General features: G+C 41.1%; 3 protein-coding genes across 7 annotated transcripts; all 3 read left to right on the forward strand.

Annotated features, from left to right (window-relative positions):
* Positions 1 to 6,795: 6,795 nt before the first annotated feature.
* Pi4k2b (phosphatidylinositol 4-kinase type 2 beta) lies at positions 6,796 to 33,793 on the forward strand. 2 transcript variants are annotated; one of them, XM_028765325.1, is made up of 10 exons: positions 6,796 to 7,190; positions 15,119 to 15,255; positions 17,424 to 17,624; positions 18,180 to 18,311; positions 20,082 to 20,235; positions 21,631 to 21,698; positions 23,814 to 23,913; positions 27,322 to 27,455; positions 28,849 to 28,908; positions 31,980 to 33,793. In XM_028765325.1, the coding sequence occupies exons 1-10, from the start codon at positions 6,941 to 6,943 to the stop codon at positions 32,151 to 32,153; spliced, it is 1,410 nt and encodes a 469-aa protein (XP_028621158.1). In that variant the 5' UTR covers positions 6,796 to 6,940; the 3' UTR covers positions 32,154 to 33,793. The 2 variants fall into 2 exon arrangements, with proteins under 2 accessions (XP_028621158.1, XP_028621159.1); XM_028765326.1 differs by having other exon boundaries at positions 6,833 to 7,190; positions 20,097 to 20,235.
* An 11,288-nt stretch (positions 33,794 to 45,081) lies between these two features.
* Zcchc4 (zinc finger CCHC-type containing 4) lies at positions 45,082 to 86,638 on the forward strand. 4 transcript variants are annotated; one of them, XM_028765278.1, is made up of 13 exons: positions 45,082 to 45,208; positions 46,007 to 46,125; positions 47,133 to 47,215; positions 58,711 to 58,986; positions 59,313 to 59,390; positions 67,086 to 67,158; positions 69,741 to 69,891; positions 71,013 to 71,113; positions 78,015 to 78,136; positions 78,375 to 78,450; positions 80,779 to 80,830; positions 81,294 to 81,438; positions 85,763 to 86,638. In XM_028765278.1, the coding sequence occupies exons 1-13, from the start codon at positions 45,085 to 45,087 to the stop codon at positions 85,887 to 85,889; spliced, it is 1,527 nt and encodes a 508-aa protein (XP_028621111.1). In that variant the 5' UTR covers positions 45,082 to 45,084; the 3' UTR covers positions 85,890 to 86,638. The 4 variants fall into 4 exon arrangements, 3 of the variants coding, with proteins under 3 accessions (XP_028621111.1, XP_028621112.1, XP_028621113.1); XM_028765279.1 differs by lacking the exons at positions 69,741 to 69,891; positions 71,013 to 71,113; XR_003711154.1 differs by lacking the exons at positions 78,375 to 78,450; positions 80,779 to 80,830; positions 81,294 to 81,438; positions 85,763 to 86,638 and adding an exon at positions 74,842 to 75,043 and having other exon boundaries at positions 78,015 to 78,102.
* A 5,881-nt stretch (positions 86,639 to 92,519) lies between these two features.
* Positions 92,520 to 124,145, forward strand: Anapc4 (anaphase promoting complex subunit 4). Its single transcript, XM_028765270.1, has 28 exons — positions 92,520 to 92,830; positions 94,111 to 94,216; positions 97,880 to 98,012; positions 99,922 to 99,996; positions 100,112 to 100,138; positions 100,231 to 100,275; positions 100,860 to 100,944; positions 101,565 to 101,669; positions 103,158 to 103,241; positions 104,511 to 104,597; positions 105,687 to 105,751; positions 106,278 to 106,320; positions 106,428 to 106,504; positions 108,110 to 108,210; positions 108,294 to 108,345; positions 113,042 to 113,097; positions 113,304 to 113,350; positions 114,169 to 114,225; positions 114,530 to 114,586; positions 116,495 to 116,588; positions 118,658 to 118,755; positions 119,298 to 119,359; positions 119,440 to 119,478; positions 119,568 to 119,669; positions 120,914 to 120,988; positions 121,835 to 122,008; positions 123,302 to 123,425; positions 123,800 to 124,145. The coding sequence occupies exons 1-28, from the start codon at positions 92,702 to 92,704 to the stop codon at positions 124,022 to 124,024; spliced, it is 2,424 nt and encodes an 807-aa protein (XP_028621103.1). The 5' UTR covers positions 92,520 to 92,701; the 3' UTR covers positions 124,025 to 124,145.
* The last annotated feature ends 19,616 nt before the right edge of the window (positions 124,146 to 143,761 follow it).

Genomic DNA, 143,761 nt, shown 5'->3' on the forward strand with positions numbered 1-143,761 from the left:
CCTTGCAATCTGAATGAATTCCAACCTTGCCCTTTCTCCTTATGGACACTACCACGTTAAAGGCAACAGTCTCCTGTGCTGTGGTGTTTTAATTTCAAACAAGCTTATGTTTTAGACACTCTGCCCCCCCGCCCCAAGATGGTAGCATTATTTTGGAAAGTTCTGAAGACTTTCAGAGGCGTGGCCTAATTGGAAGAAGTGAGTAAGTGGAGGCAGGTCCTTGAGGAGTATAAAACCCCGGCTGTTCCAGTTACTCACCATTCCCTATCTCCTGCTTACATGAACAGCTCTCCTCTGTCATATGGTCTGGCCACCCTCATGCTCTACTTAAGCTCATGGGACCAAGCAATCATGAACTGAAATTTTTGTTGTTATAATTCCTCTGAACCCAAGAGCCCCCAATTTTTGCTGTTGCTGCTTCTTAGGTTGTTTCTGTCTGGTATTTTGGTTATAGCAATGCAAAAAGTAACTAAATACGCATTATAATGCATTGCAAAATGAGGTTTTAGGAGTGGAAGAGCTCATTTAAAGGCTGTGATAAAGAGTGCATTCCTTTCCAGGTGGTGTTCCCTGGGACCAAAGCCGTGAAAGTATCAGTGTGAATTACAAGGGTTAGAAGCTATAGAGTTCAAGCATGAGATGTTGACACAGTGGAATAGACAGACGTATACAAATATATGTGTGTGTGTATGTTATATGTGTGCACACGAGGGCTCATGTGTGTGTGTACAAGTTGGTGTTGTGTGTATGTATGTTGTTAGAGATTGAGCTTGGATTCTCATAAAACCTAAGCAACTGCCCTGTTAGCCTGACACTGGGATATACTTAACATATTCCTTGAGCAGAAAGCAAGTCTGTCCTGGCTGACTGGTTTGACATCAGAGACTGGCACTGCTAATTTACTCACAAGTTAGATGTTTTACTTACAGGGAATGAGACAAATCTTCAATTCCAAAGGCTTTAACAGAGTGTGTGTAAAGTTCACTATAATATAAAAGCACTTCTGTGTAAACTATATTATTGAATGAGGGCCTGGAGGAAGGCTCAGCAGCAAGAGAACTGGCTGCTCTGCCAGAGGACCTGGGCTCGGTGTTCAGCATCCACCCACATGGAAGCTCACAACTGACTGGAATTCTAGTCCCCATTTTTGGGCTCCCTAGGCATCAGGTACACATGTGGTACACAAACATACAGGAAGGCAGGCAGGCAAATCACCACATACAAAAAATACACATTTAAACACCATTGAATGAGCACGATTCTCACAGAAATATTAAAATTTCTATTTCCTCAACTGAGTTAAAAAAATAAGGTACCTTTTAAAAAGTTATAATCACTAATAATTTGATGAGTTTTGTTGTTTGATAAGTAGTTTATAAGCCCCTTGCTATACATCCCACAAATTAACCAAGTAAATAAATGAAATAAATGAATGAAATAAATAAATGAAACAGGATATAAATTAAGTCCCAGATGATAAATCATGAAACTTTTGATAACAAATCACTACAATTTTTAGTAGATAACTTAGAATTTTTACAAAAATTGCCATGATTATTTTTTATTTGTTTGTTTATTTATTTATTCGGGTTTTGTTTTCTGTTTTCTTTGAGACAATTTCTCTGTATAGCCCTGGCTGTCCTGGAGTTCATTCTGTAGACCAGGCTAGCCTCACACTCAAGCAATCCTCCTGCCTCTGCCTCCCAAGTGCTGGGATCAAAGGCATGTGCCACCACCACTCAGCTGATTGCCATGATTTTTGCTAGTAAAAATATTTTTCATAATTCATCTATTTACTTGGAGAGACTTTTTCCTCAGCATATAACTCTCTAAAAAAAATAAGGTGATGAGCAAAATTGATACTGAGTCTTGTCTCATATAAGAGGCAATATTTCTTTACTAACCCATGAATTGAGAAAACTATAACACTATTCATTTCACTAAAAGATGCATTTGTCATAAAACATGTCATAGGAGATTATATCAGACTAACCCTCTTATGGATCAAAATTATAAACTTTGGATAAAAATCTAAAAGCAATTATTTGAAGATGCTGGCGGCCAGCCAGAAACAGGCAGGCAGAAACTGAAGGGATGGCTACTTTTCAAAGGATGTTAACATAATGAGTGAGAATTATGTTCAAACATTTTGCTTGAGGGCACTTCCTACTATGTACTGTGCAAGGCAGCTGGCACTCAGTCAAAAAGCTACTGTCTTACTGGGTTAAGGAGCGGTCTCAAAGTAACTGGAAATACAGGAGGGGAGTTCTGAAAAGGACAGAACTCCCAAATCTGCATGTGGGCTCTACGCAAATCCTTGCTGCCTAGGGGAGGCTACTTGCATGGAGTTCAAGAAAACAACAGCTGCATTGTTCAGAGACATGGTCGGAAGTCTGACTCCAGACAAGTCAATTACTTGAAAGGAAAACACTCATGAAGGGAGATGACAGAATTTAGAGGCTCAGTAGCATATCACCCACTGACCACATATATACATACACACACACACACACACACACACACACACGCATATATATCTTAGACATATAGAAGAACATGAAATATAAAATTTTGGCTTGTAGTCAATAAGTAGGAGTAGAAACTGACTTCGTTCTGGCCCAGTTTCATTTAGAAAGCCATTGTATGTTTTCAAGAAACTGAAGAAAATACATGGTTGTGATAAATTAATGATGTTTGGGACTCTCAGCAGAGAAATTTGTGGAAACTCTAGAACTAAGGTTGTGGAAATATTTAATCCCTATTGGGGGCTTCAACCCCACTTTTTATATACATGCAACTTTTATATTTACAATAATGAGCACTAGAGCTGGGGAGATCTACCCTCTATGTTATGAGAATCTATTTCCCTGTTGATAGTTCTCTTTTATAATTTCCCATGTTCCATCTGGGCAGCTCTTAACCTTAAATGCCTCACCCTCATGGCCATACGTTTATGACTCACCTACTCCATGGCAGTTTCCTCCTCTCTCCTCAGACCCCCAGCCCAGGAACCCCAAGCCCCACCTGGCTCAGTTCTGCTCAGCTATAAGCTTTAGGCATCTTTATTTAACCAATAGTTTTAAATCAAGGAGCAAGGTCACATTATACATGCAGATTTTCCTGTTCCTGGGAACAACCAAGTTGGGGGGGGCAGTATTTAGCATTAAAATACATAGCAAAAGACCAAACCTCAACAAACTAAAAATAAGGTGTGGAATTTTTATAAAACTTACGGAGTTGAAGAGTTATTTTATTAGATAGCTAAAAGGTCAGGGAATGGGAACTAGGTTAAGAGAAGTTTCCTACATAAAGAAAAGTGATTTAAAAAAAAACTATTTTAAAGAGAAGCAGGTAGACAGAGCCTTGGGACAATCTTAAGAAGTCTGACATATATGCAGTAGGTATTTTAGAAAGAAAAGAGAAAATGAGACAGCAAAGAAACAATTGAAGAAACAAATGAGATCACACACCCCATCCCCCAATTTTTTAAAAACATGAATCTATAGTTTAAAAAAAAATCTCATCCAGGGCTGGAGAGATGGCTCAGTGGTTAAGCTGCTCTACAAAGGACCTGGGTTTGAGTCCCACACTGTGCTCACAAAAGACCTTAGCAAAATCCAAGCAGGATATCTCTAAAGAGAAATCACACCACGATGTAGTTATTTAAAACCAAAGACGAAGATAAAATCTTAATGTCAGTCAGAAAACAGTGTCTCAGTATCAATGGGACAGGTAGATGGATCCAGAGATAAGAAGACCACAGAAGATAGTTTTAGAACTGAACTTGGATAACGGCAGCGAAATTAGCTGTGATGGTTAGCATCTGGAACGCCCTCCACAGGCTCACCGTTTGTTCCCAGGCTGCTGACTTGAGAGCCTTTAGGAGGCTGGGCCTGGTGAACAGAAGTGGGTGCCCCTGGAGGTGATGGTGCCTTTGATATGGGACAAGGCTTTTGCTCTCTGTGTCTCCCCTAATGGGGCGGGGTGTCTCTGCCTCATGCACCTCCGGTAATTACAACCTTTTCCCACTTTGATGACGTCTGGAATCATAATTTAAAATGATCCTTTCCTTTTTTAGGTTGTTTCCATCAGGTGTTTTGGTCACGATGGTAAGAAAGGTGAACAAGTTGCAACCCTCTATCTATAGGAAATACCATTTGAAAACGCCGATGAAATAAATTACCCCAAATAAATAGAACCGTAGACATTATCTCCAGATCTGCTTTATAACTAATTGGGTTAAGTTCTTCACTAGGAAGGGAAATGGTACTAGATAGAAAATCAGACTCATAAGAAGGAATAAAATAGTAGATTAGTAATTAGAGCATCATGTAATGTTGATTTTAGGAAGAAGCTTCACAGGTAAAAACAGGAGCATATGACATAAATTCATGTATGCAATTCAAATTTACAAATTATAAAAAAGTGTCTACCTTTATAGCTCATTTTTTTTAAGATTTGCTTAGATTTTTGTACTGATGCCATTTTATGAAAATAGTGCCATATTGTTATGGCACTCTTATTTTAAAAGGGTGACTTAGTCTTTTTCACATTAAAAAATTCAATATTTTCAATATTAAAAAAGAAGGAATTAAGAACACTAAAAATAGTAAATATAAAATACCAGAAATTATTAATTTGATTAAAAATATATGCCTGTTTAAAGCCAAAAATTTACGTTGTATGCAGGTCTATTTTACATGGCAATAAAACCATTACAGGTGGCAGATCAATGAGCTACAGCTTTTCAGGGTTCTTATATTTTATGACAATTAGTATAATATAACCTTTTAATACATCAGAATAATTTAAGGTTGTATATGTACCATAAGCCCCAGAGCAACCATTAAAAATTTATATAAATGAAGTATTAGCAGAAAACCAATGGTGAGACCAGCATGAAGTAATCAAAAATACAAGATTTGCACCAAAGAAACCAAAAATAACAATATAAAAGGATGAAACAAACAAGATAAAAATTTCAAAATGGTAGATTGGAATCTATCCATTTTATCATTACATTATATGTAAATGGACTAAAACCTCCAAGTGAAATATAGAGACTACCAAACTAAATTTAAAACTCCACACTGTAAACTATATGGGAGACATAGAAAACTTAAAAATAAAAACACTAACAGAATGAAGAGTGGAAAATATTTACCTAGGACAAACAGTAAGTCTAAGAAAGATAGAGCAGTTATACTAATATCAAACAAGACAGACTTCAAAGCCAGAGAATAACTAGAGATTAGAAAAATAGTTCATAGTAATTGTTAAGAAGGCCAAACCAGGAATGGTGTAGGGCTTGCTACTGATCTTGTGTTTGTTTTATTCTGCAGGACTTACAGGGTGGCAAGAGAGCACTAACTTTTGCAAGTTGTTCTCTGACCTTCACGCACACATGTAATTTTTTAATTAAAAAAGTAAAATTATTACGAAGTCATAAAAGTCAACCAAGCAAAAAGTACAAATCCACACTAATAAAGATTGTAATAACCTCCTGTCAGTACTAGATGAAAAAGTCTGTGGTCAAATGGGGAACCTGTACAACTCTGTCACCATGGGTGGGGCTCTTCCATATCAATCATTAATCAAGAAATTCCCAGAAGACATGCTGACAATCTACTCTGATGGAGCCGATGCCTCAACTGAGCGTCCTTCTGCCCAAGAGAGTCTATGTTATATCAAGTTGACAAAAACTAACCAGCACAATACTTAAACTGGAAATAACAATTTCTCGAAAGACCTTAAATGTTTGAAAAGTAATACATTTCAAAGTAGTAGCTCAAAGAAGAAAATCCTAAGAGTAATTAGAAACTATTATCAGCTGAGTCAAAAGGGAAGCACACTACATTGAAAAACCAGTGGAACCGTAGCTAAAACAAAGCTCTAAGGGTAACTAATAGCTCTAAAGGCATTATATTTAAAAAGTAGGAGACTCCTCGACAATGTCTTAATCTTTACTAAACAACTAGAAAAAGAAAAGTGAAACAAATTGAGTAGTAAGCAAAAAAATTAAATAGATAAAAATAAAAAATAAAGTCAGCGAAGTAGGAAAAAAAATAGCACAGCCAAAATACAGCCTGTGAAAGATTTCTAAATGTTGATACACTTAGTTTATAAAGTCAAAGCAAAAGAAAACTATAAATTACCACTATCAAGAATGTCTAAACATACACTCCCTTCTCGATGTTAGTAGTAAATAAATGTATAAAATGTACAGATTAGGGTTCAAACTTAGATTATGTCTAAAGAGATGCTTCCTGCTCTTGTGGACTTCTTCTATTCCAAGATGTTAGCCAAATAAACATACATACATTCTCTCTCTCTCTCTCTCTCTCTATATATATATATATATATATATATATACATATATATATATATATAGATAGATAGATAGATAGATAGATAGATAGATAGATAGATAGAAAATAAATAAATATGTACAAATATGTATATATATATGCATATATAAATATGTCTGTCTGTCTATCTATCTATATCATATGGACGATAGTAATAGGAGAAGCTCCAAGCCTTCATGAACTTTTAGAGAAAAGTTAGTGAAATAAATGTATATAGTAATAAGAGAACACTATTTAGGTTGGAAGGGCTGCACCTCCGCAGAAACGATGCTGGTCCCGGCTGATTCACAGCAGTGGCAAACAACACCTCCAGGGGCGGAGACACAGGTGGCCTGCCCTGCCCTGCCCCGCCCCGCCCTCGCTTGCTCCACCCCCGGTCCTTTTGCGCAGGCGTGAGGAGGGCGTCCCGCGGCTCGAGGGGCGTGGCGTGGCCGGCGGCTGGGCGGGGCGGGCGCGGGCTGGTGGACTGGTGAGGTGGCGTCGGTGGGAGCGCTCCGCCGCGGTTTGGCGTGATGCTGGGGCCCCAGTCCGGAGCCCGGCGGCTCTGAGCGCCCGAGCCGCCCCGGAACATCATGGCGGAGACCTGCGAGCCCACCCGCCCCTCGGAGGACGAGGACGAGGAGCGGGAGCCGCTACTGCCTCGGGTCGCCTGGGCCCAGCCGCGGAGGGGCGCGCCCGGGAGCGCCGTGAGGCTGCAGGCGGACGAGGGCGCGGCTGTCGTCTGCGAGCCCGCCACCGAGGAGCCGCCGGTGGTGTCCGGAGACGGGTTGATCTCCGCGAGCTTGTCCACCGAGCTGGACCGGACCCGCAGCGCAGGCTCAGGTGCGACTCATGCGCGCGTGCAACCCGCCCCTCCCTGCCTCAGTTTCCTCTCACCTTTCCCCCTGTGGCAGGCGATCAGGGACCACTAAAATCTCACTCTGTAGGCTTCCCAAAAGAATCAGTTCAAGTGGGAACCAAACACTGAGGGAAACTTCACCCAGGACTGTGACGTAAGTTGTTTGTTCAAGTTTGGACTTAAGTTCTGAATTAAGAACTCACAACGATCCAGAAAGTTCTCGTCGGAGTCATGAGTTTACATGAGTTTATCATCGGGCGGATGATAGCCGAGAGATGAAAGGAAAGAATGACCATTTGCTGCTAGGGGACAAGTTTCAAAACTTTCTATTAAATGTTGCTATTGTGACGTTAGCCAGAGAGGGCAGAGGCGGGTGAAATACTGCCGCCGCCTGCTCTCTGCCAAGTATATTTGTGCGCTTAAAAAGAAAAACACCTTTTCATTATCCTGTGGGCTGATTTTAAGTGGACCTCTGAAAAAGAGGCTAACCAAAAAAAAAAAAAAAAAGTTTAAAATTAAGGTATGCTATTGCAGGCCTGGATGTCTGTGTGGTGAGTGTGGCTGGTGGAGTGGAGTTTGGCTGAAATGGAGTAGATTTGTATGAGATCCATCTGGAGTCTAGACTGGCTTTAAAGAAAAAAAAAAAACCAAAAAACTCCTACTTGTTGATGTTGTTGATGATAGGATGGATCCAAGGAAGTGGTGTCTGCACTATTCGAGAGCCTCATTCCATATAATCTTTTATGGAAAAGCCATAGGGAAGGTAGTAGTTATTAATACTGACGTTGTTTTTACTTGACCTACCAGTGTGCTAATGAGACCTGAAATGATTTGGGCAGAGCAAATCAAGAGTTCTAACTGAACTTTTATTCAAACACAAGTCCTCTAAGCAAGAGACCTAAAGGAAGTAGTCTCTGAAACGCATTAAGTACGAGTCTGCCCTTACCACGACCTTAGCTGATGGGTGAGTTTGCAATACAACACTGAATAGAGCAAAGGAATGTGAAGTTTTCCACTTTGACAAACGAACCTCTCTGTTCAACCAGCTGCAGTGGACACTTTGGCCCTATCTGAGGTAGACTCTAGTCTGTGAGGTATCGGAGATCCATATGGTGGCCACCTGCCCCAGAGTTACCTTGTGTGTTAGACTTAAATAGAGCCTAAGGTCTTGAAAAACCTTTACTGTTTGACTGGGTTGGATAGGTTTGTTTCGTTTTCTCCCTTTGTTTGTTGTCAACACTTATATTAAGGCTAAAAAAAAAAAAGTCAAACGGATAAGCATGTGGTAGTTACAATGCAACAGGATTATCAGAACTCTTAGCTTCTCGGTGGTGATATGTAGATCAGAGTTTACAGTTTGTTAAGATGATTTTTTACATTAGTTCTCACACCACCACAATGGGTTAGTTGTCACTGACCTTCTGAGAACTGAAAATTAGTAAAACTGTAACTTACTTGAGGAGTAAGTAGTTTGCACAAAGTCACGTATCCAGGAAGTGGTCAAGTTAAGACTGAGCCACTTCTTTTCTCTTCCAGGTCCTGAACTTTGTCCGTTTTACTATGGGAGTCTGTGTTACAAAACTGCTTTGGGGTATTATGTAGGTTCTTCTTTTTACTGGGATTTTTTTTTTCTGATTCTTTATTTTTAATTTTTTTAATAGAATTTTAAAAATAGTTTCAAACTATTAAAAACTACTTAAAGTACTTAAAACTAGTAAAAGATTTATGATTGAATAATTTAACTATTTTTACATTTAGTTTATCAAAAGTGTACATTAGCTCTTTTGTTCTTTGCTGTACCTACTATGCAGTTGTCATGAGAACACCTTTAATTTTAAGATATGCTTTTAGATTAATATTGACATTTCTGGGTTTTTTGTTTGTTTGTTTGTTTTGCTTTGTTTTTTCGAGACAGGGTTTTTCTGTGTAGCCCTGGCTGTCCTGGAACTCACTCTGTAGACCAGGCTGGACTCAAACTCAGAAATCCACCTGTCTCTGCCTCCCAAGTGCTGGGATTAAAGGCATGGGCCACCACTGCCCAGCCAATGTTGACATTTCTTGTGTTTAACTCTTTTATTTAAACAAACAAGAACTTTACGTTCTTGAGCCAATGGAGAATGTCGTGCACCAATGATCTTTATATTAACAATGTAACTAGATGGCAGATTCTAGAAAGTCTCATAAACTATAGTGTTATTAAGTCAGTATTCAGACATCGTAATCAGTGAATGAGGTTGTAATAAAGATGATAGCTAATACTGGTATACTAGTTGCACATGCTGGGCAGAGTTCTCTGCACTAAACATGTAATAGATCGTAACTAGCCCTATGAAATAAACACTACTTTGGATTCCCACATAAAAAAGCAAGCTTGGTTTGGTGGTACATACCTGTAATCCCAGCACTTAGCTAGATGAAACAGAGGGACAGCCTTGAATTTCAGGCTAGCCTGGGCTGTGTATAGTGAGTGCCAGACTAGCTAGGATGCATAGCAAAACTCTCAAAAAAACTCCAAAAACAAACAAACAAAAAACCCTGAAACTAAATAAAGGGTTTTTCCCGAGAGAAGCAGGGGGTAGAGAGGTGACTCAGCAGTTAGCAGAGGACCCAGCCCTCACTTGGTGATTCACAGCTTTCTATAACTCCAGTTCCTTGGCAGCTGATGCAGTCTTTTCACCTGTGTGGACACCAGGTATGCACGTGATGCACATACATACACAGGCAAAACATTCACACCATAAAAGAAAATAAATCTAAACTATAGATATAACTTCCCAAAGTCTGTTTCAGTGGAAGGAATCTCATAACTGGTGGTAGCTTTTGCCTTATCGGGGGACTCAAGAGGCCAATAATCTTAATTATTTTAGGGCAGGTGTTTAAGAATATATGTTTCTTTGCCTTGACAGTCCACCATACCTGAGCTTTGAAAGTAAACAATTATGGAACTAAAAATTATTACTCAGCCTGCCAGTGCTCAAAATACAGCTGTTGCAAGCTGAGTGTGCTGACGCGCTCTGTAATTCTAGCAGGAGTAGAAGGCTGAGGCAAGCAGGATCAAGCTTGGGTTTAAGGTATATAGTGAGTTTAATGCCAGCCCAGCCTGATTCAATGTACAAAACAAACAAAATTCGCATCTATTCTTATCAATTTCCTACAGAAATGGACATCATTCATCAAATATTTGATTATTTACTGGGCACCAGTAGAAAGTAAGTCTTGAGGAACCCATAGTAGTAAGTAACCTATATCAAATGGTGGCCTGTGGTTATCTGCTCTATCTCCATATAGCTTTGTAGTCCAGTGGACCATTAGATCACTTAACACAGTTCTGATGGGCTATGTATGTGACCTGACAGGGAAAGCTGAGGGTTCCTGGGAAGCCTGGGAGCCAGGTCTTAGATGAAAAGACCAGGGGAGTGGCATCAGTTGAAACCCTTGAGGCATATTTAATCACCAAGCTCATTAGCACTTTTTCTAGAAAGGATTCCAGTAAGATGTAGTAAGGTTAGTAAAATGTAGTTCTGATCTTCAAGGGAGGATAAGTTCTTGTTGATTTCTTTAAGTGAAAGTATGTTAAGTTACCTTGCCTGCTTACACTCATCTAACCAAACAACACAATAGCTTTTTAGATTCTCTTATTTTCCAGAGCACCCGTGACAGCCTTTGATGTGATCAAATGGACACTTTGTTATCTTTTTAGACGGATTTCTTGTGGTCCACCCACATGCTAGGTACATGTGATACATCAGAAATCAGAACAAAGTTCTCAGCTTTCCCAGATTTTAGGCCATTTTGTTACCGTTTTAAATGTGAACAGGGAATGGGAGTTGTGGGCAGGAAGTTTAGTTTTTTTATGAGAATAGTACAGACAGTTCAGAGAGGAAGCTGGATGGGCATCTTTGAAAATCAGAGACCTGAATAAGGCTGGAACTTGACTGCAAGGCCACCACCTCTTAGAGGAGACCCAAATAATGTTGCAAAGATAAATTTGAGATTCTCCTTGGAATGTATATTTTGAGGACTGAAGTAATAAGTAAAGCAGCCACTGCTCTTGTAGTGGATCCAAGTTCAGTTCCTGGCACTCAGCTAGGGCAGTTCACATCACGAGGGGCCTGATGCCCTCTTGTCAACTCGAGGGGCACCTCCACTCACACATACACATAACCTTCCACCACGCACATATACACTTAGTTGAAAATCCTTTTTTAAGAGAGAAAAATTTGAGAATTTTCTGACATGTACACAAATCAAAATAATAGTTATTCTTAAAAAGTGTGAACATAACTAAAAACAAACCAGTCAACAAGGGCCAGGAGTATAGTGTAGTGTAGGGCTACAGTGGTCCTCAAGGGGCTTTAAGCTCAGTCCCTCTCATACAACTATGTCTTCTACTGAAACTCGAACCAGATGCCAACAGTTCTTCAAACCAAATTATCCATAGCACATTAGGCACAAACCAGTGTGGTATCTGTGAGTGTTCTTCAAGTTAATCCTGTTTCCAGTGTGCATTTAAATCACCTGAATGTGAGGAATTGTAGAATATAATTGCCAAGGACACAGTTAATGAAAAATTAGCTACTGAAAGCCAATTGCTTTGATTTAAAAATAGTTGAAGCTGCCTTTTCTCTCATGATAATTAGGACCATTTATTTGTTTGTTTGTTTATTTTACATATAAGTACCTTTGTAGATTGTGTTGCTAAACTCAGGCCATCTTCAAATAAGAGAATGGACATTTCCAGTGGGGAAGATGCTGTTTCATTAAGGGCTGAGAACATCCTAGCTTATTGTACAGAAATGCCTCTTGGTTGATCTGATTTTGGCGGAAGCTGAATTACTAAATATTTAGAGAGTGGTTATGGAGTCCATGACAGCAAGGAAGAGAGTGTGTGTGATAAACTTTAAAGTGTGACCTATGTGTCAGTTCAGTAACATTTAGTAGTCACCATGTGCATGGAGTATCCTAAGGAACTGTTGCAGATGGGAGAGGCCACAGTGGTCTGAGTTGAGTCATCTTAATATAAACTAGTAGTGTATGGCAGGATCCTAAGTAACTAATGTAGCATTGTAAAGCCTCTTCTTTTGAGTTGATATCAAGGCTAGAGAGTCTATGTTCTGCAATGGGTTTCTTGGTTCTGGAAGCCTTGTTTTAGGGAGAAACTGTGGAAAACTGAAGCATGGGGCTGGAGAGCTGGATCCCTGGTTCAGAGCATTTACTGCTCTTTTGAAGGACCTGGGCTTGGTTCTCAGTATATGCATGTCAGACTCACTGCCATCTGTGATTCCTGTTCCTGGGCCTCCAGGGCCCTCTTTGAGCTTCTGTAGGCACCAGGTACTTGGTGCACATATATACATGCAAGCAATGCATATAAAATAAAAATAAATACAGCTTTTTGTTTTTAATCTCAAAAATAAAAGTGGGGGCATGACATAGGCTGGGAACGAGGATATGGAAATCCTGAACACTTTGATGTAAGAGGAAGTGGACAGTGAGAGACTGGAGAACATGCAGTGACTCTCGTCTGTGTGAAGAACTGTCACAGAAAGAAAGGGGGTAAGTAGACTTTGGATTTGCTCCAGATGGCAGATCTAGGATAGAGAGCCAAACTGCAAGAGACTTCTTTTCTGAAAAAAGGAGTTTATGTTTGTTTTCCTGCATACAAAAAATATTAGTAAGGAAAAGAGATGCTATCTCTTTGCGATCATTTTGTTACATTCTCTCTCAAGATCACTTCCTGGTGATAGTTTTGGAAGGTACCTCAGCACTAGGAACAAAGTTGAAAAAAGTAACGTTTCAAGATCACTTTAACCCATCCACTGGGGCTGCAGAGATGGCTCTGCTCTTACAAGAGGACCTGGGTTCAGTTCCCAGCACCACGTAGCTGTTCACAACCATCTATACCTTCAATTCCAAGTCAAGAGGCTCCAGCACTGGCTTCTACCTGCTTAGATGCCAGGCATGCACAGTGTTGCACATACCTACATCCTGTGCAAACATTCACGCACAGGAAATATCAATATTTTTAAAGGAACCTATAAATCTCTGATGTGTAAGAAATACCATTTGATGATAATGGTTACTGGAGCCTGTATTATTCCAATAAATATAAATGCCCACTATATACTGATACCTGTTCAAACTCTCCAAAGTTAAGAGTCCCTCATTTAATTCTTAATTATTTTCAAGGGACAAACGGATTGTTTGGAATGAGCATCTCAGTTGTATAGACATGGTTAAAATACTTTGCTTATTTTTAGGTAGGTGAAGTTATGTCCAAATAATTCTTTTTGTAATATTTTTGTCAGCAAAGACTTTCTTAAAAAGTAAATAACATTTTTATTTCTGTCTGAATTAAAGTTGATTTGTTTTGAAGTTTCATAATAATGTACATAGAGAGTTGAAGTACCTTCCAAATTAAAATGGAAGTGGCTTTTGGTTTGTCTTTGCATTCTAAATGATTCACTCATCAGCAGGTGATTATTAAGTGCTTATTATGTTCTGGAAACTGCAAGTCCTGAGGACACACCAGTAAAAGAAATCCTTGTCTGTTCAGAGCTGACAAAACAAATCAGGAGATATGTTCAGATAAAGCAGAGATTAGCAGCAGTTGGGTAAAGGGAAGTAGAGGCAGGCCATAAGGACATAGCCTTTGCTTAGAGTGACATGGGAAGCTCTTAGGCTGTTTGGTACAGTTAGGGATATGACTGTGAATTGGCTTAATGTACTTTAGGAAGGAGTTGATAGAGCGGATTTTATTGTAGGGGAAGAGGTTAGAAGAGTCTGTGGTTTTGGATACTTATGGCTGGTTTATACATTGGGTGAGGAGACTGAGAGGGGGAAGTCGTTGCCGATTACAAGATTTTTGATCCAAACAACTGAAAGATACAGCATCAGCAACACCTGGATTAGGGCAGAGTGGCTGTGTTTGGGAGAGGTGGTAGAGATAAGTTACCAAGTTCTGAGGGTAGTAGGTCTTGAGCTGTCTTTTAGCAGCCAAGAAAAGAGGTTGGGTTCAGTGTGGGAGTTGAGGGTGGGAGCTGGAAGTGGTGTGAGTGCTGATACTAGACCTGGGTGATAGGTGATTAAGTCAGTATACCGGAAGGAAGGAGTAAAACCTGCTGAAGGAGTGTGGGAGAGGTGCTGTAGTGACTAGGGGGCAGCTTGATGTAAATGTCCCTGCAATCCCAGTGCTGTCGAGGCAGAGACAGCAGATCCCCAGGGCTCACTGGCTAGTCAGCCTGGGCTAATTGGCAGGCCCCAGTTCTCAACAAGAGACCCCTGTCCATTCTCCTAAAAAAAGGTTGGGGTTGGGGAGGTGGTTCAGGTCAGGGAGGTAAAGGGGCTTGCTGCCATGCCTGATCATCAGAGTCTGATCCCAGAACCCATGTGGTGGAAACTGAAAAGATTCCTAAAGTTGTCCTCTAGCTTCCATGCATGAGAAAGGCACACATGCAAACACACAATAAATAAGTAAATGAATGACTAAATAAATGTTTGAGGGGAGGGAGTTAGAGAGATAGCTCGTCAGTAGGAGCACTGACTGACCTTCGAGAAAACCTGAGTCCGTGTAGCTCTAGTCCCATGGGATCTAATGCTCTATTGTAGTGTCCCAGGGTACCAGGCACAGACATATTTCTAAGTAAAATGCCTATACACATTGTGGGGGTGAGGGGATAGAATTTTTTTTAAAGGATCACTCCTGAAGAACCCATCCAGAGAAACACCCCAGTGTTGACCTTTGACCTCTGTCTGTGTGCAAAGGAACACACAGGCACTTAAGGTCAGCTAAGAGGATCATAGCTGACTCTCTGATTTCCTTTTTCTGTCCCTTACTGTCCTGAAGCCAGTCACACAGGTCCATAGTGAGAGCATCCACACAACTGGTCTAATGCAGTAATTGCTGTTATTTCAGAAACAAACACATTCTTGGAAGATCCAGAATTTGCTGATATTGTGTTGAAAGCAGAGCAAGCAATAGAAATTGGAGTTTTCCCAGAAAGAATCTCTCAAGGGTCAAGTGGAAGTTACTTTGTAAAGGATTCTAAAAGGGTGAGAACTTCACATATATTACACAAATTTTTGGAAGACACTACTTTAAATGTGAAATGTCTGTGTTTTTGAAATTATTTTCCTAATATATTTGTTCCCTCTTTTCCAAAATAAAGGTCAGTGGTTACTGTTGTTAATATAAAAGTGGAGCCAGTAGTATCCACTTGTAGCTTTTTGTCCTCATATTTTTAGTTTGAAGCATTTATCTTTTATACCCATGCTTACTTGAGGATCTGTTAAATGCGTATTCATAGTCCCTCCTTTATAGCCCTGCTATCATATTAGCCAAGAACAGTGCAAGTTGGAACTTTCAAAGCCTGTGTAATGTCATTTCCCAATGCTTGAGTTAGTTTTTAAGGTATAGTTCAGTGCCCCAGGACTATTTTCCTGGTAGTATGCCAAGGAAGAGAGGCATGGTGAAGCTTGCAGGCATTGGAGTGCAGTTCACTTGAAGTGAACTCTGACTTTGGAGTGGAAAGGAGAAGTCGATATGGACTTTTCCACTGAGTTCAGAGGTTTTCAGAAATGGAGCTATCCTTTCTAAAAGCTTTCTGTGTGGTACATAATCCACAGTCCTTTCTTCAGGAAGGAGAAAGTTTAACATTTCAACCCTCTTCCCAACAATTGAAGTTATATTTTAAAAATGATTTTTAAAACATAATCCTATTTGTTAAAAAAAAAAAACTAGGTATAGCATATGTGCCATGATCAGATCCACATTTTTTTGGTTTTGTTTTGTAGGGGAGTAGGAATTTTGGAGACAGGATCTTGTGTTTTCTGGGCTGGTGAACATCTTATCTGCCTGCCTTATGAGTGCTGGGCTTACAGGTGTACGTATATTGCCTGGTTTTAAGTGAATCTAGGGATAGAACCCAACGCTTCATGCATGCTAGGCGAGTCCTCTGCCAGCTGGGTTATTCCCAGCCCAGTCCCCCACCCGATTTCTTATCATGGGAACTGTCATTATTTCAAGTTTTGTTATTGTTATTGTTATTGATGATGATGATGATGATTTTTGGTTTTGAGATAGCCTTCCTCTGTAGTTCATGCTGACTTAGAACTCATTCTGTGGCAGCAGAATGTCTCAGCCTCTCAAGTGCTAGGGGTCATAGATGCGTAGCCACAAGTCTTACTTCCAGGCTTGACTTCTTAAATTGTTCTTCTTCTTTTTTTTAAGTTAATTTTTTTTAGAATTTATTATATTATAAAGAAATTATGTTTAAATTGTATTTTTATTTCTTGTCTAAGATATCTGAGCCATGAATTTAATGAATATATTTTATTAGATTAGTACTAACAATTGTAGAAACTTTTGGACGCCCATAAACATTTTTTTCTTCTTTATTTTTTTCTTTTACAACAAAAGTTTTGTTACATGTCTCAGGCTAGCCCAGAACTCACTATCTTCTTGCTTTAGTTAACCCACTAAGTTCTTGGATTACAGGTATGTGCCACCATCCATGGCTAAAGTTTTTCTTGCTGGGAGAGAGTTAAGAAGGGTTCATGAAAACCATATCTGGAAAAACCTTAGGTGAGCGCTGCTGACAGCGTCGATGTTCAGTTTATGTTCTTTGTTAGCATTTTTAAAGAATTACTTGAGTACATACTATGTATCAGGAACTGTTCTGAGTACTGGAGATAAACTCTAATGGATTCCTTCTCCTTTTTAGAATATTCAGCATGCAGGGAAAGGAGGTAGTGAGTATCTAATTGGATCTTTATTAGATCATAAGTACTACACAGTACTGCTTGCTTTCATAAAGTGCAGTCTGAGATAGGAGAAATTCTTAAGCTTGTGAGCTTGAAATTAGCCCAGGCAACCTAGCCATAAAGAGAAGGGGGCAGGTGGAGTTGGGGACGGGGGCATAATCTAATGTTATTTTGTAAGAGCAGTAACATAGAACATATGAAATTAATATGGTTAAATGGCATGAAGCTATCTAAGGTCTAATGTCTTGCTATCTAAGGTTTGTCCAAGCAAATTTTGAAAAACACTGATACATAGAATTGTTGATTTTAAATGCAATTAATTCTTAGAATGTGATTGGCATCAGTCATCTTAGTACTTGGGAGTTATACATAAATCTTATTTATTGCCATGCATTTTGTAGATTGTAATCCATCTGTCCTTTAAAAACTAATAGGATTTCTACTTTTCCCTCCCATAGAATATTATTGGTGTGTTTAAACCCAAATCAGAAGAACCTTATGGCCAGCTGAACCCCAAGTGGACCAAATACGTCCATAAGGTTTGCTGTCCCTGCTGTTTTGGCCGAGGCTGCCTGCTTCCTAACCAGGGGTACCTTTCTGAAGCTGGTGCCTACCTGGTGGATACCAAGCTTCAGCTGGGCATTGTACCTAAGACAAAGGTAAAGGAAAGCTTGCTTTACAGTCTGAGTACCTGTACTTAGCTTGCTTGTGGACCCTTGAGTGAGGACCCCAGTGATAGAGCCTGGAGTAGAACCCCTTCGTTATACCTCAGGGGGCCGGAGCAGCTGGCTCCACGCACTTGGCTATAGCTCCATACAGTAGTGAAGGGCGTGTCTTTTGTTCCTGGGAGGTCACAAGATGCTAACAGAAAGGAGAGAGGACTAGTATTTAGAAAGCAGAAAAGGATGAGGGCTACTAACGTGCCTACTATATTGCCACTGTCTTCTTCGGGGGCTTTATGTAATTTTATTTGATGCCTTCTCAAAAATGTTTGTTCTTAATTCTGTAGCTCAAGGCTCTTATTTTTTTCCCACTGGAAACTTTAGACTGCTTTTTATAGCTTTTTTGAAAGAAATACATGCCATTTAAAGTTCTCTCCCCTTTGTGGTTTAGTTCTCTGGGAGCTTTGTTACAGGGTTAGACTCAGCTCATTATACAGTTGATGGTAGGTGTGAATAGAAATACCATGACCCAAACTCTAACCATTTTTCTAGGTGGTTTGGCTTGTCAGTGAGACATTTAACTACAGTGCAATTGACCGCGCAAAATCAAGAGGCAAAAAGTATGCCTTAGAGAAAGTGCCAAAAGTAGGTAGAAAGTTCCATCGGATAGGACTTCCTCCTAAGGTAAGATCCTCTGTAATAAGCTTTGCTTTCAGAGGAGTTGGACATGTATTTCTAAAGCTCATGTATTTCCTAAGGTCCTGGGATGAGGCATGTGACTAGACATCGGGCATCCTGCTGTAGGCTAGAAATAATAAAAAAGAAAAGCCTTTCTCCTCCTGAGCTCAAAGTAACAAGGAGTTCCAGTGCAGGTGAATAAAGATGCTTAGAAGGAGCTCTGAGAGGCTAGAAAAAAGATGCCTCGAGTGGAGTTCCAGTTCCCAGTGGAGCACTTGCCTCGCATGCATATGCAAGGTTCTGTATCCAGTCTTTTCTGGGAGGGGGAGTTACTGAATTAGGAAGAGTGAAGAAGACATGGGTTAAAAGTCTCTGGAAAGTTACTGTGGACAGTACAGGGTTAGACTTAGCACTAGGTTCCAATCTCAGCCTTTCTGACGACAGTTGCAGTTTTGTAAAATGAGATGGAGACTGTGCCGTCTTCACAGTTGCTAGGATAAGCTGAAGTCATGCATTCGCATCAAGCACTTGGCACATAGCAAAGACGCAGTAAATGGTGTGTTCGTGCGTTCACTGCTAGCCAGATTTATTATTGATTTACCATTTTCAACTAAACCTAAGGGTCTTTTGGCACCTAGCTAAGCAAGGATGCAGAGAGCTATTGAAAAGAGCGTTCTAGAAAAACCTTTAGCATTTATTTTTAATATATTTGGTTTATAATTTTATTGTTTCTATGCAAGTGTCTAAAGATTTTAAGTGAAAATTGATAGTTAACATATTTTTCTGTTTAATTACATTCCAGGCAGTTAGTTTTGAACATTTTTATCATTTTCTTGGATGAGCTAAAATAAGTGTGACTAAAGGAAAACCTTTAGGAAGTTTTTTGTTGTTGTTGTTGTTTTTTGTTTTGTTTTGTTTTGGTTTTGGTTTTTCAAGACAGGATTTCTCTGTATAGCCTTGGCTTGGCTGTCCTGGAACTCACTCTGTAGACCAGGCTGGCCTTGGACACAGAAATCCACCTGCCTCTGCCTCCCAAGTGCGAAGTTTAAATTTCTAACAAGCATGTAGGGTTAAGCCGGTGGGTGAGCAGGCTTCTTCATGGCGATTTATTTCCTTGCATTTGTGAGGCAGGATAGGTTGTTCATTATTGTATATCATCTACTGATGAAATTTATATTCTGACATCAACTTATTTAGCATTAAACTCCTAATTTTAATAATAAAAATGCACCTTTAAATGGTCACACCTTCAAGGAAAAGACTAAAGTCTTTAAGCCATTTGAAAGGCCACAATCAGTTGATTAAATCTTTAAAATGTATGGCACGATCTTTTATCTGCCTAAAGAATCCATTGTATTTTACATTTTTTTTTAACTTCATGTTATGAAAAGAATACAGAAACACCACTTCATTGAGAAAATTGTATTATCATGAAATAACCAAGACAGTGTACAGTTTGGTCTCTCAGTTAAAATCATGCTGATGCCTATTTTAGGAAGTAGCCTTCTTAAGGGTGTCACCTTCAGGGCACATTTATTCCCTTTTTTAATTTCTTAAGATAGCACCCTAAAAATCTTGGGGTGAGCCTTTTTTTTTATTTGTTGTGTGTTTAAGCTAATATGATAAATCATAAACAATGCTTATCTAGATAGTGTTAAATGTTATTTTTCTTGCTGTGCTTACATAACATTTTGTAATGCTATTGCTAAGAAACTTAAAAAGCAATGCCTTTGTGTTTGTACTTTTTCTTTCTAACTATAGTTCTTGAAATTATAGATTGGTTCCTTTCAGCTGTTTGTGAAAGATTACAAGGAGGCTGAGTATTGGCTTAGGAGGTTTGAAGCCGAGCCTCTGCCGGAGAACATTAGAAAACAGTTTCAGTCCCAGTTTGAAAGATTAGTGATTCTGGATTACATCATCAGAAACACAGGTACGGGCTTCTCTCACTTCCTCCATCTCTTCAGCTGTCAACCAGCTTCAGGTTACTAAATCAAAACCATAAATGTTGGTTGAAGAGAGTCCCAAGGCCCAATCATCTTTGCACTGACCTTCCTGGGCAGGTAGTCCTGTGCTGAGGGCCTGATTCATACTGAGACACAAGGAACACTTCCTGTCCCCTCAGGTGGAGTAGCCTAAAAGCAGGACAAAGCCAGAGACTAGAGATGTCATCTACGTCTATGAAAAGATTCTTAGTTTGATATCACATAACTATTAGATCATTTGTGAAACATTGGGCTTTTGTGTGTGTGTGTGCTGTGAGGGAACCATGATGTAGATATGTCAGAGCTCTAGTTCCCAAGACACTTGGGTCAGTAGTTCATGAGAACCTATTCACCATGTGTCTTCTCAGCTATCCCCCACGTGGGCTCAGGCCTGTGCTTCAGAGGCCTCTGGTGGTTCTTATGCAGCTTGAGAGCTACTGCTTCAAATTTGTTTTCCATCACTTACATCAGCTTCTCAAAAGCATCATATAATTTTCTCAATTTGACTTTAATTAAATGGTCTTAAGTTAATATTAAAACTGGTCCAGTGTACTCAAATGTTGACATTGGGTGAAGCTGCTTTGACTGTGCCTACCAGCCAGGGTGAATTGCTTTCTTACTCAAGTGAAAACACTTTATCTTTGAATTAACCTTGATCTAGCCTTTGCCTTTACCTTACAGGGTGGTTCTGAGGGTCAGATCAGTTAATACAGATAAAACAAGTAGAACAATAATCTGCCTGGAACAGAGGAAAGTTTAGTAAATGTCAGCTTACATTGACAGTGTTTTTAAAGTTGTGTTAAATCATAACTTTTCTATTCTTAGTTAGGGTTTCTATTGCTGCAGTGAAACACTGTGACCAAAAAGCAACTTGAGGAGTAAAGGGTTTATTTGACGTATACTTCCACATCGATTTTTATCATCAAATGAAGTCATCAAATGAAGTGGGAACCTGGAGGCAGGAGCTGACACAGAAGCAGTGGAAGGGCGCTGCTCACTGGCTTGCTCTCCATGGCTTGCTCAGCCTGCTTCCTTATAGAAAACCCAGGACCATCAGCACAGGGATAAACCACACACAGTGGGCTGGGCCCTCCCCCAACAATCACTAAGAAAATGCCTTACAGCTGGATCTTATGTAGGCATTTTCTCAGCTGGGGTTCCCTCCTTTGAGGTAACGCAAGTCTGTGTGTCACATTGATGTAAGACTAGTCAGCATATCTATGGGGAATCTGCTACAGTAAACCAAGGAAGATCTCAAAAACTGGGCAATTAGATTTCTCCCCTCAGTGTGAAGCCACACTATCTGTAAGTATCAACTAACAGACTTTAATTTCTTTTGAAAGACAGGGGAAATGATAATTGGCTAGTCAAATATGATGAGACGAAATATGCAAAGAAAATCGAAAGTGAGGTAAGGAAAATTTAGTGCATAAAAGTATGTGTTTAGTTTATGTAACAAACAGATTTCTTGAAGTTGTTCTTTACCTGTTGCTGCTGGCGATGGGGGTTTATTTGTGTTGTTTGGTTTTATTTATTTTTGACTCAGGGTCTCTCTCACATAGCCCAAGCTGGCCTCAGACTTGCTCTTTAGCCTTAGTTGACCTTGAACTCTCCTTCTGTCTCCCATGTGATGGATTCTTGGTTCCTCATCCCTTTCCTCTGTTCTCTGGTTTCTTCTGTTATTTTGTTCACATTGCATTTTGTATGTGTGTCGTGAAGTGGGGGCTTGTGTGCAAATATATGTGAAGGCCAGGGTCAACGTGGGATGTCATTCCTCAGAAGCCATCCGCCTTGCTTTTGAGATGGGCTATCTCATCGGAGCTTGCCCCGTAAGCTGGGCTGCTGGCTGTTTATTGAGTTCCTGGGGCCTGTCTGTCTCTGACCTGAGCCATACCTGGCTTTTCAATGGGTTCTGAGTATAAAACTCAGGGTCTCGGGCTGGTGCTGCAAGCATTTTACCAACAGAGCCATATCCCCAGCTCTGTACTATATTCTCAGAACAAAGACCACCCTCTCCCCCCTTTCCTTTCCTGCCTTCCTATCTCTTTCATGTGCATATTGGAGAACAAAGTATAATATCCACTCAGTACTTTTGTATAGCTTTGGACATTTTTAGAAATACCACCTTTACCCTCTTTTTATTCAATAAAGGCTTCTGGTAATCTAGGGACGTGTGAGTATTTACTAATTATGTTCCTTCTGAGTATTTCCATTCAATGTTAGGTAATAATGACATTACATACTAAAATGGAATCTGTGTTTTACTTGTGAATTATATCTTCGGAACTTTTAAAAAAGTATTTCTACTTATAACAAACTGGTTTAAACTTACATAATAGGTTGTATAAATGTTCCACACTATCAGAATTACAGATTCATTGCTAACAATTTTGCATACCTGTCTTAGTTACTTCTACTGCTGTAAGAGACACCATGTGCCAGAAAGGGTTTATTGGGACTTCCAGAGGATTAGAATCCATGACCGTCATGACAGGGGCCATGACATGAGGTTGGCAGATGTGACACTGGAACAGTAGCTAAGAGTGCATATCTTGGTCCACAAGTACAGGGCAGAGAGAGCTGACTGGGAATGGTATGGAATTTTAAAACCAAGCCCCAGTGACACATGTGCTCCAACAAATCCTCACCTAATTTTTTCCAAACAGTTCCACCAGCTGGGAACTAGGTATTCAAACTCATAAGCTATTGGGGCCGTTTTCATTCATACGTTCAAATTTCAGATATTTACATAAGATACACTTTTAAGATAATTTTTAAGTGTAAAAGAATGTATACACTGTAGACCGTTCAGTAATTTCCTTACTGTTTGATCTCTGCTCTCGTTACCACTCAAGCTGTTGCATCACTTTGCAGTGTTTGTGCTGTTGAGTAGTTATACAGGAAGTTTGAAAATTGGTATGCACAGTGCTTAGCAATATCAAAAGACAAACTTTAGCCATAAAGTAACTTAAAAGTGTGCTTAGCAAAAGAAGCTGTGATGGAGGCTGGAGAGATGCTCAGTGGGTAAGGGCACCAGCTGATTTCCAAATAGCCTGGGTTCGATATCCAGCACCCACAGGATGCCTTACGGTCCTTTCTGTAACTCCAGTTCTAGGAAATACGTCGTCCTCTTCTGGTCCTTGTGTGTGCTATGCATACATGGAGGCAAAACACCCAGATACATAAAATCAAACACTTTTTTTAAAGAAAAGTAAGAGTAGGCAAATAGCCAACATTTAAGCAATGGGTTGTATTGTAAGAAATTAGTATTTTCAGACTCCAGAGAGAAAAAAGTTTATAATATAATCTCATTCTTTAAAAGTAACAATTATGAAATATTTATTATTTATAAAGACTGTCTCTTCTTGTATGATTTTGTATTCTTTATGGAAACCTAATTTTAATTTTATAGATTTTCCAAGAGAGCATGCACTTGAACCTCAATAAGTATTGTGAGTAAATTGATCATTTTGAAATATTTTTTATAGAATCTGTTATCAATAGATCATTTTTTTCTCTTCTTTAGGAATCAAATTGGATTGACAATAAACAATTGCTCATTAAAATAGCTGCAATTGATAATGGGCTAGCATTTCCCTTTAAACATCCTGATGAATGGAGAGCATGTAAGTATTTAGAGTTCTCCTAGATAGGAAGAGAACTGACCAAAATGGAAATAGCAAAGGAAACTAGATAACGTGCCATTCATTTAAAGCCCTGGGGCTTTGAAGATACCTGTAACTTGGGTCTTGCTATTGTTTGTATACTTTTTTGGATGATCTTATTTGGTTTGGGTCTTGGAAATAAGTTTGATAACTCTAATTTCTAAGGTATTAACATAGGAATGATGTATCACAATGTCTTGGTAGAGGTGTATGCTGCTAGAGCTTCTTTCCTTTAACGAGATTCAGACCTCTGTGCCACTTCCGTGATGGTTTAGTTACCCTTCCTGTCTCTCCTGCTGCAGAATGATTGTTTTTGATACATTTGGAGCCAGTTTTTTTTTTGTTTGTTTGTTTCATTTTGTTTTTCAAGACATGGTTTCTTTGTGTACAGCCTTGACTGTCCTGGAACTCTCTCTGTAGACCAGACTGGCCACAAACTCAGAGATTCTCCTGCCTCTGCACTGCCTCTAACCAAGTTCTGGGATTAAAGGCATGGGTGATCACTGCTTGACTATGGGATATTTTTGTCATATTTTAAATTGTCTGTGTTGTGAGTTTCCCCTCTTCCGCCTTGACAAGGTTTCTGTGTGTAGCGCTGGCTGGCCTGGAACTCACTCTGTAGGCAAAGCTGGCCTTGAACTCAGAGATCCATTTGCCTCTGCCTTCAGAGAGCTGGGATTAAGACTGGTGCCATCACACCCAGCCATGCTTGGCATTTTCACAGCATCCTTTAGTACTGTTTTCCCAGTTTTTCTGCAGTATGATGTATGACCTATGTGAATATTTTTCATAGTTAGTAGTTTCTTTGTCATTATAAATATCATCAATATAAAGGACTGTATTTGAAATAATATGGGCATAAAGTTTCCTATGTTTATTTATTAAAACTTGTTAGTTATTAGTCCCAGAATGCCCTCAACTTGTTTTTAACTTAATTTGTTAGCTTTTGAGAGGCCATATCTGATTTTTAAAAATGAATTTCTTCTGTCATTTGACTTTGTGTTTCATATGCAAAAGACCCAGGTTTAATATTCCTGGGTTCATTTGTGTAAAATGTAGTACACTTTATTGTTCTCAGTGGTTTTTTGCATTTTTTTTCTGTTGTAATATTGCTACATCACCTTTTATTTTGTTAGCATTTGCTAGTTGTTATTCTATACTTTTGTTTTTAACTTCCACAATTCTGGTTTAGGTATATGACATAAAGCATCAGCTGATTTCTTTTAACCCAGTCTGAGCCTTTTAGTAAGTAGCTTAAAGTGTCAGTAAATTTGGAGTTACCTGTTTTTTTTTTTTTTTAAAGATTTATTTATTTTATTTATGAGTACACTTTAGCTGTCTTCAGACACACCAGAAGAGGGCATCCAATCTCATTAAGGATGGTTGTGAGCCACCATGTAGTTGCTGGGATTTGAACTCAGGACCTCTGGAAGAGCAGTCAGTGCTCTTAACCGCTGAGCCATCTCTCCAGCCCGTTACCTGTTTTTTTAATTTAGCATAAATTCTGATTTGTTTGCTTTTCTTTTCCTGTGTTTTGTAGAACTTATGTGAAATGTCTGTGGTTGCATTTTATTTTTCCCACTAATCATTGGAAACTTATATGCAATGGTAGATTTCCCATTAAACATCTGGGAAGTTTTGCCCAACATGCGGTTGGGGAGCAAGAGTCTGGAGCTTACAGAAGAATTAATTGGCATTAAGGGTGTAGGGATGTTTTACCTGTCATCTTTATAGTGAACGCGATGGCTTTATTTACTGTCATCCAGGGAAATCATGGAGAACATACACCATTGCCTAATACAATGCCAGGAGCATAAATACGAAGTAAAAGTTTGATGAGTGCCCAATGAATGAAGGGAAAGGGGGACTAGTAGGGTCTTGGAGACAGTAACAGTAAAAGAAGGCAGAGAAAACCAGCAGAGATGGGGAGTACCTTCCTTACAAGACAGAAAGAGAACTAAGAGAGTAGTATCCGCAAAGCCACAGTGGAAGAACTTAATAACCTGTGTGATGCGGCACATCACTGAGGCTCAGTAGCCTGACAGCACTTGTGCTGTGAGAGGTCCTTAGGCAGGCCTGGAGGTGCTGGGTGGTGATAGTGGAAGTTGAAGGACAGGGATTGGAAGCAGAAAGAGACAAAGAATAAGGGCCTTTTAAATGAAATTGTTAGAGATTGGAGAGGAAAAGTAGCTTAGAGGAACGTGGGCCATACACGTAGAACATAGAGTTTAAGTCTCACACTAGGTGAAGAGGTGGATAGAAGTAAGGGAGGACCCTAAGGGCAGTTGACTCTTCTCATTGCCGTGACCAGGTGCCTTACTGAAGCAATGTAAGGGAGAAGGAATTTGTTCTGTCTCGTGGTTGAGAGACACAGTCCATCTGTAATAGGGAATGGATTAAAAGCATGAGGCAGGCCTGTGCCTACATGGTGGTGCTTCTATAATCCAGGATCTGAGAGGCAGAAGCAAGTGGATCTCTGAGTTCAAGGCCAGCCTGATCTGTATAACTTGTTCCAGGATAAGTGGGGCTATAATAAGAAGCTATTGTCGGGGAGGGGGTCAGACACATGCGGCCAGTACTTTACATTTTAACCATTTAATTTAACTACAATTCCCTAGCTCCACTCTGTAGCCCTACATCAGCTGCTTAAGCCCCATGTCCAGAAGGTTCCACAGCTTCCCAAACATCATCACATACCAGGTATTCAAAACGCATGGTGCTGTGAGGGGCATTTCACATTCAAACTATAATAAATAGAGTTATCCAGTTAGTGATTCTGGAATCTACCTGTGTCTCCTCTCATTCTAAAAGATTCCACTCATCTTCTAGTCTTCCTAGTGTATTGCTAAACTACTTCCTAGTAGTAGGCTCATAAATGATTTTTTTTTTTATCCTTTAAAGCCATTTATGTACTTCCTACTTACTTAAAGTCTTGGAACTTTCTCTCTGTACAAGTTCCTCAACTGATCATTTGTAGCTGTGGAAGGCAGGGGATCTCACCCATGGGACTTGATCTGGGTGTGTGAACGACCAGGTTCCCACCACTTTCTTAACCCCAAATGTGATGTGTTCTGTTACGGTTTTTTGAGATAGGGCTATTTGAATTAGGCTCACTATCAAATCCCACCTCTTTATTTGTGTGAAGCTCAGAAACAGAACAAGCCCAGACAAGACCTTCCCATGCCTTCGCGTCCTGACTGGCCATCTGAGCTTGGAGTCTGAATAGCTTGTATTGTAAAGGACGATTGTGTTCTAAGAGTTTCTTTTTCCTTTATTTGGGAGAGGCTGAGGATTATAGGAACGCACTAGGTAACCGGGAGTCTCAACAAGCTGTTACTCAGTACTCAATAACATGTTCTTTCCCACTAGATCCATTTCACTGGGCTTGGCTTCCTCAAGCAAAAGTTCCTTTTTCTGAAGAAACTCGTAACTTGATTCTACCCTATATTTCTGACATGAACTTTGTACAAGACTTGTGTGAAGATCTTTATGAACTTTTTAAGGTAAACATGTTTTATTTGGACAGTGTTTCAGCTTCGCGGGTATACATTTATTGTTTTCCATGTTAGATTTTATTTTTTATTTTTATTTCTTTGATGCTAAGGGTTGAACTGAGGATCTTTGGCATGCTGTACAAGGATTTGACCACTGAGTTCATTCTCAGCTCCTGTATTGTTTTGAATGGCCATTAGGACTGTAGAACAGGCTGCGCCACTCATGCAGTGCCCAAGTCTTCCTGAGTTTGGGGGCTAGAAGTCTGAGGTTAGGTTGGGGGCATGGCCGGCTTCTGGAAGGCGTGCTTCCAGCTTGTGTTCCATTGACTTCTCATTCATTACACCTGCACATGCTATTCAAGAGCAGGCTAGCTCTGGGGCTGCTGCTTCTACGGGAATTAGCCCCATTCCTGGGAGGTACACCTTCATGACTTGATCACCACTCAAGAGACCTCATGTCCAAATGTGTAACATCAGAGACAAGAGTTCATCCCACAGGAGACACATAAGCCTTTTCCCCATAATAAACATCATGCTTTCTTATTTATATGTAACTTTAAACATACAACACCCCTGCGACACTATTTTTATCATATACTATTAGTATATGGATGTTTAGTCTGCATGGGAATCTGCATGGGGGGCCTGTGGATGAGGGGGGAGCACAAAGTCTAGAAGAGGCCAGAAGGAGGTTGTGAACAGCCATGTTGGTGCTAGGAATCAAAGTGCCAGCACAGCCAGTGTTCTTTACCACTGAGTCATCTCTCCAGCCCTAACGTGATTTTCATTTAGTACCAATAGCTTACTCTTGGCTGCAGATGGACACATGTATGCATAGTTTTTAAGGAGGAAAAACTAGGCAAAGGTTTTTCCATATGTTAATTTTTATATTTAATTTTAATCGTCAAAAATGCAGTGTTTAAAAATAAGCTACATTAAACTTCATTATAGCATAGTCTGGCACAATAGAGATGAATTAACAATTTTGTTTTTGTAATACATACATTTGTAAAGTTACATATATATATACACTGAGTGTTAAATCAAGACTTTTTTCAAGTTGGATTTTTTTTTTTTTTTGCAAAATTACTCTTTAGATTGTAATGTGTGTTTTGTGATCTGATAGGATTTAATTCTTATAAAAAGCTTAAACCCATTGAGTCATATTAAATTCTTTCTGGAAAAGTAGGGGGTATAAGCAAATAAAACTTGTCTTGATTTCTGGGCTTTTCCAAAATGACATCAGAACAGGACAGTCTTCTCTCCTGTTTTCAGTAGGGAGGCTTTTTTAGGGCCTTCCTTACTACACAGAAGTGTTGGTTTGTTTTAAAGTTCGGTATTTGTTTTAAAAATGTTGGTGTTGGGAACTATGTTAACCTCCTCCCCCCCCTTTCTGTAACAGACTGACAAAGGATTTGACAGAGCTGCTTTTGAAAATCAGATGTCTGTGATGAGAGGCCAGGTAGGTCACTGTTCGACATTGTTGAGAAGAAGGTCTCCTAGAAACAGTTACCAACTTTCCCCACTGTGACATAGTGTGGCCCCTAGTACTACCTGTCTTGCTGCACCGAGATAGTTCAGGTGATGCTGCTGAGGTTGATTTAAGTAGGGTTGCATCTCTGTTGCCCAATAAATTAGCTATTTTCCCCTCGTGTGTTGTTTGTTTAGCCAGTTGTTTGCTCAGTGTGATTACCTTCTGTCCCTTTAAGTACTCCACATGGAATCCAGCTTGCACAGTGCATGTAGGCAAACATTCTCCCACTGAACTACATCCTCAGCCCCATTTGTCCCCATTTTGCTATTTTCTATGTGTTCTTATCTTTTTCTTCCTAAGATACAGTTGCATGAACATTTCCATACCAAATGCTTTTGCCAGTAGGTAATTTTCTACTATGTAGAAAAAAGGAAGATATGAATTATTACAATTATATCTATGGTGCAGTCCCAGCACTTGAGAGCTAGTGGCAGATGAGTGTCTGAGCTGGAGGCCAGACTGGTCTACATAGCTAAGTTCCACGACAGCAAGGACTACATAGAAAAGACAAGAAAAATTATACCTGGCACAGTGATGAACACCTTGAATTCTAGCATTCAGAGGCAAAGAAAGGAAGACGATCTTTCCAAGTTTGAAGCCAGCAAACTTGGCCTCACCTACATAGCAAGTTCTGGGTCAGCCAGACCTACAGAATGAGACACTGACATACTGTCTGCCTCCCCAGATATATGAACAAAGGGGTAAATTAGCTATCAGCTATGAATTGAGGTTCATAGACATACCTACATGACCCAAAGTAGAAATTATAAGATATTTTGAATGAGCACAGATTATATGTATATATTATATACAGTAAGTTATTATATATACACACACACATATATATGTATATATACACACACACATATATAGTAACAAACCAGTAAAAGCATGTGTGTATGTATGTATGTATATATATATATACATATATATACACACACATATTGCTTTTTTTGGTTTTGTTTTTCCTATCTGAAAGTAGGGTTTTAAAAACTTTTTTTTTAATGGATGACTTTCTGACTTGTTTCATCTACTTGGGCCTGCTACACACTTTCCCCTTCTGCTGCACAGTTTACCTGTCAGTGTTTACTGATCCTTGGCCTCTGCTAAAATGAAAGCAGAAATCCTGTGTGTCTATTTCAGCAGTCATCTCACAGTAGCACACAGAAGAAACAATCTTGGAAACGATAGGAAGGCAATAAGACCAGTCAAGGAAAACACAACTCAGAAATTATGGATATAAACTGCACGCCTAGATTGGGCAGATTTACCATTACACTACTCTATTCCCCAGCTATGAGATCCCTTATAACTTGCGGTTTTTCCAGGCCATGTGCTTCTCCTCTTCCTGCTCCTCTGTCGACTTCCTCCTCCTTCGGCTTCCTCATCTGTCGACTTCTCTCAGCTCCTCCTCTTCCTTTTCCTCTTCTAACTCCTCCTACCTTAGCTCCACCTACATATCACTCTTTCTGTTAAAATAAACTTAAAAAAAAACTTTCTCTCAAAATACAGTAGAGCATAACTACACTAATTTGTATCCGTAAGGTAGAAGATAGACCTAATACCTAGTCCATCATTTTGTTGACTAAACAGAACCTCTGTCATCTCTCCTAACTAAAAGACTTAGTTCTAAACCTGGCTTATGTCCTGGCTTTAGAATGCATGTCAGCTGAAAGCCATCCTCTCAAGTCTGTTCTCTCAAAGCAAATAGCCTGGGTTGGCTATGAGACTGTAAGTCTTCAACCCAGTCAGAAATCCAGAATGACTGAATTAACTGAAATTATGGGAAGCACAAAGCATAGCTTCTAAAACTTAGCCAATTTATAGAGACTGCTGAAACCTGGACAGTCCCTAAACCTCAAAAACATTGGAGCATCCAATCTTCAGCCTTCTGGCCTAGGATCATCTGACAGACCTATTAATGCAGAATTTTTAAGGGCTGATTACTCTGTCTTGGCAGACATAATCAGTCAACTATTCTGCAAGTGTGTCCTTTTCTGGACAGTAATTGTCTGTAGATGAAAAGAGGCAAGTTTTGCTTAGTGGCTATCTCACCACAACTGGAGTAACTCCAAAGATGCTCAGTTTCTTCTTAGAATCCAAGACAGGAAGCTGTCAGAAGCAGACAGGTCTCTAGTCAAAATGAACCTTAATGTAGAAATGTTTGTAACGTCAATTCTGTAGACTTCTGTTTTGAAAACCAACTATCCATGTAAGGCAATCTGGACTGTTGTCTGTTAACTCCTCTCAGCTATTTCTAAATAAAATATAGAAAACACCCTAACAATAAACTCAGAGCCATGAATTTGCTATTGGCCCTTAACTCACAGGCTATCTCTAATCAATTAAAAAATGTTAAAGAAAGACTGGGTCTAAGCCTTGTATTCCTAAATGTGTTACATAGGCACAATGCCTATGAGAGTAACAATATCTCACTTTTATATCAGTAAGAAATTCGTACCAATGAAAACCCTAAATATTCAATCAAAATAAATTTTGTACCATTTAAGAAATATAACTTCAGCTTAATAACAATTATACAGATTTCTACCAATACGTTATGGCTATACAATAAATCCTAGCTATTCCTCCCTGTTCCAACAAAACCACTACTTTTCCCTAGAAAGACAGCCCAATATTAACCACCTCAGTCCCCAAGCCCAGGGAATAGGGGCGCTGACTCTTCATTAACTTCTTCTAACTTCTCCCACCTTAGCTCCTCCTACAACTTTATTTGTTGAATAAGTGAGTTGTAAGGCAAGCACTTAAGACAGTATCTAAGTTTTCTATCAGTGGATTGTATACAGACTTGTGATTTCTTTAGTCTTCGATTTCACTGCTGCTGGACATCAGCACATTCTACAGTAGTTTAAAATTCCAGTTGGTAAAAGCTGTTTAATTCTAATCGTGTATATCCATGTGTATTTAAGTGTATATACATATGGTACATATTTATAGCACTTACTCCAAATGGATGAGAGTCCCTTGTCTTTCCACAGATCTTAAACCTCACTCAGGCACTGAGAGATGGGAAGAGTCCAGTGCAGCTGGCACAGATGCCATGTGTGATCGTGGAGTGCAGCAGAACTGGCTGCCAGGGCCGTGTGGTTCACCCGGGCGGCTCCTTCACCCAGACGGTTCACTGCAGGAAGCCGTTCTTTTCCTCCTGGTAGCAGATGTAAGGGGAACAGCTGTGTGTTGTTACTGTGCTGATAAAATATTACAGTGATGTAAATCTGCTGCTGAGAGCACCAGTCGCCAAAACCTCAAATAATTCAAGTCTTTAAATATATAGAAAATAATACTATATTTTGAATGTAATCAAAAGTTTACGATTTTTTGTCCAAATATTACATTTCTATTTCAGGGAAGATGTGCTATATCTCCTATATTGTATTTTTATAGAAAAATTGTATTTTATGTTGTTACTACTTTAAAAAGTAACTTCATGGTTTACACATGCTAGCGTGACTGTATTTCTGTAGAATTCCAGCTAGAAGAAAAAGGTTGACTTTGAATACAGGAACATTTTATATACTTTTTAAACATGAGAAGAATCTTCTTGCATTCATTCCAAAAGACTTTTGAGCATGGCCAAGCCAGAAACTGCTCTTGTAGACTCCAAACAGAGTAGCCAGTGGGTAGAGCAGTCAGTGATGGTAAAGCGACCTTCATTTTAAAAGCTGCTGTTTTAAAACTGGAATCAAGTGCCCAAAGGTGGTCGTTACCAGGAACCTGAAAGTTAAGATTCAGTGACAGACTTAGTTAAGCTAAGTGATGGACGACCATATTAATTTTTGAACTTTGGTATATTTGTTGATGAATTATTCTGTTTTAGTGAAGGGGAAAAATCTAAAGACATCTCCCCCTCCTTTTTTAAAAAGCAGGAAATAACTGAGAATTGAATGAAATAGTGTGAAATTAAGGGAGATCTCCAGTATTTTAAAATTACAACATTGCCCTAAAAATTCTTGGTTTCTTTTTCTCATATGGGATCAAATAATTGTAAATTAGTACTTCAAAACACTAATCTTAATCAGTTCAGTACTGCAGTTAGTGTGAAACATCACTTGAAAGTAAACCATCCCCTGAAGTGTATACTGAAGTCAGGAACAGTGCTCAGGCACTCCTGGGGCAACTGGAGGTTGATCTCACCACTCACTTTTAAGTTGCTGTCTTAGATTTTTTTTTTTTAATGAGCTATTTTTGTATGAAAAGGCGGTTATGTCCAGGTGGTTAAATTAAGGTGTGTGCAGACACAGTCTCTGTCACATCTTTACCTCCATCTTGGAAGATGTAAGGAGTGAACATACCACTGCCCTGAGGAGTCGGTTGGAAACCTGCGTCCTCCTACCTCGTCTGACCTCCCATTAGCTGGCGGTTGAGATAGTGGGAACCTGACTGGAATGTCAGACTATACCACCACCTGTTGGTAAATACTAGTCATTGATGTGTGCCTTTGTGTGTTCTGCAAGAGAGGGCATAGTTGCCTCTGCTGTGGTACGGCTTTCACAGACGATTTTCTTTTCAATGTTTTGAAAATTGCTATTTTAATTTTTATAACAGAGAACCTAGTAAATTGCTACTGTTTTTTAGTCGAATATTGAAATAATTCAAGACTATTTTTTAAATGTCTGACCATGTTAGAATAGTTGGGGTATTTAAAAATTACAAGTGAAAGTACTTACATTGTACTTTGTAAACATTCATGAACTTAATTCTTATTTAAATATTGTGGGGTTTTTTAATGAGCATATTTATATTGTCAAATATGATAAGCAAAAGGAATAAAAATTCTTGTCTTGAGGCTGCATTGCTCCGTGTATTAAATGTTTAGAATGCTTCTAGTTATGTTGTAAACAAGAGGTAACTCAGGGTGAAAGGGCTTGTTCTGTCTTACCTGTTGGAGAGCATACAGTCATCATTGTGGGGAATGCAAGAAAACCAGAAATGGAGGCACTTGGTCACACCACACCCACAGTAAGGATGCATAGACTGGGCAGGACCGGGGCTGAATTAAAAAAAAAAACAACAAAAACAAAAAGCAAAAACCTCAAGGCCTGTCCTTGTGACCCTCCTCAAGACCCAACCCTAGTTGGGGACAAAGTATTGAAACACACAATCCTAAAAGGGAACATTGCACATTAAAGCATTGGGCCAGTGAACTACATCCTGAGGAGCCTGCCTTTGCAGTGCTTAAGGAAACACTGTAGGAAATTGGAGACATGTTAATGAAAATGATACCATTCTTCTTAAGTTAGAGTACTGTGCTAGTAAGCAAAACCTTACTGAAAACACAGCATGCTTTAATGAGGCTGCTTCTTCAGGGTCTAAATGTGACAGACAAGCAGCGCACAGATTTTATATAGCCAGCTGCTTTCCCTACGTTGCTTGGGCAGCTGTCCAGACATGGGCAAGAGATAGTTAGTACTATTCAACCTTTACATCTGTGGTAGCTTGAATGTAATTAGCCCCATAGGCCCTTAGGGAGTTGCACTCTTGGAGGTGTGGCTTGTTGGAGGAGGTATGGCCTTGTTAGAGTAGGTGTGACCTTGTTGGTGGAAGTGTCACTGTGGGGATGAGCTTTGAGGTGACTATGCTCAAGCTATGACCTGTCACACACAACTGTAAGCTAGCCCCAGTTAAACATTTTCCTTTATAAGAATTGCCTTGATCCTGGTATCTCTTCACAGCAGTGGAACTCAAAAAACGACAACATCCTCTTTTCAATCAGAAGGTGACAGAAACTTGATGGTCCTAAGAACCTCTGATAGTGTCATTGTCTCAGATGGGAATGGGTCAGTAACCAGTCAGGAAAAGCTTGCCTGGCCTTAAGTTGGTAGTTTGGCAGCTAGCAGAGGGATCTGGAGAAAAGGAACAGGGTGCCCAAATGTCTGGCTGGCTGGGAGGAATTGCACTAAACAGAAACTGTCTCAGTAATAAGCAAGGCCTGGCAGGTAAAGAGAAGGTTTCAGTGCTGATGAGACAGGTTGCCAGTGCTGATGAGCCAGCCCGACTCACCCTGACAAAGGAAGCATTGTAGTAAATAGAGGAGCGAGCCCCAAACTGTGAAGCTGAAAACAGTCCTGGCCCACACTCATTCCCAGCACAGGAAGCTTGAGAAAAAAGATCGATAGGAAAACTTACCTCAGTTAAACATGACTACGACTTTCAACATGGCCTCAAAAAACACAAGGTAATAATCTGATAACATACTCACAGAGGATGCGAACATCACAGACTGACCAGTGAAGCAGAACAAACAGTAATCTGTTTTTTTAGGAGTGTATTCCCATGGTTCCCAGGTTGGTCTCTCCTTCTCACTCAGTGATCCCTTCAGCCTCCTCCCCAGTAGCTAGACCCATAGTTATACCTGGCACCACATCTAGCTCAATCTAATTTTTTTTTTTTTTTGATTTTTCAAGACAGGGTTTCTCTGTGTAGCCCTGGCTGTCCTGGAACTCACTCTGTAGACCAGGCTAGCCGCGAACTCAGAAATCAGCCTGTCTCTGCCTCCCAAGTGCTGGGATTAAAGGTGTGCGCCACCACTGCCCGGCCTAAAATCAGATCTTAAGGAAGCAGGTAAGCCACAGAGGCAGGTAAGCTTTCAATACATGAGAGCTGACAAGGCTCAGGAAATACCAGAGATAAAGATCTGTTTCAGAAATACAATAGAACACACAATAGACCACACAGAAGTAAACAGACCACACAAAAGATGGGAGCAAAAACATCACGGTGAGTGTTAAAATGTCTGGATTATTAGCTGTACGTCTCTGGCTTGCAAGTCTCGTCAGGTTCCAGTGAAATAAACATCAGCCCTACATGTTCCTTGTGGAGACTCAGAGAATCCATTTCCTTTTAGCTTAGGCCACTCATTCCTTAGCTGTAATCTGTCACTGTCCTTTACTGTTTTTGTGACATTCAGACTTGAACCTAGGGCCTTACACACACACTAGGCAATTCCATGAACTATATCTCCAGCACCTATTTATTTTATATTTTATTTTATTTTAGATGGGATCTCACTAAATTGTGTTGCAGGATATTTCATCACACTGTGAACCCCGAGATTGTGGTCTTTACTGGAAAAACCTGTTTCTAGTTATGGTGTGGCTCAGCCTTAGTACACACCTTTAATCCCTCCGGCTGGAATACAGACACATCCTTGGTACCCACCTTTAATCCCAAACAATGAAGGTGAAGTCAGTTTGTAGACGGAAACACCCATATTTGAAAGTGATGTTTAATTGAGTGGCAGACAAAATGACGAATCAGAGAAAGATTTTTACAGAATAGGACATCCCAACTCTCAGGAGAACAGAGAGGAAGGAGAGGCTACTTAAGGGAGAACAGCACAGAGGGAAAGAAAAAGAGGGTAGGCAGTAAATATCAGAGGCTGAAAACATTCTAGGCCTAGGTAAGATTGTGCAGAGGCTAGAAGCTTCCAGGACTAGGCCTAGGTTAGCAGACAGAGGCAGTTAGCCTCTGAGAGGACAGTTGATTCAAGTGAGTTCATATTACTTTTACAAAGTTGCCCATGTTGTCATAGCCCAGGCAGGTCTTACACTTACATCCTTTCGTTTCAGTTTCTGAGTAGCTGGGAGTGCAAGACTGTGGCTCTACAGCAGGCACAATCTACACAAGCCCATCTAGATAGAGTCTTTGTGTGTGTGTGTGTGTGTGTGTGTGTGTGTGTGTTCATGGGTGTGTGCAGGTACATGTGCACAGATATGCATCTAGAGGCCAGAGTTTGATACCAGATGCCTTCCTCAGTTGCTCTCTGCCTTTGTTTTTTAAAACAGAATCTCTCCCTGAAACTGAAGCTCACCAATTGGGCAAAACTAGTTGGCCAGCTAACTCCAGGTATTCTCCTGTGTTTGCTTTCCTATGTTAGGATTATAAGCATATACCACCGTGTCCAGCTTTTTACATGCAGGGACTTAACCCACTTAGCCACTGACTCACCATCAAGGCCTTTTGTAGTGCGGACTGAACCCAGGTCCTCATACAGACTAATGCATTCTACTACTGAGCTACACCCTTAGTCCCTCTTGTATTCAAATGTGTTATTTATCTTTTATTTGTATGTGTGCCGTGTGAGTTTATGTTCCCCACTTGCGTTCAAGATCCTGTGGCACAGAGGATGCCATTGGATCCCTTGGAACTGGAGTTACAGACAGTTGTGAACTACCATGTTGGTATTGGCTATCAGACCCGGGTCCTCTAGAAGAAACAGTGCTATTAGCCACAGCGGAGCCTCCTCTCCTAATGTTAAAATTAGTTGTTATACAACTCCCATTCCATCTGTAACTTTAATCCCTAGACGTAGGGCACAATTATCTCTTTACGCTTTCTTCTTGGGGTCAGTAATGAGGGAGGCATGCCTGCTTGCTGGATTTTTGTTTTGTTTGTTTGTTATGTTTTATTTATTTATTTTCTGTGTTCTGGAGAGCTTGACAAGCAGAGATGAGCGTCAGGTACCAAGGTAAAGGCATGAAGATCAGAGAAGAAAGATGATGTGAAAATGATGTAAATTATACATTTAGAAAATTCAAAAATCTACACAGATAACTATTAGGATTAAAACTAATGTTTTAAATTAAGTAAGTTCAAAAGGCTATATCTATATCTATCTATATCTATATATCTATATATATATATATATATATATATATATACGCAGGATTAGAAAAATAAAAATTAAAAAACTGTCTATAGTATCAAACTACATTAGATCTTAGGAATAAATCCAACTGAAGATAGACTGGATTTCCACACCTGGCTGTGAAGGAACACTGAGAATAAGGCTTCAGGAGTTGATTATAGCTCAATGCCTTGCGTTCTCAAGTCTGTACATTCAATTCTCAGTCTCACACAAAATAAGATATCCTCACATGAACAGAGAGCTTAAGGTTACGTCTCAAATTTATCGGTTGAACACAAAGTACTGTGACTTTTTGGTTAACATTGGAGAGGTAGTTTTTGAAGTGCAAATGAAAATGTTTTGGCCAAAGTAACTGGAAAAGAATGGTTGTTGGAGGTATTTTACTGGGTCTCAAACTTTGAAAGCTGTTGCTAGGCAGTGTGGTACTGATAGAACTGTATTCTCAGTAGAGAGTTCAGAAGGAAGTCCATCTGGCAAACTGATTTTTAATAAAGATACCAAGGTAATTCAGCAGGGAAGGAGCCTTTTCAACAAAGGATACAAACAGTAGTAACCAGGTAACAGCCCATATGTCATCACCCAGGTGCCCTTGACCTCATGTACAGACCTACAAGAGTTTGTGAATGCCAGGCACGATAGAACATTCCAGTAATCCCAACAGGGATTACACTTGTGAGCCAGAGGCAAGGGGATCACAAGTTCAGTGGTCTGCCTACACTGTGTACTGGGACACTTTCACTACCAATAAAAGAGAACTGAAAGTTCTAGAAACAAATAGAGGATCTTGTTGACCATCTTAGTTAGGATTTCTATTGCAGTGATAAATCATGACCAAACACAGCTCAGGAAAGAAAGGGCTCATTTCATCTTACACATCCATGTCTCAGTCCATCACTGAAGGATGTCAGGGCAGGAATGCATCTGTGTTTTAAATTTGGGTTATTGCATAAAAGGATGTGGACAAAAATAGATTCCTTGGAGTAAATAGATTTCTTAGTGTATCATGACAAATAATAACAAAGCTGTTGTAAACATATTCTTTACCTGACAACAAAGAGTTAACGTGGAATCCTGTCAGAGAAGATATGACATTTCAAAAGGTGTTGGTTCAGGTTCTTTGTGCCTTGGTCTGGTCTTTGAAAAATTAGGCTGGCAGTTGCGGTGGCTGCGGCTCCTGGGAGTCTTCTTGCTGGTCTTTTAGATCTGAACATGGAGGGCACGTGATTTCAATGAGCAGCAGCTAATCTCTAAAGAGAAAGAGAATTTCTTTTTTCTTTGACATCTGCAGAAGTCTCACCTGAAGACTTTAGAAGTTCCAGGCAGTAGCAGCAAAGAGCAGACAGTTTCCCCAGCCTCAGGGGTGAGAGAGTTATGCAGACATCCAGGAAAAGGCCTAGGAAACTGGTCTAGCAAGACGTACGTGCCTGATGCCACTAGGGTGAATAACACTGCCCTATATCTTCTGATGGTTTAGGGAACATCCTCTACTACTTAGAGCAATACGGGAGCACACAGAAACCACATGCTGACTCAGGTCAGAGTGGCAACTGCCTAGCTTGGTTACTAAACAGTTTAGCATCTGGCCACCCTTGCTCTCTGCCTTAGAGGAGATGAGAGTACACACTGGCCCAGATATCTAGCTCAAATGCTGTCATCTTCCTGGGACAGTTTCTGCTTCGCTTGTCTGCACAGCAGGTGTGATGACCTCCCTGTCAAATCTCAAAAGCCTACGGTGCAGGCTGAGTTGTCAGCCTTGATGCAGGAATTTGGTGTAAGTCCTGGAGGTCTGCCAAGGAGAAGGCCTCTGACTGAGCAAAGAAGCTGAAGAGACGACAGTGGAGACTGCACAGTGGAGCCAGGGAGCTTGGGCTTGCCGAGTATGTATCGGTATGTGAACAAACTCACGTTTACTTACCTATTCCCAGTGCTGCCTGACGCAGATCTTTTATTTCTCCAGATGCTATGCTAGAATCTTCCAGGCTTGACAGGACACCGTCTGTTCTTGTAGATCCCTTCTTCCTTGCCCTGTGCCTCACTGGCTGTACATTATGGCAGTGTTGAAAACCCTGTTACACCTCAGTTTTCATTGCTTTGTGCTGACAGCAGACACAGCAGAAGAAAGACGTGAAGGCCTCCAGGTTCAGTAGACCACTTTGGAGAGCACACACGTTTTAACAATACTCACCCAGGTGCCTGTGTGTCCCCATTTAAAAAAATTTTTTTTAAGTTTTTACACAAAGCTTCTGACCTGAGGGCTTGGCATGATTTCTTGACCCCTGCTGTCATGACCTCATGTCTCGTAGGATTGCCCTTATCTTAAAATTTTCCTTTTGGTTTTGTTATAGGGAACCCACCAGAGAAGACCACTCAAACACAATTGATAGCCAACTGAAAAGTCTTTATTCCATCGAGATGGGATCCAAGTGTAGTGCTCAGTGTTCAGTTAACAGGCTTTTAAAGGCAAGAATCTCATCCTGTTATCTCATTTGGAGTTGCAAGGGGAGGTTTTACACAAGCAAGCAATTTAACAGAAGCAAAGATAAGTTAGCTGGTGTATCTTGACCTCGGGTTCCTAGAATAGAGCTGGGTCATTTTCCAAGGTACTTTCCAACAGGGAGAGCAAATGCTAGTCGAGCCTAAAATGGTCTCAGCAAGAATACAAGATGGAGGAGTGTCTGCGTTGTCTTTCCCTGTCACCGTTTCCTGAAACTATTATCTCTCCTTGGTCTGTGTGATGGCTAATCTGTGTTTTAAGTTTAAATCACTATGTTTAAGAGATCTTGTTAAATGCCTCTTAACTTGTAAACCCCACTTGCCCAAAGACTTCCTGGAATGCTGGGGGCTGTTCATATAAGATAACAAGCCACAAGTTTTCACTTCTACAAACAAGCGTGGTTGCACTAATTGCACAGGATATGTGCTTGATCACACAAAGGCAGGAAGCACATCAGGGGGTTTGCTTGCCCCTGATTGGATGAAGGTAGGAAGTACATAGCCTTGTGGGTTTTCTCTTTGTAAGTCTCTGTGTTCTCATGTAATTCGGTGCCATACTCTGGGAATCCTGAGTATGGACCTGGCCAGTATTTAATAAAGCTTGCTTCAAATTTGGCTGAAAATTGTGATAGGTCTTATTCTCATCTGGGGGAATTAACATCTGTAGAACCGGAAGGAAATAGCACTCACTGTCATCAGTCCCAAGGTCAATCAGGCTCCTTGGTGATTTTGCTAACCACACAGTTTAGAAAACGGCCTTTCTATGACACCTCCCTCAATATCCCACTTGACTGAGATGTCTGATTCCAGGGAGGATCCTGCATGCCATACAGGTGATGTTTGATTCTCTTCTCAGAAGAGCTATGTGCTATTATTCCACATACACTCAGAAAAGCTTTATTTATATATGGGAGAGCAGGTTATGGGTTGAGGTCCCTCCGACTCAGTCCTACTGTTTTCTCCTGCCTGAATTACACTGAATTGGCTCTGGGGTTCCTATTCCTGGGGGTACCTCTTCATAAACAAAGTTTTGCAAACCTTCTTGACAACTTTGGAATGAAATCCATAGTTACTGTGGAACAGTAAATTTGAAACAATTTTTTTCTCCTTCCTCTTCCTCCTAAGCAAGGAGGTTGCTTTGAATTCAATGTATAGCAGAGGATGACCTAGGACTCTTGATTTTCCTACCTCTTCCTCCCAAAGGCTGGGATCATAGGCTTGTATTGCCATGCCCAGTTTATTGGGAAATGGATTTAGAACTTTGTGCATGCCAGGCAAGCATGCTACCAACTGAGCTGCATTCCTAGCCTCTAAACACCTAATTTCAAACCATATAAATGAATGAAAAGACAACTACTGGGCTGAAGAGATAGTGCAGAGGTTAGGAGCCTTGGCTGCTCTTCCAGAGTTCCTGAGTTCAATTCCCAGCAACCACATGGTGGCTCACAACCATCTGTAATGGGATCCAATGCCCTCTTCTGGTGTGTCTGAAGACAGCTACAGTGTACTCATATAAAATAAATCTTTAAAATAATAATAATGATAATAATGAAAAGACAACTACTTTCAATTGTAAGCTCAAGATTCTCTATCATCCTCATTCTGGGAGTGTCTCAGACACTGAAACACTGAGTCTAGTTCATTTCTGCTAATATCAACCATTGTATTCCTCAGGGACTGTCTGGGCTGGGAGGGGTTAATTCAGAACAAACAAAGCATTAACTGTGTGCATGTTATGCTAGTAATAAATGATATGCTTTACTGTTTCCATTTTATAATACGTAGTACAAGTGGATCTCTATAATATAGAGTATAAAAGGATTCTTAGCTGTCCGTCCTGTGCCCTATCAGTTCCCTGACTCAAGACAGGACTCCAAGCTTGACCTACGTCTCCCTCTACATGACCCGTGTCTCTGTAATCTCTATGTTGCCCTCCAGTGTCCTCTTCTAAGGGCACTGCTGTCTTAGGTACTTTCCTATTGCTGTAACAAAGCACAATGACCAAGACAACTTATAAAAGAAAGCATCTGAGGCTCACGATTCCAGAGGGTGGTAGAGTCTGTGACCATCATGGCAGGGAGCATGGCAGCAGGGATTTGTGGAGCAGCGGTACAGAGTTTACATCTGATCTACAAGCACAAGACAGACACTGGGAATGGTATGGGTTTTTCCTTTTGTGTTGTTGTTCTTGTTCTTGTTAGTTTGTTTTTTGAGACACGGTACCTCTACCTTAAACTCACTGTCCCTTGAACTCACCAAAAGACCAGGCTGGCCTCAAACTTCCAGGGATCTACTTGCCTCTACCTCCCAAGTGTTGGATTAAACGTATGTACCACTATGTCCAGCTTTGGTATGGGATTTTCAAACCACAAAGCCCATCCCCGGTAATAGAGCTTCTCCAAGGCTATACCTACTAATCCTTCCTTAACAGTTCCATCAACCAAGGACCAAGTATTCAAATATACGGACCTATGAAAGCCACTCTCATTCAAACCACCACAGATACCCTTAGAATCACTGGCTGTCTACCTACCTCTAATCTATCACCATATTCTCAGGTTGAAGAACAATCTGGTATTTCTGAAAAGACTAGCTCAAAGTTAAAATGAGTTGCAGGTGGACGGGAGTCTTGGAGAACACCTTTAGCCCACCATTTGTGCAGGTCTCCTTTGTAGCAGGTTTCTTTATCTGTAGGATTCCATTTTCTATGTCTACATGGGACAATCACTTTCATAAATGAGTCCTATTACCTCCCACCCTCTGCCCAGCTCTCTTGCCAGAAAGGTTTTGCAGGTAGGAAGAAGAGACATTCTCTACAAAATGTCTACATTGTGTTTGAAGGAGATTTGGGGATTGGAGTTCGCTGAGGATAATGGGATAGACTTCCTGGTGCTTGTAGGAGTTCACGGATCGGTCCAGAGTCTCTGTGGGAGGAGTTTCAGAATTCATTGGATTTTAGTCTTAGGAACAAGCTCTGAGTGACATGACATGCAGCCAGCGTCCCCATATGCTCAGGTCTATTTTCAGTTTCCATCGGAATCCTCCCAAGGATTTCAGAGTATCTCTGAACCCAGGATTTCCCAGTATGAAGTATAGATACTATTAGGCAATAAAACTACTCATAACTTACTGATGATTATCATAACTCTGCTAGCAAATAAATACACAGATGTCTACTAACCATAGTTAACACCTCATAACATTCCAGTTACTGATGGGCTATGTACATAAGTGTCCGAAAAAAAAAAAAAACCAACCAACCAAGCAACCAACCAACCAAACAAACAAACAAAAAACCCAAAAACCTTGGACCTTGATCATGTTGTATCCTTCCCAGTTGTTTGAATTTTACTCTAATGTTTATGCAATAAAATCTCCTAGTGGCACAGTTTCTAGAATTTGTGCCTGTTGTGAACTGGTGAATAACTATGTGCCTAAATATAAGGAATGGGGTTTTCTCACCAAAAACCTCAGGGGGGAAAAACCCTTTTTTTTCCTCAGAAAAGAGAAGACTATTATTTTTGAAGGCTGTGTTATATCATAATTACGCATTGCCTCCTCATGTGCCTTCTTCAGCTCAGTGTGTGTGCATGTCCATGTGTGAGTGCTAGGTTGGGAATGTTATAATGCCATGTTTTGCAGTTTCATTGACAATCAGATGTGTGTATGTGTGAGCCTTGACTACCACCAGCTCCACTTGGAACTGGATAGACTGAGCTCTCCTACTCTGTTACTTTCTTCTAAAATTATTTTAGCTATTTCTTTGCCTTTTCCTATAAAATTCAGAATAATACTTTGTATATCTGGCTGAGGTTTTGCTAGGAATTGTACTAAATCTGTCTGCACTAAACCTGGGAGGAGCTGGCATCTTTACTGTGTTCCGTTTCCCATATAACGAACAGGCTATGCTTCCACATTTATATCTTTCTTGATTTTTTTCCAGCAACATTTTATAGTTTTCTGCTCATGAGACCTATGCATGTTAAACAAATACATGCTGCTGCTCCTTCTTCTTCTTCTTCTTCTTCTTCTTCTTCTTCTTCTTCTTCTTCTTCTTCCTCTTCCTCTTCCTCTTCCTCTTCCTCTTCCTCTTCCTCTTCCTCTTCTTCTTCTTCTTTGGAATTTCTAAGTGGTATTCTAAATTTTATGTTTAGATGATCACTGCTACTGTACAGAAATATGACTAACTTTGTATGTTAGTCTCATAACCTGACACTAAACTCAAGTTAATCTAGAAGTTCTAGAAAAGTGTACACTCGTTATTTTTTATGTAGACAACTGCCACTGGCAAATGGGGACATTCTTTTACTGATGAACAAATGATAAGGAGAATTCAATAATCACGTGCAAGAGTAAATGGTAGGTGAGCTCCAGGCGTGGTGATGCATGTTTGTAATCCCAGCATTTGGGAGGTAGAGGCAAAAGATCAGGAGTTCAAGATCATACTATGCTACTAGGGAGTTGGAGACCAGCCTGGACTACACAAAACCCTGTAACAGAACAGAACAAACAGAACAGAACAGAACAGAACCAGAACCAGAACCAGAACCAGAACAGAAGAACAGAAGAACAGAACCAAACCAAACCAAGAGTCCAGACAGCTCTATGGCTTTGTAAAAATCCAATAGAGCTGCTGAGATGTTCAGCTATTGTTTCAGCTCTTTGTTGCTCTTTTGGATCTATAATCTAATCAGATCTTTGTTCCACAGATCCATCTCTTCTCCTGGTTATAGGTGCGCTCTTGGCATAGGTCTACCAGCTTCACCCACCACAGAACCCCCACGGGGGTGGGAGTGTGTCCTGCTTAGTCTCTCTTGCTCTGGGTCTGACTGCGGCGTGGTTCCTCCAGGACGCGTGGGGCGCTGTGGGTCCTGCGTGCCTCGGCGGCACTCTTTCCCTGCCTCCTTGGTTGGGACAGAGGCTTTCGGGACCTCGACGGAAAGATGGCGGCGCCCATGGACTGTCTTGTGTCCCTGGAGGGTGAAGGCAGCGCGGAGAGTAGGACGTCCGGGGTAGAGGTGGCACTTCCCTCAGACCCCGCGGCTCCTGCCCCGCTGTGCCCACACGGTGGGTCGGCGTCGGCGTCGGCGCTCAGCCTTACGGGCTGACTCCAAAGACAAGGCTTGGGCGGATGCTCTGCGGGCTTTTCGGATTTGTCTCTGGAAGAGAAAAAAAAATTTTTTTTCCTCCCCTGCCTGTCTTCCTTACCTTGTGTGATGCTTGAATAACACCCGTTTTCAGAAAATGTTTTTCACTATATTTAATAAACCCCTAGAGAGGTCCTGGCTTTTGGAGCTTTATCTCCAGAGCTGTTAACATCTCTACTTTGGGAGGCGGGTTAGGGAGTAAGCAGAACGTAGAATGCACGGAACTGAAGGATTCCTGTTGACAAGTTCGTAGCGGAATTTAATTTGTTGATTTGATGGGTTTTTGTTGTTTTGAAGTTAGAATGAACAACAGCAAAATCCTGGAAGCCTAATTAAATTTACCTCTTGGAGCTTTCCAACTATAAAGCTCAGGGTTTCACTGAAAATGATAATAGCAAACCTTGCAGTTCTCTGGGCTTTCCCCTTTGTTTTATTCAAGTCTGTTCCTTTAAGCTTACATTCATTGTGGACTCAAGCTGTTGACTTTTGTAATGCAGACAGAAAGCATTTTCTTTCTGAAGAGAGCAATTTTAAAAATTATTTCTAATAGTCGTATGCATCAATGTTGCAACTGAATAAAGTTTATCAAAGAGGATAGTACATTGAATTATAAATTATGCATAATATCTAAATAAATTCTATTTAAGACAGAGAAAGAAAAATAACTTGTTGTAGACTACTGCTTGATACTTGCTTTTTCTTCCTATTCTGAAACTAGGGCCCACTCTTCTCTTTGTAAAAGTGAGCCAAGGGAAGGAAGAAACACGAAAGTTTTATGCCTGCTCAGCCTGTAGAGATAGAAAAGACTGTAACTTTTTCCAATGGGAAGATGAAAAGGTACAGTAACATTTTGGCCAGTTTTATTGAGAATGAACCAGTAAACATGCACTATAGGCATTATATAAAATGATTTCTTTATTTTAATGCATTGGTATTTTTAAAGGTTTTTTTTTTTGTTTTGTTTTGTTTTTTTTTTTTTTTGTTTTTTTTTTTTGAGACAAGGCTGCTTCTGTGTAGCCCTGACTGTCCTGGAACTGACTGACTCTGTAGACCAGGCTGGCCTCAGAGAGAGATCCTGAATGCCTTTGACTCCTGAGTGCTAGGATTATGGGTGTGTGCCACCACTATCCTGCTTAATTTTTAATTGTGTGTATATGTGTGTGCACCTATTTATGGGTATGTACACATAAGTGCAAGTACCTATGGAAGTACCTATCAGAAGAGGTCTTCAGATCCCGAAGAGCCTCTTCATGTGGGTGTTTCAAATAGAGTTGAGTCCTAAGGTAGTATTTGATCTCAACTGCTGAACCATCTCTTCCACTCCAAGATACATAAATACCTCAGGAGGGATGAAAATTTCATGTTCTGAATTTTTTTTGTTGTTGTTTAATTCTGGGCTTTGAAGTTAACACTTAACTCTAAACTTTGATACATATGTATCACTGTCTCAAAAGAAAATTAATTCCATATAAGATGTGATGTGTTAGTATTGGGTAATCAACTTATGTGTCTTAATTTCAATTTTATTATTTATTTCTTTATTGGTTCCTTTTGGTTTAATTTTGGTTAGTCTTTGGCATCTTACTGCATAGCTCTGGCTGTCCTGGGCCACTATGTAGACCAGGTTGGACTTGAACTCACAGAGCTCCACCTGGCTCTGCCTCCTGAGTGTGTCATTACATCTCAAAACTTCTGCTTTGTAATAAGAATACTGAAAAACAACAATCATTTATTTCTCAAGACTTCTGGAGATTGGGAAGTCCTAGATAAAGGACTGGTGTTGGTGGTGGGTTCTGCCCTTCTGATAAGTAAACAAATACATAAATGTTTGTTCTGTCTTTCAGTTGTCAGAAGCTAGACTTGCTGCCCGAGAAATTCATAATCAAAGATGTCAGCCTCCCCTGTCCCGAGCACAATGCATAGAAAGGTACTGGTGTGATATCTTTTTTTCTTTATTGTCTTGTCAGTAATGTTGCTTTTTTTAAAACTTACTCTCATTTGTTTATTTTTTAACACTTTCCATTTAGTCATTTGCAACTGTACAGTTCACTGGTATTAATTATATTCATGATCTATGCAGCCATTACTTCTGTGTCCTAAACATTTTTTTTATCACATCAAACAATCAGAAAATTTTCACAATGAAGTAATAACTCCTTAGTCTACTTCCCCCAAACCTTGGTGACCTTTCTGTGGCTATTAATTTGATCACTCATATATTTTTCGTATATTATTTGTTCTTGATATCTATGATGTTTACATTTAGCATGTTTCCAAGGTATATCCATGTTTCTTTATGAGTATTTTGCCTTCATGTATGTCTGTGTAATATATTTGTACCTTGTGCCTATGGAGGCTGGGAAAGGGCATTGGATCCCATGAAACTGAAATTAGAGATTATTGTAAGCCACCACATTCATGCTAGGAACTGGACCCAGGTCCACTGGAAGAGCAGTATCTGTTCTTAATGGATGAGACATCTTTCACCCCCTTGTTTTTTATTTTTATTTTTATTTATTTATTTATTTATTTATTTATTTATTTTCGAGATAGGGTTTCTCTGTGTTGTCCTGGCTGTCCTGGAACTCACTCTGTAGACCAGGCTGGCCTCGAACTCAGAAATCCGCCTGCCTTTGCCTCCCAAGTGCTGGGATTAAAGGCATGCGCCACCACCACCCGGCTTTGTTTTCTTTTTTAAAATAAGATATCACTATATAGCTCTGGCTGGATTTGATCTCATAATCCTTGTTCTTCTGCTTCTCAAGTGTAGCAGTATAGGTGAAATCTTTTTCAAGCTTTAAACATCTTAAAACCCAGCGCTATTAACATGTTACTGGATGCGTTGGAATCCGTAGATATAGTTCCATAGGGAATCAGTGAAAAAAGTTCTTTTCTGTCCTGACCCTTGGGCATAGCACTCCATGTGCTAGACGAAGCTGTCCAAGAAATTGACCCTTCGTCTGATTGTCAGTTGGCAGATGACAGACAGGTTTTTGTTTATGGTGCTTCCTTCTGCTACCTGGGCATCAGCATTCTGCACTGTGAGGCCTTATTCTGGCCATGTGAGAAGGAGTTCTGGGGCATGACTTTCCTGAGGTTGGGTGTGGTTGTGAATACCTTTAATCTCAGCGCTAGGAGTCAAGAGGTGGTGCTCTCAGGCCAGCCAGAGCTAAGTAGAGAGGGATCCTGCCTCAAACAAAACCAACAAACCCGACTCAAAACACAATAAGCAAATAAATAAATAAAATCTCTTGCCTGAGCTTTAAAGCTTTAAAGCTTGTGCTAGAGAATGCTTTTCTAAATATAACTTGCTTGCCTCTTCACTTTAGTACTTAACTAAAGAGGTCTGTTTCCTGTATAGGAATTCAATCTACAATGAGAAAGGATGAGAAGGGAGTGGGTACGAGTGAGCACTCCTGTGAGGCTGGCGCTGTGCAAGATCCTTTACCCAAGCTGACAGTCAGTCCTGCCAAGATGGCCAGCTTGGGTGGGAAGTGAAGCAATTTGAAGGTCACGCTGTTACAATGACTGAACTGTGTGACACATGCTTTCTGTCTCTCTGAGTCAAAGGATCATTATAGACATGAAAGCAGATAGTAATTAGTGATCTATAATAATTTACTGTGTGTAGACAGGAGATAAAGCTATGTCAGGATGTGATTATCATAACTGTAGGAAACAGTATTGATGGTTTGGGGAATGGAGACACATGGCCCATGCTTCCTGCCCTGCAGCCCATCCCCTTTGTGCATGCAGGATTTGCTCCTGGCTTTTTTTCCTCTCTTAAGTGTGAGAGTTCAGTGAATCCATGGACTGGACTGTAGTTGTAGGTTTTTCCAACCTGGCCACTTTGTTCCCTGAAATAATGACTCAAACTTAGTATTTCATGAGTAAATGCTCAGGCCTTAAGCTTCGGCTCTGTTCCCCAACTAGCTCATCTCTCAATAATCCGGTATATTCTAATCTAAGCATGCCACATGGCTGGATACCTTCTCAGTTTCATGTGACTGTCTCCTCCTCAGAGTTTGGGGCAAGTCTCTTTATCTGACTCCTTCCTAAAATTCCTGTCTGTCTGTCTGTCTGGCTGTCTGTCTTTCTCTGTCTGTCTGTCTGTCTTCTCTCTCAGAACTCTCATCTCCTATTTCCTCTTTAAGTTCATTGGCAATAGGCTTTTTTATTGTCAGGTGACTGTTTTTACACAGTGCACAAGAGTTTCTCTCTATACTGGGCCACTCCATGGGTATAATGGACCACTCTGTGGGTAGAAAGAAAGATTTATTGGGGATCAATCTGCCATGGCTATTTTTGAGGGTGGAGGAAGAGAGAAGAGCAAAATGGTGGAAAAGCAAGAGGATTTTATGACAATTAGCAGGGTGAGGTCTTGGGGTGATTGACCAGGACGGGATGCCTTTGCCCAAGGTAGCTGACCTTTGAGGGCAGATTAAGAGGTTAGTTTAAGGGAGACTCTTAGTAAACAGAAACCCAGGTTTAGCCCTGTTTACTCAATAACAATCCTTCTGTTTAACCAGTCAAAGTTCTTCTATTTAGGACATTGTCACCAGCAGAGCTGTTTTGGGGAGGCATGTTGACACTGACATTAAAGTTTGCTTGTTTTATGGAGTTGTAGTCATACTACGTACTTAGCTTTGTACTCTATCTCTGTTGCCATTTTTATCTGATAAGTGTGTCTTCATGTCACATAAGGATATTGGCGATATGGTTAGAATCTAACTAAGAATAGCTCAGTGCTTCTTTTTTCTGCTTAATAAACTTTAGTCTGGGTTCTGTTCTGTCCTAATGCTGCCAGAATGTGGGAGTTATTTTTCACACATGTCTTGTGTATTCAAGTCAATCATCCACCATTTAACTATGCTTCCAAACCTGATAAAGAATATTATCTATCTATTTTGGTTTTTCTCTTTTTTTTCTTTCTTTCTTTCTTTTTTTTTTCTTTTTTTTTTTTTTTTCGAGACAGGGTTTCTCTGTGTAGCCCTGGCTGTCCTGGAACTCACTCTGTAGACCAGGCTGGCCTCGAACTCAGAAATCCGCCTGCCTCTGCCTTTCAAGTGCTGGGATTAAAAGCATTCGGCACCACTGCCCGGCTATTTTGTTTTTTCAAGACAGGGTTTCCCTATATAATAGCCCTGACTGCCCTGAAACTTGCTTGGTAGACCAGGCTGGACTTGAACTCATGGAGATCCACCTGCCTCTGCCTCCCAAGTGCTGGAATTAAAGAGTACAGCACTAAACCTGGCTGATAGAAAATATTTTTAAGTCTGTTTTTAGATTTATTTTGTTTTGTGTGTGTATTTTGCTTGCGTGTATGTATATTCATCTTGTGTGTCCCTAATGACCGAGGAGGCCAGAAGAAGGTATTAGATCCCTTGGAACTGGAGTTATAGATGGTTGTGAGCCATCATTTCAGTACTGGGAGTCAAGCCCTTGTCTTCTATAACAGCAGCAAGTGTCCTTAACCCTGAGCCATCTCTGTCAAATAATTCTTTAAATGCATAATTAACATAAAAGTGGCTAAAATAAAAAGTATTGAATTTCCAAAAGGCTGTATTTTGGAGGGGGGGAAGCAGTAATTTCATCTGTCTTATGCTGATCTCTTGAGAGTATGTTTTGGTAAAATTATCTCCAACATCATAAACCACATATGACCCATAACCTTAGGTTTTACTTCCAGAAACATCCATCCCTCCAATTGTTTGTTCATACAGCAGGTATTTGTTGAGAGTTCAAAGAAAGCATAAATGCTAGCGTTGGAGCCGATGCATGTGTGTATAGATACAAAGATGTACAGTAAAAAGTACATGTTGAACTTCGGCTGGACTCTTCGATAAGGTTTATGTGCTCAGGAAAGCAGGAACATCATTGCTGACCTGTGCATTAGCTGATCTGTACCCTGTAAAGACGTAGACTCTTAACAGGTTTTGAGAAATTCACAGAGGCTGAATTGATTTCACGGCATTGCTTTCTGGTCAGTGCTCCTCCAGTTTTGTTATATGCTGTGTGGAGGGAAAGTTCTAGGTAGGATAGTCTTCTAAACTTTACCTTAAGGTAAATCATGTCATGGTCAAGTCAAAGCTCAGTGGATTACCTGTTCCCTTAACACGCCTTTATGTTGAGTCTAGGAGTTAGTTCATTGTGTGTGTGAATGAACCTAAGGACGATACATTCTTGAGATTATTTTCAACTACAATTCTTGTAATTGTTTTCTAATTTGGGTAATTTAATTTTGTCAACTCATCAATAAATTAACTTAGTAAAGAACTATATTGCAAGTATAAATTGTATTAAAACTTGATACCTGGTATAGGAAGACCTTTCTACTGTTTTGTTTGTTTGTTTTTTAAGAGAAGGTCTTGGTAGGTAGTCCAGGATAGCCTTGAACTTGCAGCCTTTTGGACTCAACCTCCCAAATGCTAGGCCTTCTACACATAAGCCATGATTCCCAGCTGGCTTGGCTTGTTCTGAAACTGTTAGAAAAGAATGATGGCAGTAAGATGAATAGATCTTTGTTACCCAGTTTTCATTATGGGCCTGGGAATGTTGCACAGATTTCTAGTTTATGGAGCAGGATTTGATAAGCATTTTTTTCCTAACATGGTCTTTGAATTGTGTTATATTTCATAGATGCTCAGCTGACAGATTTACATTTTGTGCTTCAGATTTGCTTTTCCTTATAGTTTTTAGCTGCCTGTTATGCTTTAAAATGTGTTAATATTCTATTACATGGCGTGCCTCCATCCTTATTGTGACCTATGAAGTCTGAGGGGAAGATAAATTTGAATGTGGAGATCAGTGTTAATTTATGTGCATCCAGATAATTTTGTTTGGTTGATATTTCATTTGGTTATGTTTTTTTTTTCCAGAACTCATTTAAACTTAGATTTTCAAGGTCTGCTGTTAGACAAATGCCATAAACATAATTTGTGTACTCCAGGAAAGGCAAATGGAACATCAAATGGAGATCAATAAAAATGACATTTCAAAATGCTAGCCTGCAATTTGTGAATCATGCTGAGCCATGCGGCAGAATGAAATTTCCTTTCCCTCAGGGCATGTGCAGTAAATAGGAGGCAGGAGCTGAGTAATCTGAGTGCTTCCGGCTCCTGTTCCTTCTTCCCTCAAACTTCAAAAGCCTGTCTGGATACTAAATTTAAAGCAGCATAGGTGAGGGATGATGTTGTGCTCATGAGATATGGGATGAGTGTAAGATCTCAGTTTATCTTCCGTCACGAAAAGCTTCGTGAGCTGGAGCTGGAGCTGGAGCTGGAGCTGGAGCTGGAGCTGGAGCTGGAGCTGGAGCTGGAGCTGGAGCTGGAGCTGGAGCTGGAGCTGGAGCCCTCTGCTGGGCAGTCTGGGAGGCCTTGAAGGAAGGAAGCGATTAGGGTCAGGCAGTAGTGTTCTTTCCTCCTTTTGATATTGATCACTCTCAGGTGGGTGAGTTGTCCTGCCTGCCCACTATTGCTTTCTATATTAGTTGCTTTTCTGTTGTTGGGCCAAAACACCACAGCCAAGCCAAATTTATAAAGAAAGCCTTTAACTGGGCTTATGTTCCAGAGAGTTAGAGTCCAAGGAATGGCGGCAGGAACTCACATCTTGGACCACAAGCTGGAAGTAGAGGGTACTAACTCAAACTGGCGTGAGTATTTTGAAACCTCAAAGCTGGGCCCCAGTAACATACTTCTTCCAGCAAGACCACACCTAGTCCTCCCCAAAGAAGCTACCAACTGGGTACCAAGTATTCAAATACCTGAGGCTTATGGAGAATATCTCATCCAAACCACCACAGTTACCTGCTTACAGATTTCGTGGTTTCTGCCTGCAGCTGGCTGTTCCCTTGTGTGACAGGTAGTCCGATTGACCACATTGGGTATCAGAATTGATTGAGCTTCATGTACTTTAGCAGCATGTGGGATTGTTTTACTCTTCCTGTTGCCATGGTAAAATAATCTGACAAAAGCATCCTAAAGGGGAAAGGGCTTGAGCTCACAGCATGAGAGTATGGTATATCTTGTCAAGAATGTCCTGGTGGCAAGGGCTGGAGACAGCTGGTCACTTAAGTCTGTAGTCAGGAAACAGTGCTCTAGTAGTCTCCTTTTTATTCCGTGTAGGACACAAGCCCAGGGAAAGGGCAGCTTTTCCCATCTCAGTTAACTAAATCAAGGTAACGGGTCTCAGCCCTGTCTGGAAGCTTGTTTGCAGATGCTGTCATGTTAGGTCACTGCTAACCTTGTTTCTTAGGTCTTATAAAGCCTGAGTTTGTTGTGGTGGGCAAGTGTGTTCATCTCCAGTACCAAATGTGCCCATCGACTGTGTGGTAGTATGCTTCTATACTGAGCATGGTTTCGTGGCAGACAACTCTTCATAGGGATCTCAGTAATGGGCAGTATTAGGAACTGGGACCATGCTTTCATAGGAGCATACAGTTGAGCTGCACCTCTGCTGACATCAGTTATCCATCCAACCTCAGTAGCATATATGCTAAGATACAGTGTGAAAATACATGCTTCTGGGAAGTGATGACATAATGGTCTTGATTTTGTTTTGATCCCGACAACATCCAACCCTACAATAGTGAGGTTGAGACACTCCAAGCAGTGAAGGCAGGTACTTCCTGCAGTTCCTTTCTCTAAAACCCATTCCAAACAAACCCACATGCTCACACAGCCGATGTTCAGATTCCAGTTTGGCACAAACCAGTGGTTTTTATAGTCACCGTACAAATCTTGGCCCTGTTTCTTGCTAGTGTGGAGTACTTGGGAGGGCACAATCTTCATGATCAACTGATAGACCCCGCCCCAAATTCCCATCCTCTTGCAGCTCCAGATTCACTCTCCATTCTGATACATGGTCTCAGTCAGGAAGTAGACTGTAACTTTCTACTCTAAGATGTGCTATAGGCTTGTAGGTAAGTGGGTGCCACCTGCTAGGGAAGACCCCAGGGCTCACTGCCTCCTGCTATCTGTGGTCTGGTAAATAGAAGTCTAAGTACATCTGGCATTGGGAATAAGTCTCCTGTATTTTATCCTTACAGTGAAGCAGCCTGGTTTTGTTCTGTTGTAACAGTTCTGCTTGCCCTGGGTTTGGTGCCCGTCTACTTTGCTTCTCTTTTGTTCTCTTTATATGTTGTTTATATTTTCTCCTGTTGGGAGGTGGTGGTGTTTCTTTTATATTTTTCTGTCCCCTTTAAAACTTTGTTACATGTATAATATGTGCAGGTGCATGTGGCCGCAGCAGGGGCATAGAGGTTGAGGACGATTCTTGGGATTCAGGCCTCCCCCTCCCCCCCCCCATCACTGTGGTTATGTGAATCCTGGGGATCGAACTCAAGTCAGCAAGGCTTTTGTGGCCAGTGCTTTACCTGTTCAGTCATCTTGCTAGTCCTCTGTAACTTTGTACCCGATTTATAACCCTTTCTCTGACCTTCATCCATGTAAAATGAGAGATGACTGTTTATTCTTATGTTTTATCACTTTCTTTTTTTTGTTGTTTTTGTTTTTCGAGACAGGGTTTCTCTGTGTAGCCCTGGCTGTCCTGGAACTCACTCTGTAGACCAGGCTGGCCTCGAACTCAGAAATCCGCCTGCCTCTGCCTCCCAAATGCTGGGATTAAAGGTGTGTGCCACCACCGCCTGGCTTATCACTTTTATTTTAATTGAAGTTTTTTTTTCTTTAGATTGATTATCTTTGATGCTTTTGAATGTGTCTTAGAGTTCTGTTACTTGACTTTCTTAGTTTGGGGTTATATGTGTGGGCCTACACACTATTCCAGTGCAAAGCCTCCCTGTCCCTGCTGGCTCCCACATTCTCTCCCTTTTCCCTTCTTGCATTGTGCTGCAGCCTCCTTTTGTTCTGAGTCTGTGGTGAGACTTCAGCGCCCATAATAGCCCTTTGGCAGGACTTGCTGTATATATCTATTTGGCTAAAAGTCAAAGCACTTTCCCTTTTGAAGCAAAAGTCTTTTATTTAAAAGTTTCACATAAGAATCTGCACGTGGCTACTCTTATTCTTCTTACATGTCTAGAGTAGGCAAATTGCTGGAGACTAGAGGTAGATTAGTGGTGGCTGAGGCTGGGGGTGGGGAAATGAGGAGCACCTACCAATGGGATGAGCTTTTTGTGGTGATAAAAATGATCTGGAATTAGGCTGTGGCAATGTAGCACAACCTTGTGAATGCCCTACCCACCAGTGACTCGCACACAGCAACCCATGACTATTACGGCATGCGAATTACATCTCAATTTAAAAGATGTGTCTGAGGCGGTAGAAGCAGATAGTCCTGAGGTTCGAAAAGAAGGCCCGCCAGAAGTAGCCACAGTCTTTTGGATGATTTCTTTCAGATTTAAAGGTTTGTTCATTTATGTATTTTATGTATATGGGTACTTTGTCTGCATGTATGTCTGCACACCAGAAGACAACATTCGACAATTGTGAGCTGCCATGTGGGTGCTGGGAATTGAGTCAGGAGCTTCAGAAGGGCAGTGAGTGCTTGTAACACTGAGCCATCTCTCCAGCCCTTCTTTCGATGTAACCTTCCTACTTCATTTTGTGTACTGTAAGGCAGGTACTGGTTAGTTCTTCCCTTTTTATGGTATTAAGATTGATATTAGTTAGCCTATATAATCTCCTAGCAGCCTTTCATCTGGTGATTTAGCAGTAGTGACTGACTGTAACCGTGTGGTTAGGAAGGATGACAGGATCTGATCATTGCCCAGTTCATGTGTGAGTTACAGTTCTGTGAAGAATGCTTTGGAGCACTCCACTGTGGGCTGTCTCACTGCATCTCATGTGGGAAAAAGTCAAGATACGTGTTTAAGTTCTTTTTGTTTTGTTTGTTTCGCTGCCCTGGAGACCAACCTCACAGCCCTATAAATCTGTAACAGCACAATTGATTTTCTACATTAGCTTTTGCTTTGCAACCCTGCTAAGCCTGCTTGCTGGTTTAGCAGCCTTTCTGAAGATTTTCTTAGGACCTTATCTGTATGACTGTGTTGACTGTGAATAAATAAACTTTAATGTTTCCTGTCCCATCTATGCCCTTTATTTTGTCTACTTAGGTTGGGAGGAACTCCAGCAGGTGCTGAGTAGGAAAGGATAGCTTGCTTCGAGCTTAGGGTGAAAGCATTGAGTCTTTGCTCAGTAAAATGGCAGCCTTGCTGGGCGGTGGTGGCGCACGCCTTCAGTCCCAGCACTTGGGAGGCAGAGGCAGGTGGATCTCTGAGTTCGAGGCCAGCCTGGTCTACAGAGTGAGTTCCAGGACAGCCAGGACTACACAGAGAAACCCTGTCTCGAAAAATCAAAAAATAAAATAAAATAAAATAAAATAAAATAAAATAAAATAAATAAATAAAAATAAAATGGCAGCCTTGAGGTTCCTTAGGTAGGCTTTATAGAGCTGTGGAAGTTTGCTCCTTTTTGGTTTTGTAGGGGATCTGCCTGCCTCACGCCCCAACCACCCCCTACTGCTAGAGTTCATAGCATGTGCAGCTATGCTCAGCCTTTCACATAGGTGCTGGGGATTTGAACCAGGTCCTCATGCTGGCAGAGCCTGGGCTCTTGTCTTTTGAGCTGTCTTTCCAGCTTTTGGGGCTGTTTTCCCACACGACTGAGATAGGTCCTTTCAGTATGCTGACTGCAGGATTTGTAGCAGTGAGGTTTTCCTGCTCTGGTTTTGGTACATCTCTTCTGGGGTCGCATGGACACTTCAGTCATGATTCATGTACTCTTTCCAGGCTTTGTATGGTCGGCTGCCCTGTCCCTCTGCTTTCTCCAGTCATGGTTGTAGGTGACCAGTTGTATAGCATCTGAAAGCTTACTTTGTGTGTTTTGTCAGGGCTTTGAGGGTCAGAATGGAGCCAGTGAGTCCATCACTGGATGTGGTGTGGAAATGATTCTCATGTACCACTCAGTGGGGAGAGTCAGCAAATCTGGCATCAGTGTTGCTGACGGCTGCTGGTTTTCCCGCTGTGGCTTGGGGCCTTCCTTGCTGACCTTACCATGTGCCACTGAAGTTTCCTCATCCCCCCAACCCCCCTTTGTAGTCATGAATAAAGCTGTTGGAGGAACACTCATCATGGGGCTAGAGACGTTTCAGTTGCAGACAGGCAGCTGATTTCTTGTTCTAACAGTCTAGAATATTTGTCACTGCCTGGGGGTCTTTAAAAGGAAACTACTTAGAAGTTCCAGTGTTCTCTGGATTCCTCTTTACAGCATCTCCATACAGCTCTTAACATTAGCTGGGCTGAGCCTGTTGACTTGCCAGTCAACAGGAATGGAATCCTTAGGACAGCCCTGTCTGTCCTCAGTGGGCTCGTTTCTTTTCCTTTTGTGTTCTTCTTTGATTTTGTAACTGGTATCTCGTATAAAAATCACCAGCCTTTAAGACAGTGGTTCTTGACCTTCCAAATGCTGTGACTCTTTATACAGTTCCTCATGTTGTGGTGACCCCCCCATTATAAAATTATTTTCATTGCTATTTCATAATTGTAGTTTTGCTTGTTATAAATTGTAATGTGAGTATCTGATATGCAGATGGTCTTAGGCAACCCCTCTGTGAAAGAGTCATTTGATCCCCCAAAGGGATTGCGACCCACAGGATGAGAATCACTGCTTTAAGACATAATGATTGTGTTTTCTTTCACCAATAATCTTTAATAAAGTGCAAAAAGAAAAACTGAGCTGTAGTAACTCTGAAATTAGATTTAAAAGCAAACAAATAGGGGTCTCAGTATCATTCCCGTTTCTGCTTTTAAGACTGTTTTTCTATGTAGCCCTGGCTGGCCTGGCTATATAGTTTATGGGTGCTGGGGTTGCAGATGTGTACTACCCCACCTAGCTCGAGAATCTTTTTAAAGGCTTTGGTACTGGTCTGCTGGCTAGGGGAGGGGCTGCTGACAGCCACTGTCAGTGCTGCTAAGAGCAGAGAGTGCAGAGGAACATCTTTCCTTTTAAGAGGTAATTTTTCTTGTTAAATATGTCATAAGAACTTGAAGAATGATCTTGATTTCTCACTTTAAAATGACTGCCAACTGAGCCAGACTGTTTAACGTGTCAAAGTTAGAGCACATGGATTTGTCGATAAATTTAAATGTGCTAGTAGTTGCCATTACTACTAAATTGTTTGAGTAATATATTATATTCACATTTTAAATGAATATTGATCTTCATTCAGTGACTAAATTGGAGCATCTCAATTCTTATGAAATTGCTGACTCTTTTCCACTTTGTAGGTATACAGCCAGACATAAATTCTCACCAGCATTCCATAGATCCGTTTTCTCATTTTTGCTTCTTTATGCACTACTCTTTGGGAAGTAAGAATACTTTGTGGATACTAAAAATAGCAAAAGTATATTGTCTTAAAAAAAAAAATGTTAAAACACACTCCCGTGTCTTTCTTTGTATCTTGAAGGTACCTGAGTTTCATTCAGTTGCCCTTGACTCAAAGAAAGTTCTGTCAAAGTTGCCAGCAATTGCTGTTACCTGCAGATTGGAGGGAGCATGGCGGTCATCAGCTGACAGCTGACATTTCTATCACCCAGCTCGGAAGGCCCAGTCAGCTGCTCTACCCACTGGAGAACAAGAAGACACACGCCCAGTACCTGTTTGCTGATAGGAGCTGCCAGTTTCTAGCAGGGCTTCTTGCTACCCTTGGATTCAGAAGAGTGCTGTGTGTTGGAGCACCAAGGTACAGTCCACTTAAAAAGTTCTCCCCTTGGCACCATTCTACGCTTATGCACATTTTTATGAAGCAGTCGCACTGTGTGCAGAGTGAGGACTTTCCATGCAAGAGGACGTGGAAAGTGAGTCCCCTTAAATGGTTGCTTTCTGATCTGAGATTGAAAGTTTTATGTTAGATTTCTCTGTTAAGTTCTGCCCTTAAAAAAAAAAAACAGTCTGGAAAACTAAGCCATGACAGATTCTCTGCAGTGTTTTACTGCAACACGTTTTGTTTGCTGCCTGTCTGTGGCATTTGTAGCTTCTTATTAAATTTGCTTTCATTACTCGCTGCAGGCTACATGAGCAGATCAGGCTAACAGCACCAGGTGAGAAGTCCAACATGAGGAGCCTTTTATTGGATATTGACTTTCGGTAGGTTTATAATATCACATTTCTTCTTTGTCATCTCATTTCTTTCTGTGTTCTTCTCTTCTGAGCTGTTCATAGCCTGTCACACACTTTAAGTAACATTCAGGAGTAGTGGTAGGTTATGAACACCTTGTCAGGTATATGAAATCAACACATAGCCTTTGTTTCAAATAAATTGGCGTTGGATTTTTTTTTTTCTACTGAGGAGTGCAGATTCTTCTCCATGAATGGGTATCCTTGTATGTGATTTAGGATTAGAAACAATTTCTTCTAAATGTGCTTTTTCTCGTGCTCTAATGCTTCCAGGGAAACAGAACTGCCTCATTTGTAGTCAGAGTTTTGGGATTTTGTTTCATCTTCAAATCTTGGTCATGTAATAGGACGTTCTAAAAATACTACTTTACTGTATGACATGCACTTCCCTGGTGCAGCCGGAAGTGGAGGGAGTGCAGCCGGAAGTGGAGGGAGTACAACCAGAAGTGGGAGGGTGCAGCCGTGCATTAGGTAGGTCTTGGGCTGAGAGTTAGAAAGTAGGTATATTTATGGGAGATAGCTATGTGTGGGAACCGCGGGGCACTTCTCCTGTCTGGATGCACCTGCATACGACTTATAGTGTACAAGGAACAAATTTCCATCCATTGCCAGAGTGTGCAGACTGAAATGTTCCCTCATCTCTGTAATGGTTTGAAGACAATTATTCTCGGCAATTTTTACATATCATTGACTATATTAAAGGATCAGACTTTGTGTCTTTCATTTATATCTGTTTGAACAGTGTTTCAGTATTTGTATGAGACATTAAATATACTTTTTCTCCCTGCAAATAAGTCAGGGTTAGAAATATTATTTTACGTGTATAAGTATTTTACTTACATGTTATATGGATACCACATGTGTGCCTGATGCCAGAAGTGGGCATCGAATCACCTGGAACTGGAGTTAAGGATGGTTGTAAGCTGCCATGTGGGTGCTGGGAACTGAACCTGTGTCCTCCATTAAGTGTATCAAGTGTTCTTAAACACTGATAGCTCCAAAGCAAATTTTTAAAGAGTAAAATGTCACACACAACAGCACAGCTTAGAGGCTGGGAAAATATTGCAGGGGTAAAGAGTGGGGAGGTTAAGGGGGAGGTTTGCAAGCACAAGGACCGAGTTCCAGTCAGAGGTGGCCATTATGGGATGAACAGTTCACCCCAGCTCTGTGAGACAGATGAGAGAATCGCTAGGGCTCGCTGGCCAGCCAGCCTCAGTGAAAAGGTGAGCTCCAGGTTCAGGAAGAAACCAGATCTCCAAAATAAAATGAGAAATGATTGAGGAAGACTGCCAGTGTTAACCTCTGACTTCCTCACACACCTACATACCTGTCACCTCCAAAAGTACAGATCACACAATGTACCTTCCCTTATACTTCCAAGTCAACGATATACTGTCTGCAGCCCACACGTCCTAGCTCTTCACACCACGTTCTCAGCCGTGATGAGTAGGACTGACCTGTTAACCACTTACCCCTGTTGACAGAACTGGTCTGTGTTCAACAGGAATTATCCTTCCCATTGTGATAATGCAGATTTTGTTTATAAAGATTTATGTAAAATTGTATGTTTGTATGGGTATGTGCATGTGTGTGCAGGTGCCCTCAGAGGCTCAAAGAGGGCATCAGATCCCTCAGAGCTGGAGTCAGAGGTGGTTGTGAGCCACCTGATGTGAGTCCTGGGAACTGAACTTGGGTCTTCTGCAAGAGCAGTATGTGCTCAGAACTGCTGAGCCATCTCTCCAATCTTCTGCTGTATTTTTAAATTGAGTTGTAATTATTACCAGTTTGAAGTGTGTGTTCCCTTGGTTTTGAGTCTGTGTTCAGTAGGTTATACAGTGATACCATTGTCTGTTCTCAGAACATCTTATCTATTTCTTTAATTTTGGGGTTTTTGATATAGGGTCTCACTGTGGCCTTGAACTTGTGATTTATTGATCAAGTGCTGGGATTCCAGGTGTGAAACACTGATTACTGTTCCTGACAGTGACTTTCTGGCCTCAGGAGTTTGCCTCTTCTGGGCATTTTATATAAATGGACCCATTTAATATGTGACCATGTATCTGGCTTCTTTTAGTTAATATAGTGTTGTAAAAAGCTTATACATACAGCATACAATAGCATTTCCTTTCTTTGTGACTGCTTAGTATAGACACATCAATTTCTTTTAAAATTCTATATTCCTTTGTTTCCTAAAGTATTACTATCAATATAGATACATTGTTTTATATGTAAAGTTTTACTTTGGAATCCTTGTCATGTATCAACAGTACCTAGTATTTTTTTGAGTTCTTGGCATGTGTCACGCCCTGTATAACTCATTTCCTGTCATAACCCTATATAGTAGGTGCTGCAATCATTCTTATTTTCCAAATGGAAGAACTGAGGTACAAAGATGTGAAGTAACTTAGGCAAGATCATAGTTTGTTAGTGAGCAAGCCAGAGTTGAAAGCCAGGCAGCCTTAACTCCAAGCGGAAATACTTATCCTTCAGTACATGAACCTGTCTTAGGCTGTTCCTCCCGCCTTTGCCAGCCCTCCCTCTCTGCACTCCTCCTATTGGTTCATGTGAACCAGTAACTTTTGCCAAGTGAATTATATATTTAGAACAAGGCACTCCTATTGGTTGCAAGTACTTCCTTATTGCCAATCTGTTCATATGAAAATGTTTCTTGTTTCATACTGGAGTCCAGAACACTGCCAGCTTTGTCCCGGGCACTGTCTGGGCCTCACACCATGGTGTTAGACCTCCACCTCTCTGTGTATTGCCTTTTATCATCTGATGGTGCCTTTAACTTTTTTCGTACTTCTAGGGGACTTTGGTGGCAGCAGAGTTAAACTACCTTACCCCTACCGCTATTCACCCAGCAGTAGAACAAAGTCTTCTTTCCTGAGCACCTTGGCAGGAGAGCTCTAGAGTGCTTTGTTTAGCTAGATGAACTTGTGAGGCTGAGACATTCTAGAAGCTGCTACCAGCTGGGCAGTGGTGGCACAAGCCTTTAATCACAGCACTTGGGAGGCAGAGGCAGGCGGATTTCTGAGTTCGAGGCCAGCCTGGTTTACAGAGTGAGTTCTAGGACAGCCAGAGATATACAGAGAAATCCTGTCTCGAAAAACCAACAAAAAAAAAAAAAAAAAAAAAAACAACAAACAAACAAAAATGAAGCTGCTACCATAGACAGCCCCTGACAAGGCGGATGCAGTGTGCTGTCCAGGATGGAAACTTGATTGGGAAGGGGAGCTGGAAGTGCTAGAGAAAAAGCTGGTGTCTGTAACCAGATCATTCTAGACATAAGTCAGTGGGGTTCCTTCCTGTGTTAGTTTTCAAACTTCAGCAGGAATGGTGCAGTCCCAGTGTTCGACAGCAGGGACTTCCTGGAGTTTACCTTGTTGTACGGTGACTCCGACTTTGTCCAAGAGAAACTTCTTTGAAGGTAGCTGTGGATGATTCAGGCCAAAAGAAGGAGATACATGGAAAATTCACATGTCTCTCCTTCTCAGAGGATCTCAAGGATCTCAGGTTTGTTTTGTAAAGGAAAGTTTTGTAAAAGCTACACAGATTTTTTTTTTTTTTGGCTTTTCCAATCTTTTAACCTGTTTTTAAACATAAAACAAAACAAAACAACAACAACAACAAAAACAGGTTTCCCCCCCTTTCCTGTATTTCAGATGTGTTTCTTTTAATTGAGAAGTATTTCACACATACCAAACAGTGTTCCCAGGTATGTTCATAAGACTGCAGCACCACCTCACTGTATAAATTTCAGGACTTTTTTTTAAAATCACCTTTGAAAAGAAACATTTTCCCAGTGAGCATTTGCTTTCTGCCCCCAGCCTTTGACCACTGCTTTCTGACTTCTTTATGAGTTTGCCTGTTCCAGTATATCTGTACATGGGGTCATAAAGTAGGCAGCCTTTAGAGTCCATCCCTGTGGGAGCATGGACCAGTACACCTGTTTGCAAGGGTGAGTAATATCCCAAAGTGTGGATTTCCTCCAACGGCCCATGTGTTAAAGGCTTGCTTCCCAGTGTCTCCCAGTTGTGGGGTAGTAGAACCTTTATGGTTAGTTGGGGCCTAATGGGAGCCCCTTGGTGGGACAGTGTGCTCTTGGAAGGTAGTTCTCATAGGTCACGTTGACAGGCTGGTCCTACAAGAAGCCTGACCTGCTGGCTATCACTAGGATAGCCTTTAATCCTTTCACTTAAGAGGCTGAGGCAGGAGAATTGACACAAGTTCAAGGAACTCTAGTTCCTTATTGTCCTGTAAAAGGCCTGTCTAAGGTTGTTCAAGTACCTCAACAGCGTGTTCTCTGTCCATGGGCTATAGATAGTTGGGGCTGAGTGACGTGAAGTCAACATTTGCTTCGACGGTTTCTGTATGCTCTAATTTTAGCATGAAAGATGTGAGACTCTATTTGGCAAACTATTATCCAAATAAAGTTAGAGCAAAAAATGAATTTCTTAGGTTCATTTATGAAGTAATTTTATTCAGCTCTTGATTACATTTCCTGTGGAAGAGCGTGCTTCACACTTGGTGACTGACTCTCATTTAAAGAGAATGAATGGCCAAATTAAGCGAGTGTCCTTTTGAGCGGTTTTCAAGTGCATGCTTTCCTGATTGGTTTTGTTTGCCTTGTTCAGTGGAGAGAATAATTCTTTGTGGCCAATTTCATTTTAAGAGGGCAATGTTGGATGTTTTTAAAAAAATATAATTTAAAATATGAATAATTATGTTCCCTTGTTTGTGTTTGATGGAAACTTAGAACTGAAATCTTGGCCTTTTCCCCTCTCTGGCTCTGCACATTGCTGCCCAGAATGCTGTGGACAGGTGTGCAGTGCTGGAGTTTATGTAAATCAAATTCTCTTTTTAATTTTTAAAAGTGACTTTGCCTTTGTGAAGCAATGAAAAAAAAAGAAAAGAGAATAAATTAAAAGGAGATTGTATTTTCCCTTTTTAAAAGACAGAACACCCTCAAATGATAATATTTGTCAACAAATGCCTGCACCAGTATTGATTAAAAAACAAGAAAGTAGGGCACAGTGGTATATACGTAAAATCCTGTCACTTAGGGACCTGAAGCAGGAAGACCACTGTTTAGGGCTAGCCTGAATTACAAGTGAGTTCCAGGGTAGCCTAAGCTAAAAAATGTCACCCTGTCTTAGAAGATAAAATCAAATAAGCAGCAAACAAGACCCTCGAATTGGGGGGGGACCTTGAAATGTAATTATATCGGAGGATTTGCTTATTTACTGAAGGTCATTGTCATTGCCCCTGCAGTTTGGGAATGTCCGTTAAGCTCAATAAATGGTTTGACTGTTCCTAAGGTACCCAAGCCTTTATTTACTTCTTCAGTGCAAGCCAGTATGATATGAAGCGGACAGAGATTGTGGACTGCCTCTTAAATATCATTAAAGAATGGTGAGCAGCTGTTCTTCCCTCTCCACAGAGCAAGAAGCAGTGGGTTTAGATTATGATGATGACTAAAGACATAATTTCCTACTATTGGTGGCACTGGGATGTCTTTATGACTAAGTATATTAAAATAAAGTACACCTTAATGTGTGCTATGTTGCTGCCATTCTCTCCATGAGGTCTGGGGAAACTGAGGCTCAGGAAGATTGACTGACTTATTTCCTAAATTACACGGTACACAAGGATCCAGAGTTTGAACCTGGACCACAGAGCCTGTGCTCTTACCGTTGTGGACTGAGAAGAGGCTGAGCCATGGCCGCCCACTGTAAGAAACTTGGTCTGGACGGCCATTATATACAGCGATGGAGTTGAGGTACAATGTCACTACCATGGTTTTTCCAAGAGCTCATAGACGTAAGGCTGAGTTCCTGATTTTTATTTTAATGTTTTTGGATCTTTTCCAATAGGATGGCATGGTCCATATGTGAATTATTTATAATAAGGCAGGCAAAGCTCAAGATTTTTTAAAGTTTCAAAAGTTTCTGTGTGAAAAACTTAGGAAACTCAGCAATGAAGCCAGCAAGGTGCAGGTACACAGATGAGGAGACAGATAGTTCAGCTGGGAAAGGGAGGATTCAGTCTTCTACACAGTCCAGTAAATAGAAACTCAAGCCATTGTGTGCTGTGAGTGTTTCATAGCAAATTAGTTTAAAAAAAAAAAAAGGTTATAAAATGTTAATTTCCGAAGCTGGCACTCTCATTCATTTTTGATGGTGTTTTAAAGTAGTAGTTAAAATAGAATAATTCATTCAGTAAATAAATACTCCTCTCTCCTGGCACAAACTCAGCAAACACTCAATGTCCATACTTCTTTCAGTATTATATTGAGAAATATATTTTATTAAACTAATTTGCATTAGACAAGGAAAACTTTCATTAAGTGCTTTTGTGTGGTGTGTGGGCGGGTGAAAGAGTGTGTGGGTGTGTGTGTGTGTCTAATCATAGGAGAAATAAGAGCTATTGAACAGAAATGTTGACTTAGTATTTCCTTAAAATTCTAAGCCTGAGGGGTTGGAGAGATGACTCAGGAGAATACGAACTGCTGTCTCAGAGGACTGAGTGACTGGTTCCCAGAACCCTCATTGGGTACCTCACAGACACAGTAATTCTAGCTCCAGAGGCTAGACACCCTGCAGGCATCTTACACTCATGTACATAAACCCACACGTAGACACAGACATATACATATAATCAAAAATCAAAATAAAATCTTAAGAAACTGTTAATCAGGAGAGACTTATTTAAATTATAAACACTCTGAAAACTTAACTTGTATAATATGTCATGTAGCCTAATCTATGTGTGGTGTTTAGGTCCATAAGAACATGTGTCTTGGGGATGGAGAGGTGGCTCAGTGGTTAAGAGTATTGACAACTCTTCCAGAGGTCCTGAGTTCAATTCCCCGAAACCACATAGTGACTTACAACCATCCATAATAGGATCTGATGTCCTCTTTTGGTGTGTCTGAAGACAGTTACAGTGTACTTATTATTTTTTTTCTTGAGACAGGATTTCTCTGTGTAGCCCTGGCTGTCCTGGAACTCACTCTGTAGACCAGGCTGGCCTCGAAATCAGAAATCCACCTGCCTCTGCCTCCCAAGTGCTGGGATTAAAGGCGTGCACCACCACTGCCCGGCTCAGTGTACTCATATAAGTAAAATAAATACATCTTAAAAAGAAAAAGAAACATTAGATTTTTTTTAAAAAAAAATGTCTTTTGTTTGCTGGTGTTATAGTTCAGAGAGTTGAACATAGGACCTTAGGAATATTAATTAGACAAGTGCTCTTATCACTGAGCCATGTTCTCAGCCTTTACTTTTTATTTGAGACAGGGTCTTAACAATTTGCCCTTGAACTCACTCTTTAGCCCAAGCTGCCTTTGACCTTACAATCCTCCTCCTTCAGCCTCCCAAATGGCTGGGTTTACAGGCTGGTACCACTAGCCCACTTGGAACCTGTACTTTTTATGTATAATTATTCTTTGGCTTTGGTACTGGCCTACTTGGGAAAATATATTCAATATACACTGTTACAGATTCACTTAAGTCATTGTAAAGTATTCTTTATTTTTTAAAAAGCAAAGGATGATGAAATTTATTTAATCAAAATATGATTTTGGAGTTTATAGTTTAGTGTTTGTTTATTTACTGTATATATGTGCCTGGGCACGTCACTTGGTAATGAATTATTTTACAGATATTCACAGTTTTACCTGGAAGAAAGCTTTTGCCGCTATAACATGTTCAACCATCATTTCTTTGATGGAAAGGTAAGACTTGTGACCACCACTTCTTTCTTCTGTTATTGTTGATTAACAAGTTCAGGAGTACCTTTTTTGTTGTTGTTATTGTTTTAAAATCATTTTTTACTGATTCTTTTTCCTTTTTCATCTGTTTTGTTTTGGGATTGAATTTAGGGCCTCGTGTGGGCCAGGCAAACGCTCTATTGCTGAGTCATGTTCATCTCCTTCACTGGTTATTTATTGAGCAACTAGAGGAGTCTTTGTTCCCTTTTGCTGTTTTCCTTCAGCCAGCATTCTACTATATAGTCTGCCTAGCCTGGAGCTCTCTGTGTTCAGTAGATTCGCTTGGCCTCAGACATCAGGAGCTCGTCTTGCCTCTGTCTTCTAAGTGCCCCACATAGCACCCCACAGGGCTCCATGAGGCTGGACCTCTGTTAACCTTGCCTGTCCTTGTTCTCTGCCTGCCTTGCGTTTGTGTTAAGATGCATGGTGTGTCCCTTTAGCTAGTCCATTGACCACGGGGCTTTTGCCCCTGCTGGCCCACTGGCTTCTTTCTTTTGATAACTTTCAGAGCTCTGTTCCAAATCACTTTCTCCAGCCTCCCTGAACTCCTAACACGGTCAGATTCGCCTTTGTTTTCTACCATACTGTAATTAAAGGCATATTTCAGGGCAGGGGCTCTATGTGAAATCTGTACCTTACTCCTTTCCTTATCTTGAAGGTTTTTTTAAACAATAAGTAAGAGCTTAATGTGGTAGTCCATGCCTTTAATCTCAGTACGCAGGAGGCAGAGGCAAGCAGATCTCTGAGTTTGAAACCAGACTGGTCTACAAGTTCCAGGTAGCCAAAGCTGCAAACCAAACCAAACCAACCAACCAACCAACCAACCAAACAACCAACCAACCAACCAAACAAACAAACTCTTTAACAAAGCAGAAGTTGTTTGGGGTCTGGGGAAAAGCAGCTTTCAAAGGTGATACTAAAAATGTCACTGAGGAGATATGGGTCATTCCACCTATATGTCTGTTCCTAGCTGAAGCTATAAGTCATGGAGTCAAATTTGTAATTAGCCAAATAGTCACAGCTGATGAGGAGGTTGGTCAGAGGTGTTTGGAAACTGCCAGGAATGGTGTAGAACCTACCTGGAGGTGTGTGCGTGCTTGTCAATCAGCCGGTGTAAAACTGTGACCCATGCTTAACTTTGTAGTATCCTTTGCCATACTAGCTAATGATGGAATGAAAGCCAAACAAGATGACAACAGAGCTTTCAGGGAATGAACACTAATACCAAGATATTAGTTAGGGTTGAAAATGAGTCTTGTGATGTACCAAACCTATTTTTCCACTCACAGGGAACAGTTTGCCATTGAGATGAAGGGATCTCAGCCAGGAGAGCTACCAATACCAAGGATTAAGATGAACAGAGGTTAGAGCTAGGTGTGTGCCACTGTTTCCCACAGGGCATCATTGGAAATCACTGCATTCGACAGCTGCCTGGGGCCCTGTGGAGGAGAGCTGAGGTCACTGACAGTGTGCCAGGCATATTTCATGGCTAGGATAGCGGAGGGAGGAGGCAGGAGGTGGACTCTGCAGCCGTGCCCAGTTGGAAGTCAAGGCCGACCTGCTCTGTGGACTGTTCTGAAGAACAGAGGGCGGGGTGAGGACTACAAGTGCTGTGTTGCTGGGACTGGTGGCTACTGATGTGGAGTGGCCAGCATAGCCATTTGAAATGGGAACAGGTGGGTGAGGGGTGTAGGGAGGTGTGAGCTTAGGGTTATGATGAAGGAAGTGGGTTTGCATCCTTGATGCTGCATTGGTAGGCTATGTAAAGTCTAAAGTTCTACTTTAAAATCTCGTGTCATTTGAATACCGAAGGTGTTGATTTGCACACTTCTTCCAGGTCAGTAGACGAGTGATACTATGATAGATAGGCCTCCTGTTAACTGCATGCAAAGCAGAAGCTGACAAATATCCTAGCCGCTGTTAGTTTGGCAGCTACTGGAAATACTGGCAGCCTGTTGGGGACGTGTGTTACTGGCACACTTTCCAGGACCAGATGGGTTTTGCCATTTGTAAACTTCCTTTACTTACTTGCTATGCATGTGCAAATACGTTTGCTGCTTACCTAATACTCCGACGTGTGTGCGTGCTTTCCTGCTGACTCACAGCACTTATTAAGCAAAGCTATGGCAGTGGACAAGACATACAGCAAAACCCACAGCCGATTCCTCCCTGTGTCCTCTGGGCTCAGCACCACCTCTGTTTCTGTTTGTTGGACTGAACGTGTAGGTTGTTTTCACGGGTGATGGCTTTCTCCTTTTTGGGTTACTAAATTTAGTTTTTTAATTTAACTGTTTGAAATGTGGAGTTGTCTGATAGTGATGGTATTTGAATTTGCAATTTAAAAACCTGCTTATCAAGGAACCCAAAGATAAAATCTGACGTGAGTGACTAAGAGAGACTTAGGATGTCACTGAGGGACTCTGCAGTGGCAGGGTGACTTGGTGACGTTTCCACTCCTGAGTGAGACCAGGCTTAATGCATTCTCCCAATAGGATAAAGGGCCTGCCTCTGGCTCTAATTTAGAAATGACGTTTTATTTGTTACAGGCTGCCCTTGAAGTGTGCAAGGCATTCTTACAGGAAGAGGAAGGCAAGGGGGTGATTATGGTGACAGACCCTCCCTTTGGCGGCTTGGTTGAACCTCTGGCTGTTACATTCAAGAAGTTAATTGCTATGTGGAAAGAAGGTCAAAGCCAAGGTGCCTTTTTTTTTTTTTGATTACTGCAAAATGAGCTTGTGTTTATGTATCTGCTTTCTGTCAACACTAGCCAAGCCAGCACTCATGGAGTGTGCAGCGATGGGCTCTTTGTAAAGCACGTTTGGTTTGATGATGGCAAACTTCATGATCATGGGACATGTCCTCCTACCCTATTCATGTTTTTAAATGGCTTCTCAGGAACATGGCTGTAAGATTATGAAGCAGCATGAAGCACAACAGTGAACTGCTATCATTTGTTCAAAAAACACTCTGAGTGGCTGCTGTGTGCAGCAGTATTTGGAGGCTAAGAACAGATTAGTGAGCTTTGTGGCCCTTAAGTCTCCTGTCCCTAAAGTCTTTCTGTTGTTTTGATAAAGTCCATGACCGAAAGCACCTTGGGCAAGAAAGGTTTATTTGGCTTACATGGCCTGAATCACAGTCCACTGAAGGAAGCCAAGGCAGGACCTGGGGGCAGGAGCTGATGCAGAGGCCATGGAGGGATGCTGCCGATTGGCTTGCTCCCCATGGCTTCCTCAGCCTGCTCTCTTCTACAGCTCATGGCCACCAGCCCTGGAGTGGCACTACCCACAGTGCGCTGTATTAGTCAAGAAAATACCCACTGGCCAATCTTACAGAGACATTTGTTCAGTTTGAAGTGGCTTGAGACTTCTGTTTGGTACAGTTATCCCATTAGTCAGTACATTCCCTTTTAGACGAAGCTTCTGGCCTGTGAGCTGATAAATTACATGAGTGGCCAGGGGTGGCCAGGCTTCTCCACTAACTGAGCCACGTAAGTAGTGTGCTTCAAGGGACAGAAGTTAGAAGAATTCTGAAACATGGCTCATTGTTAAACATCACTTATTTACCTATGTGATGCTCTCAAGATCACTAATCAGCCCAAGGAAAAACTGCTTTGTTTTAGGCATGTAGTATTTCTGTTGACCTTTTGAAAAGGTCAAGGTGCAATGGCACTGTCAAAAGTATCCCTTTCTGTGTGACAAGTGCACATTTGGAACAACTGAAATTTTTCATGAAGATTTTAGATTTGGTTTTAGAATCACTTTCTCATTTTATTTTCCTTATTTATATTTTATTTTATTTTTTCCTGTGTGATCTATCAGATGACAGCCACAGAGAACTGCCCATTTTCTGGATTTTCCCCTATTTTTTTGAATCACGGATTTGTCAGTTTTTCCCGAGCTTCTGCATGCTGGATTACCAGGTATAGTATCAGCCTGTCTTCTGGCGTGGTTAGGGAATGGATATGCTGCTGGAATGTTCTGATAAGTCTAACCTTTGATTTTAGTAAATTAAAGTGTTTTGAAGTATATCAGCAACTAAATTATATTGTGTATAGAATAGTCCCTGGCTCCTAATGTCTCCAACTTCTAGGGTACTTGCTAAAAATATAGATTGTTGAGTATACACACTCAAACAACAACAAAACACCTAAACAATAACAAAAAACTCCACCTTTGTCAAACAAAATCAGAGAGTACAGCCCCAAGAGAAAATAGTTTCTCAGGTGTCCCAGGTGATTGCAGGATGCAGCAGGGTGTTTAGGTCAACCAGTCTATGCCTTCATCCGCACTGCCCCCAGGACCATCAGTGTGGATGTAGCTTTGTTCTGCCACTGGCTATAGGAAAGTAAATCACCCTTTCTGGTTGGTGGAAAGTCTTGTGTCCTTTCCTGTGTGTCACTCAAGGATGCTAAGAGCTTAAAGGGGCATGTTACCTGCTGTGCGGTGTCTAAAGAGGCGGAGATGCTGGTGTGTGAGTGTGCCGGCCCGATGGAGTGAGCATCCTTCCTGGCACTGCCGTGGATGAGGCACAGGCCAAAGCCCAGGTAGTTCCACTCAACTTATTTCTTTCCTTGGGTTCTAAAGTTAACCAACCCTGTTGTCACCATTGCTCCCAGTGACTGCCAAGGGGTACTGTTCCTTCTTTTCACAAGGGCATTTTTACTTTTGTGATTTCTGAGTAATTGAGTGAAGTTTTTCAGCCTTAAATTGTAAGCATCTTTACGAGCTGTTGCGAGATAGCCCTTGCTCTTGTCTGTCCATTCTCAAGGCGTATGCCATCGTGAAGAATATGTTGACGTGAAGATAGTTAACGGCGTAGGGAAGACCGTACCTGTGTTGCTGCTGTGGAAAGCAAGCATGACAGTTTAATTTTTTTTCTTTGTTTTCAGCCAGTTTAATGACTTTTTCGAATTCTTCTCTGCTTTCTATAAGGACCTACTTTTAAATGTAGCTACATAATCTTTATTTAATAATTTCTATTTACTTCTTTAGCTGGCTGTGCTCTTCTTTCCTTCTTTCTTATGTTTCTTTTGCCTCTAAGGTACCTATAAGGAAAACTGCTGTAAGCATTTCTAATACATAGCATTTTCCGTGGCTTCTACAGTATAGACTTTGAAAACTGGGATTATTTTCTCATTTGTGATGGCTTATCTATGACTGTTGAACCATATTAACAGTGTCCTTTCCAAAAAGTGGGTAGTGTAAGCCATTTTAACCTTGACTTGTAGGTAAAGCATAGCCGATGTCGTGAGTGCTTCCTTCCACAGCTGTTTACCTGCGGGTTCCAGCTTGCGGGGTTTTGTTGTTTGAGGGAGGGCTGCTTCTAGAGTTGGCATTTGCAATGCAGATACAGCTGACTTAGTCTGAAGATGTTAGCTAACTAAACTGGCTCTAGTCTCCAGTGGCACCTGGTTCCTATGGCCAGCTCACAGTAGGTGTCAATAATATTTCATATGAATTGAAAAAAAAATAGCACAAATTCTGAGAGGTCTGGGTTTTAGTCTCAGCTCAGCTGCTTAACCTCTCTGAGGCTCGTCCCTGTTAAATGAATATGATGACGATGATGATGATGAGTATAGCAGTGTAACACATATGTCTCTTGGGGTAATGTATGGAAAGGGGTACCCCAGTCCTTGATACGCAACAGTTGTAGAGTCCAGGCTGTTGTCCACATGATTGATCATCATTCAGGTAGTTCCAAGGCAGGGCAGAACTTTTTCTCCATCATTTTTTTTTTTTTGTACACCTCAGATCTTAATATTGGCTAACGCAGGTTTCCTGGAAGACAGTTGCATCTGCATGTACAGAAGTGACAAGAATTTGAAATGATGTTAGGGCAAAAGAAGACAACTCTTTTACAGGGCAGGCAAATGATGGCAGTGTAGAGTTGGCACTTACATGTCATTTTCTTGGCCTGCCTGTGTCATTAGGAAAGGGCTTTGGGGAATAGTTGACAGCCTAAGCTTACTGGAAATAATTGTACAGTTCACTGTATTATTAAAAAAAAATGTTGTGGTTAGATCATGTGTGTCTGACTGGGAGCAAAGCAAAAGCCAGCCGCTGAGAGGAAGAAGGAGAACAAGATCTGGAGACAGAAGAGCATGCCTGAGGTCTCGGGTTCAATCCCCAGCACCACAGACAAATCAAAATAAACCTGAATGCCCTCCGTTGTTCTGTACAGACCTTTCTGCATAGCTCTAACCCCTTCCTCAACCACCACTAAATCCTCAATAAGACTTCAAGCTACAGTACAGTAGAAAAGCTAAAAATACCACAATCCTGACTCTTGTTGTAGGGGCAGGGAGGATACTGTTCAGATAAGAGGAAGGCTCACATGCTGCAAATCTACATGACACATAAACCACATGGATAGTGTGCTTGATAAGCAGGCAATGAAATAGTGATCAGCTGTGGCTTTTTTTAAGGGCCGATAAGGAGGAGGAGAATTCCCATTTCAAGTTAGGAGTCTGAGTCCTAGCACTGTCTGAAGAGCACTGTGACTGGGGCGATCGGCTGGGCTTTCCAGAGCTCTGTTTGCCTCACCTATAAAATAAATGCTTAGAGGAGCAGAGGAGTGGCGGGGGCTTCCCTTGAAGTGCTGAGAACAATTCTAGTGATGTGCTAGAAGATTTGTTCAGAGAATGCCAGGCTCACCTGGCAAGCTAACGGGACTGATTAGTGATGTCCGCCCCAGGCTGTGGGGCTAGCAGCAAGGACTGGGAGTGGCAGTGTTCATGTGGTTAGCACACTCCAGTGAGATGGTTTCACACCCACCCTCCCGCAATGCTCTCTCAAGACTTCATGTCTTCTGACTTGGAACACACCTTGCATGTTGAAAATAGAGCGGTTTGCTTTGTCAAAGCTAACCTTTTTTATAATTAGCCTGTGTAGGAAACCCCTTTTAGCTTATTGCTAGGGTAAAAAAGATATTTTAATAGGAACTTTGGGCAACTGTTGAATATTAAAAGATGGCAACCAAATTCTTGAAACTCGGTTTATAATAAAGACTCAGTGTTGAGGAGGGGGCATAGTCTACATAGAAATTGTAAATCTGGCTTTGAAGGATGTGAGGCTGACAGTGGTGGTGGGGGCTAGTTGGTAAACCAGACCAAGGCAGTGTTGAGACCTTAGTATGACCACACAGTACATAACCCTCAGAGAGCTGTGCAAATGTTTGTGTGGCCTGGCATAGGGCCTGGAACTTAGTAGGTACAAAGTTCGAGCTCCCTCTAACTATGTTCAGGCTCATGTTGCAGAAGACATTTGTGTAGGGCTCAAATTAAAAGTTGGGAACTGCAGAGATTTTGTGCTTTCCCTCATTTCTATACAGTACTTCATCACATTAATCAGTTCTGTGGGAGAAATTTCTGTTTGAAAATGCCTCTCATCATCATTGTGAGTGAGATGTCAGGGATAATGACGGGAACATGGTGGATCAGCTCGAGCAGTAGCGATAGGCAATTTGCAAAATTGTGTTTGCTTTACAGCACTTCCACGGGAGGTTTATTTGTGTGGGTGAAGCTATGAAATATGGATGTATGTTAGAGGTACATTAATTTACTCTAGCAGCATGCGTTTTACATACCATATGTTTATAGTTAATTAGCACAACAAACCCGCATTTAAAAATAATAATAATCTCAATTAGGTTATGCAAAATGGAGCAATCAGCCACCTTCCTGACACACGCAGTCTCCAGCTCCTTGGGAGACCATAAAGAAGCTGCCCCTCCATCTGCTGCTGTAGCACAGAGTGTCCCACGCAGTAGACATCCTCCCACACTCTAACTCTCCAGCGCTTCAAAGTTTCAGCAGAGTCTTGTGGGAAGAGTGGCTTTTCTTACGACACTCGTAAGTTTATGTGCAAAATATCTTTTGTTGAATTTAATGAGGTACCACATATATTCTACCCTACAAAGGACTGCACTGGGGAAACATTATAAATTGAAATCTCTTCAAAAGAAAACTACTTAAACTACTATTTTAGGTTGATTTTTTTTTTTAAAGAAAATCCATTTTTGTGTCTTGCCTCTAATAGGTAACATATATTCATAGGATTTTGAAAGTTGGAAAGACACGTAGAGGTAACCTGGGCTGACTTCCCAGTGTAATAATCCCCTCTGCTGAATTCATGACAAGCGCTCATCCGGCCTCACTCAGATGCTGTCCGGGCACAGAGTCCTAAAGCCTTACAAGGCAACTCAATTTATTTAATAGCTCTAATCGTTAGAGAATTTTCTCCTATTGAGATAAAATATGCTCCCCATTAACTTCTAACCATTGCTCCTGGTTCTGTTCTCCAGGGCAATAAAGGATAAGTCTAATTTCTATTCCATAGGATACTCCTTCAGTTATGAACTGGCTGTCAGTTCCTCCCAGTCTTTTCTGAACAAACACTCCCAATTTGTTAAACTATAAATCCTATTCATTGCTATTATTTTCAGTAGAAATGAGCAGGTTTTATCAGTGTCTCTTTTAAAATGAACACAGGGCTACAATTGGGACCTTAACTAAGTCTTTCCTTGTTGGGATACTGCGCATGTGTAGAGGCCTCCAGCCAGCCTACAGGATGCCCCTGCTGGCAGCCCGTCAGAAACCCTTGGGACTTTTCACTTGTCCCTTGCCTTCCCTCAGCTCATGTGCTTAGCTTTTTCTCACTGCTGCAGTTTGAGCTTTAGTGAATTCATTTACTTGTAAATCTGGAAATACTGGGTTAAACCAGAGCTGTGGAGTCAGGTAGTCTGCCATCAAAAGCGTGACTCTGAACAGTTTGGATAGAGTGTGGAGGGTGACTGTTGAGTGCTCAGCCCTAATGGAATGTTGTATCGTATTTTTTTATGTATCCTTTGAGAATCTCATTCATGTATACGATGTATTCGGCTCCTAACCTCTCCTGCTCTTTCTCTCTGACTCCCCGGAAGTGGGATATTTATATCAACATTCTCAAGGTTCAGGAAACATCATGGAAGAAAGAGTGAAAAGAATGTAAGAGTCAGGATGGGAAGGTGTGCTGTGAATACCGCTTTCTGGATGTGATGTAACCAAAGCACTCACAGACTCACAGCAGTTATGATTTCCTGTGCAATACCTGTCTGAGTCCTACCATGGGCGGGAGGGTGACGAGTGAGGCTCCACCCCTAGCTAAGGAGCTGTTGACAACTGATGACTATTGGAAGAGGGAATGCAGTTTTTTTTCTAGGGTGCAGTTGCTGGTAGGTTGACCATGCTGAATGACCCCCACACCCATGCACATGCGGGTAACTCTAATTGGACTCAGAGACTCAGAGGGATGAAAATATATGTGTGTATGTATATATGTATACACACACACACATATACATATACATATATATCCATGTTCTTTTAAAGGACATGAAAGTGGGAAGAGGAAGCATTGGAGTGGGGTCAGAGGAAAAGGGAGTTTGGGTAGGATATGATCAAGATACAATGTATACATGTATGTGTAGTCTAAGAATACTTGTTTTGCTTTAAGAGGTGGTTTCTCTATGTAGCCCTGGCTGTCCAGGAACTCACTCTGTAGGCCAGACTGGACTCACACTCACAGAGATCTGCCTTCCTCTGCCTCCTGAGTGCTGGGACTAAGAATACATTTTAAAAATCGTTTTTAAGGAAAGCCTGACTCCCTGTCATGGTTTCCCTTCTTGTTTGTGCTTCACTTATTTAATAGCAGCTTGTAAGCCTGGCCGTGCCAACTTCCTAAGTGTATCTTTGTTTCTCATCAAAAGAGTTCATCTTATGTGGAAGTTAGGATCCACCCATCCTGACCTCATAACTGTCGTGGTATTCTTGAGAAGGATCTAAAGCAGTGGTTCTCAATCATGAGGGTTTAGCAGGGCTTGCTAAAACACACTGCTGAGCCCCACTGCCAAAGTGTCCAGTATAGTAGATGTTGGTTGGATAAGAACTTGCATTTCTATTGGGATCCGTCCCTGTAATGTTGGTGTTGCTGATCACTTTTTGAGTATTATTGATCTAAAGAAAGACAGATTTGGTAGCTAGGTGGATTCCCAATAGCCTGAGAGAGTGTATGGATACTAGCACACAGGACAGGGGATTCAGGAATATAAGACAATGCTTGTTGGCCTCACTTTGAAGAGAAACACTGAACTCATGAGTTGAGATGTTGAGGGAGGTCAGTGTCTGAGTCACTGCAGGATACAGAACCAAGAGTGGACATCTCTTCATCATCTGCCTGCCTCATGTCAGCCAGACTCTGGACTAAGTGTTGACCCTCAGTGTAACTCTCAAGGTCAGGAACCACGACCTCCTTTTACAGTTAAAAAAAATTCCTCAGATCGTCTATGACCATCTAACAGGTAAGTGACAGCCATGTTCTGATCCGAAACCTCTGCTCATCTGAGAGTGCAAGGGCAGACTCAGTAGAGGACTGGGCAGAGGCCACACTCTGACCTGGCCATCTGAATGACCAGCTTTTTTCTAAGAAAGTGGAACATCTCAGTGACGCTAGCATACATCTTCAAACAAAGCCTGTGGTTAGCATCAGAAATAAAGCTTTAGTTACAGAATAGACTTTGTTATGTAGCCTTTTAGATAAAGTTAAGAGTCATTCCCATGACCCGCCAGCACGAGTGTGACATAGCACATCTTTCCTTTGTTGTAATGAAATGCCACTGCCATAGAGGCCTCTTGAGGTTGGCCGAGAGTAAACTTGCTTTTAGGACTTTCTTATTCCCTACTGGAGTACCTCAGCCTGCATCTTGGCATCAGTTTGTTTGTTTATTGGTTAAAGGAGCTTAGAGAATGTTGACTCATATGAGTGAATTTTCTTTTTACTTTCTAGGTAGATTACGATAATCATGCGCTTTACAAACATGGAAAGACAGGTCGAAAACAGTCTCCTGTCCGGATTTTCACCAACATTCCACCCAACAAAATAATCCTTCCATCAGAGGAAGGATACAGGTGAGAGCATTTTGAACTTCCCAAGTCATCTGAAAATGCACTTCTATGTACCTAAAAGTAAAATTCTTTCAATAGTGCATCATGTGGTTCTTATATTACCCTCAGATTTAGTCCATAATTTCATACTGAATTGAATTCTGATTACCTCCAATTTTTGGAGCAAGTGCCTTGTTTGCTTTTGTCAGTTCTGTGAATCTCAAAGAACACATTCGGCTCATTTCCCTGTTTCTCTCTTTAGATTTTGTCCCCTCTGTCAGAGATATGTCTCCCGTGAGAACCAGCACTGTGTGCATTGTAATTCTTGCACATCCAAGGTATAGTTCTCTTATGTCATCCATTTTTATGGAAGGGTTTGTTTTATGTTACTTTGTTAGTTTGATCACTTTTAAAATGTTATGTTAATACTTGAATTCATGTGTATTATTTCCACCTAACCTTAATACAGTAGTATTTTATTCTAATTATAAATCAGCAGGCTTTTAAAAAGAATCTTAATTTATGCATGAAAGGTGTGGGTGTGTGTAGGCACATGTGAGCCATGGCACACAGATGGAGGTCAGAGGACAACTTGCAGGAGGACAGTTCTCTCCTTCGACCGTGTGGGTTCTGTGAATCCAATTTGGGTCATCAGGCTTGGTGATAAATGCCTTTACTACTGAGCTATCTCTCCAGCCCTAAAACAGGCTTTTTAAAGTACTTAATTTCTTTCATCACCGTAAATAGCTATTTCAATCATTTTCATATGGTACTTACGAAGAGTGTTTCAAATAAGGCACTAAGTGCTGAATTTATATGTCTGTTAAGGGTAAAATTATGATGTTTCAAATCAGGCTTTGGACCATTAGATACCATTGCTCTTCTGATGAAGTATTAGTTAGTAACATGTACTGTGCACATTTTATGTGCTAGGCTTGTTCCTAAGAGCTTTGCATGGGTTAACAAACACAATTAGTTCTCAAAATAGCCCCTGAGGTAGGCATGGTTACTCTCTGCTCTTTTACAGCTGCTGCAGAACAAGGGATCTGTCTCCTGTTGATGGGTTTAGCTCTTGTGTTTTTCCTAGGAGCCTTTGATTTTGAAAGTGTTTTAGATTCGAAGCACAGTGAAGCAGAAGGTACTGAGATATACTTCCTATCCCCATCCCAGTGCACAGCCTTCTCTCTGTAGTATCCTGGATTGGAGTTTACCTTGTGTGACAGTTGCTGAGTTTGTGTTTTACTCTGAGGTTCACTTTGGGGCTGTGTGTTCTTTGGGTTGGTTGAGTATGTAATGTCCTGCTTCTGCCACTGTGGGCTTCAGAGTCACTTCACTGTGTTCCTTGAAAACCTGGGTACTGCTTGGTCCTCCTTCCCTAACCTCGGGAAACTCATCTTGTTACTGTCTCTATAGTTTTGTCTTTTCTGGAAAGTCATAATACTGGAGTCACACAGCATGTGTAACTGCTTTTCAGACTGGTTTTTCTCACTTGAAATGGCCGTTTAAAGCTCCTGTCTGGCTTTCTGTGGCTGAATGGCTCATTCCTGGTAATGACTTCCCATTGTCTGGTTATATCCCAGTTTGTAACTGTTCACCCAGTGAAGGACATCGCTTACTTCCAACTTTGAGCAGTTCTGAGTAAGCTTCCTGCTTGCTTTTCAGGAAGACAGGATGACCTTCCAGCTCCATTGTTCATTTTCACTGAGCCTCGTCAGAAAAAAACATACGGAGTTTAGCTTGGTTAAACAGCACAAATTGTTTTCCAAAGAAAAGTTTATGTTCATGTAACTATTAGTTTAGAAATGATCTGTATTATGCCCAGGTTGTATAAAGTTTAAAACTGAGAAAAAAAAAACTTGTTTAGAAATGTGCACATGGGTAGAAAAATAAAAACAGAGAAACAAGACCTCAAATCAGAACGGCTTCTGTCCAGTGGAAGGAGAGATGAAGGCTTTGGTGGAGGCCATGCTGCCAGGTTTCTGGGGGCTCAAGGGGCCCCAGTTCCTGACCAGCAGTTGCTTTAATATTCAAAAAGTGCATACATGAGTTCAGTGTTCTTTTCTAGGTGTGCTTTATTTCACAGTTTAAAAAAATTACTTGCCGGGCAGTGGTGGCACACGCCTTTAATCCCAGCACTTGGGAGGCAGAGGTCTACAGAGTGAGTTCCAGGACAGTCAAGGCTACACAGAGAAACCTCTGTCTCTAAACTCCCCCCCCCCAAAAAAAAAGAAAAAGAAAAAAAGAAAAAAATTACTCAAATAGTAACCTGTAATCTATCTCTCTAAATTACATGAAGCTCTCAAATATGAATTTCATTAAGGACTACGTAGTATAGATAACCTAAAATTATGGAATCATTAATTCTCTTGAAACTTTCATTTGCGTCCTTCTTTGTGAAGATTGGATGGCTTGAAGCAGAGTGGATTTTCAAGATCATTTGGATAAATCTAGTTTCATAGTTAAGGAAATTGAGGCCCATCAAGGCGGCATTTGAGTTAAGTGGAGAAATGCATAAATTAAAATCAAAGTATTTAATTGTGAAGCCCAGGAAAGGAAGAAATAGGGAATGAATAATTTACACATATTTTAATAAGACATTTTAATTTTTAATTGTGGAACTTGGCTTTTACAACAAATTGAACATTTTTAAAATTTGTTTTTTGTAGGATGGCAGGAAATGGAGCCATTGCTTTCTCTGCAAAAAGTGTGTGAAGCCTTGTAAGTGTTTGGCTGGGTGTTAGGGATCCTGGGAAAACATTTTTGAGTTCTTTTCATATAAAAAGGATTTGTATTATTTTCATAAAAGAATGTAGAGATTGACGTTGACTTTATAATGACCAGCGCATATGTCCTTCATAAGGAGAGCTGCTGACTGCCAGGCATTGTGACTTTTGACTTCTTTACTTCCATCAGGCTCTGTGCCTCCCAGCCAGCATGCACTGTGACAAGGGCTGACAAGTGGCTGGGCAAGGGCGGAATTTGTTAAGTTATAACAGAAGACATGGGTTGATGTGGGATTCAAACACTGCTCCTTAATCTCTTTAGCCAAATTCAGATCAGTTAAGCAAATCAGCCACAAGATCTGAAATACACATTATTCATAATAACCTACCTCAGAAGTTAATAAAATGAAAAATCACATTAAATGAACCTCTTGTGAAACCTGGTTTTTCTTTTACAGCCTGGATCCATTGTGACACTTGCAATCGCTGTGCACTCCCAGACCATTCCTGTTCCGGGCCTAAAGACGGCTGCTTTATTTGTGGTGTGTTGGGTCACAAACGCAGCAATTGTCCCAACATCGGCACCTCTCGGAGAGCTAACAAGTTGGTTGAATTCTTTTGCTTTCTGGAAAAAAGATTGCTCATGTCAGGCTTTCTAGGAGCAATTTACAGAAGTACAAAGCTTTCAGAGGACTCAGGAGTGCTAAGTCGTTACTCTCACCATTACATGTTATTTCCGTGGATTGCAGGGCGGGCACTGAGGCAGGTAAAGAGTGTGTGCATCAAGGAGCCCAGCCTTGACGGGTTACACAAGATAGCCAAGAGCCAGGAGGAAGTGGGTACCTTCGCATCCCCTATGCGTCATACGAAATTGTATATTTAGGGTGAAAATTGTATATTTAGGGTGAAAGGTGAGGTTTCACTGAAGTTGGGCTCTGTGGGGCGATCAGATGCAGACACCTGGTGGCAGGAGGAGATAGTGAAGGCATTTCTGCTGGAAGGAACACACCATTTTGTAGCAGCAAAGTGTGAATTCTAAAGCAGAAAAGGGCTGAATTTGTTGCATTATAACTGGAAGCAGTTACGGGTTAATGTGGGATTCAAACACTGCCTCTTGGACTCTTTAGCCAAATTAAAATGAGCTGAGCAAACCAGCCACAAGATTTGAAGTACACATTATTTATGTTAGTACTAGTTAGGTCTGTAAATCCTGTCAACATTTACAGTGACTTTTCACTTAAATATTTAAAATATTCTTTTTCATGATTGTTTTCACATCTCCTACCAACATTTTCATTGATAATGCAGAGTAAAACTCAGAGTAAACTGAGTCCAGTGAATATAGCATGTTTAGGAAAAACTAGCAACTGGGCTAATGCAAGCTAACAGCCCAGCAACCCCCTTTAACTGTGTGGGTGATTTGCCTGCATGGATGTCTGTGCATGACATGAGTGCCTGGTGTCTGAGGAGCTCACAAGAGGGCATCAGATCTCCTGGACCTGGAGTTACAGACAGTCATGAGCTTTCACATGGGTGCTGGGAAGTGAACCTGGGTCCTCTGAAAAAGCAGCTCATCCTCTAAACCACTGAGACATGGCTCTAGCCCACCGTTAAAATTGATGATAGGGATCATGCCTTCTTGTTTCAGTGATTTAAATTAAAAACAAAAATAGAACCTTGGTGTTACAGGCTACCTACAGATTACTACATAGCTAAATTTAACATGATGTGAAAATTGAGATTATGGTAAAAAGATCTCCCTATCATATTATTTGTGATGAAATGAACAGATAATATGAGAGGTATTTGAAGCTTCAGCCACTGTGATTATATTATAATTATTGTCTCTTTTATTTATCTGTTTGTTTAAACCCAGTGGGACATTTTCCATTTAGGTCCAGCCGTTGAGCTATGTTTTCTATTTAGACTGGGTTTTGTTTTTTTTGGGTTTTTGTTTTCATAAATTTACTCTGTAATTATTTCTACTGAGTAGTTCAAGGTAGAAGAATAAATTTTAAAAATTAGTTAAGTGCATTTTATAATTTTCCCCTTAGAAGCCTTTAATAGCAAAACACAGCCCATCTACCTATTGGTCTAGGATGGGTGCATCAATTACAGTGTAATTTTGAATACAATCAGGAGTTAACATGCTCAGCCTTTAATTCTGTGAATTAATGTATATGAAAACTGAATCTTCATACTGGTGTGAGCTTTGATTTTAAGACAGTTTTGCTATATGGCTCAGGCTGGCCTGGAAATTGAGTTCCCCCACATGCTGGGCTCACAGGCCTGTGCTACCATACTGGGGTAACGTTTACTAACGGACTATAGGCTCTCTCAATAGGCTCTCTGTAGGTTTGCTGTTGTAAAAAGCTAGTCCAGCCTGGCGTTGTGGTACATGCCTTAAATCCCAGCACTGGGGAAGCAATGGTAGTCAGAGTCCCTGGCCAGCCAGGGCTACATCTAACACTCAGCTGGAACCATTTTTTTTTTTTTAAAGCTAGTCTTTTGTTCAGTGTTTAGTAATAGTCTGTTTGGGGGTGGGGAGCAGAGACTGTCTTTCAGTATTGGATTTTGTCAACTTTCATTCAAAGAGCAAATCCTTTGTGGTACAGTGTACCGATGGATGATCCTCAGGTAGTGTTGCTTTCTTCAGCCAGAGGACTCTTCTTGACTCAGTTACTCCTCTCCAAAACAAACAAACAAACAAACAAACAACATAGGCAATAAACAAAATAACCCCCAGAAACAAAAACCTCTGCATAATGGAATTGACAAACATATTTTAAGAAATTTCTTTTTATTTTATATGTACGAGTGTTTTCCTGTACATATGTCTGTGACCATGTGCCTGCCTGATGTCTGCAGAGGCCAGAAGATGCCCTGGAACTAGAGTCACAGATGGCTGCAGCTGCCACGTGGGCGCTGGGAATCAAGCCCAGGCCCTCTGCAAGAGCATCAAGTCCTCTTAACTGTTGAGCCACCTCTTCAGCCTGACAAAATGCCCTTCCTTTATAAATGGCAATACTTTAAAGATATATTTGAGCATACCATGGCATGCAATATCTTTCAGTCCTACGCATTTTACAGCTGTCTTTTGTAGTTTGTTTTTCCATGGATAATTTTCCTTCAGATGTGAACTGGAATGGTGCTGGCTCCCTCTTGTGGTGAAAGCCCACTCTGTCCATTACATAAATCCATAGGTTAGAGGACAAATACTAGGTCAGTGTAATTTTAAAGACAAACTAAAATGAGTAATTTTACTCAGCCAGCCCACCACAGTTCACACTTTGCTCTTGAAGGTTTTGTTTATTTACATTACAATGGAATGCTTTTTAAATTCTTCCTTTCTGCTTATTCCCTAGTGATATCTGGTTTATTTTTAATCCTGCTTATGAATAGATGAACCAAAGAGAAATCTAAAACTTGAATAAAGACACAAGGCTTCATTGACTTTTCTATTAGAGATTATACTTTACTCCATTAAATTTGCTAAGTCCTTACTTATCAGGAAATTTTCCTACCTTAAGGAAATGACTGGTTGAAATCGTCTTTCATCCAGTTTATGTAACACACAAAGAAACAATATAACGTGACTTTTATTTTGAGCTAGTGGGTATTCTCAGCCCATAGTACAAAATATGGACGATATAAATCATTAGAGCTCTGCTGAGTGGCCAAGTAAAACTTCAAATAACCGGTGTTCGTAGATGATCCCTACAGGGCTGCCATTTTACTAGTTGAATAGTCATTATCAGGCGAATCTGAACACAGATTCTAGAGTCAGACTGGCCCTGCCACTTTCTCCTTGGGTGATTTTAGGACTTCAGAGCCTTGAGTTTTTTACCTGAAAAAAAAAAAAAATAGGGGGAAGGGAAACATTTACCTAGTGCTAGCATAGTTTCCTAGTTCCTTGAATTTTAAGACCATGCCTACTCTTTTTTGTATTTCAACACCTATGTTAGGGAAACAGAAAATGAGGCCCAAGCTTGACCAGCTGGGGAGTAGTCTGCTGTTCATGGAGGTCTTTTCCCAGGTTTTATCCTGGGAAGACCAAGAGGGGCCTAGCTTATTGTGGCTCATAGAAGTCATGGCTTCTACCTCTTAACAACGGATACTGCTAGGCAGCCAGGGCCATTGCCAGGTATGCCCAGAGGCATGGTGTGTGTGCCAGCACAGTCCTCGATAGGGCAAGCGGCCTGATCCTGCTAGTTTGAAGAAGTGAATAAGCAGTCAGACTCTTGCTATCCAGGCTGCTGCACCTTGGTGCAGAGAGCAGTGGAGCAGGATCTCTTCTGTCTGCTATGGCGGTTTGCAGAGGGGCCATTCTGTTCTAGCCTGTTTGTTTAGAAGCTTGTTTTCAAGAAGCTTGGGATACAAAAGCCAGGTATCCCTTGAGGTGCTAGCTGGCACTTTTACACCTGTGAGGGAAAGGAAGATTAGCTTTGAGGCTTTAGAAAATGGCCCTCTTTAGTGTGGTCAGTTTTCCTTTTCCTGTTGTGCTGTTTCATTTCTCTGCCCCTGCTGACTGCCGCAAGTATTAATCCCTTTCTAAAAAAAAAAAGAAAGAAACCTATAATTCGGGGACTTGGAAATGGAAGTGCTGAGTTGAGCAGTATAAATGTAGCAAAGAGACAAGCCCATTGGTGTGGCTGCTCACCTCTGTGCGTGTCTGTCCTGAATAGCTTGTTCTAAATCTGTAGTAACCATCTTTTAAAGAAATGTCTTCGGAAACGTTTTGCGTGATCAGGCCTCTGTCTGTTTCCTTGTCATCATGGTTAGGACACCGGGGATTTATGCTTACCACACAGTAAATTCTTTCATGTCTTCTATTTTCCTATTTGGATAGCTAGTTAATTAAACTTCAGCATAATTACATAATTCACTGTGCTCATTCCATAAAATAATTTAGCACCTTGCTTTTCAGAGCTGTCAGAAAGCAGAAGCAAAGAAAACGTAGTAAGAAGGGAGGCACTAAAGGACAACCCATGAATCACATCTGCTCCAAGAAGAAGGAAGAGGAGGAAAGGGCCCATCAATATCCTGCCTCCTAAATGTCCAGTGACTTGAGAATAAGCAAGATTTATAGTCCAACCTTTGATGCCATTTCCTCCGAGTGCCACAGTGGACTTAAATCCAGCTGCTTTCAAAGGTGTGTCCCTTCCTAAGCCTGGTAATAGGCAGGTGGCATTTGCTGGCTGAGTCCCTTCAGCTGCCTATGCAGACCGGGGAGCCTTCTGAATGCAGCAGGTTGCCTGGCTGTCTCTCTCTACATGATTTTCCACTCTTTAACTCCGGACCAGCCTTTATTTTGGCCTCTTTTGTCTGAAAAATGGGCATACAGCATATGTTTGCTTAGAATATCAGACAGAAACACAAATGAGGATCTACAGTTTTCCTTATATCTGTGGAGCTTTTGTTCTAATCTAGGTATGAAACTCCTGTTAAATGACCAAGCAGTACATTAACGCACATCCTGTCCACAGCCCGTGAGCCACATGTGCCCAGGATAGTTCTGAATGTGGCCGAACGCCAAATCATAAACACACTGAAACCATTGTGAGACTTCTTGTGTGACTTTGGTCATGACTTGTTCTCACAGACCTTGAGGAGGAACTTTGTAGATGATGTCACGTTGCAATGTCAAAAGTTGGATACGCCCAGCCTCTTTCAACAAAAAGAGAGATACATAATTATTTACAGATTGGATCTGGAGATGGTGGGGGAAATTGTTATTGAAGCACTGTAAAGGTAAAAAGATTGTAATTGTTTATTATTAAATATTTATTTATTTATTTATTTATTTATTTATTTATTGTTTTTTTCAAGACAGGGTTTCTCTGTGTAGCCCTGGCTGTCCTGGAACTCACTCTGTAGACCAGGCTAGCCTTGAACTCTCGAACTCAGAAATCTGCCTGCCTCTGCCTCCCAAGTGCTGGGATTAAAGGTGTGCGCCACTACCGCCTGGCCCAAATCTTTAGTTTTCAGTTGTCATTCTTAATTTTTTTTTTTTTAACATTTTACGGCTGATTGTTGTACGTGTGCCTGTGTGTGCCTGTGTGTACCTGTGTGTACCACAGCACTCATGTGCAAGTCAGAGGATAGCTTGTGAGTCTGTTCTCCACCATGGGGATTGCCCTGAGCTGTCAGACCTGGGGGGTATGTGCCTTTACCTCTCTCCCTCCTCTGCACTTGTCTTCTGATGGTATGGGGTCAATCAGATGTCAGATGAATGTTTAGGACTGTGATTGGCTGACACTTTAGGGTCCTAACCCCTGCTGTGAGTTTATCTCTTTGTGAAAGGAGTTGGTCACATGAGGCAGGATAGTGATTAACCCCCTCATTCCTGTACTGAGGGACACTTTCTGGCCGTGTGGCCTTTGTCAGATCTCCTCTATAAGCCTCTGTGTCTTCAGTATGGCATCTATGCCAGCTTTGGTTTGTGATCTTGGTTCTCTGTGGTGAGCAAGCTGTGTAACCACAGAGGCCAGATGGTCATCTTCTTTTGGCTCAGTTGCCTACCACTGAAGAGAGTGGTTCCATATCGTAGAGCAAACAGTTCATTGCTCTGTTTCTCTGCCAGCTACCTGGCTTTGTCTCTTTAAGACTGAATGGTTGTAAATGGCTTAATTTGCATAATGACTTTTCTTGTTCCTAAACAGCTGTTCTGGAACTCATTGTGAAGCCTCTTGGCTTGGTAGCTGGAGCCCTGTGAGTTCTCTGCTCCCTGTAATCCAGGACAGTTGGATGCATGATGTGAGATCTTTAAGCATGGTACAGATCAAATTGATAGTGGTAAACATTAGGTGACACCAAAAGATAAGTCGACGGTTCATTGGGTGCAAATGCTTGGTAGGCAAGCCTGCTGATCTACGTTCCTTCCCTGGAACCCATGTAAAAAGCCATATGTGTAATCCAGTACTCCTATGGGAGGTAGAGACAGAAGAATTGCCAGTAGCTCATGAGCTAGCTAGCCTAGGGTACCTCTGCAGTAACAAAAAGAGAGCCTGAATCAAGGCAAGGTGGAAAGAGAGCTGACTTCATAAATATTTGTGGCACATGTTCCCTTGCTCACAGGTGCATACACGTGCATGTGTATACCCCTCAAATACATTCTATTTTTATATCTACCCATCCAGCTATAATTTATATATATATAAATATATATAAATTATATATATATAAATATACACATAAATACAAAATGTATGTGTGTATATATTATATAATTTATTTAATATATAATATTTATAATATTAATATTTAATATATAATGTTAATGTGTATATATATATATTTTAAAGGCTTGTTAAACCCTGGGACTTAAGCTTTAAGAAACTCTTCTCTTATCTCCCTCTGTTCTTTGTCTACTTGCTTGGTTTCTGTTTGGTAAAATCCAGGCTTGTGTGTGTGCCTGTGTATATGCATGTGTGCCTGTGTGCATCTGTGTGCATCTGTGTGCTGGGTAAGTGTTCTATTCCTGAGCTTTGCCCCCAGTTCCATCTGTTCTTGTACACAGATGGCTGTGATGATAGAAGGGGCAGGTCTGAGACATGACCTGGACATCACTGAGTTCCCCTCTCTGTTTTAAGCCTGGGTAGGGACATTTCCAGACTTTAGTGTGTCTGCCTAACCATGGTCCAATCTATTGAGTTCTCTGAAACTCAGATATCTGAGGGACCATGACCACTGAATTATTGGGTCTTGATGGCTAGTTATTATTTGTATCTTCAAATTCCTTAATTTTAAGATACTATCATTTATAAAATAGATCATTCAGCTAGGTATCATGGAATATACCTACACTCTGGCTATTCTCGAGGCTGATGAGGGAGGACTGCTGGACCGTGTGTTTATTCCTAGCCCACTCAACACAAGAAATTCACCGTTGATTTTATCCTTGCTTTCCCTAGGGAAAAGGGACAGTACTTCAATAATTGTACATACTAGTCTTTAGATTTTCTGATTTGGAAATATTGAAATGTAGAAAAAATGCATCTTAAAATTAAGGAACCTGAGCCTTAGTAATATTCAAGAGTACTGTACTGTAAAACTCCGAAGCATGGTGATACATGCATGTAATCCCAGCATTTTTGAGATTTTAATCCTATTCGAGAGACTAAGATCAAAAGTTCAAGACCACCTTGGGCAATTTAGCCAGACCCTGCCTCAAGTCAAGAGCAATAAAATATGGGGTAGGGATATGGCTTAGTTAGTGGTGTGCCTAGTATGCATAAGGCCTAGGTTTGATTCCCCCTCACTTCAAAAATGAAAATAAGCTTTAAAGAATTACTCTCAGACTTGGAGTGTTCAGTAGTTAAGAGAACTTGATGTTCTTCTAGTCAGCCTAATTTCAGTTTCCAGTTTTGACTTTGTTGTTGGTTTGTTTGATTGTGTGTGTGTGTGTGTCTGTTTTGTTTTTGTTTTTTTAAAGACGGTTTCTCTGTGTAGCCCTGGCTGTCCTGGAACTCACTCTGTAGAACAGGCTGGCCTCAAACTCAGAGATTTGCCTGCCTCTGCCTACTGAGTACTGGAAATAAAGACATGTGTCACCACCACCCAGCTGAAAGTTATTTTCTTAGACAATTAAAAATAAGTGGTTTAGTGAATCTGTTCCTACATTTAGTGAATTTTAGGCAGATAATTGGTGTTCTCAGAATAAGCTAATGGGAACATTTCATTTGTCTCTGGGACGTAGGATGTGAGAATGGGGTCAGTGTTCTGGCTAGACATTTGAGTAGCTGAACGTGCGTAAGACAGCAGTATAAGATCTTTATGCTTTGAAAAGGGAATTTTAAGTGAATAATATCCTAACTTGTTTTCTATCTCTGTGATAAAGGGCATGAGCAAAGTGGGCTTGTCCCTCCCAGTTCATCACTGATCAAGTTAGGACAGAAACTTAAGCAGGACAGGAACTCAAAATCAGCAACCCAAGTAGAAGCCGGGGAGGAACACTGCTTACTGGCTTGCTCTCTATGGCTAGCTAGTTCACTTTGCTTTCTTAGAATACCCAGGATAGCCTGCCTAGCAGTGGTTCTATCCACAATAAGCTGGACTTTACCAAATCAATCATGAACCAAAAGGATGCTCCACAAAACTATATATGGGCCAATCTTATGGTTTTTTTCTCAACTGAGGTGAACCTCTTCCAAGGTGACCCTAACTTGTGTCCAGTTGACAAAAAAACTGCCAGCACAATATTTACATGTAAATTTCATTCCACTTACATTACAAAATTAGTGGTACAAGAGTCAGGGAAATGGCTTAGTAGGTAATGACACTTGGTAATGACACTTGCTGCCAAATCCAAGCTTGGACAGTTGGAGCCCACGTGGAGGAAGAAGAGAACCAGTTCCTTCCAGTTGTTCTCTGACCTCTAAACACAGGCCTCCACAATTATTCTTACACAAAAAAGTAAGTAAAAATTAAAGAAAAATTCTGCTGCTTATATTAATAAAAGTCATTGAAATACAGTCATTTTTCAGGCCCTCACCAGTCAGATTTTAGATTTTCTTGCATGGATCTCATACTTAGACTCACTCTTCAGTGTGTGCGTTGTTTCCATTCCATACTGCCTTCCCTGCTTGGATTGTCTTAAGGGATTGTTAGGTTTGACTGAGATCCGGCTCCCTTTGGTGAAGTCTTCCTTGAGCTCGGGGTTACTATGCAACCTCCTCTGAGTCCCTCAGCCTTCTGTACCAGGCCGGAGGAGGTACTCTGACTTATCTTAGTATTCTGTTTGCAGATTTTTTTTTCTCTCTCTAGAAGATTTTTTTTTCTTTTTTCTTTTTTTGGTTTTTCGAGACAAGGTTTCTCTGTGTAGTCCTGGCTGTCCTGGAACTCACTCTGTAGACCAGGCTGGCCTCTAACTCAGAAATCCGCCTGCCTCTGCCTCCCAAGTGCTGGGATTAAAGGCGTGCGCCACCACCGCCCGGCTTCTCTAGAAGATTTAAGCTTTCAATGTCACTACCCATTTATCTATTCTCCTGTCTCGTGCCTCGTAGGTACTCAGTAAAATTTTGGGGAACAAACCAAGTTTTTAGAGGCTTTGAGATGGCAGACACACCTGAAGCAGGCAGAGGATTTGTTCTTGTCCTCTTCAAAAGAGGAAAGAAGGGAAAACAGACTCTGTCAACAGGATAGAACAGACTCAGTCACGGTGATAGGAGGCATTTATAGTACATGTAAGGACAGTCTGTCACAGTCCTAATGGTGACTGTGCCAGGAGGACAGTGGAGCCTTGAACTTCATAAAAATGAACAGCTGTGCTTTGGGAGTAAAAAATTAACCAAAAACCTTTTGTTGGTTCCTGCCCACTTAAATGTAATATAAAAACAAATATGAAAAACAGCCTAGTCCTCTCCTATGAAGCTAGAGAGCTGGGGCACATCTCTAGCTAGTGAAATAAATCTGTGCGTGTGCGTATGTGTGTGTGTGTGTGTGTGTGTGTGTGTGTGTGTGTGTGTGTGTATTTTCTACAGGGTAAATCCTTCCATATGCTAGAATAACCTAGTATACTTTTTAAAAGCTCTGTACAGATTAGAGGCTGACAGCAGAAGTCTCTTGCCTTCATTGGGTTTGACTGGATGTGCATCACACAAATGGCCTCCATTCTTGGGAAGCTGGCATGCAGAATAACATGGGCTTGTGAGTGCACATAAATACCAACTTAGTGAAGGAAAATGCTGTGTGGAAGAGCACATTCTGCCTCAGCTCCCTTACTGTGTACCACAAGAGGCTAGTGCACTCGGAGCTGCCCCGGTGGGAAGAACACCGCCAGCAAATGCAAAGGGAAAAGCCAAGTTCCTTATTTGATGTGATTTTAATCGGAACATTAAGACATGGGTTGAATTACTTGAGGGTTTGCTAAGGAGATCATCGCAATAAAGCAAAGATAAGGTCGTTACTGTTTGGTGTCAGGCCTTCTCAGTATCAGTGTTAACTCAGCAAGATTGAGGAAAATAGCAATCGTGTGACTGAGGTCTCAGCACCCTGAGAGGTAGCTTTTAGGCTATCTGCTGGTCAGTTCCAAGGTTCTGAGTGTTTACTTAAACATGTCACTCCGTAAACCAGCAGATCTATACTGTGAAATATGCACTCTGGGGAACTAAGTCTGAAACTAGGTATGGAACTGCATGCCTGGAATCCCAGCTACTCTGGAAAACCAAGTGTGGTAGTTTGAATAGGAATGGCCCCCATAGGTATACGAATGCTTGGCGAGTGGGTATGACACTATTAGGAGGTGTGGCCTTGTTGAAGGAGGTGTGTCACTGTGGGGATGGGCTTTGAGGTCTTCTACGCTTAAGCTCTACCCAGTCTACAAAAGGGATTGTCTACACAGCAGCGAATTTCTGAGTAAACGGAAAAGACCTGGAAGGGTTCCCACATGTCCGCTTATATCGTTAAGGATTCCTTTGGTACTTACAACCAGGCACCAGGCAACCCAGAGTAGCAGATCTCCGAGACACCAGAGCTCGCCCCGCCCTAGCCACGCCCAGACACGGCCTAGCCACGCCCACCCCTGCTAGAGCCTAGGCCAACTTTGCCTTAGGCACTCGCCCGCCCCGCCCACATAGCTCCGCCCTACATCAAGCCCCGCCCGAGTCCGCAGCCCTGCGTTCTCCCCGCCCCGCCAGCGCGCCGCCGCTGTGCCACTCACTTCCTCTCGCGAGGACGTCCTGTCGTCGGCGCCGGAAGCTTCCTCTGAGCGCGGAGGGCGGAGTGAGAGGGCGGGGAAGGCTGCTGGCTAGGAGTAGGCCTAGTTTGCGACTCTGGCAGGTACTGCTGCTGGCAGGGCTTTGCGCCAAAGCTTTGTGGCCGGGTGCTCCGGCGGCCTTCACGTGAGCATCGTTGCAGGGCCGCACCCATGCTGCGCTTTCCGACCTGTTTCCCATCCTTTCGGGTGGTGGGAGAGAAGCAACTGCCACAGGAGATTATTTTCTTGGCCTGGTCACCCAAGCGAGACCTCATTGCTTTGGCCAACACTACAGGCGAGGTAAGTGAGCTGATGAGAGTTCGCCTATGCTGGAACCCTCGAGCCTCAGTTTCCCCTTTCGCAGACAGACATGTGAATCTCACATCTATCCTGTCCCTGCATCTCAGCGTGGCTGTTAACTTTAAGAGAAAGTGTAAAGGACCGTGCCTTCCAAACATGATGTGTATTCCATTTTCTGTATGGCCAAAAGAACAAATTCCCTCAAAGTTCTGCACACCCAGGTCTCCATGAATTGACTTGGCCAGGGATGCAACATCGGACCCCACCCAAAGATGACTTTCACATTAGTAGAGAATGAAGATGAACTGTCAAATCTAACTAGAAGTGTGTTCGTGTGTGTGCAGTTGCTACAGAGGATGTTTGGTTCCGAGTTTTTACATCTTTGTTACATCTAGCTATTTAAAAGTTGAAAGGCTGATGCTTCACAGGATTGCATACAGAATGTGTGTGAACATTGACAGTTAGCATTTCTAACATTAGAAACGTGAACACACGTTATCGAGTATAACCAGAACATACCCAACTTTCTGTGGAGGATTACTATTACCTGGCAGCCATCTTGAAAGAAACCCTTCATCCATGCCACTTAACCCCTCTCACCTATGTAAAACTAGGTGGTAAGGAAGTCCTAGCATCCAGGGCAGCTTAGTGTGCCAAATTGCATTATTGTGTTGTGTGTCATGGCACTGCCTCTAAGATCCATGGCTGGTAACATAGGTAAGGCATGGGCTAAGAGTCCAATCATTGTTATTTTGCTATGGCACAGCTACCTTTTGGTGCTGTTTGTGTTACTTCTTTTGTTTGTTGGACAGGCTTCTTAACCTTTTCAAAAAAGTAAGTTTAAAGATATGAAAGGGACTGGAGACGTGGCTCAGCCGTGAAGGGCACTTGCTGTTCTTATAGATGCCCTGGGTTTGGTTCATAGCACCCACATGAGTGCTCACAGCTTTCTGTAGCTCCAGTTCCAGGGAGAACTGATGCCCTCTCTGGCCTCCTTGGGCACTGACTCCACAAATGTGGTACAAATATATACATGTAGGGAAAATACTCGTACATGTACTTTAAAAAGAAAATGAAAATGTGTAGAGTACAGGGCCAAGTTGGGTCTTCTGAGTTTGCCTGTTTCTTTGAAAATGTCTTACATTCATTTGAACACCATTGTTCTGTAGATAGCTAAATACTCAAAAGTAGTAATTAAAAGTTTTGTTCTGTGGATCTAGGTTCATTTTATTTCTGCAGATGGATTTGCAGCTTTCTGCTGTCATATCTTTTCCTCTTAGGTTTTACTGCATCGCCTTGCAAGTTTTCATCGAGTTTGGAGTTTTCCACCAAATGAAAGTACAGGAAAAGAAGTGACCTGCTTGGCCTGGAGACCAGATGGCAAACGTATGACAATGCTACACACATCTGTCTTTTATTTTCAAAAAGTATATTCTAAAAAGAATACATTTTTCTTGGTATATCTTAGAATTATGTTTTTGTTTCTGTTAGATAGGTCTTATAATATAACCCTGACTAGCCTAGGACTTGCTATGTAAACCAGGCTGTACTAGAACCCAGAGATCCACCTGTGCTTCCCAGATGCTAGGATTAAGGGCATGTGCTACTTACCGTGTCTGGCCCTATATTAGAATTATAAATACTACTTTGAGACCTTTTTTCTTTTTAGAATGTTTAAAATATTTTTTGTGAAAGTCTGTTGTTGGCAAGGATAACTCTTTGATGAGCCCTGGGTTTGTGGCAGATAGGATCAAAGTCTGAGACAGTCACAGAATACGTGGCCTTGGTTCTCTTTGTTCTCTTGTCCTAGTATCGGTCCACTCATGAGTCCATTCAGTGCCATCACGGCCTTTTCTCCCCCAAATTCAGTTAGTACTAAATGTGAGGTTCATAAATCCTCTACATAAGCAAGCTTACCACTCCTAAGGAGCCACCTGCTGTGACTGTCCATTTCCAAAAGGTCTTTTCCTGTAGTTGTGGCTCAGATCATTCATCTTCTGTGTGTGTGTTTTGTTTAGTTTTTTAAATTGATAGTTTCTTGAGCAGTTATTTGCAGTGTTGCAATGGTAAAATGCTGTGGGCTGCATTGAAGTTTATCAGGGTGTCCAGCTTGTGGTCTGTAAGTCATGTGAGGCTCTGGATAACAAGGAATGTGGCCCAACACAAAAGTTTTAACATGCTCAAAACATTGGGGGTTTTTGTTTCTTGGTTTGTGGAGGGTTTCTTTTTTTTTCCATTTCTTTTTTTTTTTTTTTTTTTGGTAATGTGATTGTATAGTTCTCTAATGTAAACTTCATAGTTAACAACATTGTATCACTGTAGCAAAAGGTTTAACAAGCCTGAAGGTACTTTAAGAAAAAAATAAATTATTTTTATAAAAATGAGTCTTTGAGGTTTTTTTTTTCTTTCTTTTTTTCTTTTTAATAAATGTAAGTACTTAAAACTTGTTTGAAAGCATATGACCTAGAGATAAGTGTTTTGGAGAGCAGATCTGACAGTAGTACTCCCTGATACAGTACAGATCTATTTGTGCACTTTGATCTTAATTCATGCTATTCTGATAGGTTTTGTTCAGGCCAGTGGAAACAGATTTGCTGCGTTGAATGCTAAATGAACACTAACCACTGTGTCTCCATATTGTAATTTACATCTGTTGGCCCTGATGTATCTCATTGCCAGCTTTCAGCTTTTATTATCGGCATGTAACCATTCTGAACATGTGGGTTAACTCCTCAGAATAATCCCTAAACATAGACTTTCCAGGAATGCTCTAAGCATAGCCATTCTCTCCTCTTTTTTCTTAGAAGATGAATGGAGCATATAAAATCAGAGGACTGTGGGCCAGCAGGGTGGCTCTGTGCAGGTTACAGAGTTTGCTGCCAAACCTGAAAACTTGAGTGTGATCTCCAGCAGTCACATTGTGACAGAGGAGAAATGATTCCCTCGGACTGTCCTCTGCCCTCCCACATGTGCACAGCACACACTTGCACCCATAACACTCACAAATAAGAAAATAGATGTCATAGAGGAATTTGCCATTCCCCCCACCCAGGGTTAAACTCGCTGCCTCCTACATGTTCTTTTATTTTACTAATAAAAGAAAATAGCGCTTTTACTGATCTGAAGCTCTGAAGTTAGAGGTTTTGTTATTGTTTCGTATTTTGAGATAGGGTTGCAGTTTGTAGCCCAGGTTGACCTTGGGCTCATGAAAGTCCTCCTTCCTCCTACCACAGGATGCTAGGATTGCAGGTCTGAGCCATCACACACACCTGACTTGTAAAGAAATTTTTTTTGAGTAACATTTTGAGGACTTTATTATTCATCTAAAAGTATAGGATGTCCTGGAGAAATCATTAAAACCAAATGTGTGTTAAAATGTGTCTCATAAACAGAACGTTTCGTGTTTTTGTTCGAAAGCAATCGTCTCAAGTGTTTTAAGTTTTTTGAGGATGGTGGCTGGAGCCCTGCCTGGTGGTGTGCAGGTCTGTATTTGTAATGGTGTGGCAGGAGGATTACTTACTGACTCTGAGTCTGAGGGATATAGCTTAGCAGTAGAATGTATGGCAGACTGTAGATTCAGTTTCCAGTACAGAAAACAAACAAACACAAAACCATAAAAGAAAAAGGAAAAAAAAGGTCTAGTCTAGCCCCTCTCCGCAGGCAAAGTTGCACAGGGGTGTGAGGTAAACTCACTGGTCAGCTTCGTTAGGATGATAATGACTTTCACAGAGGAACTAATCAGGTATTTCAGGCACAAAAGAGGACAGATTCATAGCGTTCAGTCATCTTGCTTCTTAGCATGGGATGGAATAAAGAGAATAAAAAAACTTCAAGAAAACAACACATAGAGCCTCTTTCTGTCTTGTAGGCTGTTTATGGGATGTCTCTTGGTGATAAAGGGATAGTCTTCTGGGACCTGTTAAATAGTTTCTTGTTGACAGAAGGTCCCAGTCTAGAGACTTTGTGGTGCAAGTTAGTAAGTAGAATCTGTGGGAAGGTAGTAGACAAGTTCGTTCATTCATTCATTCATTCATTCATTCATTCATTCACTCACTTACTTTACATCTCAGTACCAGCCCCCCTCCTCCCATTCCTCCCTCCCTTTCTCCTCTGAGAAGGGAGAGGCCTCCTCCCTGCCAACACATCAAGTCCTGCAGGACTAGGCACATCCTCTTCCACTGAGACTTAGGGGAACGAGATCCACAGGTAGACAGGTCATGTTTGAACACTTTACAATAAGCTTAAATAGTGAATTTAATTGTATGCAAAGATCTCTTTAGTTTTTAAAATATTACTTATGGGAATAGACACACTCATAAAAGTCTCACAAACATAGCTGCTTAAACAGGAACTGAATAAAGAAAACAACAATAGACCTGTTAATACGGACAGGGAAAGTTCAGGAGGCCTTTAACCCCTCATGAAGAACTACAGGCAATAAGGAATTTGAGTGCAGGAGAAATATCTTCCCCAAGGAAGAGCACACAATTGATTATCCAATACCAAATGGTCAGCCCTGAAAATATACATGCAAGTAACATTATGTAGATTGAGCAGATTGTGTTTATTTAGGGATATGTATGTATTTATTATGTATTTATTTTCTATTAACAACAATTAATAGAAAAAGAGACTATGAATTTGGAAGATCAGGGAGGACTCTGGGAAGATTTGGAGGGAGGAAAGGGAATGGGAAATGATGGTGTAATATTATAACCTCAAAAAAATAAAAGCTTCAAGGGAAAAGCAATAGCTTTAATTACATTTATTTCTGATGTGTGGGGTGCCTGTGCCGTAGCGCATGTGTTGCATCAGAGGACAGCCTATCGAAGTCTCATTCCTTCACCATGTGGGTCCTGGGGACTAAACTCAGGTTGTCAGGCCTAGTGACAAGTTTTTTCAGCTTCTGAGCCATAGGCCCTCAAAAAAGAATTTTTAGGTAGTTAGAATGTATTTGGAATAGAAAACTGGATAATAAGTGACCTGCCCAGATAATTTTCTGTAATATTTTGCTAATTTATTCTGATTATTTTCTTACTTTGTTTGTAGTTTTGGCCTTTGCTCTTGCGGATACCAAGAAAATTATTTTGTGTGATGTAGAAAAGCCTGAAAGCTTACACTCTTTCTCTGTGGAGGGTCCAGTGTCTTGTATGCATTGGATGGAAGTGACTGTGGAAAGCAGGTAGAGTCCCTCAGGGTGTGGAGGTGTGGGGGTGTGGGGGACGGGGGTGGGGGTGGGGGTGGGAGGTGATAGATTCGGATTGGCTGGGGAGGGTTTCAGAACTTGTTTCTTACGTAATTTCTCAGACGTGTCCTTGCTGTGTAGCTAGACCACTCTCAAACTTGAGATCCTCCTGCCTCTCAGCCTCCCAAGAGTTGTGGGGATAGTAGACATATACAGGTACTTTCAGATAAGTTTTCATTGTTTAGATTAGAAATGAGTGCTGGTGCTCTGAGTGTGCACACACTGGAACTGTGAACATAAATTGTTTGGAACAGCTTTTCATTGGTTTGTGTAGACAAGGAAGGCTTGGGTTGTAGTGAGGACAGTCCAAGGCCCAGTGACACTGGCTCATGTTGGGGACAAAGGGTTTTGAAAATGTTTCTTTTTTCCCAGTAGTATTTTCTTCCTGATTTTCACTAAATTACTATCAAATGAAGTTATAAATCATGAATTTTAATTGACAGCTTTCTTTTTTTTTTTCTTTTCTTTTTTTTTGGTTTTTTGAGACAGGGTTTTTCTGTGTAGCCCTGGCTAATTGACAGCTTTCTTAAGTGGGACCTAAAAAAAAAACCCACAGATGACAAGGCTTTAGCTTGAGGTTTGAAGTTCATTATAGAGAAACCAAAGTGATCAGGACATCTTCAAATAAGCAAGGCTTGCAAATACTTACGATTTTCTAGAAGGGAGGGAAACAAAACATGTCTTATTTGTGTCCTATCCCAGGTACCTGTTTCTGAACCAGTGCATTTCTAAAGGCTTAGGAACGTTCAGGGAGGTTCTAAGATCTCTCAGGACAGCACTGTGTGAAAAACATGATTTCTAGGTTGCTACTTTTTCACTTTCTCAGCCATTTATTTCCAACTGTATTTGGGAGTGGAATTGAGAAAGAAAAGGCAATATAGATATTTCTGATCCACACACGGTGTGAATCCCAGCTGTGAGGACTATGTAGGAAGCTGGAAAGATGGCTCAGTAGTTAAGAGCACTTGCTGCTCTTGGAGGGGATCTGAGTTCAGTTCCCAGCACCCACATGATGGCTCATAACCATCCATAATTCTAATTCCAGGAATCTGATGTCCTCTTCTGACCTCCTCAGATTCTATGCACACATGTTTTATACATAGATTCGCACAGGCAGAACGTGCATACACATAAATAAACCCAAAAGAATTAAGAAATTAGAGAGTATTTTAAGATTAATGGTATACTTTCATATACCCCAAAGGCTGCCACCTCCCCAAGTCTGCATGAGTCATTAAGTGACACAGTAATCTCAGTTGTTTTAAATTACTCTTAGTACTTTGTTTTCTGTGGTTTCTTAGGTTAGAATTTAAAAATTAAAAGTTCTCAGTCTACCTGAATATTGAATACATATAAATTGGCTGACAAAAGCCATTTATTAATTAATATTCCTCTATATGTAAAATGAGTAGGCCAGTTTGTCATTTTGTTTTGAAACAAAACAAGAAAACCAAAACATGCATATAAATAAGTCGGATGTCCCAGCCCTTTCTGTTCTTATATAGTGTTGTTAACAGTGTTTGTTTTACAAGGGCAACATTTTTTTTTTAAAGATTTATTTATTTATTATATATGAATACACTGTAGTTGTCTTCAGACACACCAGAAGATCTCATTACAGATGGTTGTGAGCCACCATGTGGTTTCTGGGATTTGAACTCAGGACCTCTGGAAGTGCAGTCAGCGCTCTTAACCACTGAGCCATCTCTCCAGCCCCGGGGCAACATTTTTTTACATGTATTTATGTAGTAAAGATTCTGCTAAGAATCTTTTCTAGTTGCATTTTTAATGGGAAGAGAATTAGAATCTTTGCTGTTATGTAATGCTTGGCTCCTGTTTCTTGTAGTGTTTTAACATCATTTTATAATGCTGAGGATGAATCCAATCTTCTCTTGCCTAAGTTGCCCACCTTGCCAAAAAAGTACGTATCAGTTTTATTTCTTTGAAATGAGCCTTGCCAATTTCTCTTCTGCTTTTGACATGGTACCAGTTTACTATGCGTTTCTCAAGAGTATGTCTTCTCTGTTTTCTCCTAGTTACAACAGCACCTCAAAAATCTTTAGGTAAATATACCTTTCTTATTTTCAAACAGGGTGGTCTTTTATTATTTGAAAGTTAATATTGAAAAATGACCCAATTTATGTTTTTATTTTAGTGAAGAAAATTCTGATGAAATTATTAAGCTTTTGGGAGATGTCAGGTAAATCCTATAGCTATCTTATTTGATTTCTCGAAGCTAATATTTTATATCTGAGGCAGTTTCAGAACTGAATAGTTGATTCTTCATCTTGTTATTTCACTGTTGCCATTGAAATCTCTGAACACCATACAGATGGCCGTGTCAACTGTGTGACCATTGATTTTTCTGAATTTTAGTAATAATATAGTGTATCTTAAGAGGATAGCTGTACTAGAGTTTCTAGATCTAATTTAAAATTTCTGAATTATTAAAGCGTATTTAATGTAATTTTTTATTACCTTCATGACAGAACTGATGGCACTATGTGTTAGCTGGCAAAAGGATCATTTTGTTAGTGACTGTGGGTAAATACAGTTGATGCCATATAATTTTATTGTAAACAGAATTTTTTTAGGCTCTTGGAAGTTTGTTATTCTTTTGGAAAAAAAAAAAAAAGTAACAGGCCTTAGTAGTAGTGGACTTGCTGCGGCCATATCTGCGTATAGTGCAGCTGCAAGCGTGGATTAGCAGTCCTGCCTTGGTTTAAGAGTGTAGCCCACTTTGCTGTTGGTTGGGCCTCAGTTTGTTGCATTGTTCTCAATTAGGCTGAACATCCTTGTCCTTGGAGGAAGCTCTGGATTTATTGAGCTTTATGCTTATGGGATGTTCAAAATTGCCAGAGTAACAGGGGTAAGTTCGTCTTTAAATTCTTCTGTTTCTATTAGAAAGTAGCAGCTGATTACTTACAGAACAAGATGAGAGCAAATTGAGTTTGTGTTGTTGGTGGTGTTTTTCACGAATTCATGTTGAAATGTTCAGAGGTTAATTTTAGTAACATAGAATTTAGTGTTACTGTGTTTGCAGCAGTCAGGAGCTATTGGTGGAAATAGTCAAGTGTTTTTCCTTTTACAGAATGATTGGCATGGGCCATTTTATTAAGATTTACTGGTTTTTAACCCTGCAGTGGGCAAGAGTTGAAGTGGGTGATTGGCATGTGAAAGCAGTCACAAACGCAGCCCTAAGCGCAAGTCTTCCAGTGCTGTAACTCTGTAACTCATGAAGGGAGAGAATATTTTGGATTCTGTGGAATATGTTGGTTCATCAGTATTTGATGTGGGTCCCTTCATGGGCAGAGGACAGACATTAGGTTATTGGTGTGTTCTTGGACCACTCTATAGGTAAGTCAGGAATCAGGGTTGTGCATTTCTACTTTTTAAAGTTCTGTATGAATTTTTGCTTCCATTGTTATAAACAGATACAGCCTGTCAGTAATAGCAAATGTGTCTGGCATGATGATAACTGTTTTGCAGATTGCTGGTACTTGTATTGCTCTGTGTTTATCAAGTGATTTGAAGTCATTATCAGTGGTCACAGAGGTTTCCAGTGGTGGCGAATCAGAAGTTTCGTATTTTCAGGTGAGTGTTATAACTATCCCAGTGTCAGGTACATGATTTATAGAGCTCTCCCCTGGAGCTAGGAATTGAACTCATGGCAGAGCACGCTCTCTGCTATTGCACCGTACCCCAGCCCTTAGGGATTTGAATTACTCCCATCGCTGAAGTGTAATGAGTAAAACATGAAGGTCTCCTTGGGATTTCTAAATCTTGTATATTGAGTAAAGTTATAGTGAATGTTATTACTTGTACACTACAATTTAGTTTGCATAGTTAAGACTGTCTTGATAGTCTGTTATAGCCTTACTAGTTGGTTATTTGACCAGCTTAGCTTTATACTGAGGTTTTTTGTTTGGTTGGTTTTTTTTTTTAGTACTTTGTCTCTCTTAGTAATGAAAGCTTATATTTATTGTTCACTTAATGTGACAAGTACTTCAGACACGTACTGTGTCCTAATTTGTAGATAAGACCAGGCAGAAGAGGGACTGAAGAGCTCTCTCAGTGTCATCACAGAATTGGAAAGCCATGCTAGGCTTTCTGGTCCTGGTCTGTGTTCTTAGCACATTGCCACATGGATTAAATGACCACTCAGAATAGGGAAACATCTTTTTTTAAACTGTGGCTTGTGTTATAGACTAGGATACTGCCTGGGCTTTTATATTTATATTATAGCTTTGCTTTTCTAGGAAATCTTTCCAAGTATTTCTCTGAGCTGTTCCAGTGTTTTAACTTAAGTATGTCTGAACTCTCAGAAGGAGGACCAAAAAGAATGTGTGGTGTGGTATTTACACAGTCTATTCAGAACATCAGAGAACCTGGGACTATGGCTGTTTGCATTTGTTCTTTTTTGTGAGACTGAGAAACAAGTTTGCATCTGAGTGCTAGTAAAGTGAGTTTCTTTTTTCTGTGAGGTTTGTGATAAGTTTGTTTTTGTTGTAGTTTTGAGTTTGGTCTCATGGAAATGTAGGCGTGCCTCCAACTCACTGCACATAGCTGAAGATGACCTTGCAGTCCTCTTCCTCCTCCTCCTCCTTCCTCTTCCTCCTCTTCTTCCTCTTCCTCCTCTTCCTCTTCTTCTTCCTCCTTTTACTCCTGCCTGCACCTTCCAAATGCTGTGATAATGAGTTTTTACCAAGCCCAGACACAATGGATAATGGCAGTCTCATTGAAATATGACTCATGCTACTGATAGTCATGTGTTAATCCATAACCTTTAGTTCTTTCTACTTGCACTAAGTTTTTACATTAATCTATGGTCATTTTTAAATGTTGTCATAATGGTGCTGTAGGTTACTGCATTTGTAGCTACAAGGAAGGGAGGGATGGCTCAGAGTTGTGCTCCAGTTGGAAATCCTGACCTACTGGTTTCAGAGCTCTGAGTTTTTCTGGCATGTATTTAGATGAAGACTCTTTAAGTTAAGGGCTTGTTTTTGAGCTGGATGTGAATAGTGTGTCTTCAAAAGAAGTAAATGCTCCTGTGGTTCATTTTATTTATTCTTTATTTTGTAGCTTGAAACGAATCTGCTGTATTCCTTCTTACCTGAAGTAACTCGGATGGCCAGAAAGTTTACTCATCTTTCAGCTCTCTTACAGGTATGCATCCATAACCTGCTTTATGTTAGCCCTTTTCTGGAAGCTTCTGACTTCTAACTTTATGGAAAGCTCTTCTTTCCATAAAGAAAAACCATTGAAAGTTCATGTTGTAAAGCTACGTGCAATAGGAGTGCTATAAACTAATATTCTTATAATACTTATTAAAGTGAAAGCAAACATTTAATTGAGAATCTCCTGTCCAGCCCTGTTAACTGCCTCCAAAAAAAGAGAGAAAAGAAAAGAATCCTGTAAATCTCCTAAACTATTCATAATGAGAATGTAACTTAAAGATTTTTTTATAGAAAAATTGTTGTAAAAAAATATCTTCATGGGCTGGAGAGATGGCTCAGCGTTTAAGAGCACTGACTGCTCTTCCAGAGGTCCTGAGTTCAATTCCCAGAAACCACATGGTGGCTCACAACCATCTATATTGGGATCCGATATATTCTTGTGGTGTGTCTGAAGATAGTGACCGTGTACTCACATATATAAAATGAATAAGTAAATCTTTAAAGAAAAAAAAAAGAATCTTTATACAGCTCAACTTTTTTTTCATAATAAATCTATCCTAAATTAGTTCATGGTTCTGTACTCGAGCAGTTTGGGCTAGGCTGATCCAGAAGGTTCTGTTGATCTGTCCCTGGAGTAGGTCACCTTAAAGAAACTCATCATGCACACAGATATGTGTTCCAAGGCTGGAATGGCTATGGCTCTGCTCCACATCCCTCATCCTCTAGCCAGCCTGCCCGCCCATGCTCATGCACATGGTGATAGCTGCAGGACTCATCAGTGTGAGTCTCGGGGTGCAAGACTTTGAGGCCTTGAGCTCAGTTTCTGCTGTGTTCTGTTAGAACAAGACACGGGCCAGGCTAGACTTTTTCCTGATTGACCACCTGAGTACTGATCTTTTGTTTCCTTTACTACAGTCTTTATTTTGCTTGATGTTAAAGATTTCTAGAGGTTTGTTTTTCTCTTAGGGATCCTGTCTGACAGCTGAGTACCTAAACAAAGCAGCATTGTGACAGTATGTGTAAAATACAAAAAGCACTTATTTTCCCAGATACAAACTTGGGAGTGTGTTATTGTAAATTTGTAAGAATCACTAGATAATTTAGGTTCTTAATTGATTACCAAAGCTTAAGTCATGTGTTTCTTTTTCCCTATAGCTTTATTGAGTTAAAAGAGTAATTGAAAGTAAATTCTGCCAAAAAAGAATGCAATAGTGTGTTGTTTTGGTATTTTTTACTGTACTTTTCTTTTTGTTAATAGTATATAAATTTGTCACTGACATGTATGTGTGAAGCATGGGAAGAGATTCTGATGCAGATGGACTCCCGTCTCACTAAGTTTGTACAGGTAATGTACTAATAACTGAACTTGCCTGTGGAGATACTGAGTGCATTCTGTCTGTATTTAGTTTATGAGATATATGAAGGTCAGAACTGGGCATAGTGGCTCACTCTATAATCCCAGCACTGGAAAAGACAAAACAGAAAGTTTGTCACTAGTTCAAGGTTAATGTGGGCTACAGAGTGAGACCTTGTCTCGGAGAAAAGGTGGCAGGCTGGAGAGATGCCTGAGTAGTTAAGAGCATTTGCTGCCCTTGTAGGGTGCCCAAGGTTGAATTGGTTGGCTCACATCCAACAGTAATTCCAGCCTTAGAGGGATCTGAGGCCTTTAGCCTTTGTGGATACCTATACACCTATATTCATGTACGTGTGCACACACCCATACCCACACATACACTTTAAAATAAAAACTTACAAGAAAAATATTAGTTTGATTTGCAAAATGGTCTTTATTTCTTTTGGGTGGTTCAGTATAACCTTAGTATATGGGGCGGAGTGCAAAAAGAATATATTAGTCAGTTTTCTGTTGAAGTAACAGTACTGTGTCTTGTAATATATCAAGAAGAATTTTTTTTTAACTCTCAGTTTCAGATTCTGACAGTTCAGGTTATGTGGCATCATTTGTTTTCCATATATTGAGGAGAGTTCATGCCAGGTGACATCTTGGCAAGAGCATGTTTAATAGGAGTCACACCACTAACACAGGAAGCCAGGCGGTGTGGTTGGATAGTCTCTTTCTAACCATCACTCTAACCATCACTCTTGGAAGAACTAACCAGTGTCCCCAGAGTGTCAACTTCATTTTTTCCCACTGACTCACCACCTTCCGTCCTCAGCTACTTCTTAAAGAATCTGTGATGTCAGTGTCATCACACTAAGGACAAGCCTTCAGCAGAGAGACCCTGGGGACAAACCACATCCAAACAGTGGCAGATTCTTTGTTTCCCCTTTGGTACAGCTGGGTGGAGCAGTACTAAATTATGTCCATATAATTTTGAATAAATATGATTATATTTATTATATGAATATACTAATATATAAAAATATAAACATCATATTTATGAATATAAAATATGTATCTATTTTATTTTTCTAGGAAAAAACTACAACCACATCAGTGCAGGATGAGTTCATGCACTTACTGTTGTGGGGGAAAGCCAGGTGAGTGCACGTAGGGGATCTCAATGGGACTTTCTTTCCTATCTTCTCTTGACAGTAATTATTTCAAGGTAATTATTTCCTTTATAAAGATAAAATATAAAACTCTGGTAGAAAACCTCTCCCCCAAAAAATGTATGTGAGTTTTTGGGATTTTCTATGAACTTTTTATATAAATGTGATCATTTTGTGTATACATATGTATGTATATGTGTATGTATAAAAGTTGCAGAACTTTTATGTAGCCAAGATAATCTTTTTCTTCTGACACCCTGGGTAAATTAACTACCCAGGGTACTAATTAATATTCCCTTCTTGATGTTTAGAAGTGTATAGTTCATTTATTTCTAGATTTTACTTGGCATTTCTGTCTCTTTATGGATAAAACACAATCCTTATTTGACTGATGCTATTTCTTCATGTTTATTTTGTTCCAAAATCCTGTTTGTACTTTGAAATTTAGGTTTTAAATGACACATTCAGAGGTTGAATGGAGAGATTACTAAAATACTTTCTGTTTTTGTTGTAGTGCTGAACTTCAGACACTCCTGATGAACCAGTTAACAGTGAAGGTGCTGTTAAAGTCTATATGTGTAAATGGCTGTGGACATATTTTTAATAGTTTTCTTTTTTAGGAATGACATACAGTATGCTAAATGTATTTTCTTCTCTTAATTAGGGCTTAAAAAAGCTTGGCCAGTCTATAGAGTCATCATATTCAAGTATACAAAAATTGGTTATCAGTCACTTACAGAGGTATGGAAGTGATGTAAAATTTTTTTGATACTGAATTCATGCATACATGGGGTTGGTCATATTTCTGCTTCCTTCTCTCTACTGTTTGACATTGTCTTTTCAAGCCTTTTCTAGCTTTTTGCATTGACATTTTAGGGAACTTGGCATACCCAAGATTGAAGTCAGTAATGATAATTTTTTTGTGAAGATAGTTTTCTAAAACTTTTAACCAGGCTGGACTTGTTGAGCATTTGGGCTTTTTTTCTTATTTAACTATGAAATAAGCCACATAGCTTCTAATATTTTACATAGTTTTTCATTTAATGTCTTGGCAGTTTGTTCTTGCCATCTTCGTTTCACACAGGAGTTAGTTATATGGCTGGCCCAGTGTTTCTCAGTATTAGGCCAAGGCTTGCTCCAGGTCTCCTGCTGTTTCTGTGCATAGCAACTCAAGTGAAGTGGTTTGCAAGTGGATGCTGAGTGTGTGTTTTGACAACTCTTATGCTAGGTTTTTAGAGATACCCACAGTCCCCTGAGCTCCCTGAGTACCCTCTGCTTTGGTCTGTCCCACACCACACTGTCTGTTTACTTCACTTTACTCACTGTGTGTCATGTTCCTTAAAATTTGTAGTAACTTTGCTTTGTTCTTAAGAGCAAAACCTTTTCAAGGCCTTGAGCATGTTGCTCCTGCTTTACCCATGCTAGGTACCTTTTGGTTTTCCAAGCTTGATAGTCTATCTTCCACTCAGGGCTCTTTCCCACCCCTGCCCCCTTTTAAATAAATATCTTTCCTTTGATTTGTTTGTTCATTTATTAATAATGATGCTGGGAATGGAATCTAGGGTCTTGGGCATGTTGGGTAAACAAACTCTTCTATTGAGTTACGTCCCCAGCTCACCCAAGGACTCACACAACCTTCCTTCCTTCCTTTTTGGAACACTCTCACCTTCTCTTTACTTGAGTTCTTCAGTTCCTGGAGCAGATCAGGGTCTTCTGTTTCACCTGTGCATTTCCCTCAAGGCCCTTGGAGTAGTTAGGAAGTTGTACTGTGTGACTGGTTGTAACTAACTCCCTTATTACACTAAATGCTTCGAGGACCTTATTATTTTCCACTGCGTCCCCAGATCTGGTGTCTGACATGAAGTCAGAGCTTAAAAATATTTGTGAGGACAGGCTAGTGTCTTATGTCCTTACTTCCAGCACTCAGGACGTAGAAGCAGGTAGATTTCTCTGAGCTGGAGGCCAGCCTAGTTTGCATAGTTCTAGGCCAGTCAGGGCTACATAGTAAGAGCCTGTCCTATAAATAAAAGTGTCCATTGTTGAACAAATGTCCATGTGATAGAGTGCCAGGGTAGGACTCGAGGTGCCGCTCAGTGAGTAGAGAGCTTGACGGCACTGTGTAGAGTCTGATCGTGTTAGAGAGTCTAATCTGGTAGTCTTGTGTTTTCATCTCAGTTGTCATGATGGACAAATGATTCTTCTAGTTCTTAGAAATAATTTGGGTAAATAATTCTTTTTTGTGGAAAGAGTATTAAGATTTGTTTGATTTTATTTCTGAAACCAGCAAGTGATTGTTGACTACCACCTTGGTGATAGTAATGGTACTTACCTCTGCTCTTTTGCCAGTGGCTCTGAGTCTTTACTATATCATTTGAGTGAACTTAAAGGAATGGCTTCATGGAAACAGAAATATGAACCTCTAGGACTGGATGCTACAGGCATTGAAGGTATTGATTGACTTTCTCCATAGACTACACCGGATACAGTTCACTTACTCAACAGGTGACCCTTTTTGTCTGTTTTTCTTTAGATGCTATTACTGCTGTGGGTTCTTTCATCCTTAAAGCAAACGAACTTCTCCAGTAAGTAATGTGCTAACCAGGAGTGTGGATATGAGAATATTTAACTTTCACTTAAATAAGAACCTGATTCTCTTAAGAAAATTTTTAATCAGAATATGTCAGTAGCACAGAGATCATTTAACGAAAAACTTTATTTTCCGGTCGTTCATCTTCATCTTTGTTCTAACTCCTGTGTCTCTTTCTGTTTACTTTCTTTACTTTATCCTCCTAAAAGCGTATTTTCTTTCTTGTACCTACCAGTTTTGTTCTTTTTTGGTTTGTCTTGATTTTCCTGAACACTGTCAGCCTTGTCTTATTGTGTTGTGTCGTGTAGTGTAAGGAACTCCCTGTGTTCCTGAACTTTCAGCCTTCCAAATGCTGCAACTACATACACTGTTGCCCCCTGCCCCCTTCCTTAGACTCTCTTGTTTTCTTGCACTGTCTGTCTCTAGCACACCCTTCCCTGGCTTCTCCTTCTGAAGGGTTGTGCACTGTCCTAGCATTCCTCTGCCCGACAGGTTGTCCCTTCACCCTGCACCCTTCTTTGCTTCCCTGTCCAGCTGTTTGCAAAGACAAGATCTCTCTTGTTTTCCTACATGAGACCAGGGCTTTCAGGATAGCATATCCCCTACAGTAACTTACTCAGAAAGCAGGTGTGGAAAGTAAACTTCCCCAACTCTTTCTTACCCTCATAAAAAATCGATGGTTTTGGTGGGACTTTAGGATCTGAAGAAATAATTTCTCCTAGAACTTTCAGAGCATTGCTCCATTACATTTAGAAGTTTTTTGTTGCTGGTAGACAGTTACTTGCTTTCTTGGCTTTGAAGTGTATTTTTTTATTTCATTTCTTACAAATATTAGTCTTAATCCTTGACATCTTGAAGTTTCCCAGTAGCAATTCTAGATGTGGGCCTTTCTATTCGTGATCTGATATTAAAGAGCTATCAAAACTTTAATCTTAGAACCTGACAGACACCCTAAAATTGGATGGCGGTCCTAGAACTTGACAGGTGGAGGCAGGCAGATTTCTGAGTTTCAGGTCAGCCTGATTTACAGATCAAATCCAGTTTAGCCAGGTCCTATACAAAGAAAACCTGTCTCAAAAAAACAAAAGCAAACAACAGAAAACCCCAGCTTTAATCCTGTTAACTTATTCTGGTGATTTCTCTTTTTCCCTTATTAACTGACGTTTTCTTCTAGAAATCTAGTTAGACAGATAGTGCACTTGATACTTTTTTATTTCCTCAATGTTTCCTAAAGTTTCCTTATACTTTTCAACCTTGCAGTTTATTTTTTGAGAAAATTTCTTGGCCTAATTATTCATACTGCCACACATTTAAACGCCATTGAATACTTTCGTATGTTTTGGTTTTGCTTTTTTTTTTTTTTTTTTAAGATAGGGTCTTATGATATATGTATCCCGGGTTGGCCTTGAACACCATGTGTAGCTCAGTGATATTACTCTCTCTGTCTACCAAGTGCTATGACTATGAATGTATCCTTCACTCTGAATTCTTAAGCTGTGTTTTGAAGAAACAGAAACTGAGTATATAACATTGACCAAAACCGATAAAAGTCTCTGCCCTTTTTTTTTATTATAAATGAAGTTTTGATTATAATGTGGTGAGGCAGACAATAAACCAATGGATAATTGAAGTAATAACCAGGCAAAGAGTGTGAAGTGTGGGAATGCAAAGATCCCCTTATATACATGGATTCCATACGTACATATCCAACCAACTGCAGGTAAAAATATTTAGGAAAGGACATTGTAGTTTTATCATATAAGTACAGACTTTTCCCTTGCCATTATTCCCTGAATAATACAGGAGGGCTGCTAGCTATTTACACAGCATTTATTTACATTATGATAGACCTTGTAACTTGTCTAGAGATGATCACTTATATGCAAACACTGCACATCCTTGGGTGTGGGTATCCTGGTGTTTTTATTGCTTTTCTGTTTGTATAATAAAACACCATGACCAAAGCCACTTAAGAAAGAAAGTGTTTAATTGGGCTTATGATTCCAGAGGGCTAGAGTCGTGATGGGGGAATGAAGGCAGAAGTAGCTGAGAAGCAGAAAGCATGTTAAAAGTGGCAGGAGTCTTTTGAGACCTCAAAGCCTGACCCCAGTGACAAATCTCAACAAGGCCATACCAATTTTTCCCAAACAGTTCCACCAAGTGGGAACCAAGTATTCAAACATGAATCTGTGGGGACCATTCTCATTGAAACACTCACAGCTGGTGTGGAAGAGGGGTCTTTCAACTAGTCCCCTCGGGATGAAGGGCAAATGCAAAGTCAAGGGAGGCCTCATGGAAAAGATGAAGTTTGGGGTGGGTAGGAAGGAAGGAAGGGAGGGAGGGAGTCCTGTTGACATTTGGAATGTCTTTGGCATAGTCAAGAAACTTCAAGAAGCAGTGTAGCTGAAGTCGATTGAATAAGCACAAGCAGTGGATCAAATTGAGAGGAACAAAGGAGGGCGGGCTGTGTATGTAAAACCTGTGGGCAGTGTAGAAGGCTTAGAGCTTTTCTTTGGGTGTAGAAGAGGCCCTTGGGCAATTGGGAGCCACAGCGTAATTTAATACTTGGTTTTTTAAGAATCCTTTGCTAGTTAATGATGAGAATAGATTATAGTTAGGCAAGGGCAGACTCTAATGGATGTGGCTTTTTTTCTTTAATTTATCCATCTTTAATTGTTTTACTACTTTTTTTATATCCTCCATAGTGCTTATTCTTTGTAAACATCTGAGAGTGTATTGTGTATATTTTGTGCCTTTTTCTTAGAAGACATTTGAATGTGTTTTCTAAGACTGGTTACTTTCCTTCATGCCAGAGTAGTTTCCGGGACTTGAGCCTTGATGCAGGACTTTAGTCTACAGTTCACTTGGGGTTTGAAGCTTTCCAAGAACACCTCAGGCGTTGAGTGCAGTTGAGGAAGGGATGCGTTAGTTGTCATGTCTCTAAGTCTGAGCTGCCTCTCACTCCTGCTTGTGGTTTCTCTGGCCTTTGACCTTTGTTGCTGAGCCCTGCTCTTACCAGTCCTTGGCATTTTGAATTTGTTTTCTTTCTTTTTTTTTTTTTTTTGTAAGTTTATAACCCTCCTAGCCCTCCTCCCACTGTCCCTTTACTGTGGGATTAGAAGATAGAGACTGCAGACACTGTGCTCAGAAGGCAAATGGGGTGAGGAATGGCATTGCTTTTTTCCCGTGAAGAATGTTTTGGTTCACCACATTAGCTGAGAGCACATACAAAATACTAAGCTGTCCGTCATTGCCTTTCAATACAGATTGAAGGCAGCTAAACTACTTGTTTTTTTCAAGTAAGTAAATTGCAGCATTGTTATACTGGCTTACAGATGGAGAAACTGAGGCAATGAACATTTTGATGTTAGGCTGATTGTTTGGGGTGGAAAGCTTTTAGAACAGGCACAGAGAAACTTCTTGTTTTCATTGTTGCTGCAAAAGTTTTTGTTACATCACTTGGTAACTTGTGAGAAATGTTATAGTCTTCTATCAAATGTCTTTATAGAGAAAAGTAAGACACTGGCTTAGTTTAATTTCTGATGTCATAAAATACCCTGACTTTTTAAAAAGCAGATTGAGGGAGAAAGGCTTGTGTCACAGTTTATTGTAACAGAAGTCAAGGCAGTAGGAACTTACAACAGCCGCTTACATCACATCCACATTCAGGAGTTGAGAGGAAGGAGTGCACAGCTGCTTTCTAGTCACTTTCCACTTCTGTGTAGCCTAGGACTCAAACCCGTGGAATGGTGCTGCCCATAGTGGGCTGTGTCTTCCCACACTAGTTAACATAATCAAGGCAGTCCCTTCCCCGACAAGCCCACGGGCCTGTTTGAGCCTGTAGAGGCTCCCTCGCTAGACTCTTGGGAGTGATTGTATGTTGTGTCTAGTGGATGGTTAGCACTACCCATCACTGATGCTAACTCACTTTGCAGAGCTGATGTGCACCATGGTTCTGGGTGAGGGTTGGAAAGCCAGGAAGGAAAGGCCCCGCCCAGTGTTACTTGATGGGATAGTTACCTCATAGATGTAAACTTAAGGATCTCAGAAGTGCTTTCCTTAAGACAAAGGTTTACAGTACTAAGTCTGGAGATCCGTGTATGCAATGCCCAGGGAAATTCAGTTTTTGAGAGATTTATTGTCAGAATCAAAAATAAGCTTAGCATGTCTATTGATGTTGGTTGGATGTGGTGACATTATACAATTTTGTAATGAAGATTTCATTTTGGAGTTAAATATTTTTTTTACTCACCAATAATATTATTTTTAACTGAAATAATGTTGAAAATTATTTTTTTCTGATTTCTTTCTGAATACTGAAGAAAGACTATTGTACTGCTTGTAGCAAGACCTTTGACCCAGTTACAATCTAAATTACCAGCCTTTCTCTCTCTCTCTCTCCCTCTCTCTCTCTCTCTCTCTCTCTCTCTCTCCCTTTCTTTCTTTCTTTCTTTCTTTCTTTCTTTCTTTCTTTCTTTCTTTCCTTTTTTTTAAAAACCAGTTCGCTTTTTAAAAAAATATTTTTAGGGATATGTTTGATTTGTAAAATTGGCTGTTCCAAGTGCTTAGGTGTCATCCAGACAGGAAAAAAATACAATAGTAAGGTGTATTATTTTTCATGACCGCTGAGCAATGATGTATGACCTGTGCATAATAATCTTTTTTTCTCATTTGGTTTTTTACCTTTTTAGAGTTATAGATAGTAGTATGAAAAACTTCAAGGCATTTTTTCGATGGCTATATGTAGGTAAGTTGAATGATAATATAAATCAGATTTAAAGTCTTTACCATTTAATTTTTGGGGGGAGAAAAATGTTTTTCCTAATGGAAAGAAACTCTTCAAAATGAGAGGTTTAGTCCAGTAAAACACATTTAACCTTTGAAAAGTATCTGTAATAAAAATTGTTTCTAGTGACCTTTACAGATAATTTTTTAAAACCTTTTTCTTTCCAGCAATGCTGAGAATGACAGAGGACCATGTGCTTCCTGAGCTGAACAAGGTAGTGATAGGAGCGTGGGCAGCGTGTCCCTGCATGTCCACATCAGCACACTAGAGACAGTCAGCATAGCAGATGGAGGCTACTTTCTCTCACTTTTCCCTCAGAGTACTGTAAACAAGTCCGCGTATATAGCATTTGCATTCTGTTAGGTTTTATATATAGTGTACACATGCAGGAGGCTGTGCTTGGGTTGTGTACCCTGCCATCTTATGTAAGGGACTCTGAAGTACCTGGATTTTGTATATGTGGAGTCTCGGAGGCAGCGTCCCGTGGATAATTAATGACAAAATAAATGACATCCACTGTTTCTCTCCCAGGTGTTTGTGATTGAGCTCAGCATTGCTGATCTTGTGGTACTTTTGTTCAGTTACTAGCTGTCAGGCTATCAGCTATAGACACTAAACAGATCTCATAAGTCTTTTTTTTTGTTGTTATTTTTGTTTTTTGTTATTTTTTAAAAGAGCTTTTTGTGTTTTATATCTTTTAAATTCTGACACCACGGTATTACAGCTACCTATAATATCTATGTGTCATAAAGTTCTGTGACTTAGGACAAAGCATCCTTTTAGTCTCTACTTAAACTTTTGTAAGTCTTAAATGCTTGTTTATTTTCCTAGCACCTAAGTCAAAGCTTGGTAAGCAGTAGTTTTTAGTTGTCAGGATTGCACTAGGTGTCCATGGCCTTGCCTAGGGGCTCTATGGAGTGAGAATAGAGTCTGCAAGCCTTATATGGCCTCCTGTCTGAACTGTGTTAGCAGACAGTCTAGTTGGGAAGCTTTCTTGGTTTGATTTGTTTTCTTTGTCTCATTTGGTAATAGATGACTCAGAAGGATATCACATTTGTTGCTGAATTCCTCACTGAACATTTCAATGAGGTAAGAAATTTGTATTTCTATAGTTCTGAGAATAATTTTGTTAACCCTCAGTAGTGGTAAAAGGTAATTGCATTTAAATAATTTAGTTGAAGACCTTAGCAATTACTTTAAAAAAAAAAAACTATTGAACTAATCAGTGCCTGTACTTAGAAAACTCATCTGTTTCCTTTGTGTATGTTTCAATCTTTAGGAGAGTAGCTGCAACAACAGCTTTCTTATAAAATACATATTTTTTGTTTAAATTTAAGATTTCTTTCTTTTTATTCTAAGCTAACTTTACAACTAACCTGTATTTATTCTGCAGGCTCCAGATCTTTATAATCGGAAAGGGAAATACTTCAATGTTGAAAGAGTTGGCCAGGTATGGACATTAGGTTAAAGCTTTTGATTTTAAGAACTAACTTTTAAACTGAATACTGTTAATTTGAAAGGGAGTTGGGGGTGCATAGATTGAGCTAGAGAGAGGTGACGTAGAGGGGATTGGTAGGGGAGAAGGAGAAGGGATGAAATGATATATTTCAATTAAAATTTTTAAAAACTTAATATTAATCTATATTATCCAAAGTTTATGAAGATTTAATATTCAAATATATTACAGGTCTGTCTTTTTAGTAAAATAACCAAAGATATATGTTACTTAAATATTCTAAACAGTTATTGAGAACCTCAAACACTTTAAGTCAAATGTTAACTGTCACATGTGGATACTATTGTTAGTGTAAAAAAGTAGTTTCAGTAATTAAAAATAATCCACTTGTCATTAAGTTTTAATGGAAAATTTCAGTGGCCTGGCATATGTTAGCAAGTCTCTTTGCTGTCTAATTAGTAGGCAGTTTAGGTCCCCTTATCCCTTCTGTGTCCAGTCTCTGCTTTGGTCATGCTGATTTAGTTAATACAGTTCAAGGCTATCTGGACTCATACACACTTTTTCTTGGAAGGGACAGCAGTGTGATGGTGGCTTCTCAGAGGTCAGTTTTAGTGTGGACTCTGAGATTCTATCAGTGAACTCTCCATTGCTTGAACCCTAGATCTGTTCATTTTTCTTTCATGGGTAATCTTTTATCCATGTGTGGCTTTGTATAATCCGAGGGTTTTTTTTTCTTTTTCTTTTTCTTTTTCTTTTTCTTTTTCTTTTTCTTTCTCTTTCTCTTTCTCTTTCTCTTTCTCTTTCTTTTTCTTTTTGGGCAAAGATTGGTTCTGTGAGAGCATAGATCTATCTCCCAGGTGTTAATATCTTATTCCAGGTCTGTCCAGGAGGTACATTGTTAGTCACTAGCCTAGTCAGAGAACTCAGTAATTCTGTGAAGCTGTCAGACATAGCAGTGGCAGGTGCAGTTTCTTAACTTTGAATTCTTGCTTTAAAGTTTGTTTCTTTGAGAGATCTTACAAAGTTTGAACTTTCCTGCAGTCTCCTTGCTGATATCATAAGTCTGGGCCATCATACCTAGCTGGAAGTTTAAATGTTATATTGGCATGAAATACCTTGAGGTCTGAGTGACAGACAGGGTTTTTTATTTTCCAGAATGCATTTTCCTGATACCCAAGATGAACAATTACAGTTTTTCCTCCAGTTGCTTTTTCAACTAAAAATGCAATCCATATCTTTAAAAGTGTCTTGTCTTAGGTAAAACTAAAATACTGGCATAAGTGCCTCTCCTGAGGGTAATTTTCCTATGTGATATGCAACAAAGTGTCATGTGCCTTCTTCCCATTCTGTCACACAGAATGTTAAAGATCTGTACTCAGAGGTTGAGATTTAATAAAATACTTTAAAAGCTCTTTAAGATAAATAAAACTATGAGCATATGGCGGCTGGGGCTGGGTGAGTGTCCTTCTCATATGGGCAGTTACCTTGAGTCACTCTTCCCACCACCAGTGCAAATGCCAAGAGACTGGTGTTTGGATTGTTACAAAACTGCTGTTGATCTATTGGACCTTGAGGACTTGCAGGGGTCTGTGGGCACACTCTTGGAGCAGCTGCCCTAGAGTACATTAACTAGTTGGCACTTAAATTTATAACTATTTAAAATTTTCTCATGAAAATGAAGCACAAACCACCTCAGTTTGTGGTCTCTACGGTAACCATTCTGACTGTCCATCTGTTTACATTTGTTTGCTTGACATTTAGCAGACTTTTGTCTCCTCACTTTTTAAACAGTGGACATGCAGAAAATTTGGCAGTAAAGCTCAATAATGTTCTAAATAGAAAAAAAGTGATTTGGTGAGCTTCATTCTTTCCTGAATTGCAATGGTCCACTCTTACTTGTAGTATTTGAAAGATGAAGACGACGACCTTGTGTCACCCCCCAACACAGAAGGAAACCAGTGGTATGACTTCCTCCAAAACAGCACTCACCTGAAAGGTACTCATGCACTTCCTTGTAGATAACTGGGACCAGATCCTTAGGCACCAGTTGACAGTTGAGCTGGAAACCTGCTGAATGTTGTCTCTTATGTCCAGTGTCTGATTGGAGAGACAGCAACATGGAATAGACAGCTACTCTGTAAAACCCCTGTGGGACACAGATGTTTTTCCTTTCATGATGACATCAGCCAGTCACAATTCCATCCGAGGGTTCTGATGATCACTTCAGTATGACACTAAAGACCTCCAGTGAGTGTCAGACGCTGAAGGAGTGAGGGCTCACTCAGTATATCCACCAGACTGCCCAAAAAGGCCAGGCCCCAGGTTGCCCCTGCCTCTGCCTGTCAGGCTACAGGGAGTATCCACATCTTCCTTTTCTTCCACTTGGAAAAACTCAGGTTTCCTAACATGCTTACTAAAAAATAAATACATGAAAGCCAACCAGGAGATGCATGGAGTTGTTATGGAGGAGAAGCCAGAGGTTCTAGGACCTCCCAGCACTCTGTTCACTAGTCCAGAGTCTCTGCAAGCCCCAACATATGGGTAGTTTCTTTAATAGCGATTTCATTACATAGATGTGATTGATTATGTCATTGGCAATTGGGAATTGAACCCCACCACCACTTCGTTCCCCTCATGGTTGGCAGATAGAGTTGGAAAGTAAGGCTTCTGATCAAGGTTCCCTATTCTGAGGGCATCCAGGAGCCTTCCTGTTAACTCTGGAAATTCCAAGGGTTGCAGGAAGTCTTCTAGGAGTGGGAAACCAAGATCACATGCCTTTCTCTCATGTTTGGTGCTTATTAAATGTCTTTGTCAGGGTTTGTATTCCTGCACAAAGCATCATGACCAAGAAGCAAGTTGGGAAGGAAAGGGTTTATTCAGCTTACATTTCCACATTGCTGTTCATCACCAAAGGCAGTCAGGACTGGAACTCAAGCAAGTCAGGAAGCAGGAGCTGATGCAGAGGCCATGCAGGGGTGCTGCTTACTGGATTGCTTTCCCTGGCTTGCTCAGCTTGCTTTCTTATAGAACCTGGGACTACCAGCCCAGGGATGGCACCACCCACTCTTGATCACATATTGAGAAAATGCCTTTACAGCTGGATCTCATGGAGGCATTTCCTCAATGGAGACTCCTTTCTCTGTGATAACTTCAGCTTGTATCAAGTTGATACATAAAACCAGCCAGTATAACAGACTAATGTTTAAAATGCATTTTAGCCAGCATACCAGGTGTAAGGTGTTGTGTGTAGGGGATACCTGCAGAGCCAAGAAGAATGAGCTTCAGAGTCAGGCTCAGCACTCATATCTCTAGGAAATCATTTCAATACCCGGCTGCTGTCTGAGTTTACTAAGCCTGTTTTGTTTAATCTGTAAATTGGAGAATTCAGTGCTTGCTTAATACAATCACTGTAAGTAGCACTGACAGCAGAAACATAATCTCACAGGGTTTGGGATATAATTCAGTTAAGAACTGCTTTCCTCTTGCAGAAGACCTCATTCTGACTCCCAGCACTCACACCAGAGTTTCACAGCTGCCTGTATCTAGGGGACTCTGATGCAAGCACCAGCACTCATGTGCAGACCCACACATGAGGATGTAACTGAAAATAAACAACAAAACAAAACAAAGAATTTCACAGAAAATTCTAGTTCTATATCACTTTCTACTGATAAAGGAGCCTTTTAAAGAATAAAAACATATTTGTGTAGAGTAGTTTATTTCTTGTTTCTGTTTTAATGCTATACTCTCAAGGTAACACTGGATGCCCCTGTCATCATTTCACAGCAAAGCATAGAGCAGGGTGAGCTGTGCTTCATTATATGCCTGTGCTTCCCTACGTGCTCCTCCTTACTAGACCAGCACAAGTGCAATTGGGCTTGGGTGAGACCTGTTGTCCTGAGGTGGCTGTAGCCACTGGAGTGGGTGGTAATAGGATATAGACACTGTGGTCATTCTTGATGAGATATATGAAGGTATCATAGTTCCACCAAGAGGTACACAGGACTGGCTCTCACAGTGTTTTCTCCTAATTATTGCTTTGCTTCTGTTTTTGTTTGAATCCAGAAAGTCCTTTGCTGTTTCCTTATTACCCTCGAAAATCATTGCATTTTGTGAAAAGGCGGATGGAGAACATTATTGATCAGTGTTTGCAAAAGCCAGCAGTAAGTCTGAAAGAAATACATGTCTTCATGTGGGAGTGAGAAAAACTGCAGTATCTGGCCCACTTACATAAGTGACCATATATATATAACTGTTTTTCATTATATTAAAATGGGCAATTTCTTAGGGTTCATCTTGTTAATTCCTTACATGGATTTTTAGTGTTTTGAAGTTTTAGTTCCAGAGCTGTTGTGTCTTGTTTTCACTGCTGAATGGTAGGCATGGAGAAGCTAGTGAGAGGCGGGCATCCTCCTGTGCCTCTAAAACTCATAGTGCTCTCTCTCTTCCTTCCCATTCTGTCACTAAGGATTCTTACCTCAAAGTTTGATGAGAGGGATGTTTTTAAAACCATACTTTAATAGCAGTACACACATGTTCTGTAGAATATCTCTATGTAAGTGCACTAATTCTGTCTTTTTGTTTCATGTTGGGGGTGGAGTGTGATCAGAGTCAGACCCAGCATCTTGCTCTTGCTGGCTGGACATTCTTACCACTGAACTGCATCCCCGCCCTGATAATTTGTTTTAAATCTTATCTTATATAGGATGTAATTGGAAGATCAATGAATCAAGCAGTTTGCATTCCATTATATAAAGACGCTAGGAGGTAATTCTCTTTACCCATTGTGTGCTGTAAGTTTAACAATGATTATAAATTTTTCTCATTTTGTTTTCTTGTTGTTTTAGTATGGACTGTGCACGTAGATTGTTAAAATTCCCATTTCTGTAAGTATTCTTCCCCATCCTATATGAATAATACAATTGTGTTTTAACCCTAGGCAGCTTCATTAAATTAATTAAATTTTGTTCCTTAGGTGGAATAATAAAACTTCGAATCTTCATTATCTTCTTTTTACTATTTTAGAAGACTCGGTTTATAAAATGTGCATCTTAAGGAGACATACTGATATTTCCCAGTAAGTATTACTCTTAAGTTTGAATTGCAGAGATAAGATTTTATTATTTTTATCAATTAACCTGCAACTTCTTTTTCAGTGTTTTTTATTCTAAAGGATTTGCTAGCCCCACCCCACCCCACCCCTGTGTGTGTGTGGTTTGTGTGTGTGTGTGTGTGTGTGTGTGTGTGTGTGTGTGTGTGTGTGATTATGTCCATGTATTATGTGCAGAGGCCAGAAGAGGGCATTGGATCCCTTGAAGCTACAGTTACAGGCAGTTATAAACTGCCCATTGTGGGTGTTGGGAGCTGGACTCTGCTTCCCTGCAGTAGCAACAAGTGCTCTTGACTGCCGAGCCATCTCTCTAGCCTGCTGTTGTTTTAGTGACATTAACCTCATGACTTTACATTTGTCCCTTAACTATTCTCAGTTGTAGTTTCCACATCACTAAGGTAGTAATACTTATATAGAGGCTTCTATGATTCCTTTTAGACTATAATGATGTATAGATATTATATGTTGACTTTTTTAGGGTCAGAAAAAAGTCTGACAGTTGAATCAGAATTCTGTCTTAACTCATTCAAAGCTGTGTTCTGGGTACATTATGAAAAGGTTTATCATCTTAAGCTAATGATATTTTTCAGTAAATGGGAGCCTCTGCCCACAAAAACTTACTTTGAAATTTTAAAGAAAAATCAAGGAAACAGTTCCATTAGCATCTTTGTTGTTGTTTTGTTTTTCAAGACAGGGTTTCTCTGTATAGAATTCTCTCTGTAGAGATCTTTGCTTCTGCCTCCTCAGTTCTTGGATTAGAGGTGTGTGCCACCACAACAGGCTCCATCACCATCTTAAATGGTATCAAGTCTCACTTTAAAGACAGTTGGCTTCTCTCATATCCTTCTTTAAATAACTGCTTCATTCTTTGTTGTTGTCACTTGTTGGTTTGTTAGTTTGTCTGGAGACAGAATTTACTCTGGCTGTCCTAAAACCTACTTTGTGGACTGGGCTGGCCTGGGAATCACAGAGATCCACCTGCCTCTGCCTCCTCAGTCCTGGGATTAAAGACATGTACCACCTTGCCTGGCAAGTATCTAACTACTTTGATAACTATGAGATTTAAAACCAAGATGATTTATCCTGGAATGCTTAGACTAACTCCCGGCATTCTGTAGCAAGAGTGTTGTGTTTTCCAGCTGCCAAGTGCATTGTTTGAGCTATCCAATTTGTTTCATAAAGTCTTTTTTATTCCCTTTTTTTTCTTTAAGATCTGTAAATAATGGACTAATTGGTATTAAATTTGGGAGCTTCACATATGCCACAACTGACAAAGTCAGAAGAAGGTAAGTCTTGAGCCTGGATTACATGACAGGCACAGGTCTTGGAGTGGCAGTGTCTATGTACTCTAGTTATTGGGTAGGAGAGTGTCAGGCTCAGAGATGGTAAGGGCAGAAGTGTTCTCTCACCTCCAGAGGAGTAGGGCTCTTCATATTTTACCATAGAGAGTATTTTACTTAGAACTGGTGAAAACTTTACCCTCCAAAGGAATTCATGTGTCTTGCATGCTGTGCTTTCCTATAGTTCTTTTAAGCCAAGGAAGTGATGTGGTTCAGGAAACAGATGTCCTGTGAGCCTGAAGTCTTCGTGACTGCCTGCCGCTTTGTGACAGCAGCAGAGTGAAGTGGTGGTCATCCCCTGGGTTTTCTTAGGGTACAGAGGGGTGCTAGTAATTAAGCCAGCCCCAAGGCTTTGTGGAGGAAGAGCCAGTACTGAGCTCTGGCTGGTCTCTTCTCACTGTTTCCTCACCCAGTGGTTTTAGTGATGCTTTGGAGATAGGTCTGTTTTTCACCTGTGAAATCTTATTTTCACCTTCAGAATGTAACATGAGGTGTCACTTATGAGGTATTAGTAGACATAGGCTAGCTATTGATGTCTAGAGCTGTGACCCAACTTCACAGGGATTTTTTTCCTCATGATTGCCTATTTTTAAGATTTAATTATATTGGGAAAAATTAATATAGAACATAACTTAGTGATATTTTTAATAGAAATTAATGAGATACTTTGTCTTTCAGAGAATGTCAATGTCTTAAATTATTTTTTTGGCCTTGAGCCAGCATGAAGTGATCCATGCAGTGTTTCCTTAGTGGTTGTGATCCTTCTGATTTAATGGAACATTTCGATTCTAGCACTTACAGTTGCCTAGACGCCCAGTTTTATGATGATGAGACTGTCACAGTCATCCTTAAGGACTCCATGGGACGTGAAGGAAGAGACAGGATTTTGGTTCAGTTGCCACTGTCCTTAGTGTATAACAGTGAAGACTCTGACGAGTATGAGTTCACTGGGACTTACTTGACAAGGTATGTGTGTCTCAGAGAACAAGAAACTTCTGTTATCTTGCTTCATCCTCTCCTTTCCGCTTTTGGACAGCCTTGCTGTACCTAGCCTTGAACTAACTCATGGTCTTCCTACCTTGCTAGAACTACCTTCCCTCTTGCTATAACTACCAGTGAGTATCACCAGGCTAGCTAACAACTGACTGTTTTTGTTTCATTGAATTTTTTGTTTTGTTTTGAGACAAAGTCTTGCTATGTAGACCAGGCTGGTTTGTGGCATTAAGACACATCTGCCTCAGTGTATACTACCATGCTTAGAAACTATATTTTAATATGAATCAAAGATTCTTACTGTTTTAGATATTGTCAGAAAATAGATTTTTTTTAAGTTAGTAGAGATAATTGAGGCACCTGAATGGAAATATTTTTACTTTTTATTTTTTGTTTTTTATTTCTATATTGTTGATGCACTAGATATTAAACCCTAGATTTCCCACATGCTAAGAAGGTGCTCTAACACAGTGCTATAGTCCAGCCTTTTTTTTTTGTTGTTTGTTTGTTTGTTTGTTTTGTTGTTGTTGTTGTTGTTGAGATAGGGTCTCACTGTGTACTTTGGCTAGCCTGGAAATCCCGAGGTAGACTAGGCTAGCCTTGAACTCATAGGACTCTGCCTGCCTCTGCCTTCTGAGTGCTGTCTTTAAAGGCGTGTGCCACCACACCCAGCCCTCCAGTCCTCTTTTTATTTAAGACAGTCTTACCAGGTTACCTAGGCTGGTCTTGAACTCATCCTGTAGCCTAGTAACTTGTGACCCTCTTGCCTCACAGGTTTCCAAATTGCTGGGATTACAGACCTGTGTGCTAGGCTCAGCTTGCAGACTTGACTTTGTTAGTTTGGTTTAACAATTAAAGAAAAAGGAGTCCCAGGAATGAGATGGCTTTGTTCCATTTTCAGATGCATAGTTAGCTTTAGTTAGTAGTAGAATTCAATTTAGATCTGTATTTAGTGTTCTCCAGATTTAGGGCTTCATTGTTCATTTTGAGAGTATATGCCTGTTCTAAGAGGTGACTTCAGTTGACTCTGACTTTTAGGTAATTAGATTCTCTCTAATTTTAAAAAGCACTTTCTTTGAGAGGAAGTCAAGCCTTAACTAGCATGACATTCTACATGTTTGGTATGACAGTGTTTTACAGACCATCTCACCGCAGTTGTCCTGTGGCAGCTGCTAGAGTTCTGCTGAGAGTGAGTGTGGGTGGAAAAGCCTCCCTGATACTCTGGGCAGGAGAGAGCCCCTTCTGACTCCTACTTGTTTTCCTTAGGCTTGACGAGCAGGGCAGCATTATTCCCACACGCACCATGCACTTTGAGAAGCACTGGAGGCTGCTGGAAAACATGAAGGCACAGTATGTTGCTGGGAATGGCCTTCGAAAAGTGTCCTGTGTGGTAAGTACTGCGGACAATGCAGGATGTGACCTGGCAGACGTCCAAGGCCCCTTTGCTTGTGTCCTTTTATGAGTCATAGTTTCTGTTAATTATAAGCATGGAGTAGCTTCAACTGTATTAGTTTCTTATTCTGACAAAGCTTACTAAGTAGGTAAAAATAACTCTGGATTTTCCTAATCTTATGAATTGTTTTACGTAGAGGTCATTTTACATAAAGTGAAAGCTGAGTTGAGTGGCATTGTGATAAATGACTAGGAATATAACTCCTGCAAAGCCATCCTTTGATTTAAGCTTCTGATTTTAATTCCTTAGTACATGATGTTTTTGTTACACCATGCATTTAAACAGTATTCCTCTGGCCTTGTTTACATTAGTTAAGTTCAAACCTCCGGCATGTGAGGGTGTTTGAAATGGACATCGATGATGAATGGGAGCTTGATGAGTCTTCAGATGATAATGAGGAGGCTGGCGGGAAGCCTGTGAAGATCAAGGAAGAAGTGTTGTCGGAGTCAGAGACAGAGGCTCAGCAAGATGCTGCTGCCCTAGACCCAGACGTAGTCATCAAAGTGGAGAAACTTGACCCTGAGTTGGACTCGTGACCCAATTTGACAGCATGTGTTAGTTACTATGGAAAAAGACTTAGTGGGTGGACTAAGATGGTGTGGGTCACATTGAATTGTCTGTGTATCAAAGAAATAAATGGTAAATTTTATTTTTTCATACTCCGTTTCATCGTTGTGGAGGAGTGTGACTGTGGCAGGCCCTTTCGTGCTGAGCTTGCTTTTCCATACTGTGCAGAGCCGGTGTTTAAAGAAAACACAGCTTTGATCTGAAGAAAAAGTCAAGTCATTGCTGTCAAAAGGTATTCTCATTATTCCTGTGTGAGGGAGCATTACATTTGAATATCGAACACTATTCAGCTCTTAGGAACCTGAGGCAAGAGGCTGGAGAAAGTTCAAGGTGAGCCTGAACTAAGTTTAAATAGCCATTTATCCCTGTATTTGGTGCATTTCATGTATTTTCTTTAAATGCTTATTTTAAATATTTAGTTTTAGACAAATTTTAGTTACTTGTCTCACTATTAGTCTGTGTGTATGTGTGTGTGTGTGTGTGTGTGTGTGTGTGTGTTTCCTCAGAGGCCAGCAGTGTCAGATCTCCTGGAGCTAGAGTTCTAGGCAGTTGTGAGCATAGGTACTGAGAATTGAACCCAGGTCCTCTGAGCCATCTCTGTAGCCCTTACAGAACCCTGTAGGTTTGTTAAGCATTTTAGAGTGAATGCAATGTATAAATTTACCTAACTTGGAAGGCTTAAGAGGGCAAATAATCAGATTATTTTTCAAATGAATTGTTCTTTCATAAAAACAGCTGGTTCCTTATTGGCCAAGAATCTACCCTCATGACTGTAATGTTAAAGGCGCATGCACAGTGACTTCCTGTGGTTCCAGCAGAGGCATAAGTTAGAGCTGAAGTTCCCAGCCTTCCCTAGAGCAGGATCAGTCTACTGCTGTGGGTAGACCAGTTATTCTATGAAGCTGATTGAAGTTTCAGTCATTCCTAGTTATGGGAAAGTAGTTTGTGGTTAGTACTTTTCCTGTATAACAAATATGACCTGGGATCCCTTTTAAACTGATAACCAAAAATGTATAGTACCACTTATTACTATGTATACTGTAGTTGTTTTTACTATTACACACTTTGCTTTTAAATTTTTCTTGGTACTGAAGATCAGAACTGGGGCAAACACTTAAACACTGAGCTCCATCTGGAATAATTTAATCATAACTGTCCCTTCTTTAGTAGACAGAGCTACACGTGCTGAGTTTACACTTAGAATTAGTGAATCACAGTGGAGTTTGAGAGGAAGGGTAGGGGCCTGGCTGCACTACTACACCTGCACTACTGCTCCTGGCTGTGTGGAAGGAACACTAGGTAATTGCTCCCTATCTAGGGGGCTTTGGGCTTGAGGAGGAAATGAGGGGCTTGTGGCATGTGGCTGGTGGGCACATGTGTGATATCTGACAAGATTAATTTGGAGGGACGCAGTAAAACAGAATCTCTCTAAATAGCCCTGACTCTTCTGGAACTCACTATGTAGACCAGGCTGGCCTTAAACTCAGAGATCAACCCGTCTTAGTGCTAAAGAATACACCTCCATGCCCAGTTCAGATGAACACCTTTTTATTTTTATTTTATTACTACTATTATTATTATTTTGAGACAGCGTCTTCTATATGGTCCTGGATGGCCTTGACTCATGGAGACCACCTGTTTCTGCCTCCAGAGTGCTAGGATTGAAGGTGTATATTACCATGCCATGCTAGATTAATTCTTCTTATTTAAGGTATTCTATGCTGCTTTTTTCCAGGGTAGGTTGTATGAAAGCTTTAGAAATGTGAGTAGCACACCTCCTTCTCTCTCTCCCCTTGCCCCCTTTTATTTAGCTAACAATATAACTGCTGTAAATCCCTTTTTTCCCCCTTTCCTTTTTTTTTAAAAAAAGTTTATTTCCACTGGTGTTCTGCTGATATGTAAGTTTCAGATCCCTGAAACTGGAATTGCAGACGGTTGTGAACTGCCATGTGAGTGCTGGGACTTGAACCTGGGTCCTTTGGAGGAATAGCCAGTGCTCTTAACCACTGAGCCATCTCTCCAGCCCTAATAAATCCTTCCTAATTCTCTTGGCTTTGTAGTTTTATTTCCTTCCCATTGTAGTCTTGATTTTTTTTTTCCAAATGGAAAATTTTATATTCATCAAATGCTAAAATATTCCATCTTTTAAAATCAGAATAGTTGAGTCTAAATACAAAGGGACACCATGAAGTATTACCTTGGGTCTATGGTTATATATAGATAGCAGACTTTATATACGTGAACTAATCTGGTAATTTTGTACTTGGGGGATGTCCAGTTAGTCAACATGCTAAGTACTTACTGTTAAAAGATGCTAAAGTTGGATTTCATGAATTCACTAGGAGATAGTCAGTTTCAGTGACACATTTTGAAGTTATGACAATTATCTTTTTTTTTTAGTTCTTGTAGAGCACCAGAAACTAGTGCATAGGGTTATACTTCCGGGGTCAAAGTCTTACAATGTGGTAGCAAAGAATCTATAAAATGAGAAAGGACCTCATGAGGAATATGCAATCTAGGAGTGTTGTTTGTTTGTTTGGTTTAATTAAGCTGTTTTGTTTTTTGAGACAGGATTTCTTTTCATAGCCTTGGATGTCCTGAAACTAGCTCTGTAGACCAGACTGGCCTCAAACTCCCAGAGATCCATCTGCCTCTGCCTCTCTGCCTCTCTGCCTCTCTCTGTCTCTCTCTGCCTCTCTCTGCCTCTCTCTGCCTCTCTCTGCCTCTCTCTGCCTCTGCCTCGAGTGCTGGAATTAAAGGTGTGAGCCACTGTCACTTAGCTATGTTTTTGTTTGAGATAAGGTCTCACTGTTTAGCCAGTCAGACCTCAAACTTGACTACACTCCAGCTTTAGCTTCCCCAGTATAAAGAGTACAGCATAGGGGCTGGGAAGATAGCTCAGCAGTTAGGAGCTAACAGTGAAGGCTGTGTTTGCAGAGGATCTAGGTTTAGTTCCCAGCACCCACATTGGGGCTCTGATCCAGTTCCAGGGGATCCAATGCCCTCTTGTGGCCTCTACAGGCACTAGGCACATACATGGTACACATAAATACATGTAAAACATTCATACACATGAAGTATCTTTTTAAAGAACATTCCAGCGTGTTCCACTATAGGCAGTATTGGTTGCCTCCTCACTGCTATGACGACATACCCAGAAGAAACAGCTGACTAGAGGACAGGTTTGTATTGGCTCACAGTTGATCATGTCATGAACAGGAAAACAAGGCAACAGACCATACTCCGTCATGTCCATGATGGTGGAAGGTAGAACGTGAAGTGGCAGAGTGCTGATGCTCACAGTGAGCCAGGCTACAGGGCCCAGAGGCTCACCTCCACAGCATCATTAGCTGGGATCTAAGTGCTGAAACAGATAGACATTTCACATTCAGACTCCCAACTAGAAATTTGTCAAGTAGCTGATAGTAGGCAATGCGTGGTTAGTATGGCAGGGAGGCCTTGGATGTTTCCATTGCTCTGTAGTTTATTTCTTTCTAGACCAAGATTTCCCACAAAGCACACCATTCACATTAGGGTTTTCCCAGTTAGTGACTACAGCTGTAAATTCATGACTTTTACTCTTCTTCCACACTCACCATATACAGTCAGGGCCCAGGCCTGCAACCATGATAAAGTCTGTCTCAAGGCGGAAAACTACTTTCTTTGAAAGCTTTTGTTTAGAAATTAAATTTTGTAGCTGTAAGAACATAAACTGCTCTCTTACAGACACTGGAAATTATTTCTTGTTCTTAAGAAATGATCCTAACTGGAAGTTAATTACACACGCAAGATGCTCACGCATCTATAAATCTGTTTAAATGACAGAGGCATAATTGTACCTCAAGTCTCCTTATGCACTGCAGCGTGTAGAAATGAATCCCTTAGGGCCCCATTTCAGCCCTAACAAGATTATGTTCCTCTGAGTAGTGGATGGCGAGTCGGATATGTATGACCGTGCTGGTGATAAGCCATTACAGTTCATAAATGTCACCTTTCCTCTGGTGTGTGCAGTCAAACTGAACTTGGTGCCCCAAGACGCAAAGGGTAATGTGTACTTATTGTTGTATGGATGATAAATCTGCCCCATGACAAGACTTGAGATGAAACTAGTGTTTACTAGCTTGTTATGTTTTCAAAGCTACAATGAGAAGGCAGGCTTATTGTTTGCACGGTCTGCCATCAAATTTACAAGGTTCGCCTATTCCCCAAGACTAAAAGCTTTAGGGACAATTTTTCTTCATTTCTGCATTACTGACTCCTGTTAGTGAATGAACATTATTGTTAGGTTAAGTTGTATTTCTTGCCACAGTTTAGATGGTAAAGCTGGGTACTTGGGAGTGGGATGGGATGAATGGACAGTCACTATAACCACACTCCTCCCTGCAGACATGTCAGGGGAGTTGTAAAACCTGTAACCTCCTTTCTCCTAGTCTCTGCTTGCTTTGCCTACTGTGACCGGAAGAGGTGTGAGGGAACTCTTCCCATGGAGATGGGGTCAGCATCTCCACATGTCTGTGGGCATGCAGCCGCTGCCCTCTAAACCCTATACAATACAAGATCATTTTCTCCTCTGCAAGAGCTGAAGGCACCATCGGGGAGGGGACCCGAGTGACTGGTTGATAGATTCTGTCAGGCTAAAGAAGTCAAGTGTACTAAATGCTGCTGGAAAGTGGAGAAAGGTAAGGTCAAAGTGGGCTTTCACCTCAGAAAACTGCACATAAACGGTAACGGTGGAGCGTTGGTGCTGTGGAGAGATGTGAAGAAAGAATGGAATCATGGGTAGGCAGCTATGGTTAAGGGAGACAGAGAACCAGATGGTGGCTAGAGATGACCGTGGTATTAGGGAGCTTTTTCTTGACTGATAGTGATACTAATGCATATTCATCCATCAATAGAAAATACTCTAAATGGAGAGTGGCCATTCTAGAGAAAGGGGAATGTGTGAGCGGAAGCCTTGACTGGGGAAGGAAGGGTTAAGACTGACAAAGGTAAGGCCAGCCTCAACAGGTCTCTCCTCCTGACAGGAAGGACATATGGGTGCAGATGCCAGCAGGTGGTTCTAGAGGGGCAAGTGCAGTTTTTTTCTGAGATAGAAACTATGGTCTCCTTGAGAGTTACTGAATAGCACTGTCCTTGGCCAAATTCAAAGGCTAAGCTGTGCCCCTTACAAAAGATCATCACTTCTTGATGTTTGGTGTTCCCACATAGGAGGCAGTGGAGTGTTTGCCCTAATAGTACAAGGTCTAGAGGAGGGGCTAAAGTATATCGGCTAGGAAGACTGGGTAAGTGGGGCTCCATCTGTTCAGCCATGGGGAAGCCAGCAATGCAGGCCAAAAAGTTTTCAGTGACTGCTTTGAGGGTCACCCACATTCTTGTCAGTAACCCCCTCACCCATGCTTTATAAATAAGCCCAGGAAACTCAATTCCCTAGAGGGAACATTGGTGGAATCCAACCTCAGTTTGTCACTGGGACGCTTATGGGAGGACAAAGGTAGATGGCCCACTGTCCTCCCCCTCCCCTGTCCCTCCAGGGCAAAAGTTCTCACTGGAAAAGTGGAGAGGACAGATATGAAAGTCACTTTAGAATGATAATGTAAATTCACCAAGGGTGTGTGGCAGTTAAGGTCACCCAGAACAATGAAGCAATGATGGGGAAGGGGACAGTGACAATGGATTGGGTGCAGAGGTCACTGATGATTGAGATTGGAAAGCCATTTAGTGTGCCTCACTTAATATGAGGCAAGGCTGGGCTCTAAGCCTGGAGACTGGAGCAAATCTGTTCTTCAGCCCTACTGCCTGTCCTGCAGGTGCTGGTCTGGTCACAGACACTGATGGTGATTAAGGCCACAGGATGAGAGCAAGGGGTTATGGAGCCTACACAGCAGGGCACTGCCTTTCAATCAACTCCAGTCTGGGACTTCTGACACCCAAGAGAGTGCAATCCTCTCTGTGATCCTGGCCTGTGATAGGGTTGGGGTCAGTTCTGATTTGTTTCCAGACCTGGAAGCAGCAGCTGTCACTGAGGACTCTGGGAAACAGCTGTTGATGGTTACTCTCCTGCCTCCTGAGCAAGCCCCCTGCTCAGAGGTTAGGGTTCGAGATGCTAGGCAAACAGGACACAGGCAGAATGAGAGACCCTTCCCTGTATGAAGGTGTGGGACAGGACTGCCCTAGCTCTGGATCAATGTGGATCAAATGTCCACCTCTGGAGGAAGTGCCAGTCCGAACAACACTAGCCTCTCCATTGAGTTCTGGTTTCCATGTCCCCAGGAGCTGGTGCAGGCTTCAGCTGACTGCCTAGCAGACCCAGGAGTGCCCCAACCCTGCTGAACCTGGGAACCTCTGCATCGGCCAAATTGTATCAAATATCCTGGGCTCTTGGGGCCAATCCAGCTCTCAGGCCCATGGTGTTGCTAAGGGTCCGCACCTGGACCTGCACCTGCACCTGCACCTGCACCTGCACCTGCACCTGCACCTGCACTTGCACCTGCATTTGCCTTGTTAAGGTTTTCTGTAGAGTCTGTTATGGAAAAGGAAGAGCACCCTGCAAAGTGCCTTCAGACCATCGTCACATGGTTCTCTGATCTTCTCTGCAGTAAAAGGAATGCTGTTTATAGATCAGAAACAACACAGTGCAGTTCAGACAGGTTTGATTTGACTTGCCCCAAACTGCACAGCTAGTAGGAATGGAATGCAAATCACAATGCTAGTCCTGGCTCTAGCTGACAGGTATTGCTGTCAAGGACTGAGTGAGCATTTAGAAAGAGCTCTTTCAAGCACGTCTATAATAACTCATTCAACCCTTGCCCCCATCCTACAAGGTGAATGACATTATTAGCCTCATTTCACAGATGAAGAAACTGAGATGCATGAGCACTGACTGACTAAGTTGCCCTTGGGCATTCTGCAACCCTGGGGCAAGATGCTCAGCCAGGCAGTCCAGCTGTAGAGTCTGCTCACCCAGCTAGCCTCGGCAGGCACCAGCTGTTCCTTGGCTCTGGGCTGCTCCTCCTGGTTTGTCCTCCACCCCCTGCTAGCTGCAGGACCCTGGCCACTGTCCTCCCTGAACACAGCTGTGATGAGTCAGTTGCAACTGAGGCTGATCTTCATGGACTTAATTTGTAGTGTTCCACCCTCAGCCCTGCCAAGAAGCAGCCCAGGAAGGACTGATTTTGGTTCCCTGAAGACTGGAAATGGAATTTGGAGAGTTTGGAACAGAACTCTGGCTTCTGACCTCAGTTGAATCTAGTTTTTTTTTCCATGAGACAACACCATGCAAGTCCCTGGTGTCACCTTGGTCTCCTGTGGAGATCTCTCCTAGTCTGTCAGGTCTCAGAGAGACACAACTTTCTCTGTCTCCAGACAGGTGATCAGCTTATGAAGCAGACAGAAGGGCATTGGCTGTGTGTCCTCTCCAGTCCATTTCCTGATTTGCCAAGATTATTTTGCATTTTGCTGGTGTGCAGACTTCAGTGTCTCAAAGTCCCCAGGGAAGAAGGGGGCTTAGGAGAGGAAATAGAATGCTTCATAAATGAGCCAGTGAGCAAAGCTGATGGCAGACTTGGTGTTTGTAACAGAAACTTAAACTGCACGACTTGGTGACACACGGATCAGAAAGGCTCACATTTGACCCTCAGATGGAGACTTCAAACTGTGGCAACACAGTATTCAGAAAATAACTGGGTTTGGTTTGCACGTGTGTGGGAGGTGCATGTGTGTATATGTGCTTCCTGTCTGTGGGTGCTTTCTACCTTGTACATTGAGGAAGGGCCTCTCTCTTGAACACAGAGCTCCTTGACTTGGCGAGTCTAGCTAGCTCGCTTGTTCCGGGGATCCTGTGTCCACTCCCTGAGCCCTGGGATTCCAGGCAGGCAGCCATGCCATCCTGACATTTGTGCAGGGGATCCACACGCTGGCCTTATGTTTCCAAGGCAAATGTTTTACCTGCTGACCCATCTCCCCAGTCCTAAAGTGTTTACCAACTATCATCTTTATCCATTCAACATAAAAAGAGACTTGGTGGGGAAAAACTATCTTGGGACTAGGAAATGGTCACCAGTGGAGTGAGTCTTTCTGGAAAGATTGAGCTGAGCAGGAAAGACTCACCTTGCATGGGAGTGCCACTGCCCAGTGGGCTGGCAAGTCCTAGATTAACTAAGAAGGAGAAAGCAAACTGAGCACCAGCCTTCATCTCTCTGGCTGAGATGCTTTCTGACTGCAGGTGCAATGTGACCAGCTGCCTCGTGCTCCTTCTGCCATGCCTCCCCTGTCACAATGGGCTGTGCCTTCAAACCACGAGCCAAAATAAGCCTCTTCCCCTCCCTCCCTCCCTCCCTCCCTCCTTCCTTCCTTCCCTTCTTCCTTCCCCTCATTCCTTTCATTCCTCCCTCCCTCCCTCCCTTATTACCTTCCTCCCTTCCTCCCTTGCTTTCTTTTTTAAGTTGCTTTTTGTTAGGTAGCCTGTCGTGGCAATGGTAAGCTAACACAATATAGGAAAGCACTTGCTCACAAACTTCATTGCCTTCCTCATTGCCTGGTTAAATAATTATTCCGATTAAAGCAAATTTCCCTGTTTGAATGTCCTTTCTTTGGTTTTCGAATCCCCTTAAGACTTTCAAATGACAGATGTTTTTCTTCACTGGATGTTATTTAAGGGAAATGTCATGGTGCCCGTTGGCCGTGTCCAAGAATTTTTCTCTGAGTTTTGGAGAAGTGGTCATATGGGTTGGCATCTCTGTGTGGTCTCCTGAGGTAGCCATTTTCAAGGGGAAGTCACACTTGAATGCTCAGGTCTGAAAGACTGTTTTGGAAGAAATCCCTTTACTTTTAGGTCATATTCCTAAATCAGATTATTGGGGGAAGGCCATAGATACAAGGATCCCTGAAGAGTGATCAGGAGCCATAGGCACTGCTATCTTGTTTTGTCACCATGCTCTTCTATTAAGCTTGAGGAACATCTGAGTTCTGAATCAGCAAGCCATGTTTAGAAGCTTCTGATTTTACATGAATGAAAGCCAATTATTGACTCAATTGTTTTGAAAGCAGAAAGATCGATGTTTTTATTTTTTTCCGGTATGTTCCATTATCTTCATGCAATTGGTCATGCTATATTCACAGTCAGGAAGAAGAGAGCTATGTGTACTTGTACTCAGCTCTTTCCTTTCCCTTTTATATAGTCCAGGACCCAGCAAAGGGGATGGTGCCACTCACAATGGGCAGATAGTCCCTTCTCAATCAACCCAATCAAGATAATCACGCACAGACATGCCCAGACATGATAATTAATTCTTCATCAGTGTACCTGGAGAACTCTCGCTTAGGATATTTCAAGTTGACATGAGATTAACCATTACAAATAGTATGGCCATTTTAACAACATTGATTCTTCTGTAACATACACATGTCATGCCTTCCCTTTATGTGTATATGTCTCTGTTTAGTTTCTTTCCTCAGTGTTTTAAGTCTTCATTGAGCTTTTTCATCTATCTGATTGAATTTATTTTATTTTAAGATGTGTATTTATTTAATTCAATTATAATTAAATACATTTAATTCTGTAAATTAGATTCCCTTCCTGCATTCTGTTCAGATAATTCACTATTGTATAATAAGGAATTGACTTTTATATGTTGAGTTTGCATCTTTGCATCCTGCAACATTGCTGAATTTATTAGTTCAACAGTTTTCCTTCTTTCTTTGTTTGTTTCTTTGTTGCTTTGTGTGTGTGTGTGTGTGTGTGTACTCTTCAGGGTCTTCTTTCCATACATTATACTGAGTCATCTGCAAACAGTGACAATTGCCTTTTGATTTTATAGCCTTGATGTCCTTGTTTTTTTCTCTTGCTTAAGTGTACTGCTTAGGAGTTCCATTGCTGTGCTGAGTAAGAGCAGTGAAAGACCCTTAGCCAGGCATGATATTTCAATCCCAGCACTCAGGAGGCACAAGCAAGTGGATTGCTGTGAATCTGAGGCTAACCAGGGCATCAAGATCATGTCTCAAAACAACAGCACGATAATCAACACCACCACAATCACAATAGCAATGACAACAGAAGGACGAGGAGGAGGAGGCAAAGGAAGAGGAGGCAGAAGAGGAAGAGGAGGAAGAGGAGGAGGAAGAGGAGGAAAAAGAGGAGGAGGAGGAAGAGGAGGAGGAAGAGGAGGGGGAGGAAGAGGAGGAAGGGGAGAAGGAGGAAGAGAAGGAGGAGGAGGAGGAGGAGAAGAAGAAGAAGAAGAAGAAGAAGAAGAAGAAGAAGAAGAAGAAGAAGAAGAAGAAGAAGAAGAGTCTTTGCCTTCTAGTACTTTATAGAGAGAAAGCCTTCAGCTCCCCACAATGTCAGCCATTGGAGTATTGTGTGTGTTGTCACATTAAGTTACTTTCTTTCTATACCTAACTGTTCAGAAAATATTTCTTATCATAACTTTTCTGCACTGCAGTGGTTTGAATATGTTTGGCCCGGGGAGTGGCACTGTTTGGAGATGCGGCCTTGGAGTAGGTATGACACTGTGGATGTGGGCTTTAAGACCCTCTTCCTAGCTGCCTGGAAGTCAATCTTCCACTAGCAGTCTTCAGATGAAGATATAGAACTCTCAGCCCTGCCTGCACCACGCCTGCCTGGATGCTGCCATGCTCCCACCTTGGTGATAATGGACTCAACCTCTGAACCTGTGAGCCAGCCCTAATTAAATGTTGTCCTTTATAAGAGTTGCCTTGGTCATGGTGTCTGTTCACAGCAGTAAAATCCTAAGTAAAATACTAAGACAGAAATTAGTACCAGGAGTGGGGGGTATTGCTGTGATAGGACTGACCATGCCTTTGTTTGGGAGAATGTGGATTTTAGAACTTTGGATTTGGAAAGCCATGGGATGATTTAAGTAGGGTTTGATGGGCTATCCTAGTAGGAAGACTACTATATGGAAGACTTTGTTGCTGAGGGTGATTTGAACTATGGATGATTTGAACTATGGTGATTCTAGAGGTTTCAGAGGAGAAGAATTTTAATACATGGCTGAAAGACTGTTTTTGTGGTATTTTGGTGAAGAATGTGGCTGCTTTTTGCCCTTGTCTGAAGAGTCTACTTGAGACTAAGGTAAAGAGATTTATATTAATTGTATCGACAAATGAAGTATCAAAAAAGCCCATCAGAGGCCTTTTTCTCTAGTTATGTATCACAAAGAACATTTTGAACAAGTATAGAAAGCTTAGAAAGGAAAAATATAAAATATATGGTTCAAGTATTAAAGGGGCACCAGGAAATAGAGTCAAATCCTGTGTTCTAGGAGATAACAGATGAAGAGAGAGGGACTTGGGGGCAAGATCCTATTCAGCTAAATTTAGATCCAGGCATGGTGGTATACACCTTTAATCTCAGGAGACAGGCATGCAGATCTCTGAGTTCAAGGTCAATCAATCTACAGAACAAGATCCAGCATAGCCAAGCGTAGGCAGTGAAGAACTAGAAAAACAGAAACCTAGTGATAATGTCATAGAACAACGGGGTCATGTTCCAGCTCCTGCAAGCAGCAGAACTTAGGAGCTTCAGCCATGAGTCTCTGGTTTTAAAGTCAAAAATAAAAGGGATTACTGGGACAACTGATGCTGGTTAGCTGGCACTAAGAAATTGGTGGTGATTAAGAAGAGACCAGCATCATGAGGTGAAATTTTCTGGGAAGTGTTTTCTGAGAGCACAAAGAAGCTGTGTCCCAGAGACAGCCAAGGTTGTACCTTGTGCTGCAGCTATAATTGGTAATGTGTAAGAGTCTCCCAGGTGGTACTGGTTTTGAGGCATGAAGGAGTCATGAAGAGCAGCTGAGGCTTGGCACTGTGAGAGGCCATGGAAGACTGTTGGGGAAGGTACAGCCTTAGTTGTAGTTGATGGCCCAGAACTGAAGGAGTTAAGTAAAGGATTTGAGGCTTGGCACCATGCAGAGAGCCTATGAGAGGCTATTGATGAAGCCTAGTTGAGCTGGAAGACCCCAGTGTATTGGAGATGCCAGTGCCATGGGATGATCACCAAGAACAGCAGCATCAGTGGAGTGGAACAACCTGTGTATAGAGTGCTACAAAGGGCAGAGCTGGAAAAGTGATATCAGCCTTTTGGAGGAACTCAGAAGATCATGTGTAGATCCCAGACATTGAAACAAGAAGCTGTAAAGTTGAAGTTGCCTTGGAGAGCCCAAGATGTTCAAGATGCCAGAGCTGTGGGATAGCTGCTGAGGAAAGCTGCTAACAGGGAGTGGAAACAGCCCAAGAGAGAGAAGTCTCTTTGCAGTCAACAAAGATGAAAAGAGGAGTTGGAGATCTGAAAAAAGCTTTGACATCAGACATGGGGATGCAGAGTTTGGAAATTTGCCCAGCTGGTTTCCTGTCTTGCTTTGGGGATTAGAGTTAAGTGATTGGTTGGATCTTAGGAAAGACTTTGACCACTGGATTTTTACCATTGTTGAGACTACTATAGACTATGTGGACAAATGTATTTTGCATTTTGCTGTTTAGGTATGGCCCCCATAGACTCGTGTGTTTGAACAAGCCTGTGGGGGCTAGGGAGTGGAATGCAGTGGTTTGAATATGTTTGGCCCAGGGAGTGGCACTGTTTGGAGGTGTGGCCTTGGAGTAGGTTTGTCACTGTGGGTGTGGGCTTTAAGACCCTCTTCCTGGCTGCTGGAAGTTAGTCTTCCACTAGCAGCCTTCAGATGAAGATGTAGAACTCTTAACTCCTCCTGCACCCTGCCTGCCTGGATGCTGCCATACTCCTGCCTTGATGATAATGGACTGACGCTCTCAATCTGTAAGCCAGCCCCAATTGAATGTTGTTCTTATAAGACTTGCCTTGGTCATGGTGTCTGCTCACAGCAGTAAAACCCTAACTAAGACACTTATTGTATGCTCTGGGTGCTTCATTCTGCTACTATGGTGAATCCTGTTCACTGACTTGGGTTTGTTGAGCTGTCCTTGCACACTTAGCATGGATCCCACTTAACTGTGATGAATAATGTATTCATTGTGTTGCTGGATTTGGTTTTCTGTGGCTTTGGTGACTATTTCACACTTATGCCCACTGTGAACAATGGCCTACAGTTTTCTCCTTTTGTTGTATGTGTATGTGGCCTTATTGTCAGGGCAATGTTTGCCTTGTAGCATGAGTTTGGAAGAATTACTTCCTCTTCAATTTTGGGGGAGTAATTTAGGAAGAATTGGTAGAGATTCTTCTTTGTACATTTGATAGAATCCAGCACTGGAGCCTTCTGGTCCCAGGCATTTACATTGTTTTCTTTACATCTAGTTTATGTGTGTCTGTGTGTGTACATGGTGTCACACACACACACACACACACACACACACACACACACACAGAGAGAGAGAGAGAGAGAGAGAGAGAGAGAGAGAGAGAGAGGAGAGAGAGAGAAAGAAATCAGAGGCTGACTTGTAGGAGTCAGTGGTCTATTCTACCAGGTGTTACAGAGATCAAAATCAGACCATCTGATTTATTAGCAAATGCTCTTAGCAAGTGAGTCTTTCTTCAACGAATTGGGCATTTTCTAATAAAAGACATTTTTTTCCAGAAAGAATTCTCTTTATTACATTTTAATTTTTATTCTTGTTATTTTGTGTGTGGAGGTAGAGTGCCACATAAGTAGGGGTCGGAGGACAACTTTGAGAGTCGGTTCTCCATACTAAATGGGTCCTAGGAATTGAACTCAGACTGTCAGAATTGGAGGCAGGTGCCTTTTCCTGCTGAGCCATCTTTCCCCACCCTGGAATGGGGGAGTTTTTATTACTGATTCAATCTCAAAATGAGAATGGGATTGAGATTTTCTGTTGTGCTTTGAGTCAATCTTTGTGTTAGAGTTCCCGAGAAAAACAGACTGGATGCAATGCATGTGTGTTAATAGAAAAATTATTAGGCTGGCTCAGGGGACAGTCTGAGTAGTCCAACGGTGGCTGTCTTCTGATGGAGGGGCTAAGACCTGATAGCTGGATGCTGCAGCAGTCCCAGTCTGGGAGTGTTTAAGTGATTATTTAAAATGGTGACTCCCAATCTTGCTTGTTCTTAATCAGCCACCATCTTCCCAACTAGCCTAGGCCTGAAAATATTCTGCTGCCACTTGGCTCAGGCCGCTGGCTCAGGGGGCCAGAGACACTAGCCCTGCCACCTATAAGATGCCAGTGTGGGAGATGGCTCTGCCAGTCTCCCACGCTGTCTCCACAAGGCTGGGCTGAGCCCAGACCATCCCTCTATCCACACAGTACCCGGTAGAAATGAGACTCTAATGTTTAAAGATTATCCAATAGCTTTATATATTTGGTAATGCTCAAATAACAAGATGCCCACACAATTAGAAGTGTCAACCAATTAACTAACCTAGATATAAGTTGTTACCTAGGACTGCTCCTGATACATGCGATACATGGTCGTTCTCCGTCACTCCTACATCTCTGCCTCCCTAACTCCTCCTCTTTCTTCCTCTTCTTTCTCTCCTTACTCCTTCTCTTCCTATCTTTACTCCTTCCACCTTAGCTCCTCCCAACTTGTGGGGAAAATATACCACTACAGGAGTCTCTGGTCCATGCTGAAAATCTGTAGAGGCTGGGTTCTATTATCAATGAAGAAATGCAGCAGCAGCAGCAGCAGTAGCAATGGTACCAATAGGTTAGGTGTCTTAGGGTTTCTATTGCTGTGAAGAGATAGCATGACCATGGCAACTCTTATAATGGAAAACATTTAATTTGGGGCTGGCTCACAGTTTCAGAAGAGGTTTAGTTCATTATTGTCATGGTGAGAAACATGGAGGCATGCAGGCAGACATGGTGCTGGAGAAGAAACAGAATTCTACATCTTGTTCCTTGAGCAGCAGGAGACTGCCACATCAGGCCTGGCTTGAGCATATAAGAGATTCGAAGCCAGCCTCCACAGTGACACACTTCCTTCAACAAGGCCACACCTCCTAATAATGCCATTCTCTATGGGCCAACCATTCAAACACCTGAATCTATGGGGGCCATGCTTATTCCACAGTAGATGAACTTGCCAGTGAATTGGGTAGGCAGTGGGGGGAAAAGGGACTCTTTCTCCTTAGAATGCCTATGATCTAGCCTGCAACCCAAAGGTACTGCCCACACTTAGAGTGGGTCTTCCCCACTGCAAATAATCTCAAGAAAACCCTGACTGGTGAACCTAAGTCCTTATCTCTTAGTTGATTCTAGATCCAGTCAAATTGACAAACACCATTAATGTCAGAATCCTGGTGTGAAATACATGTCCATGAATGTGTTCCTCTTTTCTAGGTTATCAGATGTATTTGCTGCAATTATGACACCTTAAACTCTCCTTTGTATTTTTGTGAAGTCTATTGTTGTCTTGCCTTCCTCATATCTGGTTTAAATGAATTGTCTTCCTTTCAAAACTTAGTCTAGATAAAGAGTGTCAATTTTATCTATTTGAAGAATTAACTTTGCTTTAAAAATCTTTTTATTGTTTTTTCAGTCTCTCGGTTACTTCTGCTTTGTTTTTTGTGGTTGAAATTGTTTTGTTTTGATGAGACTCATTGGGTCTCTCAGGCTGGGCCCAGATTGGAGCTGCTCCTGCCTCAGCTTCCCAAGTGCTAGGGTTATAGGCATAGGAACACCAGGCCCAGCTTCTGTTCTGGTCTTTATTCTGTGTTGGTGATTCATCTGTGTGTACAACCTGGGCTGCAATTCTAGTTTATTTGAGATCTTTCTGCTTTTATTGTGTGTGTGCTGATATGCAACCTGCGGGCCTTGTTCATGGTAGGCAAGTGCTCTACCCCTGAACTGTTCTCCCCACCCACCTGAGTTTTTAAAAATGCTGCCTATGATAGCTATAAACTTTCCTTTTAAGACTGCTTTTGTTACAATGAAAAATTTCATTTTGGGTGGAGGGGAGACTTCTCTCTTTGTTTTTTCTTTCTGTTCTCTCCTTTCTATGTATTCATACGTGTTAATTACTTTTCTATCATATCATTTAATATCATAAAATACCACCACTATGACAATTTATAGAAGAATTTATTCTGTGCTTATAGTTCCAGAGTGTTAGGGTCCATGATGGTGGGGACAGCAGGGGAAGACATGGTGACAGGAACAGCTGAGAGTTCACATCTGGAACTTCAAGTAGGAAACAGAGAGAATTCAAAATGGTGTGAGTCGTTTGAAACCTCAGAGCCTGCCCCCAGTTATATATTTCCTCCAGCAAGGCCATACCCCCTAAACCCACCACCACTGAAACAGCCACTAACTTGGGTACCAAGATTTCAAATGCCTGCGACTTATGGGGGACATCTCATCCACACCACCACATCATACACACAGCTTCTCTTATTCCTCCGATTTCTGTCCTACAGTCTTAGGGTTTCTATTGCTGTGATAAAACAACATGACTGAAAATAACATGGGAGAGAAAAGGGTTTACTCCTGCTAACAGTTCCACATTACGTTACATTACACCCCCACCCCCACCCCCAGTGGGCTGGACTTCTCCATATCATTAATCCAGAAAATGTCCTATTAGATTTGCCTACAGCTAATCTGAGGGAGACATTTTCTCAGTTGCAGCTATTCCCAGGTGTCTTAGTTTGAGTTTCTATTGCTGAGAAGAGACACCATGACCATTTCATTGGAGCTGGCTTACAGTTTCAGAGGTTTAGTCCATTATCACGAGGGAAGCGTGCAGCCAGCTCTGGTGCTGAAGAAGGAGCTGACAGTTGCACATTATTTTTTATAATTTATTTATATGAGTACACTGTATCTGTCTTCTGACACATCAGAAGACACATCATGGCTGTGAGCCACCATGTGGTTGTTGGGACTTGAACTCAGGACCTCAGGAAGACCAGTCAGTGCTTTTTTTTGTTTGTTTGTTTTTCGAGACAGGGTTTCTCTGTGTAGTCCTAGCTGTCCTGGAACTCACTCTGTAGACCAGGCTGGCCTTGAACTCAGAAATCCGCCTGCCTCTGCCTCCCAAGTGCTGGGATTAAAGGCGTCCACCACCACTGCCTGGCTCAGTCAGTGCTCTTAACCACTGAGCTATCTCTCCAGCCCCAAAGTTATACATCTTGATCCTCAGACAGCAGAAGGAGGCAGTGACACACTTCCTCCAATAAAGCCACACCCACTTCAGCAAGGCCACATCTCCTAATAGTGCCATTCCCTGTGATCCTATGGGGGACATTTTCTTTCAAACCACCACACCAGGCAATGCTAACTTGGGTTAAATTGACAAAAACAAAAACAAAACATCAAAAACCAAAACTAGACAGCACTCCTACTTTTTAAAAAAATCTCATTACTTTTGTTCAGTTTTTTAAAATATCTGTTCTCGACTTTATTTTCCACTTTACTGATGGGGTTGATTCCAAATTGGGGCTATTAGGAATAAAACAGCCATGGCATTCATAGTAGATGTATTTGGTTAACATCTGTGGCCATTTCTGTTGGGTACCTAGGAGCAGATCACAAAGTAGACACCAATAGTTTTTTTTTTTTTTAAGAGATTGTACCAATTTATACTCTGCAGGTAGTGTTTACAAAACCAAAGCAAGCTTTGGGGGCCAGCACTGTACTGAAAGTGTGGTACTAAAAGACCAGCTTTTGGGTCACTCTGACGTTACAATGGGGTGTTCATAGCTGAGAAATTCCTCCATGTGTCATCCTGTCTCCCAGAAGGCTACTTGTCTCTCCAGTGTGTTTAGGAATATAAAATCCATAATAGGAACTGAGTCTAAGCCTGGTCTACAGAGAGACACCCTAACTCCAACCTCCAGTTCTGCTACAGCCTGACTTTACAATATCCTGTAAGTCACAAATTGTAGCACTACTGAACATATGTGATTCCGCCCCTCAAAGCCTGTGTCACGAAGCTGGCCAGAGGCTGTGTGACCTTTTCCACTGACGGTTACTTCCACGTGGCGTTTATCTGTACTTTAGATTGATAACATCCTTCTTTCAGTGGCTGCAGCAGTGTAAATGGAAAAAAAACGTTGGCTCGGAGTGAGGATATCAAAGTTTAAGTCCCAGTTAAACATTTAACTACTGTGTTGACTGGGGTCAGTTACTTTACCGCTGAGATTCTGTGTCTCACTCTCGGTAGATCTGCCTTACAAGGTTAGGCTCTTGATGCAGAACGAAGCAGAAACCTTGAGATTATTGGACACTTGATTATGTTAAAATTCAGATTTGGTACATCTGGTCATCAGAACCTAAGGCAGACGATCTTGGTAAATTGTAGGCTGAGTATTAGAGGCTAGGGGAAAAAAAGCAATGGCAGCCCTTGTGCCTAAAAAAGAGGCCACTGAAGAAATCCATCTGACCGCTAGAGGGCGACATTAGCTCATCTGCATAACCGACTCTAGCTTGTACAGCCTGCCCCTCATGATGCTTGCAGATGTCACTTAACATTTGTAGGCCAGATATTACTTTTCCTTTATACCTTTTACTTCTATTACTTTTTTAAAAAATCATCTTTTAAGGTCACCATTATCATTCATCTTGATTTTTGGTAACTATTAGTCTTGTTATTTCATTTGCTGTCTTGCATTAGTAAGAAAAAGCATTTGAAATAAAAATGTGTTTGCCTAGCATTGATGGGGCCCTGGTTCAACTCCAGTATTGCTAAATAGGTAGATAAATGAATGAATGAATAAATAATAATTTACAAAGAGAATTCTCCACAACTTGAAGCCCGTGTTGGCCAACCAAACTTTTCTTTTCCTGATGATGAAACTCACCGAGACGCTGCCTCGGAGACCAGTAAGCAAGCAACATCACTGTCATGTCTGTGTTTTCAGAAAGGAAAAAGTGTGGCCACAGGGAGGACCAGCTGCAGGAAGAATCTGTTTATTTTGATGTTCATAATTAGGTCAACACATGAATAATAAACAAAACTCCCCCAAGACTGAGTATCCAACAAATTCATTATACTAATATCTATATAAACTTTGAAATGCTAGGGTAGAACCCCAGGCCCTGACCTCTCCCCAGACTCTTAGCTCACCTTCCTACAATTCTGGGGTCGCAGTATGGGCACTTCACTTAGAAGCAAGAGAGGTTTGTCCTACAAGCCTGATGCCTGAGTCTGGGCCCCTGGAATCCATGGTGGAAGGAGAGAATCCATTCCCCAGAGTTATTATCTGATCTCACATGCATGACATGGGACATCTGCATTCACACACAACAACAACAACAACAACAACAACAACAACAACAACAATACATGAAACATACAGCTCAACTTCACCCTTTAAATCTGATAGGTAACCCCAATAATCATTCAAAACTCATAATCCACTCCAAATCAGAGAGGATCTTGGCTTAGGACTCCCTAATGATCCCTTTTCTCATCTTAATAAGTAGAGTACTCAGGAGGCCTGCTAACCCCAGAGTGATCTATGACCTATCCCTCGTCCCTCTGCCCATATGCCCCTCAGCCTGTCTTTCTGTTCTGTCTGCATCCATTCCAGCCATGGACCGGCGTGGCCCCAGCTGCAGCCTCTGCCCTGGCTGTGCCCTCTTCCAGGGACACTCTCCCTCACACTACTGCCTTCCTGCCCTCCTTCCCGTTAACACTTGGGCTCCATTGGAACCCTTCTTTAAAACTGAAGTTCCTTCTGCAGGCTCGCTGCCTTCCTCACCTCACATAGCCTTTTCTGCTCAAGGCACGTCTGTGTGCAATGACACCTTGAATCTGAGTT

The sequence above is a fragment of the Grammomys surdaster genome, unplaced genomic scaffold (genome assembly GCF_004785775.1).
Source record: "Grammomys surdaster isolate TR1022 unplaced genomic scaffold, NIH_TR_1.0 150, whole genome shotgun sequence".
In the NCBI taxonomy this organism is placed as follows: domain Eukaryota; kingdom Metazoa; phylum Chordata; class Mammalia; order Rodentia; family Muridae; genus Grammomys; species Grammomys surdaster.

Coding starts and splice junctions, on each gene's coding strand:
- Pi4k2b (XM_028765325.1), top strand. CDS start 6,941: ATGGCGGAGACCTGCGAGCCCACCCGCCCCTCGGAGGACGAGGACGAG. Junction 15,256..17,423: donor TTGTAAAGGATTCTAAAAGG/GTGAGAACTTCA, acceptor TCCCTCCCATAG/AATATTATTGGTGTGTTTAA. Junction 18,312..20,081: donor GGATAGGACTTCCTCCTAAG/GTAAGATCCTCT, acceptor TTGAAATTATAG/ATTGGTTCCTTTCAGCTGTT.
- Anapc4 (XM_028765270.1), top strand. CDS start 92,702: ATGCTGCGCTTTCCGACCTGTTTCCCATCCTTTCGGGTGGTGGGAGAG. Junction 103,242..104,510: donor ATCTTTCAGCTCTCTTACAG/GTATGCATCCAT, acceptor TTTTGTTAATAG/TATATAAATTTGTCACTGAC. Junction 106,505..108,109: donor GTTATCAGTCACTTACAGAG/GTATGGAAGTGA, acceptor CTCTTTTGCCAG/TGGCTCTGAGTCTTTACTAT.
- Zcchc4 (XM_028765278.1), top strand. CDS start 45,085: ATGGCGGCGCCCATGGACTGTCTTGTGTCCCTGGAGGGTGAAGGCAGC. Junction 58,987..59,312: donor CTGTGTGTTGGAGCACCAAG/GTACAGTCCACT, acceptor TACTCGCTGCAG/GCTACATGAGCAGATCAGGC. Junction 59,391..67,085: donor TTATTGGATATTGACTTTCG/GTAGGTTTATAA, acceptor ATTATTTTACAG/ATATTCACAGTTTTACCTGG.